This window comes from Staurois parvus, unplaced genomic scaffold (genome assembly GCF_062004578.1).
Source record: "Staurois parvus isolate SC_StPar_1 unplaced genomic scaffold, SC_StPar_1.0 ptg000047l, whole genome shotgun sequence".
Classification (NCBI taxonomy): domain Eukaryota; kingdom Metazoa; phylum Chordata; class Amphibia; order Anura; family Ranidae; genus Staurois; species Staurois parvus.
The window spans coordinates 3,102,583-3,246,761 of NW_028317843.1; the positions used below are offsets into that span (position 1 = coordinate 3,102,583).

Below are 144,179 nucleotides of genomic sequence, written 5' to 3' on the forward strand. Positions count from 1 at the left end.
GTGTGGTTCGTTTCATTCCGAATTGCATTTCGGATGATTTTTTTCATTATTTGGAGATTCGGATATATCCAAATATCGAATTACAAAAATAACGGATATAAAAGAATCTAAATAACGAAACAAAATTCTGCCAAAATTTGATTTGTAAACAAATTTGAATTCAAAAACAAAACCAAAAACAAATGCAAAAACAAAATCGAACAAACATTCGAAAACAAATTTAAAGCGGAGCTCCACCCAAAAGGGAATGTTCCGTTTTAAGGACTCCTCCGCCGTTCTCTGTTATGTTAAAAGAAAAATTCGAATTCGGTTGAAATCTTTTCGATTTCTAAGGACTTTTCAAATTTTGTTGAATCAATTTCGAATTCAGTTGAACCAATTTCGAATATGAACGACTTTTCAAATTTGGTCAAAATGTTTTCTAATTGAACTTGAATCCCGAAATCGAATTGAACTAATTTACCGAATCCAACTACACAAAATCTGTTAGATTATGACGCGAAACGAAACACATTTTTTTTCGTTTTGCACATGTCTAGTTAAAATAGAGAATAGGGATAACACAAGGATACTGATATTAACAAAAAAAAACCTTCTTCCTTATGGTTATTTTAAAATCTGCATTTCACTCATTCACCCATCCTCCATCCTTCATTCATAGATCATTTTTCATTCATAGAAGCTATAGTAAGTACAGCTTCTATAACTGGAGAAGGGGGGGGGGGCGGAAAGGGCAGACACGGAGGGTACTTGTACTCTTGAGTGCACAGGGCAGACAAGGTGGGTACTTTTGATCAGTGCAAAGGGCGGACATGGTGGGTACTCTTAATGAGTGCAAAGAGTGGACACTGTGGGTACTCTTGATAAGTGCAATAGGCGGACACGGTGGGTACTCTTGATGAGTGCAAAGGGCGGACATGGTGGTTACTCTAGAGTGCACAGGGCGGACATGGTGGGTACTCTTGATGAGTGCAAAGGGCGGACACGGTGGGTACTCTTGAGTGCACAGGGCAGACAATGTGGGTACTCTTGATGAGTGCAAAGGGCAGATACAGTGGGTACTCTTGATGAGTGCAAAGGGCGGACAAGGTGGGTACTCTTGATGAGTGCAAAGGGCAGATACAGTGGGTACTCTTGATGAGTGCAAAGGGCGAACATAGTGGGTACTCTTGAGTGCACAGGGCGGACAAGGTGGGTACTCTTGATGAGTGCACAGGGCAGGCAAGGTGGGTACTCTTGATGAGTGCAAAGGGCGGACACAGTGGGTACTCTTGATGAGTGCAAAGGGCTGACATGGTGGGTACTCTTGATGAGTGCAAAGCACAGACACAGTGGGTACTCTTGAGTGCACAGGGTGGATAAGGTGGGCTCTGAGGAAGAGGTAAGTCCTCGAAACGCGTCAGCCTATTCGATGTCTACACTCTCTATTGCGGACTGTTACTCAGCGCAGTGTTGACCCAGCTGTTCTTTTATGACATGCCTTGACTTTATTGTCGTTTGTGAGCACAACACCTACTTTATTTCTTATTAAACATTTTTTATGGTAATGCACTAGGCCTGTGCGCCCTCTGTTTGTTCTTTCCTCATTGGGTACTCTTGATGAGTGCAAAGGGTAGACACGGTGGGTACTCTTGATGAGTGCAAAGGGTGGACACAGTGGTACTCTTGATGAGTGCAAAGGGCGGACACGGTGGGTACTCTAATTATTATTATTATACAGTATTTATATAGCGCTAAAAGGTTTGCTCAGCGCGATGAGTGCAAAGGGAGGATAAGGTGGGTACTTTTGATGAGTGCAAAGGGTGGACACAGTGAGTACTCTTGATGAGTGCAAAGGGCGGACACGGTGGGTACTCTTGAGTGCAGAGGGAGGATAAGGTGGGTACTTTTGATGAGTGCAAAGGGTGGACACAGTGAGTACTCTTGATGAGTGCAAAGACCGGACACGGTGGCTACTCTTGATGAGTGCACAGGATGGACACGGTGGGTACTCTTGAGCACACAGGGCAGACAATGTGGGTGCTTTTGATAAGTGCAAAGGGTGGACACAGTGAGTACTCTTGATGAGTGCAAAGGCCGGACACAGTGAGTACTCTTGATGAGTGCAAAGGCCGGACAAGGTGGGTACTCTTGATGAGTGCAAAGGCCGGACACGGTGGGTACTCTTAATGAGTGCAAAGGGCAGACACGGTGGGTACTCTTGATGAGTGCAGAGGGCGGACATGGTGGGTACTCTTGATGAGTGCATATGATAGGTTCCTGGTTCACCCCTGTTGCTCCAGAAGAGTCCAGTGGCAGGAGTAAAAAGGCATTGGAGAAAGGAAGATTTCAATTAAAGAATCATCCATCAGTACAAGGGACACATTGCATTGATAGTAGGCAATGTCCCTTGTGCTGATTTTTTTTTTAGGCTTCAACCTGGATCAGTGGCTAAAGACACAAGGCAGATGGAAGACAGAAATTACTGACAGTATGATAATGTAGTACACAGTCCCCAACAATCCAATATGAAAGAATACATTCAGTACACCTCAGCAATACATACAAAGTTTCTCATGATTTATCCCTTTATAAACACTTTAAATACAAAATACCCATTGATCTGACAGAAATCCAGCGAGCTCTCAACATCCGGTTTGGGTTGGCCTACAGTCCCATACAGTGTGGTCAGCCCCGCTTTCTATCCCAGAATAAGCTGCCTTGACTTCCAAGACCATGCCTACACACTGTGGGATCTATAGGAAATCTACATAGCTATTCATCCAGCGTAACTGCATATACAGTATATTCATTCTGTTAACCAGCTGTTGTGAGAATGGGGCAAAACTGAATTTTCTGTTCTGATTGAATGTTGTTAAAGTAGAACTAAAGACAAAACTTCTTTTTCATTTTGGATAGAGCGAGGAAGGGTTATGATCCCTGTCATGCTTTTTTGTTATCTCTGCCCCATTGGGGAGACTTATCTTCACTTCCTGTCCCATGTACACAACAAGAAAGAAAATCCATCCGAAGTGAGAAAGACCCTGGTAGTCACCAGCACTAGTGCCCTCACTGGAAGATTTCCTCTCTATTCCTCTTCCAGGGACAACCCAAAATTTGGGATTTACTTTGAGGCCCATTTCAGACAGGGGTGACTCCGTCAATCAGATCTGCCCGCTCAGCAGGGGATCTCTCCGCTGATCCCCACTGAGAAGGCGGATGACAGGTTCATGAATGCTCCGCTCCGGGGTGGTTGGATGAAAACAGACCTCCTGTCCATTTCCACCCAACTATCATCCGATCTGCCAGATGGATTGGGATTGGATCCCCATCTGTCTGTTTTTAGCGTACAGTATTGGATCGGATGTCAGCTGGTGTCAGCTGACACCTGCCGCTCCATAGAGAGCTACAGATGGTCCAATCGGACCATCAGTGTGAAAGTGGCCTCACATTCATTTTTGGCGATAATTCTAAACAGGACAAACCGAGAGGGTGAATCTCCCCAACAGGACCACAGACAGCAATAAAACCTGACAAAGGTTCTAATCCATCGCCACTCCACTGAATTGGAGAGAGGGAATGTTGGGGACTGAGGAATCTGATGTGAATGGGGGGGGAGTGTTGTTGGAGCATTAGGGATTGACGAATCTGATGTGAATTGAGGGGGGGGGGGAGTGCTGGGGACTGAGGAATCTGATGTGAATTAGGGGGGGGGGGGGAGTGCTGGGGACTGAGGAATCTGATGTGAATTGAGGGGGGGGGGGGGGGGGGAGTGCTGGGGACTGAGGAATCTGATGTGAATTGAGGGGGGAGGGGGGAGTGCTGGGGACTGAGGAATCTGATGTGAATTGAGGGGGGGGTGCTGGGGACTGAGGAATCTGATGTGAATTGAGGGGGGGGGGGGGGAGTCCTGGGGACTGAGGAATCTGATGTGAATTGGGGGAGGGGGTTGGGGACTGAGCAGTCTGATGTGAATTGGGGGGGAGGGAATGTTGGGGACTGAGGAATCTGATGTGATATGAAAGGGAGACTGACTGAAAATAGAGGGGGGCGGGAGACTCTGGTGTGAGTGTGAAAGGGGTGGGGGAGGTGGGGAGTCTGATGTTAAAAAGGGGGGCTGAGGTTCTGATATAAAGGAGGGGGGAATGAGGACTCTAGTGGTAAAAGGGGGATGGATTGATGGATTAAGGAAGACTAAGGACTCTGATATGAAAGAGGGGGGCAGGAGACTCTGGTGTGAAAGGGGTGTGGATTGAGGATTCCGATGTAAAAGGAACTGAGGCCTGTGATGTGAAAGAGAGGGGATTGAGGACACTGCTGTGAAGGGGGGGGGGAGGAGTCTGGGGGTACTGATATGAAAAGGGGTGGGGGCTGAAGAATGATGTGAAAGGGGAGACTGAGGATTTTGATGTGAATTGGGGGGATTGGGGACTGAGGAATCTGATGTGAACTGGAATGGAGACTGACATGAAAAGATAGGGGAGCTGCAGATTCTGATGTGAATGTGTGTGTGTGTGTGTGTGGGGGGGGGGGGTGCTGAGGGACCCTGATAAGGAGGGGGGGGCTGAGGACTCTGATGAGAAGGAGGGGGGGCTGAGGACTCTGATGAGAAGGAGGGGGGGCTGAGGACTCTGATATGAAGAAGGAAGGGGGGCCGAGGACTCTGATAAGAAGGAGGGGGGGGGGCTGAGGACTCTGATAAGAAGGAGGGAGGGGGCTGAGGACTCTGATAAGGAGGGGGGGCTGAGGACTCTGATAAGAAGGAGGGGGGCTGAGGACTCTGATAAGGAGAGGGGGGGCTGAGGACTCTGACAAGGAGAGGGGGGGCTGAGGACTCTGACAAGGAGAGGGGGGGCTGAGGACTCTGACAAGGAGGGGGGGGGCCTGAGGACTCTGATAAGGAGGGGGGCTGAGGACTCTGACAAGGAGAGGGGGGGCTGAGGACTCTGATAAGAAGGAGGGGGGCTGCAGATTTTGTATTATTTCCTAGGCAATGATGAATGAAGGGAGGTGGTGAAGAGTGCTGAGGTCATTCAGCTCAGGACAGTCAGCTCCCTGCCGGGAAGGGTTCAGCCTCCATATCACCCCGGCCAGCACTATCGATGAATGGGAATGGCTGATCAGTCACATGGATCATTGTGCTCAGCCAGCAGCACCTGTCCCAGAGTGCTTTGTGCTGCACTTTCCCCAGTGACAGGCAGCAGCATGATGTGCATCATATGAGCAGCTGCAGTACCGTGCCCGTCCAGAGGCGGAGGGAGGAGGAGAGGAGCAGAGAAGAGGGGAGAGGAGGAGAGGAGAGCGGAGCATTGTGTCAGCTGCAGTGCAGAAGCTCCGCAGAACACAGAGCAGCAGCAGCAGAACAGGTAAGAGAGCCAGGACCACAGTCAGGTAACTGATCACCTGGGGAGCTCTTCTATGACATCATCACACAATACACAGCCATCTGTCAATGCCATCAATTATTATTGGGGACTGATCAGCTGATCAGATTAGTGATATTGATGGGGACACGTGTAGGGAGTAGGTGAGGAGGGCCAGGAGTGGGTGGTAGTGTCAGTGTGAAATAGGGGAACGCCCAGATCTCACAGGTATCAGGGGATGATGAATGATCACTAATGGAGGTGAAGGTTCTATTACCCTGATGATGACCTCATTGTGGTTTCTTCATTTTTTAGGGCATAAAGGAGCAGATTGAGAGCTCTGCTTCTCTGCTGTGTGCATCATGGGACCTCTGCAGGACAGCAAGGTGAGTCTTTTTTTTTTCCCCTTGTGTTTCAGGTAATTCACACCTTTGCAGATGCTGAGGAACTACAAGTCCCAGCCTTGAGGTTCCTTACCATCACACACTGGCTGAGCGTGGTTTGGATTGTGCTGTTTGTGTTGCTTTGCAGTTTATTGCATCATCCCTTTGCAATTACAGGCTGAGCTGATTTTACCTTTAACTGCTTGTAGGCTGTGTGTGTGTTGGAGGTGTCTGTTGTCGCCATTTTTCTACGATTCATATAAAATGATGATGGTTATTAAGAAATGGATTGACAATGTCTGCAATATATTGGCATCCATCGTCTTTGCAATCAGGAGATGGAGTGTTCTGCAAAATGTCCACCTGAGTGTGTTGGGTGTTGGCTTCAATTTCATTGTTGCAGGTCAGTTGAAAGCTTTAGAGCTCACATATTCTAGTATTGGACATCTAAAAAGCAATCCACATTATATTGCTTTTCAGAGGGAGGCTAATAGGCAGCTGGGGGGAATTATGTTGCCCCTCACCGCCTACTTTAACCCCTAAAAGAGTACCATCATGCAGCAACTGCATGCATTGCACTTGAATGGCAGACAGTACTGCCTACTGAATGTGACACAGGGTATTATTGTTGCCATATAAGGTGGGGAGGGGGTAGTAAAAATGCGTCTCAACCACTTTTTTTTTTTTTTTTTCTGACCCCCCCAACCAAAGGGCTCATTTCCACAGGGGCTGGACACAGGCTGTATATGCAGAAAAGCATGCTTGTTATACTCACTGTGGAACCTAAAGGGTTAATCCTCCATATTGTATAAAACAGCTGTTTGATCCTGTCTTCTCTAATCCTTCACAGTCCCCAGTCCAACTGCTTATAGTACAGAGCTGTAGGAGGCATTCTGCACATGCTCAGTTTGGTGTTTATTGCTTGCTAAAATAATTGCACTTCCATGTTGTGTGTACTGTGGGAGACCATATATAGTGAATGCAGGGTCCTGGGTTTAGTATCACTTTAACGGGCCAGTTCACACCAGTCTGCAGTGTGGGAAAGGCACATTCCATGCATGTCCCTCATACCATGCTGGAAATGCCCTGCCTTCATGATCTGCTGCAGGTGCTAATATATTGTTAACGACAAAGGCAGGTTACAAACGTAGTGTATTTGCAGGCACCAAAGTACCTCAGTACCATGGGATGAATGGTATTTGTTATAACTACGTCTGATTGTTTTATATCCTTGATACAAATGTAGACTGTACTGCGGATAACTCATTCCTTCCCCTGAGGAAGCCCAGATTGGGCAAAACATGTAGGGAAGTAACATCTTTTATGCTGCAGAAAACAGCCAAGTTTGTCATGATTGTCGAGCCACTGCACTTGCCTGTATTTTTACAATTGGTTTGTAATAAAATGGAGAAAAATGTCTTTTACTAACATAATTGTCCGTCATGCACCTCTAATATCCCATAACCCTACATTCCGTAGTCTAACTCCTTTGGGGATGTGGTGCACTGTATTGATGGTCAATCACTCGTCATTTTCTCATTTTGTGTAATTGGAAGTTAGTGATTCTGTTTCCATAATATAATCTAAAAATCTGATCAATCAAAATACAATCATATTTATGAGAAAAAGTAACTCGATTTGATGCAAAATGATCAATAATTTTCCACCCTGACAGATTGACTCCTTTTTGTTTGATTCTGATCTAAATCGTTTGGATGGGAAGTTATGGCTATTTGATTGTTTGCATATTTGATCAAGGCACATCGCTTCGATAATAAAATCAATGAATGTATGGACACCATAAGGATGATCAAATCTGTCTTGCCATTTTAAGACTCTCCATGATACAATAGGATGAATCAGATTTGATGGCTGCAAATGCAGAGCTGAGGTCAGTACTATAGTGATCTCATTAATACGGTAATCTCAGTCATCCACACATATGAGAAGCTTGTGCTGATTGTGCAAAATGACCGATTCGATTAAAACCTCCAGCGTTGTATCATCACAGTATCCCTAATGGACCTACCCCTCTAAAGGGAACCTGTCATGAAAAACACAAAGGCTAACATTGTTGACCTTACCTTTTGGAAATGCTAGCTTCCTTGGTGTCATATGACCATGTGACTTAATTATCTTGAGTGTCTGACGTAGAACGAGTATTCACGTAAAGAGCTCTAAATCTTCTTTGGCTATCCTGATATGCCAGCTTGTTCCAGATCTGGAGTCTAAATTATCAAAGCCAGTGGTTGAGCATACCAACCAGGCGAATGGCGTTTTGAGCTGGAGGTCAGCAGTGGCAGCTCCATGTATTTTTTGGTTTGCTTTTAGTTTAACTAGCAGAGAACTTTGTTACATGCACATTGAAATATTGAGATCTGTATTGTCTCTGAATGGAAAGAAACTGCTTTTTTTTTTTTTTTTTTGTTTAAACTAAACCTGTAATAACAGAAATATGGAGGACACTAACTGACCTGTAATTCTGAAAATGCTTGTTTTTGGCTGCTTCATTGACTTCAATACTTACTGAGTCAGAACTAGTTTAAGCAAGTTTTCTGACTTTGCTTTGACATCTGTTGACACATACTTGTTGCAGGTATGACAGGAGTCACTCATATGATGTATTCAGTTGTTTGTGTAAATATCAACTTGAGCTATTGAGCCCTGTAAACAAAGTTGTTTTTGGTGTTTTTTTTGTCAGCAATTAGCTAAGGGTAGCCTGGTAAACAGAACCTTAGTGCTCCAACTGTTGGCAGGAAATCCAGTTATGAAATATTTAGTGACCGTGTTTTTTTATATGACTAAATAACATTGGGGGGGCTTTTTACAAATTTAATTAATTCATAAATTTTGATTAAACCCTTTAAGAAGGCAGATACAGAAAAATTATTTCTTTAGCAAGAAAACCTTGCTCAGTGTTGTCGGGGTCTGACATGACATCCTGCCTTAGGGTTAAGGCTGTGCTCGGTGTTTCCAATACTGAACCCAGTGTGTTCATTGAAGCACTCAATAATTCATGGAAGGATGATTGTACAGCATGGTGTCACTTGCTATGCAGCTGCAGTCCCACACAGAAGCGCACTTGGAATCTATCAGCATCTCTTACACACAGAGTGGGACCTCAGATGTTAGTCCTATAGCTTGGCCCTCATCCCTTATCTCCCAAGACTCCCTATTAGTCTTTGAAGCAGAACTGTAGGTCCGCTACTCTTATCCATAATACATAAAGCCTTGCTCATTATGGCAAAGTCGTCTCCCTCTGTCTTCTTTGAGCACTGATAGAGCTGTCCCTCACCACTTCATCCACATCTGCTCCACCATCCATCAGGGGGTTTGTACTTCCTGCTTGGCCATTAGGGAGTCAGGTAGGATCAAACTAAATTTTTGCCGATATACTGATTATTCTGATGTGTGTGGTTTTTTTTTCTAATGGATGTTGTATCTGCTTAAAATACACTGCTCAGACCGAGGTTATGAGACTAATCCAAACCATTTGTATATCCATCCCATGAGCTATTGCCCTACACTGGAAGTCCCTCACCGTACCATTGGCTTCTGTTCTGCATTGGATTGATGCTGTGATGCTCATGGAGAGAATTCATTACACTTTACTGGACAAGATGCACTTATTTGATAGAAAATGGGAAATTTGGAAGACTCCTAGGCATTTACTACATGATTAAGAAACACTGATGTTTGGATTTGAGTTACTCTGTCAGTAGCTGAATAATTCTGTATACCTTTCTATTTATATTGCTCATATACTTAAGTTATTTATTCTTTTTCTCTCTACCTTACATGATTGTACTTTCTGACATTCACATTGCAGTTGTGCCTTGTTTCTGTTTTTATATACTGTTTGAAGCTGTAAGGGCTCGTTCACACTAGGCTGTTTTGCCAACGCTTGCCAAACGCCCCTATAGCGTTTGGCAAGCGTTGGTCCGGTGTTTGCGGAGCGTTTTTAACGCTCGGCAAACGCTCTGCAAACGCCGCATGCGCGGTTTAGCGGCGGTTGCTAGGCGTTTGCCGAGCGTTAACGCCCCACAAACGCCTATAATGCATTTGAGTGGTGTTACTGCTCCGCAACCGCGTCGCAACCGCACCGCAAACGCCGGCCGGGCGTTTGCGGAGCGGCACCATAGACGAGAATAGGAGGCTTCAAAGCCTCCTGACTCGACCAGAGGCGTCCGTTTTGCCGCGACGCGACGCAAACGCTCCTGTTAGAACAGCACCATGTGCTGTAATGTGCAGAGTTGGCAGAGGCGTTTGGGAAGCGGTAAAAACGCTTCCCAAACGCCTCTCTGCCGCCTGCACACAAGGCTAGTGTGAACGTAGCCTAATGCTACTTTTACAGTCTATTTCTTGAAAAATAAAATCGTTTGTAAACAAAAAAAAATACATTGCTCAAAAAAAATAAAGGAACTCTTTGAAAACACATCAGATCTCAATGGGGACAAATATCATGCTACATATCTATACTGATATGGACTGGGTAATGTGTTAGGAATGTAAGGATGCCCCATCTTTTGATGGAAATGAAAATTATCAACCTACAGAGGACTGAATTCAAGGTCACCCCGAAAATCAAAGTGAAAACATGATGCAGCAGGCTAGTCCATTTTGTTGAAATGTCATTGCAGCAACTCAAAATGGTACTCATTAGTTTATATGGCCTCCACGTGCTTGTATGTATGCCTGACCATGTCGGACCATGCTCCTAAGGAGTCGATGGATGGTGTCCTGGGGTATTTCCCCCCCAGATCTGGACCAGGGGATCACTGAGTTCGTGCACAGTCTGAGGTGCAGCCTGGCAACATCAGATGGACCAAAACATGATATCCCAGAGGTGTTCTATTGGATTTAGGTCAGACAAGCATAGGGGATTTTCAGTGGTATAAATTCCTTCATCCTCCAGGAACTGCCTGAATACTCTTGCTACATGAGGCTGGGCATTGTCATGCACCAGGAGGAACCAAGGACCCAGTGCACCAGTGTAGGGTCTGACAATGGGTCCAAGGATTTCATCCCAATACCTAATAGCAGTCAGGGTGTCATTGTCTAGCCTGTAGAGATCTGTGCGTCCCTCCATGGATATGCCTTCCCAGGCCATCACTGACCCACCACCGAACGGTCATGCAGAATGATGCTACAGGCAGCTTAACATTCCCCATGGCTTCTCCAGACCCTTTCATGTCTTTCACATGTGCTTAGGGTGAACCTGCTCTCATCTGTGAAAAGCACAGGGTGCCAGTGGCGGACCTGCCAATTCTGGTGTTCAGTGGAAAATGCCAATTGAGCTCTATGGTGCAGGGCCGTGAGCACAGGGCCCACTATAGGATGTTGGGCCCTCAGGCCACCCTAATGAAGTCTGTTTTGTTTCTGATTGCTTGGTCAGAGACATTCACACCAGTGGCCTGCTGGAGGTCATTTTGTAGGGCTCTGGCAGGACTTATCCTGTTCCTCCTTGCACAAAGGAGCAGATACTGCTCCTGATGGGTTAAGGACCTTCCACGGCCCTGTCCAGCTCTCCTAAAGCAACTACCTGTCTCCTGCAATCTCCTCCATGCTCTGGAGACTGTGCTGGGATACACAGCAAATCTTCTGGCAATTGCATGTATTGATGTGCCATCCTGGAGGAGTTGGACTGCCTGTGCAACCTCTGTAGGGTCCAGGTATCGCCTCATGCTACCAGTAGTGACACTGACCCTAGCCAAATGCAAAACTAGTGAAAAACAGTCAGAAAAGATGAGTAGGGAAAAAAATGTCCGTGGCCTCCACCTGTAAAGCCATTTCTGTTTTGGGGGTCATCTCATTGTTGCCCATCTAGTGCACCTGTTGTTAATTTCTTTAACACCAAAGCAGCTGAAACTGATTAACAACCCCCTCTGCTACTTAACTGACTGGATCAATATCCCAGGAGTTTAATTGACTTGATGCTATAATCTGATTAAAAAGTGTTCCTTTAATTTTTTTTTCTATAGCAGTGTAGTTTTACAAACCTTGGGAAAGCAGACAGTTTATATTTGCCTGTCCTGCCACCCATTCCTGGAAATGTTATAACCGACAAACTTAAGGTGTATGGGATGCCTGCAGCATGTGCTGTGTTTCCATCTACTGGCCCCTGCATTGATACAGGACATAGTAGTGACATAGGGGCTGGAAGCACACGACACACGGGAAGTATGTCAGTTGTGAAGGTTACCATTTCTGTACAGCAAAACTCAGGGAAGGTGAGGGCAGAAGGAGCCGATAAGTTGGGATGCAATGTGCATGCTGATAGGAGAGAGCAGAAAGATGAGCTAATCAGTCTGCTGCTTCTCCTTTTACAATTTTAGTCATAGGGTGGGGAGGGGATTTGTAAGTGTTGTTCAACTGACAAGGCTGTGCTGTGTGGTAGAGCTTTTGTAAATCTCTGATCTGGATGGCAAAAATACAAATCCTTTTAACAAGTAAAATGGCTCCTATATATATGTACTGTTTCATCAATATATTTAACTGTTCATTTTTAAAGTGGTTGTAAACCTATACATATACCCAATGGAATCACTTGCCTCAGATGATACACAGATTAATCAAATCCTCATACATAAGTAGTACCTGGTTACAGGGTGGATTTGATTTAAATCACTAGTCAGTAAGGCTTGATTTAAATCCTAGTTTTCTACATAAAGACTGATTCTTGCTGGTATAACTTTAATATGCAAGTAGATGAAGATTTTTAGAATAACAACTTTTCATATTAGTTTTTTTATCCCCAGTTTAATAGGTTAATCATTCATATTTGGACAACTTTTCTGTTGTACTTAGGAAGGAGAAAAATAATCATTACCTTAATAATAATAATTTAAATAGATTTATTCAACTGAAACAATAACATTCCAGCATATGTGATTTGCTTAAACAAACATCCATGTTTAACTAATTTGGCTAAACAAAATATATATATTTTAAGAAACTTAGACTGTCAGCCCCTTCCTCCTCACACTTAGTTTCACTTTCTTCTTGTGCAGATCTATTCCACTCCAAACAATCAGAAAAATATTGTTTCTATTCACTGAACTTCTTGAAACTTAGCACTGAAGGGGTTGATTCTGTATTCATAGGTTTGTAGAAGTTAGGATTAAGGTCTTTTTTTCTTAACTCTGTTCATGTTATAACATTTTTGCTGTGAAGAAGAGGCATGTGATCTCCGCTGAGTCAAATTCAGTTTTGAGAACTGCAAAAGTAAACCAAGCATCTGTGATAATATCTTGTAGGCAGAGAAACTGCCCAATAATTTTACAAAAAATCTGGAAGAGCATGACATTGTGAATGGATTCATGGAATTTATTTCCCCCAAAAAATTAAACATATACAGCCTTATTCTACATAATTAAAAAACTAATCTTTATTTCATGATGGAATAACCTTTGGATGGTAATATATTTTCCTCAAAAAGCATTTTATTTAAAAAAATCCGATTTAAATAAAAAAAAATCCGATTTAAATAAAAATCTGATTTTTTTTTTTTTTATCATTGATTTTTATCCACCCTGCCTGGTTATCTGCAGTCTGCTCCTTTCTACATGGTTACAAATTTAAACAGCACCATGAGTTTTAGGAGGCAGGGCACAGGGATCTTGTGTCACACACGTCAGAGCAGGGAGCATAATCTGAGTGGAGGGAATGGCTACCCCACCCCTTACAGTCTCATAGAGAAACAAGCACAGCTTAGCTGTCAATCACATGCTGTGTGCTGGAGATGGGGCAGAGTCATCTCCCAGGATTTTCTGGTATTGCCATGAACTGTTGGAAGTAAGAACTGAGAGAGCAGAAAGAACTTGCATTAGTTGCTTTGGATAGGGGCAAGTACACACTATAGAAGGATATGCTGTTCATTTTTTTTTCATTTTTAGAGGTCTGCAGCAATTTTAAAGGAGATTTTAAAAATAATAAACATATTCGCCTAAGAAACTGGATCACCAGAGTGTAGAAATAGGCGTACTCCTTCCTGAGACCCAGAAGAGAATTACAGCCAAAAGTGCTTTGGCCATACTTCTTTTAAGTAAAGCATGTTTTTCTTTTTTCTGTGTAGTGGCCACTTCTAGCAGATACTTGTAACATTTCTCATATGAGTTTCATAAGAGGTTTCTGGTGGCAGTGTGTATTTTGTCAAGTGTTGTACTTGGTTTCCTTGGATCGCATTCCTTCTTCATGTTTCCAGTGCTTCCTCGCTCTCTCTAAGAACAGTAGGTAACGGCAAACTGAGCCAAGGCTGAAAAAAAGTCTCCCTGATAGGAAAGCTTTAAACTTTATAACAAATGACTTTAACCTTTTATGATGTATTCCTGGAATTGTCTACTACACCTTAGACATTGCTGAGCTCTTCAATGAGGTCCTGAACAGGAGAAGAAGCCACCATCATCTGCCATAGTTACTAATCCTGAACTTGTCATCACCCAGGATTTACACACTTTTCCAATTGAATCCAGTTAGGGAAATGTGTGTATCTCATGTAAAAACATTTATAAATGGACCTCAAAGTATGTCTATAGACAACTTTTTTTTTTTCTTCTTTATAGCCTTGAATAGCAAAGAAGAAAGTTAAAACCCCTTTCTGGTTTTCTTTCAATCTATTGTGTACCATTGAGAAGATTTCACTTCCTGTTCCAAAGACACAACAGGAAATAAAAGTGAATCTTGCCAAATGCAGAGGTAATCCCCTCTTAGCAAGTTGTCACCAGAGCAGGTGTTCCGATTGGAAAATGTACCCCCCCCCGCCCTTGTTCCATTGACCGCTGTAAAATTTTGGATTACCCATCATTTTCCATTCCAGTAACACTGGCCACCAATATGCATAGAGGGGATGAAATCTCCCCAACAGGTACACAGATGGTAATAAAAACATGGCAGATAGTCTAACCCTCCTACACTCTGTCCACAATTAAAGCGGTAGTAAACTGCAAGGTTAAAAAAACAAAAATGGGCCAGTGCAGGTTCAGGTCATAATGTACTAGTATGACTGGCCTGGGCTGCAATGAGTCTTCGGCTACAGCATAGAGCTTTGAAGGTCTGGCCTGGGCTGCAATGAGTCTTTGGCTACAGCATAGAGCTTTGAAGGTCTGGCCTGGGCTGCAATGAGTCTTTGGCTACGGCATAGAGCTTTGAAGGTCTGACACAATATGCCATCCCTTCAGAGTGCATGTGCTGGTGACCTTACCAGCTGCAAGTTATGTGAATTTCTCCTAAACAGTGGAAGTTTGGGAGATATTCACTGTACCTGCAGGTAAGCCTTATTATAGACTTTCCTGTAGGTACAAGTTCTAAAGTGGACTTCCACTTAAAGTAGGAAACTTTTTATTCACTTTGGATAGAGAAGGGGAGAGTTATAATCCCTGTCTGGTTTATCTGTTTCCCATTGCGGAGATTTCCTTCCCTTCGTGCCCTATAGCCAAAAAAGGAAGTCAGAGGAAATCACTCCATTGTTAGGAAGTCCATGGCTGTCAACAGAACTAGTGTGCCATTGGAAGGTTTACCCTATATTCCTATTCTAGTGCAAACTCAAAATTTTGTGTGGGGTGTGGTTGTTTTTTTTTTTTTTTTTTTTTTTCTATTTTTACTCTCAGTGATTATTATTATTATACAGTATTTATAAAGCGCCAATAGTTCGCTCACCGCTGTACATTACAAAGTGGGACAGAACATGTGACAGAACAATACCAATACAATGCAAAACATGTGGGGATTGAGGGCCCTGCTCTTTGGAGCTTACAATCTAGGAGGGAGGGGATAGTGGTACAAGAGGAGATAGCTGTGGGGGATGGCGTGGTGGGAGGAGTGGAGGAGGTCGGCAAGACTGCAGGGGGTGGGGTAGGCTTCCCTGAAGAGATGGGTTTTCAGGGTGCGCCTAAAGGAGAGGAGAGAAGGTGATAATCTGATGGGTTGGGGCAGTGAGTTCCAGAGGATGGGTGACACCCTGGAGAAGTCCTGGAGGTGGGCATGGGAGGAGGAGACGAGGGATCTAGAGAGAAGGAGGTCTTGTGAAGAGCGGAGTGTGCGTGCTGGGCGGTACTTGGATATTAGGTCAGTGATGTAGTTCGGGGCAGTATGGTGGACGGCTTTGTACGTCAATGTTAGGATTGATGATGATAAACAGGACAATTATAGAGGGAGAATCTTCCTAACTGTATAACACATACAGCAGTAAACCTGATGGTGGTTCTAATCCCTTTCTACTCTATCAAAACAAAAAAAAATTTTTATTTTGCCATTTATGCTTAAAAAAAAAAAAAAAAAAAAAATAGAGGAAAGGCGAAGTAATCAACATTTTAAATGTTTTTACCTTTTTTCTCCCCATGGCCCTGCATACATTCTATAACATTTCACAATGTAATGAATATTTTAACAGGTTTTTTTTTTTTTCTTTTATGTGGTCACAAAGTGCCATGCTTCCTCCTCCTGAAGGGAGGGAACTTTCCTGTTCTCCACCAACAACTAGACCAGTGGACATCACTACTCTATGGAACTGATCATGGGCGGACTGACCATTTGGAAACTTGGGCACTGCCCGAGGGCCTGGGGTCAGTAGGGGGCCCCATGAGATTCCCCTGGTACCTTTTCTTTCATAGGCTTTTTTGAGTTTGGGCAAGGACACGGGCCCCATGATCCCCTATTTCCCGGGGGCCCCATGAGTTGTCAGTCCGCCCCTGGAACTGATCCCTGTTGTCGGCCCTCCCCATAACACAGAGCAGCTGAAACTTTTTGTGGTTTATGCGATTGCATATATTAAAAAAAAAAATATATATAATATATATATATATATATTTTATTAAACTGTATGCAGGGCCATGGAAAGAAAAGAGGCAGAATGTTAAAATGTAGGTTTATTACTTTGCTTTTCCTTCTACTTTTAAGCAAGCACCGCTTTGTTTTTCCATCTTCTCCTCCTGATCCTAAATCCCCAGGAGACTATGAATATATGTGTTCTGAACAAGCAAAGACTCTTTTCACTTCCAAGTGAGCATGTTGATTACACCCCCACCCCCACAACACATCCCATAATGTGTACTTTACAAACCTCCAGTATATAGAAGCATGCTTATTCCAAGGGTTAGACATAGCAGAGCTTCTGCTTGGAGCAAAGGTAACTATTAACCACTTGCCTACCAGGCACTTATACCCCCTTATTTACCAGGCCAATTTTCAGCTTTCAGCGCTGCCGCACTTTGACAATTGCGCGGTCATGCAACATTGTACCCATATGAAATTTTGATAATTTTTTCTCACAAATAGAGCTTTCTTTTGGTGGTATTTAATCGCCACTGGGTGCTTTACTTTTTGCGCTATAAATAAAAAAATTGCCAAAAATTTGAAAAAAAAAAAAAAAAGTTTCTTTGTTTCTATTATAAAATTTTTCAAACAGGTAATTTTTTCTCCTTCACTGATGTGCGTTGATGAGGCAGCACTGATGGACACTGATAGGCGGCACTGATGGGCAGCACTAAAGGGCACTGATAGGCAGTACTAATGAGGTGGCACGGATAGGCGGCACTAATATGCAGCACTGATAGGCGGCACTGATAGGTGACACTGATGATGGGTACTGATAGACGGCACTGACTGGCATCACTGCTGGGCACTGACTGGCGGCACTGACTGGCACAACCGCTGGGCACTGGTGGGTGGCACTGGTGGGTGGCACTGGTGGGTGGCACTTCTGGGCACTGGTGGGTGGCACTTCTGGGCACTGGTGGGTGGCACTTCTGGGCACTGGTGGGTGGCACTTCTGGGCACTGGTGGGTGGCACTTCTGGGCACAGGTGTGTGACATTGCAGAGTGGCACAGGTGGGTGCACTGCTGGGCACAGGTGGGTGATCTGCTGGGCACAGGTGGGCGGAGCTAGTGGGCGCACTGCTGGGCACAGGTGGGAGGAACTTGCGGGTGGCACTGCTGGGCACCGATCATCAGGGCACTGATCATCCGTGCCCTGATGATCGGTGCCGATCCCCGCTCTGACAACTGCCGGTTCTCGGCAGTACTTTCCTCACGATCTGACAGCGTGAGGAAAGTGCAGCCGAGAACCGGCACTTGCATTTCCCTCTGATCAGCGTGTCATTGGGCACCGCTGATCAGGTGGTAAAAGGCCGCTGTGATTGGCCTTTTACCACATCACGTGATCAGATGTGTCCGTAGGACACAGCGATCATGGAGATCGCCGGGTGCGCGCCCCCTGGGGCGTGCAGGAGAGCTCGTTCTGGGGGGACGTCATATGACGTCCACTCAGAACTGGCCGGCCGCAGTGCAGCCGTCATTCGGCTATCTGCGGTCGGCAACAAGTTAACCTATCAAGTGTGTTGGCATTTAGGGCACTTAGTAAGATGTTGGAGATGGGAGAGTATGAGGTATACTGAAGCAGATGTACACTCACCGGCTACTTTATTAGGTACTTTTCTAGTGCATAGAAATTATCCCCCACACCATTACACCACCACCAGCCTGAACCATTGATACAAGGCAGGATGGATCCATGCTTTCATGTTGTTTACGCCAAATTCTGATCCTAGCATCTGAATGTTGCAGCAACCAGTCTGTCCATTCTCCGCTGACATCAGCAAGGCATTTTCCTCCACACAGCTGCAGCTCACCGGATATTTTCTCTTTTTCGGACGATTCTCTTTAAACCCTAGAGATGGTTGTGCGTGAAAATCCCAGTAGATCAGCAGTTTTTGAAATACTCAGAGCAGCCCATCTGGCACCAACAACCATGCCACGTTCTTAAATCCCCTTTCTTCCCCATTCTGATGCTCGGTTTGAACTTCAAGTCGTCTTCACCACGTCCTAAATGTCTAAATGCATTGAGTTGCTGTCATGTGATTGGCTGATTTAGTGATTTGTGTTCCCAAGAAATTGAACAGGTGCACCTAATAAAGTGGCCAGTGAGTGTAAATCCTAACTGATAACAATTATATTGCCATAGCACTGTGTATATCCTAAGCACCTGTGTTATTTAGTTAGAATAAAAAATTACCTTTTTATTTCATTTTTTGCTGCTGATCACCTGCGGCCACTTGCTGTCTTCATGCACTCACTCCAGCAGTGGCTGACTATGGCAGACTACACCTGCAGAATGAGCAGTGGCATGACCACTTCTAATCTATGCTGGAAGCACACGACCGGGTGATGACATACTATAGAAATGCACCTCTGCATCGTGCTGACCCAAGGGAGCCAAACGTGAAACTTTCGTGTTGACAAATTTTGAAATCTTGTTGTCAAACATATTTTTGGTGAGCTGCACATATTATTATAATACCACAGTCTTTCTGTAAAGTATGCAATTTTATTTATTTTTTGTCTACTTAAATCTGTCTTCCAATGGAGGTGTTGTGTATTTTCTAGATATGTATGGCACATTCTTGTCCTGAAGAAGCAGAGTAACGCGTAGACACAATATACTGTTGGGACATTTTGCCTTTAAATTGTCAGTTTCATACAACTCATGCAATTTCAATTTTTTTATGAATAGTGTATCCTTCACGCTATTTTAAAGTATTGTACAACATAATATGATTTTTGAATTTTTGTGGGTATTTACACTTTTCTGGAAAGCATATTTAAAGTCCTCATGTTATGTTGCAATATTGGAATTAACTGTATGTATTCGGATGATGCCCCCAGGAACTACTATATATGTTTTAAATTGTGATTCCACTGCCTTTTGACTGTGCTATAACCCTAATTTGGGGTCCAATGCCACTTGATCTGCTTTAGTTATATGTAAAGGTGGCATTCTGATCAACACTGTAAGGGGTTATTCTTGCCACTGGCCTCCAATGAAGGGGCTTTTTTTTTTTTTTTTTTTTAATGTAGAAATTTTTTAAAACAAAACAGTATATTTTCACTTTTTGTTATAAAACCTGTCCAATCTAAATATGCTTTTTTCCTTGTAAACAAAAAAAAAAATATCCCAATAAGTGTATATTGATTAGTTTGCGTGAAAGTTACAATGTCTACAAACTATGTAATACTGGAATTTTTTTATTCTTTCCTTTTTTTTTTTTTTTTAATACTAGTAATGGTGGTGATTAGGGTCTTCTAGTGGGAACGTGCGGCAAACAATCTGACACTAACTGGTGCTAGGTGGGAGCTGACTAAATGACACTGACTATTATACTACTGACAATGTCTGGGAAGAGGCTATCATCTAGGGGCAATGAAAGGCTTAACTGTGTGCCAACAATGTGTAGTATGTGCAGCTTTTTACTAAGATGTTTTTTTTTTTTTTTTTTTTTTTTCCTGTTCCTTTTTACTCCCTGCTTTTGCAGAGATAAAAAAGAAGGCAACTCACTGCTGTCTGAACAGAGCTCTGTGTTTGTCAACACAGTGCTTTGTTCTGTCATTTGCTAAGCTGATGAGCAGGTCCCAACCATAAACCTTTGCCTGGGACCTGCTGATCAGCTTGTGCTGTAGCAAATGACCACACAAATGGAGTAGCATGTGCCCCCTACTTGTAAATTCCAGATTATGTACGTGATCTGGCACACAAGAGGTGCTGGCCCGCAGTATATCTGCATGGACTGCTCGCCAACTGGACCTGGAGCATGCATGCAAATGTCAGGTTGCCTTATCTCTATGTTTTTTGTTTTGTTTTGTTCCAGGGGTGTAACTCAGGGCATCAGAACAGAGCTAGCAGCTGAAGCCTACAGGTTTCCTTTAAAGTAAAGTAAGCATGTGCTTGGTCCATGGGAATACCCAAACCTCAAGATACTAAAAGTGAACCTGTGCTTTACCCACGCAGGGCAAAACAATGGTCTACTTTAATGTCCCCTCTGTCAATCCGCACATACTCACCTTTACTTTACCACCACTTCATACAGCTTATGGGGGCAAAAAAATTCCTGGTACTTCCAAGTATATATGATCATGTGACTAACTCTGTGATGGCACTGAGCCAATCCTTAAGCACCAGTGCTGAAACATGGAAAGGGTCTTACCAAGATTTGTGCAGAATATCCTGCTGCCAGCTACTAAACCAAGGAAGGGCATAGGCAGTGTAAAGGTAAATGTACTGCTGGGGGGGATAGGTATAGTAAACCTATTTCTTTACTCTTCATGGCATAACTACTAACCTCAGAAGGAGAGGTCAGCAGTGGCTCCCAGCACAGATTTCATTAACATTTATTGTGTCTCTTTAAATTGCATGTTATTCATATGTAAATTTATTGACAGCACTAAACATAAATCCGGAAAGGCTCTAGGCATGACTAATCAATGACTTGTTTTCTGTGGGCGCCAAAATTAATTAGAGGCAAGTGAAACCGGTTTTTGTTTGTAGTCTACTTAATTAAATTTCCATGGATTTAGGTCATCTGTCAAGTCCTAATTGGAATAAATTGTAACATACTTTTTATATGGCTATCACAGTAATTGTGGACTTGTAGCACTGGGGTCCTGTGGTTAACACTGCTGATACCTAGCACTTGTTTGAAACTTTCCACAAACTATAAAACGTTTGCATGCTTTCCTATGGTTTATTACTGGTTATGCTGGGTATTCCTAATAACATTCTGAGATGGGGAAACAAATTAATTTGATCCTTCCTTCCCTTTTTTTTTTATTTCAAAAAGTCTCCGATTTAAATGCAGTTATAGGCAAGGGCAGACTGACAACTCATGGGGCGCCTGGGCAATAGGGGATCATGGGGCCCCTGTGTCCTTGCCCAAACTCAAAAAAGCCTATGAAAAAGGTAACAGGGACATCTCATGGGGCCCCCTACTGACCCCGGGCCCTCGGGCAGTGCCCGAGTCTCCAAATGGTCAGTCCGCCCCTGGTTATAGGACATTTCTAAAGGCATATAAATGCATTTATTGATTCTTATTGGTAAAATTCACACGTTGCATTTAGATGGATTTTAAGTGCCTTCGGTTTATCTGTGTTTAGAAGATGAGAGAGAATTCTGTGCATTCAGGGACAGAATCTTTTTTTTTTTTTTAAAAAAAAGTGTGTATATATATATATATATATATATATATATATATATATATTTACACACACGTACTTTAGACATTTTCACATGGGTGTAACGGTCAGATCCGCCTGTTGGTTTTTTCAGGAAGATCTGTACTGAAGCTCCATTTACCCATCCATGGACCTCTTAGGTTCATCTGGATTAAAAAAAAAAAAAAAATAGCTGCTTTTCCATTTTTTTTTTTTTTTTTCTGACTTGATATGATTAATTGGAGTTAAAAGAATATAAACAGACGCATGTGTGTTTCCATCCACCTGCCCTTAGATCTAATATGGGTCAGTTGGGCTCCAGCAAAAAAATACTGGACAGACCTACAATGGCCCAAAAGTGTCATCCTTACCATTTGGCTCCGATTTAGCAGGAAAACTTCACATATCCGCTGTTGATCAGAATGGATGCTGCCCTTGTAAAAGGTTGACTCATCTGCTAGCTTTTTAGGGCTTATAAAATCCAGTGATGAGATTTAGCCACTGTACTTTGTCTTTGCTCATGTTGCTGATGCCCCCTTGAGCCTTGCTGCCCAAAGCATTGACCCAAGAGTGTCATTAAGGTAAATACAAGCCTGTTGAGCATCTATCTGACTAAAATTGCATAAGCAAAACTAGTGTAGTACCCTCCTGGTTAGGTGCTAGGATGTTAGAGAAATTTTAGTTTTTGGCTCTCCTGTAGTTACAGGAGCAGTGGGTGATTTATTTATTTTCCCTTTAGCTGTTCTGGATTTCACAGGCTGCAGGTTTGATTGCTCTCCCCTGCCTTCTAGAAAGTGTTAGAACATAGGAGAGAAGCAAGGCAAATGGGCAGCATGAATATTTATGGTGCTGCAGCCAATTCCTGGGGTGCCGTGCCCAGAAGGTAGCTGAGGAGTGCATAAATAGTTTGAACTGTAGAACAGCTGGGTCTGTCTGTTGAGGGGATTCCACATGTTCAGGTGGGGGTGGCTACCTCCTATCCCCAAGCTGTTCTACTCATCCAAATTACTAGTCTGACTGAAAAAATACAAAGGCCCATCCAGTTCAACCATAAAAAAAAAAAAAAGTTATAATCCTATACCCACAGTTGATCCAGAGGAAGGCAAAAAAACCCAGCAAAGCATGATCCAATTTGCTCCTGCAGGGGAAAAAATTCCTTCCTGATCCCCCAAGAGGCAATTGGATATTCCCCAGATCAATTTTACCTATAAATGTTAATAATCCGTTGTATTCTGTGTATCTAAGAAAGAATCAAGGCCTTTTTTAAAGCAATCCACTGAGCTGGCCAGAACCAACTCTTGAGGGAATCTATTCCACATTTTCACAGCTCTTACTGTGAAGAAACCTTTTCATATTTGGAGATTAAATCTCTTTTCCTCCAGACGTAAAGAGTGTCCCCTTGTCCTCTGTGATGACCTCAGGGTGAATAGCTCTACACAGAGTTCACTATATGAACCACTGATGTATTTATACATGTTGATCATATCCCCCCTTTTAATCTCCTCTTATCACGAGAGAATAAATTCAGTTCCTCTAATCTTTCCTCATAGCTGAGCTCCTCCATGCCTCGTATCAGTTTGGTTGTCTGTACTTTCTCCAGTTCCCCAATGTTCTTTTTGTGGAAGTTTGCCCTCCCATTTCTATTAGTGGTTCTGGAGTGTCCCATACTACCCTACAACCCATCCAATAAAACCACAAAAAAATCAACCTAGACTACGTTTTTGTATCAGTGTGCTTTGTGTGTGCTGGCAGCCTCTACACCTGGGAGGGAGAACCCTAGTCATCATTTATAATCTGTATGTTGACTTGCTTTGGAAATACATCAACCATCTGCTCTAGGGGATAGCACTACACTAACATGCACCATTCATTTGAAAGTAGTATTTATAAGTGTCAGTAAGCAAAACAAAAGGAGTAGATGGTCAGCTCTCATCTCCCTGTTCCTCGCTGTATATTTTTTGGTGTTGAGCATTATGCTAAAATGTCCTCCTCCTTCCTTCTTTTCTTCCTTTTTTTTTTTTTTTTTTTTTTTTTTTTTCTTTTACAAAACATTTTTTGTTTGCCCTGCTTTCTCTAATATGTGTTTTTGCTGTTTAACACTGGTCTGAACATAGAATAGTACTCTTGCTAATCCTGCAAACCCCGAAGAACAATGCCTGCGTCAATTTTCACCTTTTGTGTGTGTTTTTTATAGAGATTTTTATATTCAAACTGGCAGATCCATCCACTCAACAGTTTCTTTGGATGTTTGTGCAATGTCCTGTTCTATATCCCGAGAAATGGGTACAAATCTGCAGAGGAGTTTGCTAAACTCCTTCCAGTATATATAAATTGGCCTAGAGCAGCCTTTTTCAACACAAAGGTGCCCTCAAAATAATTTTCCAGTCTCAGGGAACCCCTGATTTGAAAAAAAATAAAAAATACTATGGGTTGATTTACTAAAGGCAAACAGACTGAGCACTTTGAAAAGTAAGTTGCCCCAGAGCTTAGAAAATGAGCACAAGCTGTGCTGACTTCTGTCATCTAATCATATGCAAGCAAAAATGCTGTGGGGTTTTTTTTTTTTTTTTAATGTGATTGACTATTCTTTGCAGTGTGAAGCTTTACCTCATTTATGAAGTCCTGGAACAACTGCACTTGCAGAGTGCACAGTCTATTTGGCTTTAGTAAATCAGCCCCTGTATCTACAATACTCCTTAAACTTGTGGTAATAGGGAAGAATTACCCCCTTTTATAGATAGCTAAGAAGATCAGTTGTCAGTGGGAACGTACTTGAAAGGCAGAAATTGCTCAAGGAACCTCTAGCAACCTCTAGAGCAGCGTTTTTCAACCACTGTGCCGCGGCACACTAGTGTGCCATGAGATATTGTCTGGTGTGCCGTGGGAAAAATTGCCTCGGCTCACAAATAGACGGGCAAACTACGGCCCGCGGGCCGTATACGGCCCGGCGGACCTTTTAATCCGGCCCACGGAGCGTGATACTGTCAGGATGATCTGTCCCCCTCGACGTATCTGCGCATGTGCCGGAGATTGCCGATCGGCTGCTAATGCCTGAAACTGGCACATGCGCAGATACGTCGAGGGGGACAGATCCTCATAGGAGACCTACACCGGAACGGCGAGAGGAACGCGCGGCGCAAAGGTAAGTGAATTGACACAGGGGGGGCTTGGGGACTTAATATGGGGGATGAATTAATATGGGGAATGAATTACTATAGGGGGGATGAATTACTATATGGGGGATGCATTACTATGGGGGATGAATTACTATATGGGGGATGAATTACTATATGGGGGATGAATTACTATATGGGGGGTGAATTACTATATGGGGGGTGAATTACTATATGGGGGATGAATTACTATATGGGGGATGAATTACTATATGGGGGGATGAATTACTATGGGGGATGAATTACTATGGGGGATGAATTACTATATGGGGGATGAATTACTATATGGGGGGTGAATTACTATGGGGGATGAATTACTATATGGGGGATGAATTACTATGGGGGATGAATTACTATATGGGGGATGAATTACTATATGGGGGATGAATTACTATATGGGGGATGAATTACTATGGGGGATGAATTACTATGGGGGATGAATTACTATGGGGGATGAATTACTATGGGGGATGAATTACTATGGGGGATGAATTACTATGGGGGATGAATTACTATGGGGGATGAATTACTATGGGGGATGAATTACTATGGGGGATGAATTACTATATGGGGGCTGAATTACTATATGGGGGATGAATTACTATGGTGGATGAATTACTATATGGGGGATTAATTACTATGCTTACTATGGGGGAATATTACTATACTTACTATGGATGACACATACACATCATTCATCTACTCTTGGTCCGGCCCCCGGGTCCAATTATAAAATACTTTATTATTTCATAATAAAGTAATTATAAAATAATTTCTTTGTGTTTGATTCCTATTCAAGAGAATTACTTTATATATAGTCAATATAGGCACAGAGGTAAATTGTTTTAACATTTTCTAATGGTGGTGTGCCTCGTGATTTTTTTCATGAAAAAAGTGTGCCTTTGCACAAAAAAGGTTGAAAAACACTGCTCTAGAGGAACCCTGGGAGAGAGGGAGAGAGGGAGGGATTTGTTTTTTTCCTCCCCATTTTGGTGGATATTACATTTTTTTGATTTTTTTTTTTTGTTTGTTTATTTTTTTTGTGCTGTCACCATACGTGGACCTGCCACTCCTGGTAGTAAACTGGTGGATATTGACGGTTCATTGGTTTGTTTGGTTTCCATCAATTTTTTCCACTGCTCTTTGCCATAAATACCCAGATATGTTTACCTGTTAAATCTTCTAGGTATATAACCGTAATGCTTTTTTAACTAATCGTTGCAATTACTAAGCTGATGAACTAAGCCTTTGTGCGAACGACGCCTATCTTCATGTTACTGGAACCCTACTACAGCCTCATGTTGTCATAGTCTATAAATGTGCTTCCATACCTCAGTGTCACATTGCCATAGAAACAAGCACAGAACGTAGACACAAGCAGAGAATATGAAAATGTCCTCCATTATTCAGTTTTCTCTACGGTTCTATTCTGCCTGACTTCCTGCAACATGCGGCTCTAACCTGTTGTTTTTTTTTTTTCTTTATTCTTTTATCTGTAAACAGAAAATGCAAGAAAAGGAGATTGCCCGGAGTCGTATCCCACGCCTGGTTCTGCGTCCATACTTGCCAAAGCAGAAAGTGTCTCCATCTTCTGAATCCCCATTTTCAGAGGAGGACAGCAAAGACTTTAACCTTACCTCCAGTCGCTCTGCCAGGACTATAAGTAGTAACAGCTTCTGCTCAGGTATGTCTTTTGTGCTCTTCATTTTTTCCTTTTTTATAGGTTTGGATCCATGGACTGTGAATTGTTAATACTAACCAGGTAACTTTGAGCTAAAGCTAGTATACTTTAGTTATATATAAACTATTGCAGCCAGATTTTTCGTTCTTTTCATGAATCTGGTGGGTACTTCAGCCTCTTGGCCTATGATTCCATACTATGCTACATCTCTCTTGGTTTGGATGAGAATACATAAGTTTGTGGACAAAGAGGCTACTAGGGTTAATGGAAAGGATGAAGATCTCGCTTAGCTGAGCATCTAGTTACTGAAGCTTACCAGCATGTCAAGGGAGTTGTCCTATCCCTCATAAATGTAAGGTGATCCCGTCATGTTCAAAATGTATTTGACATGCTCATCCTCTTGCAATCTTCTCACAAAACAACTTTAGTAGGATGCTGTAATCAGGATTGTGAGAGCTGGCAGTGACCTCTTCGGGAACTGACAGCAGACGAATTACTCAACTTTCCTAGCTAAGTGATGGCTTAATGAACATATTTTGGCATGTGCCTAGCAGTAGCTAAATAGGAGTCGGCACAGTAAGGAACCCTATATTACGGCTCTGTATGGTTAGGCATGCTCTCCATAAACTGAAAATGTAAACACAGAATTGACAGTTCTCTTTAAGGCCCTTTTTTATTGTACATGATACTATGGCATCCCTAGAATGTCAGGATGAGGGAGACTTGGGGTCAGAGCTGTAACTGTGAACTGCTGTACCATGGGCTGAGCCAGTACATAGGTTCTTTGATAATACTGTACATCTCTATTCATTTTGACGTCATTGAGTTTTTTTTGTGGATACAGTATATTTTTCTTAATTTTTAAATAAGATTGTAATAAACCATAAACTACTACTAAAGTTCTTTCCAGCTATAGCTCTGAGAAATATGGAAGAAAATTATAATTGTTATATCTTCAGGATATAAAGTGCAGTATTTGACAAAATAGATGAGAAAATAAAATCTTATTTTATTCTCTATAGAATGTGTACCTTGGCTGCCTAGCTGGTAGTGTAAGGGTAAGAGCAGTTTTCTGGGAACACCACAGCCTCCTGTATGGCCCCAGAGGAGTTGTATCCTGTGCAAGCCCGCTCTCAAGTCCAAGGTTAATGGCACTTTGCCATAAAAGAAAAACAAAAGCTGCGGGTGCTTACTTTTGTGTTTTTTGAAAGCCCTTGGGAGTCCATCAGTTTTTCATTGACCCAGAGGGGGTATGGATACAGGAAATACCCCAATTTTTCTCTGGCAACATTCTTGGTTTAATCAAAGACTTGACCAGTAGTGACGTAAAAATGGGAATAGGAGTCTGAGAACCTATACATTCTAAAATGGCAACCCCTGTATTTTTGTTCTGTTGGGATCCCTTTAGGACCTGTAGTGTACCCCTAAAAGAGCCACTGGTTAATTTGGTCTTATTTCCTCCCTTACAGCACACACAGCCAGGCACACAGCATTTTCAGCACTCTTCCTCTGGCTCAAAGATCAGTCTAGGGATTTCTTTTTTTATTGGGGAACCATGAACTTGGATAGGAAAAGGAAGCATGGCATACTCTGGAACTGCAAAACTGAATAACTTGAGGACTTAACTTCTGGTTGCAATGCACAAACTCCTGGCTGTACTTGTAATATAAATGTCCCACTGGATTTCCAGGCTGACTGTGACCTGTACTCCTTTCAGAGTTTAAAAGAACCACACTGTCACACTCTGCAGCACTGGGGTCTTGTATTCACTTAGCCACTAGATCATTGGTTGCCTCCTGCTGATATCCACCAGGCTCTTCCTAGTGAGGAAGAATTAGACTTTCACCCCCTCTGGACAACTTGAGCCCTCTCCCAGTTTCCTCCCAGCTCTTTCCCATGAGCTTTCTCCTGACCCAGGACTTGTAAATAGGCCTGCCAGCTAAACCTATCTGGGACCTCGGTGTCTTCAGGCTGGATTTCTCACTGACCTCTGCTCCAAGGGGCAGAACCCCTGTACGACTGAACCAAGGAACTCTGCACCTGCTACTCAGGCCTCAGACTACTTATAAGCTCTCCCTCCACCTTCTGGGTACACCTTGCCATTGACTGGAGTTCCATAAATTAATCAGAAGTAGTGTATGAAACACTGAGCAGCCCTAAGCAATCAACCCCTGCTCCTAAGTTTACAGAGGCGCTAAACTACATTTACCTAGCAGCCTACTCTAAATTAAGAGGGTGCTATAGTCCCAGTCACACCTGCCTTGAGTTAAAATAGAACTGTGGCCTCTTTGGACTCCATCGTTCCTGGGATGCCCTGGTGTCAGTGGTTCCTGGGAAGGAAAAAATGTCCAGCATCTATGGCCAATGGATGGGGGAAAAAACTACTTGGAGCTGGGAGTCAGTGGAAACAAGAAAATGCCTAGTATTGGGGTCAGCGAGGGGAAAAAAATGCAAATGTGTGCACTTATCGCATTGTAGTAAGAGACATTGGTGCTCAGTGGGGGTCAAGGGTGCAACATGTAATGCCTAGGGGGTAGGGGGACATCTGTGCTTAGCAATAGGTAAGTGGGAATCATTTGTGCTAAGCAGGTAATGGGGTGGGGGGAGTCATTCCCAGTGGGAGGTAGGGTAGAGGGACAGTAGTGGCCAGCAGGAGGGGGGGAGGGAAGGAGCAAGGAAAAAGTGCTTGGGGAGTGTAAGGCTTACTCTACTTTTGGAATAGTGCAGCATTGTTGCTGCACCATTAGGCCTCATTCACATGGATCTTTTGTTTAGGTTGCTGGCGCTACATGTGGGTAGCCTGTGTTACTCTATGGAGACCCAGTAGGTGTATGGACAGAGCTGCTCTCTAATTTGACAGGCATGCAGGAGCAGGTGCTTGTCCTCAAACGCAGACCGCATGAGTTCAGGGCTGTGTACTCATCCCTGCTTGCCTTTTCAAAGCCTTCAGATTTGTCCTGGCTAACTGTCTACGTTTTCACTATCAGAATGGTGATGCCAGAAGAAGAGCGAGGCAAATGGACATTTATGCTTCTTTGAAACCAATGTACCCTCATGCATATTGTACAGCTTGCGGCTTCACAGCCGGGTGCCCACTGCACTGTGCTTTCTGAATGGCCCCGTCTTCTGGGACCTGTCACGTGTCCCTCAAGACTACGGGGAAGGAGGGTAGGAGGACAGCTTCCGATCGCCTAGGCGATAGCAGTGGAAGTGGGAGCGAGTACCTGTCAATTTCTGGTACCCGCTTCCCAAAGGTACCAATCCTTAAAGCGGAACTTCCCCTTTTGGGTGGAACTCCGCTTTAACATACGCATCCGCAGTGGTTCGCATGAACGGGGTGCTATTCTGATGCGGTGCTGAATTTCGCACAGAAAACACTGCAAATTCCACACCACATCAGTGTGAACCCAAGTTAAGAGTCCATTCCAATATGCATTATTTTAGAGTGGAACTTTAGTCAGAAAATGAAGTCTTGTAGGATCACTTTCAGCTGGTCCCTTTTGCAGGTATAGCTATATAAAACATAAATTTGAGCCTATACTATTTAAAATCCAATTTTATCCTGTTTTGCACATATTCAGTTGCTCTCCATTTTTTGGCACTGTGCCAAAAATGTAGAGGCCGGTCTGCTGATGGTCTAAAGATTTACTGCTGCTCAGGGGCTCTGGACTTAAGCAAAATGGCAACTTCTGGCAAGAATAAACAGGAACAATCCAGGAGGCACTTTACAGCACAGGTGCCATTCAGCGCCCAGTAAAATGGACTTTTTTTTTTTTTTTTTTTTTTCATGCGTTGCTGTAACACATGTGAATTGGGCCTACAAGTTATGGCTTGGGTGTGGCCTGTACTGGTGCTTAGGTAAGCATTAAAAAAAAAAAACGTTGTAGGGGTGAAATAAGACCTTGTACAGCGGAGGTCAGCAACCTGTAGATTGCAGCCAGATGACTGTTCGATGCTCCAGGATGGCATGTCTCCAAGCCCAGACCACGATCTACCAGAGTGCAATGCAGAGGGACTACTTGTAAAGTTGGAGCTGTAGTAGAGAGCAAGAGCCGCATAAGCCGATGCCTCCTCTGTAGTGCTGGCTCCTGTCCCATGCAGAATGGTACAAACTGCGCTCCACCTCTTATCCTGGTTAGCGGTCTAAAGAGTGGTGACAGGAAAGGAAAGATCTTCAGGTCAGTGTGACGCAATACACTGGGCATAATGGCATAGGGCTGCTTTCACACTAATGTGCTGAGGTTTACCCACACATGGGTGCAGTGCAGTACACCTGCAGCTCACCCCCTGATTTAAACCCATGATTTCCATGCAGTGCACATGATTGTGACACGGTAGTGCAGCAATGAAAGGTTTAAATCAGTTGTGAGGAGGCAACACTGTGCCCGGTGATCTTTGGCTTCTCCCATGTTCATGTAGATCTCCACCTCTTTAAGGTTGCCTACCCTTTGTTGTACAGTGTAAACCGGGAACTGTCTTAATCGGAAACTGGCTCCAAACTGTGATGCAAGGACCGGATACTGCCCTTTTTCCTCCAACTGATACAAAACCACATTCCTCTTCCAACAATGGGGTATAGTTCCTGCCACTGATATCGATGATGGAGCACTATTTCTCCCACTGACACCATGCACTGTTTACTCCCACTGAAGCCAGGACAATTTGTACTCCTACTGGCCATAGTTCGGCCTATATAAAGTAAACTGGCCCTTTGTTTAGAAAGTTTGAAGAACCCTGATCTAGACCATGGTATTTCACAGTAGCCCTGCCAAAAGATCAAATCCTAGTTCTGACTTTCTGAAAAGTCAGTATTCACATATGGCCAGATATGTCCTTTGCCTCGTGTGACAGTAAAAGCCTTGTGACTGAAGTAATACAGTCTCATAAGTGCAAGACTTTGCACTTTTTTTTTTTTTTTTTTTTTTTTTTTTTAAATCACCATTGTACCATTGTTTGAATAATACAACATCTCGGGAGGTCTCATGAACATAAGTTATGTATGCTTGTCACTGTTGAGATGTTTTTTTTCTTTTCTATGTGTTTTTTGTTTTTATACAAATGACTACTCTTTTTGTTTATATATTGAAATGTACACCATTCTTCATAAAACTCAAAATCAGATTAAATGTAAGTACGAGTCTATTCAAGTATTCAACCCTAATGTTGTCCTTGGCTCTTAGTTACACAGGCCCTAAGTTCTGCATCGTGGGTTTGGGGAAGACATGATGCGCATTTAGCCCTATACTGAAAAGTTAGAGCTATAAATGGGTAGTGGTGGATTTGGCTGGTGGGCTTCAATGTTCAGTATGACGCCCTGAGGTGACTGGTCTGAATCTTCACTGTCTTTGCTTTTAAGGACCACCACAAGTCTTTAAAAAAAAAAGTATGATTCATGCTAACGCTTGGAACTAATCAGCACAAACCGACAGGGCGAACTAGTCAAATGAATAAATTACATTGGAATAGCTGATTCTTCATCTCCTTTTCTGTGCCAAGGGAAATGTTATGCAAGCTTGAAATGAGTCAACCCTTTTACCAGCTTCTTGGAACAAGACAAATATTAGGACAGTGCTAAAACCCACTTCTAATGTAAATAATTACTCTTTGTAGCATTTCAACAAACTCCAGTCTGTAAGCACTGTCAGCATGTATCTTGTACAGCCACCTCCTGCTAGTAGCCGGGGAGGGAGTGCGTGTTTACCCTCTGACACTGGATCCTCCTCTTTGCCTTCATCCATGTGTCTGGAGAGCGGCCACCAGGCTCAGATGTCAGCGGTGGAAACATTTCTGCCAACGCATCTGGCTGTACACTCAGCAGCTACAGGGACTGGATCACAGGAAACTCCCAAGATACATTATGTTCAAAACTATTAGTCTGGGCGGAAAAAAAAGGAAATGGGCTGAAGTTTGCTACATTCCTTTTAAATGTGTTTTCTGCATTTTTAGCGTATTTTTATTTGAACAGAACTGTATAGGAACAAATAACCCAGGCTGAAGGAAATCTCTACTACAGTTTACAATAATAGAATTGGCTAGTCACACAAAAAATATAATCTGTTAAATTCTGACTACTCTAATGTGCAGTTTATCTGATCTAACCAAACACTCAATAATATGTTCAGTCCAAATTTGATTTATTTATTTTATAAATACAAGAGTTGGGGCCATTAGGTGTGTTTAATAGCATCCAGCTGTCCCTGAATTGGAGGGACTGTTCCTCTTTTGAAAATGAACCCCAGCTGTTCCCCTTTTACTCCTTTTTTTTTTTTTTTTTATTTGTCCCTCCTTTTTGGTCCAGTGTATGGACCCCTATAATATTTAGTTTCTAGAAGCATTTTACTGCATTAGACCATATATCATTTAGAATTAATGGGTGCACTTGAACTTCTGATGATTTTGAGTGATTTGACCTTCTTCAAGTGGTTTTTGCATTTAGTTTGAGAAGCCAGTATAAAGGAAACTTAGTTTGGGTTGTGGGTTTTTTTTTTTTGTTTGCATACTTAATTTTTATTCTCCCAATAAACTAACAGCTAATAGATGCGTAAACCTCCATTCAAACCTTGTATAATACATAGGATCAGATTAAAAACATGCTTTCCATTTTTGCCATCACCTTGTGTTCTAAGTCTTAGAGAGGTCTTCACCATTCTTTTTTTTTTTCCTCTATGCTGGTGATGGATGGGCGTATCCAAATACCAATCCCAATTGTGTTTTGCATAAAATTCTTCATGGCTTTTGTTCCTGGGGGGGTGTAGCATTTGCATACACACTGTACTAAAAAGTTCTTATCTCAGAGAGCTATGGCATATTGAAACATTGTCCTCTTATGCCATATTTATACCAACAATATATGAGGCAGTGAGAGCAAAGTTTGGGTGTGGTGTGTGTGTGTGTTTTTTTTTTTTTTTTTTTTTTTTTTTTTTTTTATGCATCTTGGATTTTCTTCTTTCAGATGACACAGGTTGCCCCAGCAGTCAGTCGGTGTCCCCAGTGAAGACTCCATCCGATGCTGGTATGAGCCCCATGGGATTCTGTACAGGAAGTGAAGATGACTACAGTCACAAGCGAGTCAGCACTGGCATGTATACTGATGGCAGCATTCAGCCTACGAGGTACAAGAAGGAGTCAAAGAGCAGCCTAATGAAGACTGGTAAGATTTTGTATTTGTACTCCATCTGTCACCTCCATTAGTTTGTCAATACGCCATCAGTGGTTCATATTTCTTCATAGTATTATGTTCATTGCTACAGTGTAGGTTAATTTTACATTTTATTTGCCTTTTTACAAAGTGGACCTGAACCCAAAAAGTAAAGGTCTATGTTATTGAGAACATTCTGTTCTCCTTGCTGAAGTTTCCGACACGAGAAAGAAAAGCCGTGCCTCTACAAAGATGGCTGCCTCCACACATATGCATAGTGCAGAACAAGGCATGGTTGGTCAGTAACTGTGGGAAAAAATCAGCTGCAGGGAGACCACAGTCAATAATGGTGACTAGTTCTTTGTCCTCTGCTTGCCATTTTTTTTTTTTTTTTTTTTTTTTTTTTTTTTTGAGGTATAGCTTCCAGCGTTCAGTTTCTCTTTAGGCTCTCTAGCCTTTGACCATGACCTTTTAGGCAGATGCTGTAGACTGGTAAATGGAAAGAAATACATTTCTCTTACTACTGTACTGCAATGCTCTAAAGGTACTGGGTGCTTGTGTTGGCATCCTCCGATGTGGCCCTGATTTGTATCATAAACACTTCAGAGTGCTCTGTCATAGTGTTAACTGTTCAGCCTGTATACTATTTTTTTTTGTTTAAAGCTTTCAAACGTTCATTCCATGTGCATATTCTTCCTTTTTTTTTGGTCCTCCTGTGTCTCTGACCTTCCTGATTCTACTTTGAACAGGTCATTAGTGGTTTAAATTGGACATCATATAGATCCACCCATAGATTAGTGTGGGTAGTCAAAAACCACAGCTAGCTTGTGCTCCTCTGAACCCGACTGCTTCCAGCCGCTGGAAAATCCTCTGGACAGCTAAGCCTGGAAAATTCAAATCCGGCGCCTTCAAGAAACGTTGGAAACATCTGATGTAATCATTATGCTTAACTGAGAGAGGGGATAAGATGGCCAATGATCAAATTTTTAATTCAGTTTAAAACCGTCATTCATCTAACCACAAAAATAATTTAAAAGGCTTTGAAAAGTGCCTGCAAAACCCCTACCATTTTTTTTTTTTTTTTTTTTTTAATAATTCAATACAATGTTAATTATTAAATTATGTGGACCCCTAACTAGTAATAAGAGCTAATCCTTTCCAGGGAATATCCTGTGCTAAATTAGAAAATCCAATCATTTTAAAAAAATGTTTTTCATTTATGAAGTCATATTTAGCAGGATTAGTTTTCAGCAGCAAATTCAGCCTCTCTTCACATAATTGTGCATCATGCAACTTCCCTCTCATGCTCTTTGTATTTTAAAGTAATGTTTCAGAGGAACTTGACAAGAGAATCCCCCCGGCATAAATATTCTGGGTTATTCAGAAGTGGATAATGGCAACTATAGGGATGATTTTAAAGTAAAGTAGGTCAATTCAAGCTGAGCATGGTGAAAAAAACACATTAAAATAGGTTATATTCAGTGAAAGAAACATTTCAAAATACGGTAATCAGTAGCCCCACACATTTAGACAGCTGTATGCAACTCTCAACGTTTCCTGTAAAAGTCAGGCTTCGTCATGCTCCTCTTACCTCCCCGTGAACAGACCAAAATACAGGCTTTGAGGACTAGGGAGCATGATCAAGACCTGCCGTGAATTTCAGTTATCTTTGCCTCGATTTATTTTGAAAGTGAGATTTTTCACAAAGGTCACCTCCACTTATGTTTTATTTTTACTGTTTGATTAATTTAAATTGCCCAAGTTTATGGCAGATTAGCTTCTAACTCCAGAGTAATGTACTTCAAGATGAGTGAACCATTTTGTAGACTGCAGTGGTAAAAATTTTGTGATGACAACAGGTCTGCTTTATGGAATATTTTTAATCTAAGGCTTGTGACAAACATGATGCCCGTCCCCTGCCCTTCTCATCAACACGTGACAAAGGACCAACCAATCTCACACCGTGCTGTCACTTGCATAACAATGCTACCCTCAACTGCACCCTTGACTGAGATTTTCCAGCTTGTGGGACCACAATCTAGGCGCTAGCAGCCTGAGAGCGATTGTCACTAGGTTAGGTTATTTATGCAATTAACGTTTTAGACTGCCAAGACCGCCTTGTTACCGAGAAGGAGGAAACTCACAATCTTAACAATAACTCTGACTTTAGCATAAACGTCTGCAACACACACTGTCACCACAGACAGGGATATTCAGAGGATTATTATCCGTAGCACTCTTCAAGAGACAGGTATTCTTTAGTTTGCTTTAAAAGCCTTAGAGATAATTTTAACACTTTTTTTCAAAATAGGATTTATTAATGAAAAGGTCAAATGGTGCAATTAAAATATTTACAGAAAGGATGTTACAAGGACCTCTAAAGAGAACAATAACGCAACAGAAAAATAAGAGGTGAAAATGGAGAATACTTGCAAAAGTCCTGGTTTTAGCAGAGTCCAGGTGTCCAAGCAAAAACATAGCTGTGGCTCTCTTGGGTGTTCCTTGGTTGATGTTAAAATGAGAGCTTTCTTACCAGGTCCTGACATCCCCTTTTCTGTGATATCAAAGAGGTGTCACCAGAGACCATCTGACCAATAATCCGGTTTAAGGGATGGGTGCTGGGAGGCCACCATGTTTACGACCAATTCCTAAATACAGTTTTACACTAAACTTCCAATACCTGCCGATGGTATTCTAGAAATTGGCAGAACATTATTCAGAATTATATTTTGTATCCAAGGATACCAAGCACAGCGTACGTTTGTCACCCAAGAGGGAGGAGACCGCTTTCTCCCCTTTTTGTATGTGCTAGGGTTGTCATGTATGACCTTGAATTATTCCACATGATACTCCCCATTCAAATATATACCTGATATTAATGTGTCCTGTTCCTGTTGGATTATAAGAATTGTGTGTGGAATTGTTAAATTGTAAAATAGACGTTTTCTAATTTTGCATTCCTAGTGCTTTAATGGCCTTGCAGGCTATGTGTGACAGGCTTGACTGAGTTATTCTGGTTTTATGATAGGGCAGAGGGAAGAGTGTTTGGTTTTTTTGGTTTTTGTCATGGTTGTGGGAACACACATCCTGCCAAGACTAATTAGCTGTTTACAGCTGGCATCCAGGCATGGACTCTGGTGTTTTTTGTTTTAGTTAAGATAAAGATGAGGGGCTCTTTTTGAAGTTCATTAAAACTTATACTTACAAATTCCATAGTTTTCAGGAGGAGGGAGGGAGATCACTGCTCGTGAAAAACAAGATGGCTGTTGCCTACAGCTTTCATGTCCCCATTGCGCACAATCATTACAAGCTCACATATGAGATAGACTTTTACATGAGGACTAATCCTCCCTGCAAGTTGGTAGTACTTGCTTGTCGCCTCTTTGCTCTGTGTCCACAGGCTCCGAGTTCTGTCTCCAAGCTGGTTGGAAACTCATGCCACCATTTAAAAAAAAAATAAATAATCAGCAGCTGCATATGTGCCATCACACATTTCTTTTGCCCAATAAATGCCCCCCACACTTCCCAAGCTCTTGTGTAATGTCATATGGCACATACACATGATGAGGCACAAATATAATGTGCCTGATCTTGGACCTTCACCATACAATATTACACTTATCTGTTTGGGTGGGGGAACCATTTTTCCCCTGAGATCTTGTAAGTTGTAAGGTCTCACAGTTTAGAAATTATATTCAATGCAAGTATGTAAACAATTTTTTTTCTTTTCTATGACTTATAAATGGTTTATAGATTGGCATGCATTTGGGGAAGGGAGGGGAAGGGATCCACTTTAAGTAATGTGCAGTGGTTGGATGTAGTTTGGGTTCTCCTGCAAAAGAAGCTGGTTTGGGTGTGCCCACCACTATGACAGTATTGTATCTGTATTTCTTTTTAGCTTTTGTAAGAATTTTAAAATGTATGCCAATGTTCCATACTGGAAATGTTGAATCTAATGAGTCAAGCCTTCATGACCAGTCCAGCATTAATCCACCACATAAATGGTTATTTGATTCTATGTGCAGATTTGCTGTAATAACCATTTTGTATGTACAAATAATGCTGTTCTTTTCAGCTGAGTTCCTGTCAGTTTCTATAGCAACTGCAGCTCTGCTTTGCTCAACAGAATGGTAAGCGGATTGAATTTGAATAAGGAACGTTGTTACACCTGTGCAAATTCCAACACTTCAGTCGGCAATGATAAGCCAGCATGTCATGTCTGAGATAAATCGTTTCATTTCTTAAAACGATCGGGTCAGAAAAATAAGATTGCGTATTGGTAACTGCGATTTAGTTACTTCACAGTTAAACTGCTTTTTCACGTGAAACATGGTGGTGGACAAAATTTCAAATAAATATCACTTCAAGTGCACCTGTCATGGAAGAAATATGGGGTATGCTAATACTTGCCTCCTGAAAATAGTGGATGTCTGGTTGGGTCCCCCTTTAATATTTCAGTGTCACAAACACAAAACAAGAATGTGTACATAGTTGGTAAGGTTGAATAGATACACCAGTCATGCCACTACCATTTTCAATATCTCTGCATGTGTACAACATGAATGTCAGTATTCTTGTTCCTCATGAATGACTGACTCAAGTTATCAAAGCCAAAATGCCAACCTCATAGCCAAACAATTAACCGTTTTCAGAAAGAGGTCCATAAATGATGACCTACATACTTCTCTCATAACAGATTTTCTTTAAAGCCAAGTTCCAAGTGGGGATAAAAAGTGGGTAGTTGTTGCATAAGATTAGTATAAATACCCATATCTATCTTGATGTTGACCTCCTGTGATGAATGAGAGGAGGCTGGGATGCCATCAGGTGAAGGGTCACTCCCAATATATACACTAGTGCCATGTCCTAATTTTTATTGGTCAAAAGAAACAAGGATAATACAAATGGATTTTATAGGCACAAAGACTAAATGCACGTATTAATAAAATCTGTATTGCTTTATTTGATATTACGTCACATATAGACCGTAGTATTATAAAACTTGTTTAGTAATGTCCCTGCAATGAATGTCCCAGAGCCCACCATGTAAAGGCGCACAACCAGTGATGAGGCATGGAAAAAAACACCGGGATGATCCTATAGGGGGGTGAGGGACATTCTGGTGCTGGAGTTTGCTCCTTCCCCTATGTGTGCGCGTGGTACCCACCTTCAGCACCTTGCGGTGCATACGTGGGTGTGTCACACCCATGCATCACTGCCGGGCGCGGTGACGTCACACTCCGGCGTGGGCGCGCTGTGCCGAGGTGCTTTTTAGGCCGCAGACTGGCACTCCATTTCTGCCATTCTTGTTAGGGCGTCTGCCCTGGAGGATGTTTTTTGCCATTAGCTCTCTGTGACTTAGCACTGCTGTAACTAATTCCCAGTAAGACACCTGCCAACGATGGACATATGTGTAGCTTTGTGACAAATCAGTGATGAGAGAGATATTCTATAATCTCATATGGCCTGTCTTCTTTTCCTCTCCTCTTTTTAGGCCCACCGGTCAATTTTATCCTTGTTTCTTTTGGCCTCCTATGATGATTTACTCATAAGAGGTGAGGCTACATACACCAATCCAATTTTTACTGCTTTTCTGCCTCAAGTCTGTTAGAGCAGTCATTTTCTTTCCTAAAAGGGTGACCATTCTCTATCCACATATAAATGCTTTAAGACCAGTCACCCTTGCACTCACTTGCAGGGGAAGTGCAGCTGCACAAACCCCATGTGTCCTTGTGCTTCCATCTCAGTTCATCTCTGCTCCCCTTAACCAATAGTTAATAGTAGATAGACATTCAACTAGACTTGTTCTCTAATGTTAAAGAGATTTTAGTAGGTTCTCCAAGGCACTTTTCCAGTTACAATGGATCTCAGGAACATACTCCAGGATTCATATCCATATGGTAGCAGGGACACTGAATTCACTCATCATGGAATATGTAGATGCTGATTGTCCAAGAACAGGATGGGAGAAAATGGTGATTCCACAACTATCACACTTCCCATCCTGTTCTTGGACAATCAACATCTACATATTCCATTTGGATTGGATTAAGGTGCCTGTGCTACCTGTGTGGATATAATTGCCAGGGTATCTTTCGAACATTCAGTGGATAGGAAGAAGTGGTGTGAAGAAGCTACTAAAAATCTTCAGCATTACATAAGCGTTCTAGTTGCACTGGACAAACTACTACTATGTGACTATTGCTACCATGACCTGGATAGATGAGAAAATGGGTAGTGAGTGGATGCTATAGCGATCACTGGCTGGAGACCAGAAGGACTTCCAGATATTTTCAATGCTGTTACAGTATATGGATTTGCAGCACGTGTTGAAGCCTTCTGGGAAAGTAGTTTTTGGCTGCAAGCCTTGTCGCCAAGCTGAGATCTAGTGCCACCACTATTGCACTCCCCCAGACTGGAGTAATTTCAATATGGGATGTGCTTTAAAGGAGCATTGGGAGCCAAAAATCAAATCCTCTTAAATTGGTGCTTGCAAAAACATTTTCTCAAGGATATAACCGGGAGAGTGGTGTCTTTCGGCTGTTAACAACTGTGGTTACCAGTTTCTCTGACTGGTGAGAAAAGGAAACCTCTAACTGGCTAGTTGCTCTGGGCAACACCAGTGTTTATCCTTTTGCTTCTCTATAATATACAGCTCAATACATTTTTTATAAAAGACTGAGCCTGAGTTGTGTTGTGCTGTGTAACTAATGAAAACACTGGCTTGTATGGAAAATCCGTCTCTGCAGCACTTTTAGTTATTTGTCATAGTGTTGGAAATATTTTGTTTTAGAAACGTCTCTTGTTCAAACAAGTCACCCAGAGATGGATGTTACCATTCTGTAACAATGTTCTCCATTCACCCTCTTCTAACACAACATTGTGATGGCCTCGGCACATTCCTGACCCTTTCAATATCGGCTTTTCCAGTCCTGCACAGAAGATGCCAGATTAGTATTGGGGAAGCCGTGTCGGGCACACTTGTGACTCTTTCAGAATGGCTCAGTATGTACATGCACATTGCAGTAACCAAAAGAAACAAAACTTTATTTTACTGGAAGCAAATTTTATAGCACAGCCAGACAGTTGACCTGACCCTCCCCCTTTTTGTTTTTTTGTTTTTTTTTCTCCTGCGGTTCAGCAACATAGCCTGATCACCTCCCTGTCCCCATTCTGTGACTGGACAGTAAGGGAGCAGCAGACCGATCAGCTTTCCTTGTAGGAACACCAGCCTGCAGCACACCAGCCTGAGCTCTGTTGTATTGGAGATTACAAAGGGTTGACCAAGTCAAACTTCGGTAGTTATGTTAGTTTGAGCTAAAAATACATTTAGGACTCTTATCACACCAGTCTGCTCACTATAACGTATCCATGCCATGGGGCATTATGATGAGCTGTTCCAAGCACTGCTTGCGTTTTTTGTTTTTCAACTTCATGGAATTATAAATTATACTTTTACATGTTTTGCTCGGTAGAAGTTGCTGCATTTTTTACACCACAACACACCTCAATGCAACATTATAGTATGGACATTGTATGAAAAGTAGTATAAGCGCCTTAGTATTATTCAACAAGCTGCTATGCACAGAAAAAAGGTACCAATGACCTATGGAAAAGACAATGTATATGGAGAGTGCAGCGCTTATAGACAACATACTACACTATGGGAGTGTTCTTGTCGCCCCCTGGGGGAGTGTTCTAGCCCACAGATCCACTCTAAGGACGGGATACCACCCACTACCCAGGCCATCCGGAGGGACAGCACCCACCAGGATTACACAGGGGGACCCCTTTGAGGAAGAGGACCACTTACCTCGGACCCTATAGAGGGAGGACCACCCATTACCTAGCATCAGGATAATTACGTATAAGGCGCATTTAATATGCGCGTCCGGTGAGTGCACATTTCATTACCATTACCACACGGATACCCAAGTCACCTCTATTTTTCATCTATATATTTGGTGGACTATTCCTTAATTCTTATAATTAATATTAAGGACTTATTGTTCCCTTTGTTCACCTATTGTCTATAAGCGCTGCACTCTCCATATACATTATAGTATGGACAGTTTACACAAAACAATTGTTTGTATGTGCCTTTCCATTGAACCTGCATTAACCTTACTTTTCTTTTTGTTAATTTTGGGAGGGTGGGCACTAACACCTGGCCAGCACCCCCCCAGAACTGACTGAACTGATTTCAACAGCTCATGGTCAACTAGTGACAATCGGGAGCCAGTTGGACAGCCTCTTGATGTCAGCATTGTGCAGTTAATTACAGTACCGCATAATCCAGAGCCCCTCCTAATTAAACCAAGTCCAGCTTTAGCTAAGGCTTTTTTTGTTTTTTTGATAGTGGAACAAGTTAGACTCAATTTTTTTTTCTTGTTCAACATTTTTATTCGAAAAGTAGAGGACATGGCTCTTCGGATACAGTAAAATGATAATACAAAATCCCAGAGTATTGGGCCAACACACAATTAAACAATGAAATTGACAACAGCTTGAAAACAATGAACAGTAGAGCAGTCACGTGGGGTCATGGTTGAGCAAAAGGGCAGCAAAAGAGGCGCTAAAAGGGAAAAGGAGGTGACCGCATCATAGACTAACTGTAGAAGGCTAAATATATATATATATATATATATATATATATATATATATATATATATATATATATATATATATATAATAATTTTTTTTTTTTTTTTTTTTTTTTTACACGCCTCTGCTTGTCGTATCCAATGACCAGTCTAGGGGATGATTTTGGAGTTTTATTATACAACTGGGCATAGGGATGGGGAATTGTAGTTAGGATACTCCAAAAGTAGAACTATTCACTACTCACTGTCCAGCTGATCTTAGTTGAGCACTTTTGAAGTCTTAGCTGACACAGCATACTTCCCTTTACTTTGTAGCAACAAGTATTTTATAAGTGAGCAAAGTCCCTTTTTTGCAGTAGTAGTAGTAGTTACAGGGCTGAGATCCTCAGGTATAAGCCAGTTACAACCGACTGTGACAGCCCAAAGGTAACGTAGCAAGCATAGTCCTTTGCAGTAGCAACACTCGGACAAGCTCTTCAGAACACCAGCCAGTGTTCCCTTTTTTCCAGACCCATGCTGGTTATCAAACACCTGGGGGGTTAGCAAGAACACAATGTCCCCAAATTTCTCAACGTCAGTACTCACAAGGCCCAAGGATAGAATGGTTGGTTGTTTTCTTCCAAGCGAAACCCTCTTGTGATACCAGACAGAGCTTTGGCATACCACTCCCCTCAGCTTACTGAAGACCCAGGGTCACTCTCTCTAACTTCAGGCCCTCAGGTTGACCCACTTGAGGCTACATGGCAGCAAGTGCCAGGCGTGGCAGCCTACCTCAAGCCTGGCTTGATGCAATCTACTCTCAGGAAAGACACTGAACCCATGTTCTCTCAGAATATAAATACCACTCTCAGCATTCAATGGGGCAATCCTCCTTCAGTTAGCCAGGGCTGTATCCATTATCATGCTGTGCACTTCCCTAGCCCCTTCTCATGTTCTGGAAGGCTCTCATAGCTTCCTGAAGGTGGGCAGAACTCGGACAAACTCAATAGCACCAGAGCAGCATGAGCAGACCTAACTCCTCAATCACAGCACTCTGTTAAGCAGAATACCACACTGAATGTACCTGATGACCCCTCTGGTAAGCAGATAAAAACAGCTATGCTTAACCTAACTATACACATCCTAGCACCTAACTAGGGGGGTGCTACAAAAGGAAGCACACTGATGGGAACAATCCATGTAAAGGGGCACTCTGATGGGGATACCTGATGTAAGAGGGGATAACTGAAGATATGTAAGGGGGGGAACTCTGATAGAGGCACCTGATGATGTAAGAGGGCTCTCTGATGGGGGTAACTGAAGATATGCAAGGGGGAACTCTGAAGGGGACACTTAATGTAAGGCAGGCACCACTCTGTTGGGGATCCTGATGTAAGGCACCACTCTGTTGGGGATCCTGATGTAAAGGGGACTTTTAATAGGGAAATCGTGTGGGCGCAAGGTCTGCTTAAGCACCCTACTCTGACAGCCTAATACATACTAGTGTTTACCCAAGTCGTGACACTGTGACAGACTGTCAGTAACACACAGTTTTGACATTGTGTTCCCTGACTTACTGCACCCCCAGATGGCCTAGATTATGTCCTGATTCACAAGCCTGTATCTTGTCAATCAGCACCTGGCCACACCTTGTCCTGCCCACTGTTTTCTGGATTGACAGCTCTGCCACTGTTTCTGAAACCCTCCCACTGTGAGCTGCAATGTGTGCGAAGGGAAGTGTGTGAGACACAAATGAAGGATTTGGCTTCAATGAGGCTTGTGCATTACATGGTAACTGAAGTTTTGGTACTCCTTCAGATTGTCACATAAGAGTCTTTAGTTGTAATTCATATCTTCATCTGATTGTCAAATGATTTTAAAAATAATGAAGCAATCAGAGAATCATGTGATCCGTAGGAGCCTGGCATTGCTGGCTTCCTTCTAAAAAAAACCTTTTACTTTTCCCTTATCCGTGACTCCTAGTACTGAAGTTTCTGGATCAGCACAACAGACAGGTAACTGTTATTTTTAGAAAAAAGCAAACAATGGCAGGTTCTTGAATTGCTCATCACAAGTTTCCTTTCCTTTTTTAAGATGATTTTGTGTCTGTTTCTAAATTAAAGAGGAAAAGGAGGCTGCTGTCGTCTGATGTACAGTACGTGAAGAACAAAAGCAAAGGAAGGGTGTGTCCACCAAAATAGATTTCACTTTTCTTGTACAACAATTGAAGGCCTTTTACTGGAAAGCTGCTTGTTTTGAGTTTTAAAAAAGTTAGAGCGGATATAAAACAGTTGACTTGGTTGATTTAAGGCTTTCTATAATTAGGAATTTAAAGGTCAACTCTACCGAAAATGAATATTTCTTAATTTTCTGTGGGTACTGGAAGGTTCAATCACATGATAGCTTCTTCCACCGATGGGCGTATTTGCTGCGAGGCAAACAAGGCACTTGCCTAGGGCAGCACTTTTCAGGGGGGGGCGGCGCTGCACCTCGGCAAGTGATGTCACTACAGCAGAGGAATCCAGTGAGGAGTGGGAGTATCAGGCCTCCCCTGGACACTGCCGTCCTCTGGGATCATCTCTCAGTCCTGGCTTCTCACCGCCATCCACTGCGGAGAGCTCCGACCCTCAGAGCAGCCTACAGCCTGGCCAGGCGCACTGCATACTGGGAGTTGTAATCTTTCCCCCGCCTCCGACCTGCTACCTCCACAGGAGCAAACTACAATCCTGGCAGGGTGTGTGGGGAAAGGACTACAGCTCCCAGCATGCAGTGTGCCCGGCTAGGTTGTAGGCTGCTCTGAGGGTCGGAGCTCTCCACAGTGGTTGGCAGTGAGGAGGCAGGGCTGAGTGAGGATCCCGGAGGACGGCAGTGTCCAGCGGAGGCAGGGATCTCTGTCACAGAGAGGGAAGGGAAATGTGGATGTGAGGAGGATACATACCGGCAGTACATGGCTCCGCCCCTCCACCAGGCCTGGTGAGAGATCTCCATCCTACTGCTGTGTGTACCATGTATATTTGTGTGGGGGCGCGGAGAGCTGACAGACTGACCAGAGAGAGACTGCCAGGTGAGTGACTGACAACCTTCACGCCGCTCATACCACTAATGACACCGTCTCGCCGCTCATACCACTAATGACACCGTCTCGCCGCTCATACCACTAATGACACCGTCTCGCCGCTCATACCACTAATGACACCGTCTCGCCGCTCATACCACTAATGACACCGTCTCGCCGCTCATACCACTAATGACACCGTCTCGCCGCTCATACCACTAATGACACCGTCTCGCCGCTCATACCACTAATGACACCGTCTCGCCGCTCCTACCACTAATGACACCGTCTCGCCGCTCCTACCACCACCGACACCTTCACAGAAAGATGTGGCCGACCACTAAGTTCCACCCAGCAAACGTTGGTGCACTAGAGACAGTGGGGGTGCACTGGGGGGGCGGCTATTTTTGTGTTGCCTAGGGTGTACATAAGTACACCACTGCTTCCACCACTCACGGACTCCAGAAGAATCTCTCCCTTCTTTCCCCATGGCACAAGTAGTAATATCGGGCTCAATGAAAGAATGAATGGAAGAAGCCTGAGCATGAAATGTATGTGGGGATGCATCCTTGCTGGAATCTCTGAAAAATCTAAGAAAAGGCATGGGAGAGCAGTAGAACTCCCCAAGCCCACCCAGTTCTGAAATATCAGTTTTGGATGGTGTTCTACTTCAGTGACCATTTCTCAAATGACCCCATTATAGGCCATTCCTGAAAATGCTTCTAAAGGATGTATCCGACTGGTTATACCATGATGCCCATGCTTGTTTTACACCGTGTTAGGATCCTGACACCAAAAATAAATTTCTCGACCTGAAATATATGGATTATCAACAAAATTAAATGGTAAGAGCAAACAAGGGTCCACTTGTATTTCCTAAGCCAAGCTCCATACATTAGTATGAGCACGTTTTAAAGCAATTTAAGTGGCTTAATGGAACAATCAAACTGGTTATGGTGCTGGAGGAAACATGCCATGATAATCCGTTAGAAGTTTGGTGGTTTAAACTTTTTTGCCAAGATAACTTTATACAACTGCATAAAAATTACACATCCTACATTTGAGTGGTAATAAATTATAAATGATTCCAGTCATATCTATAAAGACTTAAGCTGAGTTCCCACTATAAGAAAATTGAGCAAACAATCATCCAGTTTTCCTCAATGTTTCACAGCAAGTTGAACCCAAGGATGGTACGAATTGTGCGAAAATTCTTGAACAACAAAGGCTTTTTTTAACATGGAAATGTTGTAGCATAGATTGTTGTTTTTTTGATCATACACATCGTGTCCAATTTTTCTTGTATAGTATACATTATAAAAAATTGAGTTCTGTTTACGTACTAGAAATTTTGGCGTTTTCCTGTCTGGAAATGTTAATTTGGAAAATCCACGCTATAGGAAAATCGAACGATCGTTCCTTATACGTAATTTCACACATGTCCAGTTATTGGCTCACACTTGGCATAATATCTGGTAAAATTATGGGAAGCTAATAAAGCATTATAAAAAAGATACATTCTTATGGTGCATGTATTTTAAATATTACTGATAAAATGGATTATTTGTGAAAGAATACATAATGACCAAAAGGGTACCTGTCACTGTTTGCAGATTTATTGATTTAACCGTCCTGCTACCTATCTTTTCCATTGTTATGGAACTGGTGGTTGTGTTTTTTTTGTGGATATACCTTGGCGTCTGTGCCATGGTATCTGTACCAATCCCATCTCTGCATTGTGGAACACTTCATAGTCATGGCCATAGTCCTTGTGTTGCCATTACACATCACCCTTATGTCCCACTAACCTCCTCTTCTGTTCTTTGTACTGTCTTTGTTTCTTCTAGGCCCACAATCCTTCAAGATGCGAGGTGAGTTCCCATTTCGGTCAAAGACAGGCCAGCTTGTACAGATCTTGTTTATATTCCCATTTTAAGCCTTTCTTGAGTATCTTCCCTTTTATAAGTCACACTGGCCTTTTAAAGACAAGAGATATCTACTTAAATATTAAACGTCTGTCACTGGAGATGCTGTCAGCTGGGGGCTGTTTCTGTTTGTGCTTGTAACGGGATGCTGACTTTACCTGGACTGGCCATTTCTGTCTGATGCTTCATGTACACGGCCACAGGATGCATGGCGTATAAATAGCCAGAATCAGGGTGCCACAGGTGCAACCTTTTGCTGCAATGAATGGCTGCACTCTACGCTGCTATACAATGGTTTACACCTGCACTTGCATACATTTTGCGTATGCTTATAACCCCTGCTCATGTGCAAATTTCCGTGTAAACCCTCATGTAGCAACGCACAACCATTTTTATAGCATTTGGAAGCTGTACGCCACTCTTTTGGCTTCCTTAACCATCTATTTATGCTCCAGGCATGCCACATGCCCTAATGTTGCCATGTGCATGAAGCCTTTGTCTTGATTATGTAGAAGTTCTTCATGACCTGATCTGTTCCAGTATGGGCAGCTATAAAAGGAAGCAGAGCCTAGATGTGCAATACGCAAATATGGCTGCCTTCATATACAATTACAAATTAGACAAAATGTTGATTAGCTGTTTAGTCATGTTCATCATTTAGAATAGTATATGTGGTGTTTCCTGACACTGTCCCTCGAGACTAAACACATAGGGAGAAGTCTATGATGCTGACGTCATCACGTCCTAATGACTTAATGAAGGCATTTTTTGTGCATGTTATACAAATTATTTTACTAGTTTTGTATGATTTTAATAAATGTCTTGGATCTGCATCGTTTGGAACCTTCTCACATTTTATGTATGTACTGTATATCAAAGGGGAACTGGAATATTGAATATTATGAATGGGATTGTGGCATGCAGCTTTAATTATCTTGTATAGAAATCATTCTATACAGTGTGGTTCGACCTCTTAAATCCTGAGCTGAGGTTTGACCCCTTCAATCCTGAGCTGATAAGTGGTTTTTAGTGCTTTTGGTGATGGAGAGTCAGAGGAGTTTACCTGCTTGGAATTGGAGGACATTGGAATTTATTTGTTGGACATAATACACAGGATGCATGGTGGAACAAACTATTTTAATTTTGAAGATCTTTTACATCAGGTTTGTGTGTACAGATTCCATATTTTATTTTTATATTGTAATACTAAGCACAGATTTTTCACTTATTCACTATATGCATACTGATCCCCCCCCCCCCCCCCCCCTTCTTTTTTTTTTTTTTTTTTTTTCTTCCATTCTGAGTCACCTGTACACAGCAAGTGTAGTGATTTTGTAAACTTAAAGTAGTTATAAACCCTTATAAGTACCCAGTAAAGTGATTGGCCTCAGGCAGTATGCAGAGATTAAGCAAATTCTCCTATGTATGTTGTAGCTGTGTACCTGCATCACACTGCCCAACAGATGGCTTAGTGTAATCTGAGACCTGAGTGAAGGAAATGGACACACGCTTCCTCTACAGTCTCATAAGGAAACATGCACATCTGAGGCCGTCTATGTGCCAGTAAAACGGGGCCCATCTCCTGGAATTGCCTTATTTCTGCATAGAAGTGATGCATGCAGTTAGCAGAGGAATGAGAGGAGACATAAATCACACTAGGTGCTCTGGATAGAGGCAAGTACACATTATAGAAGGATATCCTTTGTTCATTTCAAAGGTTTACAACCACTTTAAGTATAGACCGTGGCTCATAATATTGAAACCAGAGGATCCATGTTACAGCCAGGTAGGTGACATTTTCAGAAAGATCATCAATTAATGACCATGGGTTTTTTTTTTGTTTTTTTTTCCCTCAACTTGTCTACAGATTCCTTGTAATGGTGGAGTGGGGTGGTGGTGGTTTTCACCAGATCCAGATTTAATTGTGTTTTCAGGGACTGCAGCTTGAAAGGATCAGCCAAGAAGATTCCTTCATTGTTTGTTTCTTTACGAAATGGCTTCTTTTCATTACTGCAGCCATTATCTTTTAACCTCTGCTCAGCAGACAGCCCATAATATAAATTGTTACCTTTCAGCTGAACAGCTGCGGCACACTGCCTGTCCTCTGATAGGCTCAGGCTTCCCTTTTTGCTCTCTGTTGTCATGGAGCTGACTTCATTTGCTTACTTGACCTGCGAGCGAAAAGGATGCATTAACGTCTGTCTCCATGACAACACCAGCCTAGGATCTGCGCTCTGCCGACAGGGAAAGAATTGATATGCGGCACATCTCTGCAAACAGGCGGATTCTGCCTCCGATGTACTTCCATATCACAAGCCCTGAAGGGGACAACAATTAAACGAGGGGGGAGAATCAGATGCAAGTGTTCTGTTAAAGCAGAAAGGCTGCTGTTGGTGATGACCGAAAAAAGCCAGTTACATGAACGTCAGGCTGGTCCTTTGATGTTCGTACTTTGTGTCTCAATGACGTCAAGTTCTGTTGCACATCTGATGTACATGGGCTTGTTTTCCAAGTACTGCTTTTGATAAAAATAGAGAAGGACTTTGTAAGGACTTTAACAAATTGTGTTAAAGTGGGTGGAATAGTGCCCCTTGGTGTCAGTCACAGGAATAGTGTCCCATCATTGGTGTCAGTCAGAGGACCAGTGGCCCCATCATTGATGTCAGAGGACCTGTTCCCCCATCGTTGGGGGGCCAGTGGGAGGACCCAGTGCCCCATCGTTGGGGGGCCAGTGGGAGGACCCAGGGCCCCATCATTGGGGGGCCAGTGGGAGGACCCAGGGCCCCATCGTTGGGGGGGCCAGTGGGAGGACCCAGGGCCCCATCGTTGGGGGGCCAGTGGGAGGACCCAGTGGCCCCATCGTTGGGGGGCCAGTGGGAAGACCCAGTGGCCCCATCGTTGGGGGGGGGGGGGGGGAGGGCTGGAGAAGGGCAAGAAAAGGGTCAGAGTTGCCCAGTGCCCCCATCGTCGGGGGGCCAGTGGGAGGACCCAGTGCCCCAAGGGCTGGAGAAGGGCAAGAAAAGGGTCAGAGTTGCTTTAGAATGTACATTAAGCCATGTATACCCAGTTTCAGGGTACATTCTCGGCATGGCACCTTGGTGCTGGGATAAGTGAACTCCTGCACATGCATGGCCATCCTGCGCTGGCAAGAGCAAGTACCCACTGTGACTTTTGATATCTGGTATTTTGCAGAAATGAGGGGCAGGGTGTATGGCTGAAGTCCTTTGACCTTTTTGAGGGACTCCACCTCATGGCCAAAGTTCCCAAATGATTAGGGTATGTTTTTGTGAATGAATAAAGTAAAATTTTGTTCACGTTGAATACACAATCATTTGCCAGCAAACATCCTGTTTTTTTGTTTTTAATTTCTCTTGCATATTATTGGGTATTCCTCTTGAACACAGCTTCACCGCACTTCGGTAACTTTCAAAGTGAACATTCAGTTGGCTAGGTGCTCTATTAATCAAACCCTCTGGTACCTACTGCTGTCATTTCTTTGTTGTTTGATTCAATCTGGCCATATTGGAAGGCAAATACCTGAAAGGTGTAACTTTAGAACTCAGATGGGTTCATTGAACTGGGGCTTTCATTCTATTAGCACATCTATTGTAATGCCTTGTCTTTGATCACACAGATGTGTTCACCTTTCCACAAGCAGGTTGAGGACCTTGTTCAAAGCTGATGATATATCATTACTAAGTTTATGCATTTTAGCAGAACCTTTTATTTTAGAATTGACTAACACTGTATGAAGAGCCACAACTGTTCAGTTTATGGTTGTTTGAAAATTTGGTCCACAACCATAAAATCAGTCTGTATATGCAGTAAAGCATGCTCATCATACTCACTGTGGAACCTAAGGGGTTAATCTGCCACATTGCGTGAAAAGACTGTTTGATTCTGTCCTCCTTGATCCTTCCTTCCTTTCTTTTACTGTCCCCAAGCCATCTGCTATAACTACAGAGCTCTAGGAGTCACACTGCACATGATCAGTTTAGTGTGTATTGCTAGAGGTTTTTTTTTCTCTTTGGGATAGTGCATGTAATCAGCACAAGGCTAATCAACGCTGTTCAGACAGAGGGTCAGGAGTTATGTAGCCTCATAGGACAATCAGAGGAGAATGAAAACTCCTCCTACAAGCTTTAACCAGTGCTCAGCCAGATACTGATAGAAGTCACGAGACTGCTATATACTGCTGACGAGAAAGTATTTAGCAGTTTATAATTAACATAATATATAATAATTGCATTTCCATGTTGTGTGTACTGTGGGAAACCAGATCTAGTGAATACAGGGCACTGAGTTTAGTAACACTTTTTAAATTAGGGGTGTGAGTCTGGCCACTGACATCACTAAAGGGCTGCACATAATCATTGAATGCAATGCTACAGAAAGCTTTCAGGGATTGCAGGCAACAAAGCTGAACTCCAGATATGATCTCAATTGCATACTTGCTTTGGTCCAGCTTGGCACAATGTAAGTATGCATGTTTCATTCTTGAGGGACTGCTGTGGAAGCTGACCTTGTAGAAGGCACAATACAATGATCATAGTAATCTTCTGGGTCCTGTCCCGAGCGGCTGCCCCACTGTATACTGACCACAGGGGGGTCGCTCAGTTGGCACCTCCACCATTCACAAAACCACTTTTTTTTTTTTTTTTTTTTTTTTTTTTTTTGATAATGAATACAATACATTGATTGAATGAGATGGAGAAGGAAGGTGATGTGATTTTTCACGAACCACACACTTTCTGCAATGTATTATTGTTCAAAGAGTGTAGTAAGATGCAAACAAGTATACCCTTTGTTACCCTTTGTTAGAAGTCACTACTATTTAGCAAATCGTTGGTTATTCCTTTCTGTGGTTATAGTGTGCATTACATAAAAATGTATTAAAAGTCCATCATTGTTGAATGTTTGATATTCACGATAAATAGCTGGTTGCAGATGCAGCCCGTATGTCACTGTGTCCAGCACAAAAATCAATGTGTAAACCCCCCCTCCGACCTCAATGAGAGAGAGGATTCATGGTGACAGTAGGAACTAGGGTGGTGACAATGAAGAGGGGGTGTACAGTGTATTATGGTGTGTGATGGGTGTATACAGGGTAGGATGGAGGGCCATAGCTGTAGGAAGGGTGTGATGGGTGTAAGCAGGAGTAGTGGAGTGTGATTGGTGGTGAGAGGTGCAGAAGGGTTTATGTGATTGGTGTATGCAGAATATAGTAGGGTGAGAGGTGCTGGCAGGGTATGTTGGGGTGTAATGGTGAGTGTTGGCTGGTGTCAGGTCTGCAGGGAGTGGATGTATGTATGCAGGGTATGAGGAGTGTATACAGGGTATAGTGGGATGTAATGGAGTGTATGTTGGTCTCCAGGGTTGCAGGTCTGTACACAATAGAGGTTGTGATGGTGACAAATTACAAGCTGGGTGTTCACAGGGTATGACTGGGGTTGGGCGACACTCACTAGCTCCTCTGGGGTGTGGCTCTCCCCCTCCCCACAGCAGCAGCACTTGTCTCCCCCACAAGCCACCATCTTCCCGCACCCCCAGACAGCCGCCTGTCACACGAGTGTAGCAGACTTCTCTCAGCAATCCCTGTGTACCATCTGGAAAGTCTAGCTCCCCGCTGGTCATAGGACTGCCACGTTTGGGCAGGTAGTGGTGGCAAGGGTGGTGAGACTCAGTACAGCAGGTCCCATGGCTGGCTCTCTATGGTTCCAACGGATGGCACACGGCTGTCAGTGGCAGAGCAAAGCTCATGCAGTTCCTCACTGGGTTCCCATCATTATGTGTGTTCCTTCTTCCAGGACCCCCCTGAAAAAGTTTGTTAGCCTCACGGTAAATATGCCCCTGGCTGTGTCTACCATTGTGTGTGTGATCCAGTGCCCTGGTTGGATAAAGTCAATATCTCTTTTAAACAAATTTGTAGGTTTGACTTACGCACTGAAGTTGTTTGTATGCTGTATAGTTTATAATTGGCAGCAGTTTCTGGGAACACTGACAGGTGTGTTGATTCAGCGATTTGGTTAGGTCTTTCTCTCTGTAAAATGTCTTTCTTGTATGCGGAGCACAGTGGCAAGGCCTGCAAGATGGCAGAATACACATGTGGTTACTTGGAGACTGAATATTAAATAAAAGACACTATTTAAGTTTTAAATTGTTAATTCAAATTTACTTTTCCAATCATTTTCCCAGCAAATTAATTTTTAACAACTATTTTTTTATTTTGTATTCTAAATGTGACATTATTTGTAAAATGTATTCATACCAGGTTTCTTTCTGGATGAAATTAATCATTTTATGCTTTTTTGCACAGGTTTTTGGCAGTAAAAATGTTTTTATCTCTGTATTTTTGGATGTAGGAAGTGAAGCAGATTTCAGCTCGTCAAGTAGCACTGGCAGTATATCTGCACCAGAGGTCCATATGAGCACTACGTCTGGAGGAAAGAAAAATTCGTTTTCACGCAAGTAAGAAATCATTCTTATGTCTGCACTTTTACAGAACGTAATATAAAAAAGTGATCTGCAGTTCAACAGCAGCCAAAACACTTACAATTTTCAATTTAGAACTGTCAGAACAATTAAAATGAATTCTGATTGGCTGCTATGGTTTACTAAACCTTACACATTTTTTTTTTTTTTTTGTCTTAATAAATTTAAAGTGGTTCCAAAGGCAGAAGGTTTTTTTCCCCTATTGCATTCTGTGCATTTAAGGTAAAAAACCTTCAGGGTGCAGCTCCCCTCCCCAGCCCCCAAATTCTTACCTGAGCCCAATCTCTATCCAGCGATGTCCCATGAGAGCCAGAGCTCTCTCTTAATTGGCTCACACATCAGCGGGAGTCACTGACTACTTCTGCTGTCAATCACAGCCAGTGAGCCAATGAGGAGAGAGTAAAGCGGGGGGGGGGGGTGTTTGCCGAGCCTCATCCAGTGTGTAAATCGGCAATGGACAAGAAGCTTGCTATTGGGGGCACTCGGCAGGGAGGAGGAGCCAGGACCACCAATGGGAGACCCAAAAAAGAGGAGGAACAGGTAAGTATAACATGTTTTAATTTTTTTTTTTTTTTTAAAGATTTCAACCTTTTAGAATCCCTTTTTTTTTCATTTTGACTTAAAAAGTCAATCTACACTCCTTTTTTAAAGATAAAGTGGAATTCCAAACAGTTCAATACAGATATTAAAAACATCAAAGAACTCATTCGGATGGACAATAAAGCCTGTCCTCTGTGCAGAGCTGCTGGTAGAGGCATGTGCATCCACCTTGGAGCTGCATGCAGGCAGCCCATAGAAGTGGATGCACAAGCCATACTGGCACGGACACAGTAGCATGTCAAAGCTTGACATGTGGGTAGGAGAGGGTGTACAGATCTGAACGCAGAGCCTCTTAGTTCCCCTTTTTAGAAGCCCAGTACATATATGTTGATTTTACATCATTTTGATTTTTTTTTTTCCACTTTTATTAATGGAAGTCCTCTTCGATACCTGGGCTTGAACTTCCAAAGGGTTAAATTCCACCCAGTTGAAAAAAAGGCTAAGAAAATTGACAGGCCTGCAATAAATGCAAGCGGTCATAGTTCTCAGATTTGACTGTATGCAAACCTTAGGCACAATACATGGAGCATAATGCATACTTTCATTGCTCTTAACCACCATTTAAATTTTATATCAGTCAATAAACAACTGATGCTATCCAGCAAACCTTAAAATGGTGAGTTCTACATCGTATTTTACAGCCAAGTTCAGTAGAGTTTTCACAAAACGTCTGGATGAGCCTTCAGCCTCTTGCCCCTCCCTCTTTGATGTTCCTAAATTTGAGAGAAGGGGGGCATGATGTATGGAGGCTGGTCAATGCTCTTGATCTCGGAACACTTAATTTTCATTTTCAGAGGCTTGTGTTTAGGGTCTTTCATAAAGTAAGAACATGGGCTAATAGATTCAGCAATCGAGGAAGCCAAATACAGAAGATGACCAGCAGAGCAGAAATTAGAGCCACTCAGAAGGTGTTTTGTAATGCCAAGTCAGTTCTACAAAGTATTTTACAGTAAGGTTCAGTAGCGTTTCAAAAAAACGTCTGAATGGGCCTTCAGCATCGTGTCCCGCCCTTTGATGTCCCTAAATTTGAGGGAAGGGGGACATGATGCATGGAGGCTGGTCAATGCTCTGAATCTGGGAACACTTGACTTTCACTTTCAGAGGTTCTTGTTTAGGTCTTTCATTAAAGTAAGAATATAAGCAAATTGCTTTAGCACTTGAGGCAGCCAACTGCATATAATGACCTCCAGAGCAGAAATTAGAACCACTCAGTAGGTATTTTGTATTATCAAATCAGTTTAGAAACTAGGGGTACAATTGTATACTTTCTGCCTGGACCAAGGCATATTGGCAGTGTTTTGGCAGGTTGATTTCCTTGTACAGCACTAAAGGAGGCTCATCGTTGCATATGGGTTGGGGACCACTGTTATGACATTTCCAAAGCTGCAGAGTGAATTACTTTGTATGTATAAAATGTTCTCTGAAATGGCCTTTTCCTCTCTCCTGTTTTGGAAGACCGCCCTACCGCACAGAAACTCAGAAACGGGGCTCGAGGAACACAGCTGAGAGGTGACTGCATGTGTACCTCCACCATATCCTTGTACATCATTTGTGTGTAGACCTTGTGCTGTTCTGGTACACCTTCACACATATGTGGTCCTCTTCACTAAACTTTTTTTTAATTTTTCTTTATTTATTTTGGCAGCTTGATATGTGCTCTGAGTGCATGTTCTGGGCATAGCTACATTTCTTGGAGCCCCATAGCAAATTTTAATCGGGGGGGGGGGGGGGGCTAGTTGGGACAATAGTGTAATTAATACTTCCTTAAAGTATGACTAAATCCAGGACAGACCACAGCAGAACTGTTCGCATAATTGGCACACTACTAGGTACCAGAGCTGTGGATAAGAGCAGTAGTGCAGGGAACTAACTTTTGAAACTTTTTTTTTTTTAACCTTCTTTCTCCAGCTAGCACATACAATAACTCATTTCAACACCAACTGAACTGCTCTGTCAGAATATAAAATCTTAGAGCCACCCCAGCCAGCAATTGTTGAAAATAGATCTGTGATTAACAAAAGCTTCATTCTGTGTATCTAAAGTCAGCTCCTCTGGAATGGAGACATCAGGCAACCTCCCTAGCTGGGTCACCTTCCGACTGTCAACCCTATAGCAGTCGTGTGGTATATGCTATGACTATAGTTGGGCCACTGGTGCAGGTATATTACTCAAAAGGGAAAAAAATTAAAACGTTTAAAAGGAACTTTCCCAATTATGTGATCGCTGAAACAATCACAATGATCACATGATACAGAAGCTTGCATTAAAGGTTGCCAGGAGGTGATGTTAAGGAGTTTAAGAACATCTTGTAAAAGAACATGCTCTGTACTTATGTTTTTCAAGTAATGGGTCGTGGACTTGGGGCAGACTGGGCCATGGAGCAAGTACCCCCCCAAGCCTTTCTAATGCCCCAATAAAACATCCATTGCCCTGACAACATGGCTCAATAAAAACCGCTGTCTGCACTGATAGAACTGTGAAGACGGCTGGGACTGCAACTATGACTGGCCTTTTATTTGCATTATTGCAGTCAGCCAATCCCATTAAGGCGGTGCCCACGGTGCACTTACATGGCGGTCCTACAGCCCTCGTCCTCATTCCTCCTTCCACAGCAGCATCTCTGGGTGGAAGTGAAATATAACTACACTTCCTTCTAGCCAGCTGCACAGGAAGGAAGAAAAGCACCACTGGACACCAGGGAATGACTCCACTAATTACTTTTCCTGGGTTGTGGCTGGGTGATGTAAGGGAGTGAAAAAAAAACAGGAAAGTGATGGTGATGGGGGGTGATTACTGCACTATCCATTTTGGAAGGAAGCCGTTTGTTTACGGTTTAAAAAGTGCACATACATTGTAGAATACTGCACACGTTTTGTGGAATAAATTCTAATGTTTTGGAAATTTTAAATTATTTTTTGGGCTCCACTTAATGACCAAGAACAAATGTGGGTCCTGAGGATTGAGAACCACTGCTCTATGCTGACCTTTTCAGCAGCCAGTGTGTTGAAATGTCGCTGCTTTATTTCTCCTTTAGTCACAACAGTTTTTCTGCTCCTTTGGGTGGCTGAATACCTGTTACCCTCCAAACACACTGGTTCCTCCTGTCATCCTGTAGTGATTTGAGCCAGTGGAAGGAACCATGATGTGTTTTGGGGGAGCAGGTATTCTACACACTCGGATTGTGGAATACCGGCTATGGCCAGGGGAAAACCAGAGGTGGCTTTTCTACACAAAGAAACGCTAAGTATAGAGCCCGTCCTTTTACAGTGTGTTCTTTGAGTACAAGTGACCCTGTGGTTAAAGGATCACTTTAAATCACAAGTTTAATGGTGCATTCTACAAAATATAAAGCTAGAAAAACTATATAAAGTCACTCACTATCTCATAATTGCTTTATCTTTTATTTGTGATGACTTTTCCACCTGGGTTATAGTACCTGAGTCTTGTGAATTACTACACTTCAATTGGCAAATACTTATTCATGTTCATTTATTTTATCTTGGCCAGAAAGCATTGATACATCATTTAAAAAATTATTTGAGTGTGATCATTTTTAATTTTGGTATGCATCTTCTCCAATAAAATGTAGTTATTTTATTTTCCTCCTTTTGTGGTCGTTGTTCCATAACTCCACTCTAGATGTTTCATATATGCATACTTCCCAGTGTATCATGAAGAAGATTTTGGCAAAGCCCTAAAGCTATAACTTCTCAAAAATTAAGTTCTAGCCTTCCCAGGCATAAAAGGTCCTAAAAAGTCCTGAACACTGAGAAGTATTTAAATATATGTTTGTGGTTAAATATTACCTCAAGAATCATAAAGGACCGGTAAATGTATATTTGTCTATATAATACTCTTCTAATACAATTCCAGTATGTATATGTTCCTTGTATTTGAAGTTTAGGGTATGTCCTATTATACTGTACATTGCATAATAATAAATAGTAATACAAAATTTGGAGCTGAACTCCAGGCAAACAGCTCAATATCCACCTTAAATATAATTATAATATATTCATTAATCTATGTAATGTGCCAAAAGATTTCTAATTCTTACTGACCCTTGAGATTTAGGCATCCCTGCCAGCCAGCACAGCCAGGTCCCAGACCCCCCCTCCCCTGGAAACTGCACAGTTAATCGGTCAGCCTGATTTAGGACTTGTCCTGGCCTGTAATTGGACAATGAATGAGCAGCAGGTCATCACTGTGCCTTTTTGCAACTGTTAACACATTCACAGAAACCGACTGACAAGCGCTGCAAAAAAAATTACATCCCCTGACCCAATCAAATCAAAATTGTGCCCCTACTTCTACCAGTGTTGCTCCGTAGAGATTTACAGAAAGCTGATGTTGGTGCAGTTTCTGTTACATATGCAGGTTCTCTGTAAAAGCACATTTGATGAGTTTTTTTGGATATGTATATATAGAAGAAATGGTGTTTTAATATATCTTCTTGGGGTTTGGCCATTTTAAGGATTTTCTTTGACTCTACAGTTGGGTTAGGCCATTGTCATCTCATGGTTCTGGGTAGAGTTAGGCAAACTTGGCTGATCTCTCTGTGTGTTGGATTTTTGAAGTTGACCACCACTGTGGCCATGAGTGTCTGGCTATTCCCTTCTCCTGAGTCCATGCTTCACTAGTGGCCCAAAACTAAAATGGGTAGCTTCACTGAAGCACAGCAGGGAAGTGATTTGTCCAAGTTCAGAGTCATGAAGCTGGTTGTGATCTTTGCCAATGGCCTGCAACTGCGACCCATGGGCCAGATGTGTCCTTTTGCTAGCTTTTATCTAGCTGTCGGGGCACTTTTCCTTCCATTGACACCAATAGACACCTGATACCTACTGACGCCTACAATGAAGAACTATCCCTCCAACTGATACCAATGATGGGGCACTATTCCTCCTATTGACCACAGGTACTTGGGTTTGGTCATCAATGGGAGTAAAAAAAAAAATTGCTAAAATATTGTTTACTTCTACAGATGCTGGGACATTTTCTTCTCCCACTGGCCACAATCTGATGCCCAAAGGTCTGAAGGACAATACTGGCTCTTTTTTTTGTTTAGAAAGTTTGGAAGGTCCTGATCTACCTGATTATAGCTTTTTTTTATTTCATGTCATGGAAATTGTACATTCAGATAATTAGTATGTGTGGTCAACTTTACAGTACACAGGAGTTAAAAAAAAAAAAAGCATTTCCTTTTTTTTTACTTTTTTTTTAGGTTCACTCCCCTAGCTACTCATTACAGTATTCTGAAAGTAATAGTGAGAAGTACTTGTACTTAAAAGAACTCCCTTATTAAAGACAAGGCCATACTCTCCTTTACAATGCCTCATGTATTAATACACTGATGCTTTGCTTCTCCTTGGCCACAAAAGACATTCAACCCACCCAAAGGTTTAAAGTGAGTTCAGGTTCTTTTTAATGAAAACTGCCATCAATGGAGTTACTGTATGTAGAATATTTCCTCTTCCCTTTTAATCAGAACCGAAGCTCGTGATAAACGCTTAAAAATATTTACACACATAGCTAAATATTAACTGTTCCTGCTTGTCCTTCCTAATATGCCTGCATTTCTTGGACCATGCACAATACATTTTTAAATGAAGTTTCACAGAGCAATTTTTATCTAGCCTTTTACAGCACTATCTGTACTTTGTAAATGCCTAATAAAAATAGGAGGTGAAGACCCATGTTCTTATGAAATGATCTTTGTGTTTGCATCTGAGGGGCTAATTATTATGCAGGCGTCTCTTGATCCAAATTTTTCACACCACACGCTCTTGAATTCCTTTTTTAGAGTAACCAGGCATAAACCTGGGTGCAAGTTGGTGCTAAAATAATGACCTATCTGGAATTGAAAAGTCAACTTAACTAAAAATATATAATCACATGCTCATTTAAGCATTGCCACACTAAGCCCAATAATGGAAGGATTATCCAAAATGTAAAACGGTAGAAGAATCCCAGAGATGAATGAGTCACAGCTTCACTATGGCTTTGTGGGATGGAGAGGCAGAAAGTACCACGTATTCAAGTTCTGCTTTTAACTATTTTGTCTATCACCATAAAGGGGGTGACTTAACTTAATACTGGGTATGTGCAGAAGGAGGGAAAGGCTAAGCTCTCAACCATTAAAAACAACTCTTTTATATCATGTCTATGGGTGTCCAGAATCCTATAGTAAGTGGATTTTGGATAGTCTCGAAAATATGCAGTTTTTACATTTCTCAGTGTATATGCCATCAGTTTTGCCCTTACTTGAATAAAATGGATATTATGCTTTACTCTCCTAGATGTCTCAAAAGTCAGTTTTAAATTGTTTCAGTGTAATCTGGAATCAGAGGCCTGGTGTTCTCATTAATGTTCAAATATTTGTGTTTTTCAGCAGAGTGTCCCATGGACGAGGTCACAACAGTTCATCGGGAAAGCCTACACAGAGTCCGCCTGTCACTCGAGAGAAGGATCTGTTTGCAGTACTCTGTAGGAATCAGTTGAGTCCAATTAATGTTCATGATGCATATGGGATCTCCTCTCCTAGTAGCAGTAATTCTGGGTCCTACAAGGGCAGCGACACCAGCCCTACACTCAGGTGTTGTACCCCGTTCTGTACCTTTACCAGCTCATTTTTATATCTCCATAAGGCCATGTAGCTCATTTCTTTATCCATTCATTTTTTTCTAAAGGAAGGGATTGGGGCAACAGGCTGAGTATTTGTTCTAAGCAACGTGGATGGACAATTCTGCCGCAGCTGACTATTGTATTCTAACAGCTGGCACACATTATTGTCAAAATATCTGGACAGTGACCGCAGCTGATTGTGTGTTTTTTTTTGTTTTTGTTTTTTCCGCCCCACCCGGATTCTTTGATTTTATTGGGTGGTGTTGGCATGGAACCCATGGCTCAAGTTTTTTGGCAGATTCACAGGAATGGGCTGAAATTCACACAGTGTGTAGACAACTTCATTTTAGGGGTCCCGCAAAGGGAGTTCTGGCCATTTGATTGTTAAACTTTCAGTGTTTTTTTAGGACTTCCAGGTTGGCAGCACAGAAGCATATCAACCAACTTGGTTGAACCAAGTCCCCAACTTTCATCTTCTAGCTCAGCTTCATATGAGCCCTCCACTGTAGTTTGCTCTCTCTCTCTGAGGGAGTGTTTGCTTTCAGTGGGACACCAGTGTGTTACAGAGACTAACATGATTGCAGAGAAAATAAATAATTGTGGTACCGCAAATGTCCTGTGGGTAGGGTTGTGACTTCAGTCAAAGCCCAACTGAAATCCCAGAAATAGATATGCAGTCATAGAAGCCTTCTACTGACAACTTTCATTTTCCTAGGCTTTGCTCCCCTTTGCACTTACAGCAGTTGTGTCTAAACATGACTCCATGCAGTCCAATAAGCACCAGAGGTAGACCAGGTGTTCTCTGCTATCTGAACTCCGTAACAGACCTGGTCTGAAGAATCGCCACGTCTTCTGCAAGAAGTCTATGTGAAATTACCTGTGCTAAGGGGTGTGGCTGCTACTCTGCTCTACAGAGTACTGAAGTGAAATTGCAGGAAACATAATTTCACAAAAAGATATTGTAAGGTATTTCCAATCAAAAATTTGGCAAATTGTTACAAGTGGGAGTTCAGAACTAAAACAAGGTGAAAAAGTGTTTGCTCAATTAGGCTTTAACCTTAATTTGTGACAGCCGGTTTTCTCATGGTCTAATCGCTGTGACTAGACATGCCTGATACGTTTCATTTTGATTCGTTTTGGACCCAAACAAATGGCAACGAATCCAAGAAAAGTTATAATGAATGAACAAATAAATTTGCTTCATTTGGATGATGTAGTAGTTCACGCAAAAAGGGAAATTTTTTAAATTTTTTTTTTTTTATAATTCGTTTGATAACTGGGATTCAGATAACGAATTGGACTCCCATGCCGCCAGTCGATATTGTCCAATCAGCTCATGCCATTTCTCTTGGTGCTTTGGACTAGTGTCCAAAAATATTGAATCCGTCTAATCCCTTAATATATCTAATACAGAACAGTCTACCAGAAAAACTGCAAAATTTTTCAAATCCACCCGGACCAATAAATATACAAAACAAATGCCGAAGATACAAAATTAATTCTGAAAATGAATCGGTTCAACATTAAGAATATCACAAAACTAAATTCTTCAATGGACAATAGCAATCTGAAAAACTGACACCATGGCCCTTGTCTACTCTTCTAATTAAGGTGGCCTATGGAGTATGGTTCCTTTTACAGTTAGACTGTCACAGTTTGCCCCTACTGTGGCTTGTTAGAGGAGGCAGCTAAAATTGGCCTATGAAATGTTTTGCCCAAACCATTTCTTCTCATATTTATCAACCATGTTCACATTACAAGATAAATCCATCATTTTCCTCCTTTACATTCATTTCTGTTCTGTTATTTAGTGTTCAAGAAGCTAGTAGGCTTATTAAGCATTTCCAAAAGCATTTCCAAAATATTCTAATTTGTTGAAACCTGATAGCTCAAAGAAGGTAAGAGGTAATAGTGTAACCTATAAGGGGATCTGCGGCATTTCGTTACAACCCCTGGGTTACCCAACAATATTGTTTGTTACGACCAGCAAACAGACACAACAGAAGTATGTTCCCCATGCTAGTCTTCTTTATAAATAGATGAGCTTTCTGAGCTAATCTCCTTTTTATAGGAGCTATTTTTCTAGTGTATAGATAACAAGATTTGGAGGGGAAAGCCAATCATGTGAATAATGATAGAGAGGAGAGTGAATCAAAGACCTTGTTTTGCTTGTCTATAGGCGCACCATGAGATATGCATCTTGTGGAGATAATCATGGCATCAAGCCACCTTCTCCTGAGCAGTATTTGACTCCACTGCAGCAGAAAGAAGTCTCAATCCGTCACCTGAAGGCAAAATTGAAGGAATCCCAGAACACACTTCAAGAAAGGTACATCATCTTTCCTGTATTTGTATTTTGTTAGTGGATATTGAATGTAGCATTAACTTTTCTGTTCCCTAAGCATGTTAACATGGAACCCTAGCGGACAGGCTCACTGTAGAAAAAAACAAGATCTAGGGTTTAGTGGTTGCCACTACACACATATCCAAGAGAAAATGGGCCCAAGGGCTCCGGATAGCATGAGATGCATATGATTCAAAAGTTGTCAGCAGTCCTGGGACTTGAAAGGTGAACACTTAATGATAAGGTTTTTCAATTAGTCAGTCAAGACGAGCTTGTGCCTTGTCGAAATAAAAGTTATCATTGAGTGTTCAACTTTCAATCCAAGAAAGATCCACATTCTATTTAGGAGAGAGAGAGAGAGAGAGAGACATCTATCTTATCTGTCTATCCTCACCATCCTGCATAAGACCTCCTCACCACTGTTCATGCCTTCCCCCATGTGTTCTGTGCCACATCTGTACACCAACCGTCACTCAACACTGACACCCATTCGCTACTTCCCTCTTGCTTTCACGACCTCTCCTATAACCTAACCTATATTTATTAAACATACACTGCCCTCAACCTCATTCACACCCTGAAGCTGGCAATACACATGCCATTTTGTCAGTCCATTTTAACCACATTCCATCCACTGGGTACCAAGTAATTCTAAAAAACTAAGCCATGCAAAAGTTGGATCAGTGATCAGAATCAGGGCTGAGGCAGGGCGCCATGATGTTATCAGGAATCTATGTACAGCATCCTGCTGGCTTCTCTTACAAGGTATGTTATGCCTGCACTGCATAGAGACGCACCGAGTGTCAGTGATGACATCACTGGGAAATGCGTAAGGTATGTCCTGAAAATGGAAAGGATTTTAATTTTTAAAATAACTTGCATGTTATAAGAAGAGGGTCAGGAATCAGGGAAGGTAAAATATAAGTAGACTGATCTTCAGGTTTTTATCCCATCAAACTAGGTCTCCCACTGTCATTGCTGCCGGAGCTTCCATCTTCCACCTTCACGTCACTCCCACACATGCGCATGGGAATCATGGCATTGTCCTTTCAAAGCGCAGTGTACATGCGCTGGTGACATCACCGGCTACTACTAAAGTAAATATTTCCTAAACTGTGCACATTTAGGAGATATTTACTCTACCTACAGGTAAGCCTTTATTATAGGCTTACCTGTAGGTATAAATCAAAAAGCGGACTTTTTACTTCCGCTTACACTAAATCTGTTATATAGTGGAATTAGGATCTCCAGCTGGTGTATTCCAGACTTCTGTTTGCTTCTCCCACTACCTGAACACACCCTTGTGCTCTTTTTGCAATAATCTGAAATGAGAATTCCTCCTCCTCTTCCTCTTTTTTCTTTTTCTCTTCTGTAGGTTTATATTGCCCCATACCCCCAATATTGTAAAGTATGCATTATTTTGCAGATGAAAACTTTGGTGCAGTTTCTATTGCTTTGGCCAATCTTCCAGCAATGTGAAAAAAAACTTGTTTTAAACTCACAGGAATATGAACACTATTAAACACCTTTTTGCTTCAGCAAAAAAGCAGACCTTAAACTTTTCAATACCTATAATGAGCCCTGTAGTATACCACTAATCATTGGTATCTGTTCTGTATGTTACCTGTTTACAGGTACACTCTGGTATCTATCCTACAATCCAGGGGTCTCAAAACTTTCTGAACAAAGGGCCAGTTTTCTGGTCTTCTGACTTTAGGGGGGGTGGACTGTAACCAGTGTGAGTGGAAAATGCAGCAGAAATTGTGCCCAATGATTGGTGTCAGTAGAAGGAATAGCGCCCTATTTTTGGTATCAGTGAGAGGAATAGTGCCCTAACATTGGTGTCAGTGGAAGGAATGGTTCCCCAACAGTGGTATCAATGAAAGAGAAAATGTGCCCCAACATTGGTGTCAGGGAAGGACCGGTGCTCCAGAATTGGTGTCAGTGGCAGGAGTAGTGCACCATCAATGGGAGCAGTGGGAGGAAAAGTGCCCCATCTTTAGTGTTGTGGAAGTAATAATGTTCTGTTGTTTATATCAGTGGGAGGAATTATGTTGCAATGTTGGTGTTAGTGGAAGGAATGGTGCCTCATATCAGAGGGAGGAATAAGGGCCAGATAAAGGAAATCAAAGGGCCACAGTTTGGAGACCACTGCTATAACCACTTGCATATCCACTGAACTACTAGAGGTGAAAGCAGAACGCCAAGGATGATATTATTGCATATGTACAGCTTTGAACATTGTAAGTATGCATATGTGATAACCTGAGTGGCTTTTGTAGAAGTTGTAAATCACTGTAGTAGTCTGAGCTCCCTGCCACTACCTGTGGGTGCCGTGCCTAGCAGCTGTCCTTCTGCCTAGCAGTTAAAGGAAGTTGTATACTCAGCAAGGCTGCCATTCAGAAAATGCTTTGCCATTTTCTCTAACAATGCAACGCCTTTTTTTTTTTTTTCCTATTGAATGCGTTAGAGATTGTGACATCGCCACCAGTCCTCTTCACCCCAATTTAATCAAAGTGTTTTGCAATCATTGAAAGAAATGTAAAGCGTTCTATGGTGACCAAATGAGCAACACTGTTTGGAAACTATGCAAGAAGGAGGGCAGCTGCTCAGCATTGCACCCAAAAGACTGCAGAATGGGCTACTACAGTGATTTACAGCTTCTACAGACCTAGATCATATATCGCACATGCATACTTTAAATTGTGCCAAGCTGCCCCAATGTAACTATGCAAACTGTCATCCCACGGAGTTCAGCTTTAGGCCCTAGCTTGTACAGTTTATTTAGTGGATATGTGGATTGTAATGAGCTGCATTACTTAAATCAAGAGCGGCTATGTCCGCAGCATCACCCTTATCCTAAAACTGTTTTTTTTTTTTCTGGTTGAATTCTTTGACATTTGTCAGAAACTACTACACACAAAGTAGAGAATACTTTCAACATCCCATCAAATGAACAGTGTACTTATTTCATGATGATCATTCAAGCTGGAAGCCCTCTAAATGACTTATCGAACCAGGACCTAAAGCAAACCTGAACATTGCCCATTTAACCAATCCTTTATCTGAATATTCTACCTTGCTCAGTCTCAGTGTGGATTTCAGAGCACTAAGAAACTGCTGAAAGATCTGCAGTATGTTAAACTGCGGGTTTTTTTGTTTGTTTTTTTTTTGCACTATTCCGATGTAGGGCCTCAACGGAGGGGGTTGCATGTCTCTAATGGGCTATCGGGTTGGCAACATCCATCTATATCCACTGACTAACCATATACAATGCATTCATAAAGTATTCAGACCTCCATTTTTTTCAATTTTGTTATGCTGCAGCCTGATGCTACCATTTTTTTTTTTTTTTTTTTTTTAATAAATTCATTTTTTTCTCAATCTACACTCCATACACCATAATGACAAAGTGAAAACAGAATTTTAGAAATGTATGAAAGGAAAAACTGAAATATCACATTAGCATAAGTATTCAGACCCTTTGCAACAACACTTGAAATTTAGCTCAGGTGCCTCACATTTCTCTTGATCGTTGCTGAGATGTTTCTACACCTTGATTGAAGTCCACCTGTAGTAAATTTATAGAGAGCCAAATCCATGTCCAATCAATTTAAAGACTTCACAGCTGACAATGCACACGGTATCAGAACAAAAGCCGTACGGTCAAAGTTACTGCCTGAAGAGCTCAGACAGGATTATTGTAAAGTACAGATCTGGGGAAGGCTACAAAAATTTCTGCTGCACTGAAAGTTCCCAAGAGCACAGTGGCCTCCATTTCCAATTCTCAAATAGAGAAGGGCCTTAGCAAGAGAGGTGACCAAGAACCCAGTGGCCACTCTGTCTCATCTCCACATAGGATCTTTGTAGCTCAAAGTTCCAGAAGGACAACCATCACTGCAACCCTCCACCGATCCTTTTATGACAGAGTGGCTAGACCGACGTCATGTGCAAAACACATGAAAGCCTGCTTGGAGTTTGCAAAAAAGCACCTGAAAGACTTTCATACTGTGAGAAACCGAATTCTCTGGTCTGGTGAAACCAAGACTGAACTGTTTGGCCTCAATTCTAAATGTTATGGCTGGAGCAAACCAGGCACCACTCATCACCTGCCCAATACTATCTTAACATTGAAGCATGGTGGTTGCAGCATCATGCTATGGGTTTTTTTTCAGCAGCAGGGATTGGGAGACTGGTCAGGGTTGCGGGAAAACTGCATGGAGCAAAGTACAGATATCCTCAATGAAAACCTGTTCCAGAGGGCTCAGGACCTCAGACTGGGCCAAAAGTTCACCTTCCAACATGAGGGCAATCATAAGCACACAGCTAAGACAACACAGGGGTGGATTAGAGACAACTCTGTGAATGTCAAAGAGTGGTCCAGCCAGAGCCCTGACTTGCACATCTCTAAAGAGACCTGAAAATGGCTTTCCACCTATGGTCCCCATTCAACCTGACAGAGCTTGCCATTTTAAAGATGGCAGAAAATCCCACAATCCATGTGTGCAAAGCTTGATGTGTCATATCCAAAAAAGACTTGAGACTGATTTTGCTGTCAAAGGTGCTTGAACAAAGTACTGAGCAATGGGTCGGAATACTTAAGTACATGTGATATTATTTTTTTTTTTCTTTTTAATAAATTCAGACATTTCTAAAATTCTGTTTTCACTTTGTCATTATGTTGTACTGAGTGTAGATTAATGAGGAAAAAAAAATTAAATTGTAGTATCAGACTGCAACATAACAGAGGAGAAAAGTGAAGGAAGTCTGAATACGTTCTGAATGCACTGTACATATCTGTGAATTTAGCATATCTGTAATTTTAGTATAGATTTTTATGTATACTGTCTTTTATATTTATTGTGCACAAAGTGGCCCTCCATCCTGCAGCTGTTACGTTTTATTGGAAACTGGAAGTGCAATTTGAGGTTCCATCTGCTGGTGTAGTCTGGTATTTCCGCTGCACCAGCCTCATGAGAATCTCTTCATGTATTAAATCAGGAGGAGTAGACAAAGTTTATTAAGCTACAAATAACACAGATCCTTTATTTTGCCATTACAGGGAAGTAGAAATAGAAGATCTGAAATCTCAGCTAGCCCGTATGAGGGAAGACTGGATTGAGGAGGAATGCCATCGTGTTGAGGCCCAGCTTGCCCTGAAAGAAGCTCGAAAGGAGATCAAGCAGCTAAAGCAGTTTATTGAAACTATGAAAAACAGTTTGGCTGAGAAAGACAAAGGAATTCAGAAATACTTCATAGACATAAACATTCAAAACAGGAAGTTGGAGACCCTTCTACGTAGTATGGAATTGGCTCAAGATGGTGAATTTAGAGATGAACCATGTTTGGATTATTTTTGTAACTCTCCAGGAGCATCTCTGACTGAAAGCGCAATTTATGATAAGATGTCAGAAGGACTTCTAATGGAGGACCAAGCAACTGAGGAGATGGCAGACTGTGATCTCCTTCTGAATGATGATCTGGCAAACAGAGATGACCTTTATGATGAGGTTTTGATGGAAACAAGAAGTGATCTTGGCAGCTTGGCAAACCTGAATTCTACCAAATTGCATTCCACAGCTGGTTTTGATAAAGAAATTGAGAAAATACATTCCAAGTGGGCACAGGGTTCACAATGGATGGAGCAGGCAATCCAAACTGATGTTGTCCCTTATAGCCTTGACCTTGAAAATCTCATCTTCAAGATGTTTAAGACCCATAATGACTATCCTTTTAGATCATCTTCCATTATGCGTGGTCTGCGTGCCAAATGTTCTTCTGGTTCCACAGATTTAATTGACTTGACCCCCGATGACCCAAATGTTGCTATCCTTTTATCCCCTGACTCTCTGGGGAATAATACCCTTCCAGTGTCAAACCGTGCCATGAAAGAACTTGACTTTGAAGGACCTTTGCCAGAGTTGCCAAGCAGAGATACACAACACATGTGCGTGGCTAAAAGACACTGGAGTGACCGGTTTTTGACCGACCTGTTGGCAGTGGCTGTGCCCATTGTTCCTACAGTTCTGTGGGCATTAAGTACACAAAGAGGATATCCAGAACCTGTGTATAACATTGGCACTATGATGCGTGGCTGTTGTTTAATGGCTTTACATACCCTTAGGAAAACATCCTACAGCCCTTATATTTAAATCCTAACTTTTTTTTTTCTAGAATTTCAATCATCTAGAATGTTAATAGGGCACTGTCTTTTCCTATATGCTTAAAGGGGAATCTGTATATAACCTAATTAGTTTTAATCTTCTCTTGTAATCTTAGACCCACACAATTCCTAGGATATTGATACAATCCCAGCCTTTTGTCTTGAGTGTTGATCTTGGTCGCTTTGCGTTGATTGAATGATGCCCACCAAACCACAAAGTCCGTAATGAAACAGAGCCAATACAACTCAAATTGACTTCATGCTGGAATTAATGGATATCCTTTGGTAGTGATTATTGGTATGGTAGTAAGGATGAGCAATTCAATGATTTACAACCACTATCGATAATTGTTTCAAGTGATTGTTCTGAATGGATTCCCCGGTCATGGATTGATGCTGTTCCCTTTTTCTCCATGGCTTTTATTGTAACTTGGTGGATTGCTGCTAGATTATGATGTTTATGGAAATGTATTTCCCCTTTTAATGCCTTTTGCATACATAGAGCACTTATCAAATTGATAAATTTCAATTTGTCATATTTGCACCTAATTTTTTTTTTATTATTTAATTTGCACTTTATCACCTCTCCCTTTTCAGCTTCTTTTACAGAAGCAAAATGAATTGAAAATAATAAATTTGATAGCTTTCCTTATCCCCTAACAAATATTGCACTAATTGTACTAAAGAACAAAAGCTTTTGAATGTTATTATAAATGCACTTCCAAATTCTACAATTCTTTATATTGCAGCCTTGCTGCTCATATTGAGTTTATTAGCTATGCTTAATGTGTGGTTTTTTTCCCTATTGTCCTGCACTGGGAACATTCACTGACCTCTAAGTACTCTTGTTAAAGGGTTTGTCCACCCAGCTGTTAGATTTAGGTGGTCATTATACTGATGACTTGCATTTCAGTTATGGAGGTATGGCAGCAGGTTGAATTCCCCCCCCCCCACTGGTTTCTTGTGTCTTTGGGGCTCCAGTGCCAAGATCTCTGCAACCAAATACCTGTTTTGCCAACCTGCCACTGCCATGAGGGCCTTTTGGCTCTTGCTACTGAATCTGTCAATTTTTTTTTTTTTTTTTTTTTTTGTATTTACCATCTAGAATTCAGCTGGAAAACTGAAATGCCTTTTTATGATGTCACAATGGCTGTAGCAGGGGCAAAGCTGAGAACTCTGCCAAGGACTGTTTTCCTCATTTTAGCTCTTGGAGACTTGAGGAGCAATGGGTCATTTTACCGATCAGTGTCTACTCCGTGACTGAAAAGTGTGAATGTGTGGAATTTTTCTTTTTTTTTTCTTTTGTCCCCCTGATCTCTCCATCTTCTGGAGACAGGTGCTGGTTGTCCCTTAACCGATTTTCCTTACTGTTTTGTGACTGGTTGTATCAGCCAATAGGCTGATAAAAAAAAAAAAAAAAAAACAGTCACGAAACTTTAAGCAGTGTTGGAGTGCTGGCGAAATAATAGTTGTTGAGGGACAACTTGAAACTGTTTTCAAGAGACACCTTAGATCTGTAGCTGGGTGGAGACTCTCTTGAATGTAATCTACTTGTTGTTGTATTTGTATACAATGTTGAAGTGTCCATAACATTCTGAATATTCCTAGCACAGTTGCCTCATTTCATAGAGCCCCACATTCTGCTGTAGGTATGCTTGGCTATCTGTGAAGTAAATATTGTTACCTATGGTAATGTAATGTTCTATTAGTACCTGCATTGTGTCAGAGCATGGTCGTACCCAGAGATGTGCCTGTATATCCATGAGGTTATTGCAAAGTGTTTAAAGCGTAACGTAGCATGGTGAGATGTATTTATAAACCTTAATGTGTACAGTAAATATTAAAAAAATCAGTTTCCTTATTTATTATGTACTTTTTTGTGTTGCTGTATGCAAACACATTTGCTTGTCCAATGTCTGTATGTACAGATTCAATAAACTGACCTTCTCTACTTACTATGATGTCTTATATGCCTTTTTCACACTTGCGCGCACTCCTTGAATCTGCTGTATGGCAATATTTGCAGTTGTCAAAATTTTGTGACTGGCATTATGCTACATTTATTATTATTATACAGGATTTATATAGCTCCAACAGTTTGCTCAGCACTTCACAATACAAAGCGAGACAGTACAGCAATGAAGCAATTCAATACAAGAGGGTTAGGAGGACCCTGAACCTGGGAGCTTACAATCTAATAGGGACGGGATGGTGGAACAAAAGGTAACAACTGTGAGGGTGAGCTCATGGGAGAAATAGAAGATTCTGTTATTAGCTGAGGGCAAGATAGGCTTCCCTGAAGAGAGGTTTTCAGGGATCACCTAAAAGTGGACAAGGTAGAAGATAGTCAGAAAGATTGGGGTAAAGAGTTCCAAAACAAGTAGCTGCTGTAACCAAACAACCTGGTAAAAAAAAAAAAAAAAGTGTGCATTATATCTTTATTTTATTGATGGCAAAACTAGGAGCAAACAATATTTGATAGGACCAGAAACGGTGGAGCCTGGTGAGTTTTTTTTTTTTTTTTTTTTTTTTTTTTTTTTTTTTGCCTGTTTTGTCCCAATAACAACCTTAGAATATAGATACAGATGGGTTGGACCTATGTCCCTTAATGAACTCCAAGAAGTGTTTTTTACCAGTCTGTTCAAATATCCCATTCCTTTTCTCCTTCACTGAAGGACACATAAATTCAGAGACTGTTGCGACATCCCAGAGTAGTCCAATTGAGGGTGTGTAACAGCAACAAAACCCTAAATGGCCCAAAATAAAACCTCAGGAAAAAATCAGAACTGGGGACAGCCTGAAAGCAGATAATTTCTTAAAGTTGGCATCAGATGAGGCCTGAACATCCACCTGTTTAACCACTTTCCCACCAGAAGATTTACCCCCTTTCCTGACCAGGCCATTTTTCACGATACGGCTCTGTGTTACTTTGACTGACAATTGCACGGTCATGCAACACTGCACCCAAATTAAATGTATGTCTTTTTTTTTTTTTCCCCCCCACAAATTGAGCGTTCTTTCAGTGGTATTTTGATTACCTGTGCGGTTTTTTTTGGCGCTATAAGCAAAGCAATGCTTTTGACTTTTTGCTATTAAACATGTCCAGTAAAAAAATTAAAAAAAACAAATTGTCAAATTTAGGCCAGAATATTTTTATATGTAAATTAATTTGTTTACATGAAAGTTGTAGCGTCTACAAATGGCGATTTTATATATACTAGAATTTTTTCTAATACTATTAATGGCAGCGATCAGCAACTTATTGTAGGACTGCGGCGGACATTCTGACACTGGGAGGAAACTGTCACTGACCTCCCCAGTGACACTCATACAGTGATCAGTTCTAATAAAAAAAGCACTGACACTGTACTAATGGCACTGGGCAGGAAGGGGTTAACAGGGTTAACATCTGGGGCAATCAAAGGGTTAACTGTGTGTGTGTGTGTGTGTGTGTGTGTGTGTGTGTGTGTGTATAATACAAAGCAATGTGCTGACAGTCACAATGTGGAGGAGCTGACAGGGGAGAGATCTGTACTGTTTACATACAGGTATCTTCACCCATCAGTGATACTTGGCGATCGTCGGGTGCCAGCGGGGAATCACCGGCCGGGACCCAGTGATCGACAATGGTGGCGCAGGTAGGGGGGGGGCGTGCGTCCCCCCTACCCGCAAATGTAAAATCACGTGTGTGTATATATACACTTGATTTTGCGCAGCCCTGCTGCCCTGTAGTAGTCCTTCTGCTATAGGGTGGCGGGAAAGCGGTTAACTTTTGAGAACATGTGAACAGAATACCAGGTGGCAGCCTTGCAAGTCTGGGAAACTGTTGCCTGATGACAAAAAGAAAGCACTTACAGACCTAATGGAGTGCCCATGATGGGAAACCTGATTCTTTAAAGTGGTTGTAAAGGCTCAGGTTTTTTCACCTTCATGCATAGAATGCATGAAGGTAAAAACAACCTTGAGCTGCCCCTTCCCTGGCCTCCCTAATACTTACCTGAGCCTCATCGCGATCCAGCAATGTGCACATTGCTGAGACAGCCATAGGCTCCCACTGCTGTTAATCACAGCCAGTGAGCCAATGAGGCGAGAGAGGAGGCAGAAGCCAAGCTGTGGTTGTGCGTGAATGGACACGCAGAGCAGTGACTCAGAGACTGCTTGGGTGTCCCCTTAGCAAACTGCTTGCTCCTAGGGACTCTAAGCAGGAGGGAGGGGCCAGGAGCACTGGCAGGGGGACCCAAGAAGAGGAGGATTGGGGCTGCTCTGTGCAAAGCCACTGCACAGAGCAGGTAAGTATGACATGCTTGTTAATTTTTATTAAAATTTGCCTTTAACCACTTGCCTACTGTGCACTTCTACCCCCTTCCTGCCCAGGCCAATTTTCAGCACTGTCACAATTTGACAATTGCGCTGTCATGCAACATTGTACCCATATGAAATTTGTATAATATTTTTCACACAAATAGAGCTTTCTTTTGGTGGAATTTAATTGCCACTGGGGTTTTTATTTTTTGTACTATAAATGAATAAAGAGCAAAAAATGTGGGAAAAGTTTTTTGTTTCTATTAAATTTTGCAAACTGCAATTTTTTTTCTTCACTGATGTGCGTTTGAGGAGGTACAGACGGGTGACACTGATAATCAGGGCACTGAATACTTGTGCAGATCTCCTGTCACATCTGGTTACCGGCAGTACTTTCTTCATGCTGTGACAGCGTGAAGAAAGTGCAGCTGATAATTGGCAACTGTATTTACATTGAGATATGCTGTGCCATTGGACACAACTGATCATGTTTTTAAAAGGCTGCTGTGATTGGCCTTTTACCTTATCACATGATCAGCTGTGGCTATAGGACACGACATTCTCCGGCGGTGCTGCGGATGTGTTCAGGTAGGGCGTCAAAGGATGCCCTCCCAGAACTAGACAACCGTGCTGTAGCCATCTTTCAGCTATAGCGCATTTGGGAAGAAGTTAATATCACTTTCACACCATATGAATGATGATCTGGCTGAACCTTGAGTGACAGAATGTCAGTCTTTCTAATAGAAGCAGTAGCTACAAGCCAAACAAGCACAGCATGAACTACTCCCAGTTCTGAAGAGTTCTTTCAGAACCCAGACAGAGGGACAAAGAACAATGTATTTGGCAGTTTTTTTTTCCTCGGGGAACACATGCAAGAATTCTTCCTCCTCCCTCATGCAGGGGAGAATAGCATTGTAATATGTTGGGTGTGGCCAAATTGCACTATCAGTGGAGGGGCCTTAAAATGGCATTGTTTAATAAAACTGGGAATGTGTAATTCACAGACTGGCCGGGTTTGGGCCTGTGCAACACAAAGGAAAAAATAGCAGCTCCCATCATTCCCTTCTGCAACCCTTGGTCACCGCTTACCCCTGTACCGCCTGTCCTCAGCCTACCTCCAGCCAAAGCTCACATCTGCACCCCTGGCCACAGCTATCCATAGCTCAAGGTCCCCCACTTTCAATCCAGAGCTTGCATACACATGCTTTCTTCTATCCACAACTTACATCTGAACCCTCTGACTACACTTTACAAGTGGTACTATTGAGCTCAAGGCTAGTGCCAGAGATGGTAGAACTCTTTTTGCCATGTTCTGGCTGAAAGAAGAAGAAAAAAAAAAAAAGGACCTGGTCATGGGTGAGCTGAAAGGCTAAAACCACCTTAGGAAGGAGGTTCTAGGCCTCAACACTGCCTTTCCCTGTATGAGACCAGGAAGGTGTTTTGTTTTTTTTTTTTTACACAGGACAGAGCTGCCAGCTCAGACATGTCTTGCAAAGGTAATGGCAACAAGAAACACCACCTTTGAAAATGAGAGCGGAAAGAGGAATATCCCTTGGTAGGCTAAGAAGTGCCAACCATATTCCGATTTCACTTAGTCACAGATGAGCACACAGGGAAAGCCACGTGCGACACCCTGTACAAAAGAGTCTTGCAGAATGGGAAGCTAGTGAGTCTCTGGAACAGGACCACAAGCTCCAAGATCTGACCCTTGATGGTACTCGGACAAAACTTGATCCAAACCCATTTCCCAGGCTTTTGTGATGGTAGACATCCTAGCTTTAAGGCTTGGATCAGGCTGTACTGATTCCATGGAGCCAGCAGGGCATTTATTGTATCTGCCAGAGGATCCCTGCACCTGGAGAGAATTCTGTCCAGTTTGTTGTTGACGACCTGGAAGTCATGAGGTTCACATCCAGCATCCCTCACCTGTGACACAGGTCCTGGAACACCACCTGAGTGTAGGGACCACCCCCCAGGTCCAGGCACTGCTACCTGAGGAAATCAACCTGCCAGTTGTCTATGCCTGGGAGATCAGGATGATCCATGAGGTGTCTTCCAGAAGTTTGAATAGGTGGGTATACCATGAGATTCTTAAGAATTTCATTCATCCTTCCCTGCTAAGTAAACATGGAAGGTGTTTAAGGGGAAGTATACCATAGATCAATTTGTACAGATCCTAAGGGGTAACCATAGAAACTCTACATCTGGCAACAAACCCATCTAGTTATGTGTCATTTGAAGGCCAGAAGGATCAGAGGCAGCATTTCTTTTACCTGTGACGTTCTGGAACACTTCTGGGTGCAGGCACTATTACCTTGGATCCAGTTGCTGCTGGAAGTGGCAGTCTGTCTGCCAAACGATTTACAGACAAGACCAGAATGTGGAGTTCTGCCCAGACTGGAATCCTTTCTGCAGCTTAACTTCTTTCTTGATGGTTGATATACAAATCTTGGGAGCAAAATTAAGAAGATATTTTGAAGGAGAAAGATAGATGATATTCAAGAGCTTCAGATCCAAGATGGCACAAATAACCCCTTTTCAGTTTTGGAACATTGAAAAGGTTGGTGCAAAAACCCTGAAACCTTTCTGCTGTTGACACAATGGCAATAACCCTTTAGTTCAAAAGGTCTGCAAGAGCAGTATGGAGGTCTGCTAGCATGAGCAGAGGCACAAGCAGCTTGGATAACCAGATCCAGGGGTGGAGGTTGACTGCAAAACTGTAGCTTGTAGCCCCTGCAAACTTTTACCCAGGAATCTGGGATGCATTCTGACCAGGTGTCTTCAAGAGGTCAATAGGCATCCTCCTACTTCAGAAAGTGGGGAAATCTCATTATGCTTAACCTCTTTCCCCCCCCCCCCCCCCCCAGCCATATATGCAACCTCTCAGCAGGTGGGCTTTAAAGCCCAAAGGCTGCATTCCAAATGTAAACATTTGTGTGCGGACACTGGAAAGCTCCTGATCTATGATTGTGATGGTAAATGGGGTCTGTTTAAATTGATGAGATGCTTCACTAATTTTTACTCCGCACATCAAAAAGGCACCTCATTGCAAGCATGAGTAAAATTGCTTGGTATATGGTTGCAACGTTGTATTTCAAGGTAAAATCAGCCTCTGAAAAAGGAGCTGTAGGGCCTGCTGCTTGTGTGAATGAGCACTAATTTTATTATTCAACTTTTTAAAGGGGAAAGCTGTCGAGCAAAAAATATCAGAGGGTTAAGATAACCATTTAACACTGACAAGGGTGCTTACAATGTTCAGAAATATAAAAGCTTTATAAAAAAAATAAAAACTTTTTGTAACTGCTTGACAAACTATTCAAGGGCAGCTCCATTTGCTCTTCCATAGAGTGAAGCCAGCCCAAAACAGGAAGTTTGTAATTGGCCACATCACATTTAGGGATTGGTAAGCTGCAATAGATTCCATTTTTCTTTTTGAGTTTAGATACGCATTTTAAGTCCTGGTTCACACTGATGCAGAATGCATGGAATCACATGACAAGTGAAATAACATGAGTGTCTATGGAGGCCATTCACATATATGCAGTGCCATTCCGATGCAATTTTAAAAAGGGACCTGTGCGAGTTTAAGGCACTGTTGTGCGATTTGTAGCTATCTAGACTTGAATTTAAATCGCTCATCGGTTCTAAGAGAACATGATGCCAGCAAGCCTTTGCTTTGTTCCATATCTCCTATCCCTGGTCCATGAGAGAGAGAACAAGAGACTAAAAGAAAATGCTGCTAAATCACATCACCTGAATCAAAAACAATCCTTGAAATCACACTGAAACTATCAGGAAAATCACACCACATCTATGTGAACCTAGCCTTATGGAATAACAGGATTTCCAACTGGCAGATCCACTTTTTTAATGCACAGAGATCATGTGACCAAATGCCATGGCACGGTCTATGTCAGACCTCTGTACTGATTCCCTGGCTTTACCACCTACCACAGTTGCTACAGTGGGGCCTCATATTTTTAGAGGAATTCTGTGGTGGAAGTAACAGATCCAAGACAATGGAAAGCCCTCAAGTATCATATGCCAGTGGATGATTCTTAACAAAATTCCCTCTTGCAACTTACCATATTTTTCGCTCCATAAGACGCACCTAGGTTTTAAAGGCAGAAAACAGGAAAAAAAATATTGTAAACCAATGGGCTGCAGACATAGTACAGGAGATGACCAGAGACTGCGGACACAGTACAGGAGATGACCAGAGACTGCGGACACAGTATAGGAGATGACCAGAGACTGCGGGCACAGTACAGGAGATGACCAGAGACTGCGGACACAGTACAGGAGATGACCAGAGACTGCGGACAGTACAGGAGATGACCAGAGACTGCAGACACAGTACAGGAGATGACCAGAGACTGCGGACACAGTACAGGAGATGACCAGAGACTGCGGGCACAGTACAGGAGATGACCAGAGACTGCGGACACAGTACAGGAGATGACCAGAGACTGCGGACAGTACAGGAGATGACTGCTGACCTTTGGGGAGGGGGGGGAGCGGGTACCTGAATTTGTCAGGTACCCGCTCTTACTTCCGCGGAGTTGTTCTTTGGTTAGTGTCCGCTCTGTAGTGGGACCTTACCTGTTCCTCTATCCAGCGCCACGCTGTCTTCCTGGCTTCTGTAGTGTGGGCGCTCAGCTTGACAGCCAGGTGCCCAGTGCGCATGAGCGAGAAGCACTGCGCTTTGTGATTGGTCCAGCGGCTTCTGGGACCTGTCAAGCCGAGAAGACAGTGCGGCGCTGGATAGAGGAACAGGTAAGGTCCCGCTGCAGAGCTGAGCGACCGGCCCTGTATTCTGACACGGCAGAGGTGGAAATACCGGACCGGCCGCTCAATATTCGCTCCATAAGACGCACTGACATTTTCTCCCCCTTTTTGGGGGGAAAAAGTGCGTCTTATGGAGCGAAAAATACGGTAAATATCTGCTTTGGGTAGACCATTCCTGACCAGAGGAAACCATTTAAACAAATAAAGCAAAATGAATGATGTATTTAAAATTCTTTATTTAGTAATTACATATTTGCACATAGCATTAGGGAGCAGTAGATTTCCCACCAAGGAATTATTTACACCATTGTGTTCTTTTCATTGTAAAAGTCTCATGCAGAGTCTGAGGAGGCATTTGTGATCTGCTGCAGAGTCAAAAAAAAGTCTTAAAAAGGTAGAAGGGGTTCCCGTCCCCACATGTCCCAGCCACCGGATCATCAGAATGTTTTCATCATCCAGGCTCAAGGTGAAGCATGAAAACATTGAAAACCGCGTAGAAATGTCTGTATCGGCATCACGCCCTACCATTCAATCTCTGGTTGGGTGTTACGATAATTTCACACCGATTTTGCTCTGATCTTTCTTCATCTGCCGTTGAGCCTCCTTCTCCATTTTTTTCCGTTGCTGCTCTGCGCTCCTTTTTTCCCTCTCCGCCAGTTTCTGCTGCCTATATAAAACATTAACAAAACTTCAGATCACTTTTCTGGGTATATACAGATGAAATGTGTGTGCCACACACCTTATGCACCAAAAGATTTGTAATTCTGCCCAGGGGTGTAACTACAGGTGCCACAATTGCGACCCAGCCCCGTGCAGCTGCCCTGTACACCTGGATAGAAGGGGGGGCATATAGAAGAACCGATCTTCTCCATTTTCCTCCTGCAGCTGTTGAAAGCCTGCTTCTCCTCCTCTCCCTCCCGCAGGCATTTAGGGGCTGCAGAAGAAAAATGGGGAAGATTGGTTCCCCTATATATCACCCCCACCGTCCCTTCTTTTCAGATCCTGCTGCTTTTGTGTACTCTCCTGGCCATCCCTCGTCCCCTGCCTTTGCTTGTATCCTCCCTCTCGCAGGCTGCTGCAGAGATTATTTCAGGATGGAGAGAGAGGGAAGGGGCCAGTAAATATGTCATTTACAGGCCCCTTCCTTTTCTGAATGGATAGAATCAGTGATTGGTACCGATCACTAACTTTGTTAATTCATAACTGAGGCATAGTAAACTGTGTTTACTATGCTTCAGTTTGTGAGTAAACAGGAAGCTCTGTACAGCTCTGTGCAGCTGAAGGCTGCAGGGATGGAGATTGAGGGCTGTGTTCTCAATCTCCTTTCTCTATCCCAAAGGTGAATCATCAAAGGTCTGTTTAGACCCTTAATACCTCACCAAAGACCCCCAACGGGGCTCCTAACAAGATGGTAAAAAATAAAATTGGGAAAAAAATTTACAGGTGTAAAAGGGTCCTGGGTTCAGTGGGAAGGGCCCCAGCCAGGGAGTGAAGAGGGCCCTTCATGGTTTCTTGCACCGGGGCCCTGAAGTTACGCCTCTGATTCTGTCTATCCACCCTTGCGATGTTTTACACCTCCCTGCATCTAGGTAGGTGACACCGCTTTTTCTGTTAGAGTTAAGACATATCGTGGTGTCACTTCCCTGACCACAGGCTGTTGACTGGATATATAAGGATCAACAACACACAAGAAGGCATCTTTGCTTTTTTGCCACCACATGTATTTGCAGCAGAACCCATTTGACTCCTAGTACCTCCCCTCCCTTTTACAATCCACGTGCTGCTGTCGAGAGGATCATAAGAGGGTAATATAAAGACATGCAAATACTTTTTTAAAATAATGATAGTGTAGCAGCGCCACTTATATTTTACTGTCCCCTGCTCCCTTTGCCAGTCTTATACTCACATTTCCGTGACTGAGCCACATCACATACCACCTAAGAAATTGTTGAGCTGCTTTTCAAAATCCAATGAATCAGATCCATACATGCTCTATACACCCTACATTTATTTCTGTTTACCAAGTGAAAATGAAGCTTTTGAAAGGAGATTTAGACAAACATGAATGTTGTGGAGCACTACATTGTATATCCCAACCACGTATCCAGGTGAGCAAGTTATAGCTGTATCCTCATTCATGTGAAAATGAAATCAAATATCGCTTAGAAGCTCCCCACACTCATTTCTCATTGCTAGGACTCACGAATGGTGAGGTTGTTGGAAGTGGATGCCCGGCAGGATTCATCAGTGAACTGAAAGTTTTTGGTCACTGTGATAGAGATCAGTATAATAAAACACCTGGGTATCAAGCTGAATCAACAGTTTCCATACTTTCTGGGTCACTGACCATGAACAAAAAGCCAAAAGAGAAGACTCTACATCACTTTCCTGACATGCATCATTAATGTTCCAGGTCAGTGGAAACTTCAGATCAGCATATCAGTCAGGGCAACTAGCATTTCTGGAAGACAGCACCAGTAGTCGGTATTTCTCGCAATACAGACTTCCAATAAATTTGTATAGTACTTGCATGAGCCTGTGTGTAACCTATAGGCAATTTTTGTATACTTGCAATTATCCCTGTACACCATTTCCAGCCAAGCTCATTCATTGCGAACAATGACAATTTCAATTCTCTTAGGCCTTTAACCTTTTCCTGCCCAGAGATCAGCAAAGCAAAATACCCAAAGCAAATTTATCACCATCAGTCAACGAGACACTATCATTGGATCACTAATTTGCCAGTTTGACAGCAAGGTCTGAGAACTAGGAACATTCACAGCTATGCATTCCTAGTTCTTTGCTGCAATGTTATCAAGGCATGGGGAACCCCGCACACTGTGTTCAAGAAGTGGTAACAAACTAATCATTACCTTAAAACCTCTTCAGCCTGCCAAGCAGCATCTTCTTCCTCCCAAGCATTGGTGTTTTCTTGCCACGTCTCCAAGTCTCCCAATTCCGCCTGGAAATGCACAAAAACTATATTGATTCACATGACACAGCAAACAAGACTACGATTGTCATGTTTCACATGACTGTCATATGCCTTTAAGTGTTCTTTGTATTTTGTCTCTGCTCCTCCCTTTCCTTTGGTTTAGTTCATCTAATGGAAGTAGATCACATTATGATCTTTTGACCTATCCGATGTTCATTGCTGCAAGATTCTTTTGGTTTATGGAATAAACTTCAACAAGGTGTCGTCCGGATCGAGTCACTGCCTGTGTTATTCAACTAAGATTGGAGTTATCCCTATCTCATCACAACTGTAAGAGATCACACTTTCAATGCTTAGATTGGAGAGACAGAACAACGATCAATGTATAAACATGGGATAGTATACTCAGTGTCTGGATCAGAATAAAACCTGTCTTGGAATTTTCAGTTTGACTGATAAGTGATGCAGAGCGAGAAAGCAGAACTGGACACCTGAAGTAGAAATTGAAAAAAAAATTTAAAAAAAGATGGTGGCAGATGATTGAGTGTATTGGAGCCCACCAAAACTAAAATTGTCTGGTAACTACAAAGTTTAGGAGCAGCCAACTACAAAACTTTTACTTTCTTAAGTGTAACTGTATTTGTAAAGAAAATCTCATCTCACCAAACTGCTCACATGATGAAAACTGAGCATTACAAACCTCAGCTGCAAAGTCTGTTGATCTGGCCCTTTTTCCAATACTGAGCATGGTTTCCATTTTATGGCGCTACATCTTTCATATTCCTGCCAGAGTATGCACACTGGGTCTGTCCACAGAGACTAATGAGCAGCTCATACAAGTCAGAAGCAGGAAAACACTTATGCTGGCCATACATGGACTGAAATTTGGCCGGTTCAGCTGTGGGAGTCACTGTCCCATCCACCAAAATGTGTGGATGGAGGAATCCACTCATTAATTTCCATTCAACCCGTTGGTTGGAAAAAAAAGAAAAAAAGGAATCATGTATGGCCAGTCTTCCCTTCTGCACAACAAAACCGGTCTGCATTCTGAGAGCATAATAAGCCAGTTAAGCTATTTGGGCGTGCCCCGTATGTCCAAGTATCTAAAAAATAAAAAAAAAACCCTCACAACTGCAGCACCAGCCCCAGGAAACAAGAGGGCCTTGGGGTTTGAGATGGATTGGAAAGAACAGGTTGGGGTCAAATTCCTGAACTGTTCTAATACACAAACTGGAGCCAAATCCTCTAGTTCCAGAAGGCCTGCAAGAGTAGCATGTAGGACTATTTGTGCAAAGACACAGGTAGGTCTGAAGGCCAACCAAGAAGGGGGTTGACCATAGGATTCCAGCGGGTAGCCCCAGAGAACTGCCATTCCCAAGAAATCCCCTAATTTGGTAGCTTCACAAAAATTTCAAGGCCAACAGATGCTCCACACTTAGGAGATAAGAGCATCCCCCCATTCAGGAAAGGACCCTGCTGAAGTTGAGGAACTTGAAAACAAAGGCATGTGGGCCGATCTAACCATCCATGCTATATTAGTGAAACCCACATGCTCAGGACTAAAGAGCAGTCAGCATAGTTACTGTGTCACTTTTGAGGGCCTGCCAGGCAGGTATCACAGCCAAAATATGTTGCACGACAGGACCTGCCCAGCAGAACAAGGTCTAAAGGGGGGGCTCCAATTGCAATTGACCCTGCTGGATCCACACCTAAAGGGAACACATGCTGCATGTTGCTAGGAAGGAAAAAATTACCACCAGAGACCGAGTTGTCCAATTTCCAAAAAAGGAAGACAAAAAATCTGTGAGAGTACAGGCAGGTAAAAGTGGTGTCAGGGACCTTATTAGAGGACAACACTACTGAAAACCGTAGGTTATTCTGCCAGCTCTAGAATGGAACAACCTACACTATAAGAGACAAAAAGTGGTTTTATAGTCATGCTACTTAGCACAAAGACTGTATGAGGGAAGTGGTCATGACCCATAGGAGGCAAGCGGTCTACAACCCACAGCTGAGCAGTGTCTCCCCAGGTCACTTTCCCCCTGGATGTGGCACAGAGCACAAGAGGACGTGGCAGCAGAGAAGGGCAGAGCCCTGAGTATACATGCCAACCACAGTTGGCTCCAGTATGTGGCAAATTCCTGGAAAGCCTGACTGCATGGTGTGCTTGGGGATACCCAAATAGCCCCCACCAAGACATACTGCCCAGGAGAAGGGGGGGACTCCATGTGTCAGCAAAGACATCTAGAGAATAAGTGGACCTCCTCTGGTTGAAACCAGGGGGATGCCTGCTTGCCTAGGAACTAGAAATCTCATGCTTAGGCTCTTATTCCTGGACACTAGCCAAAAAACTGAGCTGCCTCTAGTGGTTTTGGGCTGTGCTGCCTCTAGTGGTTTTGGGCTGTGCTGCCTCTAGTGGTTTTGGGCTGTGCTGCCTCTAGTGGTTTTGGGCTGTGCTGCCTCTAGTGGTTTTGGGCTGTGCTGCCTCTAGTGGTTTTGGGCTGTGCTGCCTCTAGGCTGCATTTTGGTTTTTGTCCCTAGTGTCCTACTCCTGAAGGTGGTGTCATTACCCAGTGCTCAGAGATCAAGATTTCCGCTTTGTCCTTTAAGACCTCTTGCACATGGTACTGGTGTCTGAACATCTGCTTTTTTACATGTAATTGCAGGCGTTTGTTTTGCGCATACTTACACACATATTTGCGTGAATTTGCATACATAATATATTCTTAGGGAAAATGCATTAATATTTATGTCCATATGGGCACGCATGCAGCGTAAATTACTGACCAAATAAATGCAGATTTTCCTATTTTTTTTTCTTACTGAGGAATACGCGGCACTTATTACATGTCTGTGCGCAAAGGCACATTGTAAATAATGGGCTATATTTTACCTCAGTAAAAAACAAAAAAAAAATGCTGTACCGAGATTTTTCAAGATGCAAGAGGCCTAATAAAGCGAAAAACACGTTTAACAAAGAGGCAATTCCATATAATTTCTAACTATTTCCGGTTTCTGGGTTACAAAATGTAGCCAGGTATCGGGGCTGGATTACATAAACACAAATATAACCAAACTGCAACAAATTGAAGGGAAAATATAATCCTGATAAATAGCAGAAGAAAAAAAAAAAACTTCACCGAGATAGAATCAAAACAATAAAAGCAACAAGTTAATTTCTCTGCATCTTGAATGTAAATGCCATTTATAAATGCCAATAAACATGAAGAACAATAAGTAATAAACTGATAACAAGACTTGGCTAAAAGGCAGCAGATGGATAAAAATTCTTCTGAAGTCAGATCACCATCTAGTGGCTGAAACCATCAATGCACCTTGAATAAATAGCGCTTTATCGATGTATATACACATACACTCACCAGCCACTTTATTACGTACACCTTGCTAGTACCGGGTTGGACTCCCTTTTGCCTTCAAAACTGCCCTAATTCTTTATAGTATATATTTAACAAGGTGTTGGAAATATTCCTCATTGATGGATGTTCCATATTGACATAAGTTAATGCTTTCCTATCATTTGCAACCAGTCTGCCCATTCTCCTCTGACATCACCAAGACATTTTCATCCACACAACAGCAGCTCACTGGATATTTTCTCTTTTTTGGATCATTCTCTGTAAACCCTAGAGATGGTTGTGCGTGAAAATCCCAGATCAGCAGTTTTTGAGATACTAAGACCAGCCCATCTGGCACCAACAACCATGCCATGTTCAGAGTCACTGAAAGTCCCCTTTCTTCCCCCATTCTTATGCTCGGTTTGAACTTCAGCAAGTCGTCTTCACCGCGTCTAGATGCTTAAATGCATGGAGTTGCTGCCATGTAATTGGCTGATTAGCAATTTGTATTACCAAGCAATTGAACAGGTGTATCTAATAAAGTGTTCAATGACTGTAGATACAAAATATGACCAAAGTTTGTGGATACCAGAACATTACACTTACTATACTGAAAGTATATGGACACACTCCCCACCCCACCCCCTCCACCCCATATGAATAGTGTTTCCAGTGATGGGTCCTGTTAATGCAGCAGAACACTGTGCTTTTCCAGCATTGTTGCAGCAGTTTGGGGGAAGACCTTTTTCTCTTCCAGCATGACTGTGTCCCTGTGCACAAAGCCAGGGACAAAGTTCTTTGAGAACTACAAGCAGACAGCTGCAAAGACTATCAGTACTTTTACTTCTCCCATTCACAGAACTCTGAAAGAATAATGTGGCTGTTGCACCTTTTTAAAATTGTAACAGCAGGCGCAGGGAGAAGATCCCCTTCCTACTGTCACAGCGGGAACAGCTGTAGCAATAACATGTTACACCCTAAATATGTTATAAAAGGCAAACTTATCCTTTAACCCTTTTGCTATTAGGTCCGTTCGTCATACAGATCTGACAGTGGGGGGTTTTATGCTGAATCCGGTGGCCATCGGGATTGTGTATAAAACTGACAGGCACTCCCCGCCATGTATCCAGGATCCGCTTGTCCATCTGCAGACCCAGGAAGTGCCATGGTGGGTGCCGGCAGGTGGAGGGGAGAGAGGAGCGTGGACAAACATCCGCTCTCCTCCCCTTCTTTCTGTGACCCGGAAGGCAATGTGTGTGATGTCACTTCCAGGTCACCGCTGTCACTTTCTCGGCTAGCACAGCCGAGAAACAATGTATTGCAATGTGCTCTGCACTGCAATACATCCACTGGAGGCCAGAGGAGACATACAGAGTCTTTTAGACCCAGCATGTCTCAATAAAGAGAACCTGTCACCTAAAAATCATCAAATAGAGGCCTTTGTGTCCTCTATGTGATGGGAAAAAAGTAAAAAAAAAAAAAAAAAGTAAAAAATGTTTTTTTATTTGTTAAAAAAATAGAAAGTTACACCCAAGCACATAACATCTCTCCCCCCAAACAAAAAAAATGTTGAGGCACCTCCACATATATGTACATACAAATGTAAACACACAAATCAAGGTGTCTACATGGGAAAACGTCAATTGCGATACACGTTACATACCGCCGCGCACATCAGAGTGAGAACAATAATTCTATCACAAGACCTCCTCTGTAATGCTGAATGGATGACCTATAGGGGCTTTTGAAGCGTCGCCTATAGAAAATATAGGGAACTGAAGTTTGTCGCCATTTCATAGGTGCGCACAAAATTAAGGTTTGGCATGTTGGCTATTTACTCAGCACAATCTTGTCTTTGATATGTTACCAAAACGTGAAAAAGCAAAAACAGCTCTGGCAACGAAAGGGTTAAAGTGATCCCATGCTTTATCCAGGCAAGTCAAAGCACCAAGTTCACATTAATGCCAGCCTCATCAACAGCTTACACAAATCAGCACTATGACCACTAGCAAGTAAAGTGAATAACATGGATTATCCTGTTACAATGGCACATGAATGTGGGTAGGATATATCAGGCAGCAAGTGAACATATTGTCCCTGAAGTTGATGTGTTGAAAGGTGTAAGAAAGTGTAAGGACTGAGCAACTTTGCCAAAAGGCCAAATTGTAATGACTAGATGATTGGGTCAGCGCATCTCCAAAATTGCAGATCTTCTGGGATGTTCCTAGTCTGCAGTGGTCAGGACCAACCAAAAAGGGTACAAGGAAGGAAAACTGGCAAACTGGCAACAGGGTCGTGGGTGGTCAAAGCTCATTGATGTACGTGGGATGTATGTGAAGACTGACCCATGTAGTCTTGTCCAATAGAACAGCTACTGTAGCCTAAACTGCCGAAAAAGTTTATGCTGGTTCAGATAGAAAGGTGTCAGAACACACAGTGCATCACAGTTTGCTGTGTACAGGGGTGCGTATCTGCAGACCAGTCCGGGTGCCCATGTTGACCCGTGTCCACATCAAGAAGCGCCTGCAGAGGGCAAATGAACATTAAAACTGGACCACGGAGCAATGGAAGAAGGTGGCCTGGTCTGATGAATTCAAGAATGGTTTGAAAAACACAACAATCTGTTCAAGGTGTTGACTTGGCCACCAAATTCTCCAGATCTCACTCCAACTGAGAATCTTGAATGTGCCGGAAGAACAATCCGATCCATGGACGTCTCACTTTGCAACTTACAGAACCAAAAGGATCTGCTACTGATGGTTTGGTGCCAGAAACCACAACATACCTTCAGGGGTCTAGTGGAGTCCACAACGTGACAGGTTATGGTGGGTGGTCATATTGTTATGGCTGATCAGTGTATACTCACCCAGTCTCTCCTCCGCAGCTACAGTCACTGCTAGGAAATACCTGGTATTCCTAAGTTAGGGGGCATGTGACAGCATAGCCGATTGGCTGCCCATAAATCAGCACCATCAAATGGAGATATGAGCAGCAGTAAGAGCTACTTCAGGGGCCAGTTTTGAGGTGAACCAGTTTTGCTTTTCAAAGGCAGAACACAGGTTCACTTTACAATTAGATCTGTGCAGCTTTTTCATTTTTACATACCCAGTTTTTATACAGCTGAAAAACATGAATTTATGTTTAATGATCCAAGTTGTCATTCTATTGCATGGATTCCCCATTTGTTTTCCATAAATCGCATCTAGTGATCCCGTTCACTAACAGCACCTGACAGTGCCATAACACCAATATAGCAGAAAGAACATTCACTTGCTCCTACAGCGCCTCTCCTTCGATTGTCGATCCAGTGGGGGTGTTGCTCTGTCACTGCTCCCTTGTTGGGAGCGACACCCTGAAGCTTTGACCACTGTGAGATCAATGTCCTAGGAGCAAGTCAGTGTTCTCTGTAGCGATGCATTTGCTGGTAAGTTACTGTTAGAGACAGGATTGCTAGTGTGAAATCTTCTGAGCTGTACCAGGAGGGTACCTGAAATGATCACAAGGAATGGTGCAGTGCAGGATCAAGATAATCAAGTAAATCACTAGAATTACAATAAATTTGTTTTGACAATTTATTGTAAATACTTAAAGTGTTACTAAACCCAAAAAAGTAAAATGAGCATGCTTGTTATACTCACTGTGGAACCTAATGTGACAATCCTCTGCATTGTGTAAAAAAAAGGCTGTTTGATCCTGTCTTCCCTGATCCTCCCCTTCTTTTAATTATTATTATTATACAGTATTTATAAAGCGTCAATAGTTCGCTCAGCGCTGTACATTACAAAGGGGGACAATACATGAGGCAGTACAATAACAATACAGTGCTATACACGAGGGGTTCGAGGGCCCTTATGTCCCCAATCCATCTGCCATAGTACACAGAGCACTGTGGCAAGTCTGCAAGTATGCCGTTTGGTGTGTATTGCTAGAGAGATTTTCTTTTTTGGAAGTTAGCATGTGATCGGCACAGGGCCAATCAGCATTGTCCGGACAGAGAGTTAGGTATCATGCAGCCTCATAGGACAGTTAGAGTAGAATTAAAACTCCTCCTACAAGATTAACCAGTGCTCGGCTGGACACTGATAAAAGTCACAAGTCTGCTATATACTGCTGATGAGAAAAGGTATTTAGCAGTTTATATTTACTAAAATAACTACATTTCCATGTTCTGTGTACTGTGGGAGACCAGATATAGTGAATGCAGGGTCCTGGGTTTAGTGACACTTTATAGTCACAGGTGATTTATTGATAGAGCTATGTGACATTAAGTGCTCCCAATAAATTGTTGAATTGAATTTGTTAGAATGTTGGTAACGTTAAACGCAAACTGTTAGACAGGACAATTCGGTTGGTTGCAGGTCGGTAAGTTGAAATGGGATTTTTTTCTTTTTTATCATTTGACATGCGTCGCCCTTCCATGTGCTCCTTGCTACAAAGGCCAGTTATAGATTGGGGCAGTTGCCATTTGTTTGTACTGTTAATATGCTGGTGAGGGGCGCACTGGACACCATAGCTGACATTGTGCTATAAGCTGGGTTTCCAGTGAGCCCCTGTCTGATCGCCTAGGCAACCGGAAATGGAAGGTGTCCTCCTTCCCTGTAGTCTTTTGGGACATGTGACAGGTCTCAGAAGACTACAGGACCATTCATGAAGCGCAGCGCTACTCGCACATGTGCAGTGGGTACCCGGCTGTGAAGTCTCAAGCTATCACAGCTGGGTGCCCACACTGATGATGCCGGCCTCCTGGAATACAGGACGACTGGTGAAACGGGCTTCGGGGGACACACCGCGGGACCGAGGGACAGGTAAGTGTCTGTTTTTTTAAAAGTCAGCAGCTACAGTTTTTGTAGCTGCTGACTTTTATTTTTTGACCGGGCGAGTGGAACTCCGCTTTAAGGAGGGGTGGGCTCTCTCCGGGCTAATCTGCCTTCAGTCTATTCATTATGATACATGTGCTTCTACTATGGAGGCTCTCAAAATTAAGAGTTAGGACTGCAGAAAACAACAGGGTGTGGTGAAGAGGCTCTGCAGCTTACGCATGTATTTGCAAACTAAACCCGTTTTTAATGCAAACTGTTGGACAGGACAATTCGGTTGGTTGCAGGGTGATCAGTAAGTTGAGCTGGGGATTTTTCTTTTTTGCTGTTTGACATGAGTCACCTTTCTATGTGCTCCTTGCTGCAAAGGCCAGTTATAGATTGGGGCAGTTCCCATTTGTTTGAACTGTTGGCAGCTATTAGAGCAGTGGTATAAAACTGTGGCTGCTTCTATCTGGCCCTTGGGGCATTTCCCCCCCCCCACTGTCAGCAACAGTGCGGCATAGTTCTTGCCATTGTCACCAACAATGGGCCACTATTCCTCTCACTGACGCAAACAATGGGGCTCTATTCGCCCCACTGATACCAACGACGGGGCACTATTCGCCCCACTGATACCAACGATGGGGCACTATTCGCCCCACTGATACCAACGATGGGGCACTATTCGCCCCACTGATACCAACGATGGGGCACTATTCGCCCCACTGATACCAACGATGGGGCACTATTCGCCCCACTGATACCAACGATGGGGCACTATTCCTCTCACTGATACCAACGACGGGGCACTATTCCTCTCACTGACACCAACGACGGGGCACTATTCCTCCCACTGACACCAACGACGGGGCACTATTCCTCCCACTGACACCAATGACGGGGCACTATTCCTCCCACTGATACCAACGACGGGGCACTATTCCTCCAACGATGGGGCACTATTCGTCCCACTGATACCAATGATTTGGGCACTATTCCTCCCACTGACAATGAAGGGGCACCAATACTCCCTTTATTACCCATGATATGGCATAGTTTACTCCCACTGGTCACAGTCCGGCTCCCCTAAAGTTTGAAGGACAGTGAACTGCCTTCGGTTTAGAAAGTTTTGAGACCCCTGTATTAGAGGATTGCTTGTGTGACATTGCCCCCTATAGAGAATTTGTTAGGACAAGTATGACATCAACAGTTACTTTTCAGATGGTCACAGGTGTGGGGGTGGAATGCTGAACTTTGGAGAGATGGCATCACTCAAATACCAGGGAAATGTATAAACTCATAACTGGAACAGCAGTTTTAAATGGTTGGTCTTTATCTAAAATGTCACTAAAAACTGTTCAATAAAAAAACACTTCAGTGATTATAAAAGATCAGCTAACATCAATGTATGTAATGAAGAACAAAGAAAGACATTTACTTACAGACTGATGAATAAAGGAAATATCCTGGGTGGCTGCCAGTCTGCTGGAGAAGCCCATGCTACCATCTGGGATGCTGTAATTGGCTGGTTCTCTCTTCTTTATCACAATCTGCATAAAGAAATCAGGGAAGTCAGTGCAATGCTGATCCATGTGTACATGCGGAGTTTAAAGTGACTCTGCCCCAATAAGTGCCTGAGCTGCAACTGATGGCTTCTTTTCTCTGTTAAAAATACTAGTTGCCTGTCCCTGGCTATGCAGATGCGGAGCAAACCTATTGTAACCGAGAATTCCTTACCACTATGATTGTAAGACACTCAGAAATCATCGGAGCCAAATTATCAGCAAGACAGTCGGGGGACCAACATCCTCAAAGGAGAGGTCAGCAATGGCAGGCCCATACCATTCTCACAACAGAGTCAATTTAAACAAAAACTCCACTTATATTTAAAAAATCTACACAATGGAGACACTACAAATTGTTAAAGATTCTAAAGTCAAATCCTTTTACACTTCATGCATTCAAAGTAAAAAAAGTCCCACTACTTGCTCCCTTTCGCCCCCAAATACTTACTTGTCCTTTCTCGATCCAGAGCTGTGTCCGTCTGCAGCAGCGCTGGTCTCTCTTCTTGATCTCACAGGACAGACACAGCAGCAGGATCCATGCTGCTCTAGCTGTTGTCAGTCAAGTTGTGCGAGGACAGAGCGGTGGCGTGGCCAAGCTGACCTGTGTGCGTCTATAGACACACATAGCCCAGCTCAGGAGCTTGTCCGCATGGGTGCCCCCACAGCACACGGCTTGCGATAGGGACACTTGCAGGAAGAAGTTAGGGATCGTTAGAAAAGTGGTAAGGAACTACCCAGTGCAATATTGGTAAGTGTACACCTCTCCTTTATTTTCAGAAAAAGAAAAGTGTCCGTAGAACCACTTTAATTCACAGTAAGTAGTTAATCCAATTATGATCTCTATTGACCATTTTAAAAGCAGAACTATAGGCAAAACTTTTTTCCCCCCATTTTGGATACAGTAAGGGAGGGTTATAACCCAGGTTATTTCTTGCCATATGTGTCCCATTGGTGAGATTTTCTTTCACTTCCTGGCCCATAGCTAAAACGGGAAGTGAGAGAAAATTCCTGCAAATGAAGGAAATCTCTTGCAGCCCCCCGCCCCCAAGTCACCAGGAATACCGTCCCCATTGGAATATTTGCCCCCTATTACTTTTCTGTGGACTCCGTCCTGCCTGCATGCCTGAGCTAAGGGCAGCTGAATCCTCTGCCTCTACTCAAGATGGCCACAGCTAGAAATGCTAGGGGGTGGTGTCTCAGCAAAATAAATCAGGGAGACATGGATGGATCTGTGAGTTTGCTTTGAATATTAAAAGATGAATTCAATCACATTTTCAGTTTGTGGTGCTCAGATGTAGTGTAGTTCCAATTTAAGCCCCATCTATTCCTGGTGTGAGCTCAGCACTCCATCACAGAATTCCAAGATTCTACAGATTCAGTGCAAGTTAAAGGCTCTGGCATTTGAAAGTTGAATGGCAGGGGGTGGGCTGTGCCGAGAGGTTTCAGGAATTCATTTTAACTCAAGGTTTCAGTGAAGTTCTTAGAGTTCAGATTAAAGCTGAAGTTTAGGTATGTACTATTTTGCATAGTTACATTGGTCAAGCTCAATGAATGCAAAGCACACTCTGATTGGACAAGGGGAAAATTATTGTGTCATTGCACTGCCTCTTCACCTCATCCAATCAGAGGACACTTTGCATTCAGAAGGGCCCAGAAACCGGCTGGAGGCAAATCAAGGCTGGAGGGGGATCATAGATTGGAGCAGGGAGGAGAGATACCGCCTGGGGAAGGTGCAGAGAAGAGGAACACAGGAGAACCAGGCATCGGGGAGAAGATCAGACCAGAGCCAATCGCCCCATGTGCGCCCCCCCTCCCCTCGTTTGGAGGATTCATATCTACCGAGCGATAGGACCACTCAGAAGAGCCACAGAGGGCTCTCCCAGGAGCCGGTATCTCCTCAGCTGAGGTGGGATGCTGGAGGTGTCCTCTTGACCGCTGTCCGGACTCTGAGACTGGTGAGATTAGCTCAGCTGTCACCTCTGCCCTCCCTCACAGAGCACATGAGACATGGAACACTGACTGTTAATAATGGGGCTCTGACTTCAGCCATAGGGGAATCTGATTCTGATAATCGGGGGCTCGGACTCTGGGAATGGGAGGCAATGACACAGACAAGGGGGCTCTGTGCTGGGTTGAAGGGGACTAGGACAGAAGGTGAACTCTCACTACCTTCAGAAGCATAATGACTGGTTACTATCGAGGAGTACAGGGGGTCTAGTGTTACCTAGGAGTACAGGGGGTATAGGGGGTCTAGTGTTATCTAGGAGTACAGGGGGTATAGGGGGTCTAGTGTTACCTAGGAGTACAGGGGGTCTAGTGTTACCTAGGAGTACAGGGGGTATAGGGGGCCTAGTGTTACCTAGGAGTACAGGGGGTCTAGTGTTACCTAGGAGTACAGGGGGTCTAGTGTTACCTAGGAGTACAGGGGGTCTAGTGTTACCTAGGAGTACAGGGGGTCTAGTGTTACCTAGGAGTACAAGGGGTCTAGTGTTACCTAGGTGTACAGGGGGTCTATTGTTACCTAGGAGTACAGCTGTAGGCTAAAGAGGAAGGGGCGGAGTTTACAGATAAAGGTGTGAACCCTAAACAGGAAAAGGTGGGACAAATTAAGATGGGTGGCACATGATTTTAGTCTTGCCTAGGGCAGCACAAAACCAAAATACACCACTGGTCAGGGGTTCTGCATCCTCCTAGAGCACAAAGAAAACACTTCCTACAATATTAACCAGTGCTTGGCTGGACACTGATAGACGTCACAAGACTGCTATAACTGCTGATGAGAAAAGGTATTTACCAGTTTATATTTACTAAAATGATTGCATTTCCATGTCCTGTGTACTGTGGGAGACCAGATATAGTAAATGCAGGGTCCTGGGTTTAGTAGCACATTAAGGTTTGACAATAAAACTTGGAAGCTGTTGCACCAGTTTTAGTAAATAAACCCCATTGTGTTCTCATAGGCTTGAAAGTCCAGATTTATTATGCAGCCACATAAACACAGTCCAGCTTTCTGACAATGTTTCATGTGACATCCATATTTAGAATATGGGTTCTTCTCCCATATTCTACACACCTATTTTGAATTTAGGGCAGCTGTGCAATCTCTCCCTGCACAGCCACATCATCCATCCACTACAAGTCCCATCTGGCCCTGCGCTGTAAATTTCCACATAACTGAAAGTCCGTATCTCTGTACAAAGCTGGGGCTTGGAAAACAGTCTGCAGGAGCCTGTGTATTGCACCCATGATGCACGGATTGCAGCTGCTATAGTTTACCGGCTCCAATGCACATTTTTTTTTAATGTTAAGCTGGGTACATTTATTACATTTTTACAAGCAGCAGATCTTGAACAGATTGATCTAGCTGAACAGTTCTCATTTTTTAACCATCAGCTGCTTACACAGGACGTCTCTCTCGTCACCCCTATGGGACACTGCTAGGTGTCCAAGTGGCCAATTATGAAGTGAAGAATTGTCATGTAGGAAGAAAAGGAGTGAGTCTACCCCACATACTCAAAACTTATGAATACTTCACTTGGCTCCAAATGGAGAATAGCAACATAATACAAAGAACATGGAACAGAGAGGAAATTAGCATTACTTTCTGGGTTTTCCGGATGGTTGGTGTCATATCCTTGAAGTAGTCAGGCTCCTCTGGCTCCACTGAATTCTGTGAAGCTAAAGTTCCATTTCCTCCTTCAATCTTCACACTTGTGGGGGCTTCATCATCCCAAGAGCTCCATTCCTCCACCTTTATGAGATCAACAAAAAATGAATTGTACAGAGCTATGCCTTGCTTTTACAGGTGGTAATATGGAGGTCATCACAGCTGATCTTCTCCTGAAAATGCTAGTTGCCTGACTGCCCACTACCTGCAATACTTTCCCCCGGCCACTGAACAAGCATGGAGATTAATAGTTCTGACGTAACATGGACTATGCCAAACAGCTAACATTTTCTGGTGGTCAGTAAAGGCAGCCTGTACACGTTCGCTATATGTGCCCTCATTATCCCTCGTTCACATGTGTTTGCCTGTGTGGGATGCACAGGTGTTCCATGCATCTACATGCAGGCAGTCCAATACGTGTCTACTGAGACGCAGCGGCTGCACAGACACAGCCTCTTCCCCCAATTTGACATTCATGCTGGTCCGTGTCCCTGAATGCAGAAAGTGAAAGTTCTTGGACATGCTCTGATGTCAACCTGGAAGCAGCATCTGTCTCTGCGCAGCCGCTGTGTCCCAACTGACATCAACAGGACTGCCTGAACTTGTGTGCACAGAACACTGTCCTTCGCATGGGTGTAGGCTTACGTGCACCAGCGTGAATGAGGCCTTAAGGAAATGCTCATTCCTTATTAAAGTGGTTGTAAATCCTCATATACCCAGTGAAGTGACTGGCCTCAGGTGATGCACAGAAATGAAACAAATCTCCCTACGTAAGTTGTACCTGTTTATCAAAAGTAGTCTGTCCTCTACATCCATTTAAAGTGCAGAAATTGCACAGGATCTATCAGCTCTGAAAAGCAGGAGGTGGGGAGCTGAAGTCAGACTCAGGAGAGGAGAGCTCAGAGAGTTGATTGGAGGGAAGGGACACTCCCCCTTAACACAGGAACAAAAGCTGAGGCTGTCAATCGCAGGCTGCACCCTCCCGTCACCATTTTTTTTTCTTGGTGTCAGGAAAAAAACTCTTCAGAAGTGACTTATGCAGATAACAAAGGAGTGAGGCAGCAGACAAAAAAAATCTGTACTGAGACAAGTACACACTATAGAGGGATATGTTTTGTTCAAATTTCACATCTGAGCTTTACAACCACTTTAAAGAAATCCTGGCCATGTTCAGTGCACTCAGAAAAGTCCCCTCCTGTCTCACCTTCTGTGTCTATTTACACATACATTTTCTGCAGACCAAATTTACAATTTATAAATGAGTTTGCATGGAGACTCATCATGGTTCCCTACTCATTGCTGTATGTGTGGCCAGTTATTTTACATTTACAAAATTGAAATAGTTTCTTTCTGTGATGGATTCATGTACACTAATTCTAGAACTTGGTCGGATTTTAGATTAGACATTTACGAATGTAATGTAACCTTAATACCTAAAAAATCAAATTAAATTCTTAACACCCTCCCCAACACATGCAGAAAAGAGCAGCAGGGGCAGGAATAACTAGGAGGGTGTTAGGAAGTCGCCTTTACTTATTTATTTTTAGGCATAAAAGGTGGAATTACCCTTTAATGGTCGTAATTAATATGACTACTATAATGAATGTCCCACATTATAATCAGCATTCCATTTATGTTTTGTGTTTTTCTTGAAGGCTACTCATTAACAGTTTGCCACTCCTCCACCTTAAGCAAAACTACCCCCCCGGTCCTTCTCAGAGCTCCATATTTACAGGGTTGCGCCTGTTGAGGCCTGGATCTCAGTCTCCCCCCCCATAAATGTCTATGTGATTTCAATGCACACAGACATCAAGAAGCAGGGGAGTGGAGGTAAACATTACTGTGGGTTTCAGTGGTGTGATCTAGGCAAGTATGGAACTCTGAGGGGGCAAGGGCAAAAGGGTAAGGAAAGTTTGCTCCAATGTGTCCTTACCTTTTTTTATCAGACAAAAGGGGTGTAAATATGAGAAGTTTACTGTTAGCATTTAAATACACCTTAACTACAAGGAACCAAAATACTTCCTACAGAATAAATGAGCCTGTTAATTGGGACAGCAAGGAATGCCATATATATTTGAATGATCAGATCTCACATAATTAAGACTGTGATTGGCATTATTCATCATTGCAAAAATAATGCTCAAAGTTTAGTAAGCTGAAATCACACAATCAGAAGTTTTCTTTTTAATGATCTGCCTACAGTAAACTGGTATCACATAGGTAGAAATAGTTATAACACTTTCTACTGCTAGGCTGCTGTAGTTACAACACTTTGTGCAGCTTCACTGAATAAAGGAGAACATAAATATTACATGACAGTGTCATGGAACAGGTTGTAAACTAATGTACATTGGGATGAGGGGAGAGGGGGGCTCAGAAAGACCAGGATAAGGATCTTAAGCAGATTGCCAAAGGACGGTTTGGCTGATTCTCCCAAGAAATGGGGGAACACCTGTACATGGTGAAACTATTTCTCCTTTATTAGTATAAATAGGAACGCTGATGAAGCTCTAGCATTCCTGCTTAGAGCCAAATGTGGTACAGAAGACAGAGGGAGAACAGGGGTGGACTGACAACTCATGGGGCCCCCGGACAATAGGAGATCAAGGGGCCCCTGTGTCCTTGCCCAAACTCAAAAAAGCCTATGAAAAAAAGGTACCAGGGGCATCTCATGGGGCCTCCTACTGACCCCGGGCCCTCGGGCAGTGCCCGAGTTTCCAAATAGTCAGTCCGCCCCGAAACAGCCACATCATGTTTGACTTGTCTTCCATGTCTATGGCCAGCTAGTAGCTATAGAATGTGCAACTTTATCAAAGTGGTTCTTCAGTTCCTTCCCAAATTAAAATTAGCCAGAAGCTCCAATACTGCAGCTGCTGACTTAATAAAATATAATATGACTTTTAATAAATATTTAAAGTGTTACTAAACCCACAACAATAAAATCAGTCTGTATTTGCAGTAAAGCATGCTTCTTATACTCACTGTGGAACCTAAGGGGTTAATCCTCTGCATTGTGTAAAGAACATTTGATCCTGTTTTCTCTGCTCCTCCTCTTGTTCAAATGTCCACTTGATAAGACAGACTGAACCCATAGCCACATGCACATGCTCAGTTTAGTGTGTATTGCTAGAGAGGTTTTTTGTTTTTTTTCTTGGGAGAGTGCATGTGATCAGCACAGGGCCAATCAGCACTGTCCAGACAGAGGGTCAGGGGTTTTGCATCCTCCTAGAGCAGAAAGAAAACTCCTCCTACAAGCTGTAACCAGTCCTGTGCTGAAGTCACAAGACTGCTCTAACTGCTGATGAGAAAAGGTATTTAGCAGTTGATAATTACTAAAATAATTGCATTTCAATGTTCTGTGGGAGACCAAATATAGTGAATGCAGGGCCCTGGGTTTAGTAACATTTTAATAATAATACTACTACAAGGACACTTACCTGTCCAAGGATCCATCTCTGTGCTCACCCAGGCCGGTACTTTGGTTCTTGGCAGCTCTTTGGGTCCTTGGTGCTGTCTTGCTAACTGTGAGAAGCCGCCTTCACAGCCAGCTCTCCACTGCACAAAGTGCGCTGCATGAATGGTCCCGCAGCCTTCTGGCACCTGTGACATGTCCCAAGAGGCTGTGAGCAGAAAGAGAAGGGGGCCCGAACTTCTGCTCAGATCGCTTAGGCGATCTGGGCAGAAGTGGGCGCAGGTACTCAGGTTATGACAGGTATTCTAATTCTACCACCCCTAAAAAAAAGATGTCCAAAAGTTGAAGAGGAGGATACAGAAAAGTTAAACTTTTCTGTACGGGTGAAATTCTGCTTTAAGTACAGTTATTTGTAATGGAAAACACCATCTTCACCTAGGAAGTTGATTCTTCAGGCCACCCCCTTCTGCTTCTCATTGGATAATGCAAAGTGCATTGGTTGTGTAGAATGCAGTAACCCGTGGCATCCAACCCAATTTCAATTACTGCAGTCACCTAAGCAATTCAGTCTAATAGGTGGCCATGGTTTTTCTCCATTGCACAGTCACAACAAAGCACAGAGCTATTAAACAAGTATACATTATTTCTGTATACAAAATTTTAATGGTTTACATGGGAAAACAGACAAACCTGTTTGGGAACAGATGAGTAGTCTACTGCAGTTGGCAATGTTATCTGATCTCCGCTAAGTTTTCTACCGCGTCCTGACCTGGAAAAAAAAAAAAAGTGTAAGAAGTATGACTAAAAGCAACAAAAAGCAATATCTATAAAAAAACTCCTACAAAATCAGAAAAGAACACTCAAAATACAGCAGCAAAATAATTTTGTAAATACTTTGAACATAATACTCTAGATGTTGAAGTAAACCTTTGAGGAAAGAACACACAGGCTGCAATTAAACAATTTAATTTAGAAGACGCAGGGTTCTCCTCCTGGCGCTGGCTTTTTTAACTAGTCACAAAACTAGAAGCAGCATGTAGCCAGTGTTCTGCATGCTTGTTTCAGGTAATTAAAGTGGTTGTAAACCCATACATATATCCAGAGAAATGACTGGCCCCAGGTGATTAAACAAATCCTCCTATACAAGTTCAACCTATTTATCTTCAGTATTCTTTTCTCTACATCCATTCAAAGGGCTGAATTTATAAAGCTTGCCTAAGAGCTCAGAAAACAAGGTGGACAGCTGAAATTACACACCGAAGAGCTCAGTGAGGAGAGCTTTGAAAGCTGATTGGAGGAAAGAGACACATCCCCCAGCACACAGGAATAGAGCTCAGGCTGTCAACTGGCTGGAGCTCCCTCCCGTCAGCATTTTTCTCTTGGTGTCAGGAAAAAATACAAGACGACCTCAATAAAATAAAGGGTGAGCGACCACATGGCAAGTGAGTTTAGTGTTGAAAAACCTAAAGTAATGTACTTGGGGACTAAAAACACGCAAGTTACTCTCTAGGGGGAGAACCTTTGGGGGAATTGAGGATGAAAAAAAGATCTGCGGGTCCTAGTAGGTCTCAGGCTCAGCCATTGCATGCAATACCAAGCTGCAGTAAGCACAGCCAGCAGATTATTAGCATGCATTAAAAAGGGTATCTACTCATGAGAGAAGACTAGAAGGCCTCGTTCACACCATACATGCAGAAAAGCTGCAAATTAAATCTGTGCGTCAGTTTCCGTCAGAGACTAGGGATGCACAGGTACCGATACCGAGTACTTTCATGAATACTCGTGAAAATAATCCGATACCTCAACTGATCATTTGTGGTGTGATCTGCGTTAATGGATGCAAATTGCACCGCAAAGATTAGCATGCAATTTGGATAGGAATGTGGTTTCCCCACTGCTACTGTGTGAACCCAGGCTTGTCCTAGCCTGAGTTCACACAGGAGCAGTGCAGAAAACCTTCGTGCAGGCATCCCATGCTGAGTCTCAGTGTTAGAAGAAAGAGAAAGTGGCAGGGATTTGATTTTAGCATAGGGAAAAATATTCTTTTTCAGGGGACCTAAGAAGTCATCCGGCCACTCAGTTAAATTTGGAGGAGAAACAGTTTAACTGTAAACTGCATAGGGGGTTCTTTACTGTCAGAGTGGTAAGGATATGGAATTACCCTACATAAAACGGGGTTGGCAGCGGGAAGTGTCAACAGTTTCAAAAAGCTCTTAGATGGGTATATTGAAAATGACACACACACACACACACACACACACACACACACACACACACACACACACACACACACACACACACACTGAAGGAATTGGAGTCTTTATTAAATCTTACCAACTATGTAACTACCGTATTTTCTGGCGTATAAGATGACCCCCTACTTTTCCTGTTGAAATATAGGGTTTGGGCTATACTCGCCGTATAAGACTACCCCTCTTCCAACGCACACCAAATAAAAATTAAAAAACATCAGATTTGATTTCAATATGGTATGGTATTTCAGTATGGTATTCCAATGATGGGGTGCTATTTCTCCCACTGACACTAATGATGGGGCACGATTCCTCGCTCTGACACCAATGATGGGGCACGATTCCTCGCTCTGACACCAATGATGGGGCACGATTCCTCGCTCTGACACCAATGATGGGGCACGATTCCTCGCTCTGACACCAATGATGGGGCACGATTCCTCGCTCTGACACCAATGATGGGGCACTATTCTGAATAGTGCCCCATCGTTGGTGTCAGTGGGGGAAGGAATAGTGCCCCTTCGTTGGTGTCAGTGGGGGAAGGAATAGTGCCCCTTCGTTGGTGTCAGTGGGGGAAGGAATAGTGCCCCTTCGTTGGTGTCAGTGGGGGAAGGAATAGTGCCCCTTCGTTGGTGTCAGTGGGGGAAGGAATAGTGCCCCTTCGTTGGTGTCAGTGGGGGAAGGAATAGTGCCCCTTCGTTGGTGTCAGTGGGGGAAGGAATAGTGCCCCTTCGTTGGTGTCAGTGGGGGAAGGAATAGTGCCCCTTCGTTGGTGTCAGTGGGGGAAGGAATAGTGCCCCTTCGTTGGTGTCAGTGGGGGAAGGAATAGTGCCCCTTCGTTGGTGTCAGTGGGGGAAGGAATAGTGCCCCTTCGTTGGTGTCAGTGGGGGAAGGAATAGTGCCCCTTCGTTGGTGTCAGTGGGGGAAGGAATAGTGCCCCTTCGTTGGTGTCAGTGGGGGAAGGAATAGTGCCCCTTCGTTGGTGTCAGTGGGGGAAGGAATAGTGCCCCTTCGTTGGTGTCAGTGGGGGAAGGAATAGCGCCCCTTCGTTGGTGTCAGTGGGGGAAGGAATAGTGCCCCTTCGTTGGTGTCAGTGGGGGAAGGAATAGTGCCCCTTCGTTGGTGTCAGTGGGGGGAGGAATAATGCCCCATTGTTGGTGTCAGTGGGGGGAGGAATAGTGCCCCATCGTTGGGATCAGTGGGGAGGGGAGGAATAGTGCCCCATCGTTGATGTCAGTGGGAGGAATAATGCCCCATCATTAGTATCAGTGACACCAATGATGGGGCACTATTCCTCCCACTGACACCAATGACACTTGCTGACCCGTTTCAGCATGGTGCTGCTGCAGCCAGCATACGTGGTTGCAGCAGCACCATCTGCACGGCACACTTACCGGCCACTCCCTCACTCGATGTTCGTGAGGCTGCTCGGCTCCGCCTCCTCGCAGGTGATTGGCCGACTGTGTGCCTTTCCAGAGCTACAGTTCTGGCGCCCAATCACCGGTGAGGAGGCGGAGCCGAGCGGCTGCATGAACATCGAGTGAGGGAGCGGCTGAACTGAATGAAGGAGCAACCGCGCTTCCTGGACTGGATCGTCGTGGGACTAGGACCTGAGCCAGGTAAGACACAGCAGCCCCCTGCCCGGCCCTGTACTTAGTGTCCCTTCTGTTGGAAGAGGGGGGGGGGGCGGCAGCACATAAAACGTGTGGCACATTATTTTAAATACACATGTGCATCCCACACATACGTTTGCAGTCTTATGTGAGTGTTTGGGGTAATGGTGGTGGAGTTTGTTTATTTGATTTAAATTTTTTATTTTTTAAACACTTTTTTGCACTCATCTCTACAGCCGCCCTGATCACTTTTACATAAATGCCAGGAGCCAGCTACATAAAACAGAAACAAGTTCATGGCTGCCTCTAAAGACTTTGGACATATCAGACCAAATGCTGAAGGGGTTGAAATGCCAAGACAACATTCCTGATATGGCATTCTGTAGTTAATTTGGGCAATGGCTATGCCTCTATAGTAGACCCACTAGCTAATCCCATCTGTGGTGAATGAGCAGTTAAGCCAGGCTGAAAAGGACAAAAAAAAAAAAAGACTGCCCTCTCAAATCTTTGGGCGGCTTTTTTTTTTTTTCAAACCTCATTCTGTCTTCTACAGTTTGAATGGTCAATTTCACAGCATGAAATCTAATAGCATAACTGCCAAAATTACAACCTGTTATATTTCAACCCCTTTACGACCACCAAAAACATATGTGCAGCAGCAAAAGGGTGGGCTTTAATGTGCACACACACCGCACATGTGCGACACTGGGCAGCCATTGTTTATGTGCTAATAGCGCACTCACTGCATGCTCTCAGCACAAAGTCCAAGCTGTCGCAAACAGATCTTTTTCCGAACTACATGTTGGTAGCTGGTAGGACCAGCTTCCGATCATGTGGCCACTGTGATAGTGGTCACATGATTGCCAATCCTTCCCAGCCCCCATATGTTTTGAACTGTTTCAATGGGACACCTAGGCGGGCAGGAAGGGGTTAAACAAAACTCTTCCTCCTATTTGTTGAAATGAATACAAATGCATTTGTTATAAGTATTCCTTTTTTATAGCCACATTTTATTTTTGCATTCGATTTTTTTTATGATGTAGCAGAATATACTGTGTTCCAATGCAAAAGCTGCAATAAATATTTAAAATCAGAACATTTTTATTTTTTTGTATATATTTATATTTTTGTCTTGCACAAAGGAATGGAAAAAAAGATAAGGTTAGTGATCAGGTAAGATTAATGTTTCTATATAATAGTGTATGGGAGGGGCTTTGTCATTCTTGAGAAGTCACTGTGCCTAGCACAAAACATGTCAGAATAGAACTTGTTCTTGCTGGCTTTTTTAGTAAAGGAAGATTATTTTGCATCCTGGTGTGCAGCATTTCTGTTGCTGGTACAATCGATTGTTTCTGTGTAGTCAAGCCAAACCAGCACCTGAAATATGACTGTGGAGCCAGATGCGGCATGTGAAGGAATACATTTCCAGCTTCTGTTCTGCAAATGTACTGTAAATATGCCCTGATTAACGTTACCTGCATATCAACCTCTTGAAGAAGGAAAGAATGGATGCCAGGCAAGTGCAAATCTTAAATAGCCGAAACTGCGTGACAGCCATCCTGAGCAGTTTTTACCTAGAATGACATACAGAAATGTTATTAGCTATTTCGTGTCCTCTTTTTACCCCCCCCCCCCCCCAGGATATTCAAAATCTCATAACAGAAAGACAAAACAGTCTTCGTCCTCATGCACACTGGACGTTTTTACAGCTACTGTTTTTGAAGTTTTTTTTTTTACAGCCAGTAAACTCAGCAGCATTTTATCCTATGTGTCCATGCACACAGACTGTAATCAACGTTTTTTGGCTTGGAAAAAAAAAAACACAACACACAGGACTAGGGGGTTTCTAAGCTGTTAAAATGCTCTAATGCTGAAAAACGCAGCAAAATGCCGCAAACAGGCATTTTGTGGACTTTTTTTGACCAAAAAAAACCCCGCAAACGTGGAAAAACGCCACTAAACGCTAATGCAAACATGCTAAAAAAGCAAGCTGAAAAACCTCACGTTTTTAATGTGACTTTACACAGCTAACATTACCAGTGTTATTAAAGCGCCCTGTGTGCATGGAGCCTTAGGCCTCGTTCACACCATTTGTGCAGAAAAACTGATGGAAACTGATGTGCAGATTTGACTTGTAGAGACATCAGTTTACATCACTTTTCATGAGCACCTCAATTAGTTTTATACACGTTGCAGATTCCTGTGCAGAAAAAATCCACATGTGATACCAGTGTTGTGGTGTGAACAGGGTATATAAAGAACAAAAGAAGGGAAAAACTTCCTGCACACAGAGGACTGGATGTAGCATATGTGGATGAATCTTCAGAAATCTTTGCAAACTGTTCGGTAGTGCAGTGCTGTGTAGCCCCCTACGAGCTGGGGTAGCCCAAGAAAGCACTATAAAACAAAATAAAAGGGGCACATCAACCTAGCATATTATCTCAATAAAAACTTAATTATTATTACAGGTACTTTTATAGCGCCGTCAATTTACGCAGCACTTTACACACACACACACACACATATATATATATATATATATATATATATATATATATATATATAATAATACATTCACATCAGTCCCTAACCCTCAAGGGGCGTACAGTCTAAGGTCCCTAACTCACATTCATACACATACTAGGGACAATTTAGACAGGAGCCAATTAACCTACCAGCATGTCTTTGGAGTGTGGGAGGAAACCGGAGTACCCGGAGGAAACCCACGCAGAAACAGGGAGGACATGCAAACTCCAGGCAGGTGGTGCCGTGGTTGGGATTCGAACCAGCGACCCTAGTACTGCCAGGTGGAAATGCTAACCATTTAGCCACTGTGCTGCCCATTAATGAAAACTGGCAGATATATACTCACAAATGCCAAATGAACACAGGAATATCATGTCCGACATGAGTTCATGGTATACAGTATTGCGCGGGTCCCACATGCAAGAGGATGTTCCAAAAAAAAAAAAGGCTGACGTGTTTCGAGGGGAGAACCCCCTCTTCCTCAGAGTCTGTTCCTGGTGTGCCACGTTTCGAGGGGAGAACCCCCCCATCCTCATAGCCTGTTCCTGGTGTGCCGCGTTTCGAGGGGAGAACCCCCTCTTCCTCAGAGCCTGTTCCTGGTGTGCCGCGTTTCGAGGGGAGAACCACCTCTTCCTCAGAGCCTGTTCCTGGTGTGCCACGTTTCGAGGGGAGAACCCCCTCTTCCTCAGAGCCTGTTCCTGGTGTGCCACGTTTCGAGGGGAGAACCCCCTCTTCCTCAGAGCCTGTTCCTGGTGTGACGTGTTTCGAGGGGAGAACCCCCTCTTCTTCAGAGCCTGTTCCTGGTGTGCTGTGTTTCGAGGGAAGAACCACTCTTCCTCAATCTGTTCCTGGTGTGACGTATTTCGGGGGAGTTCCCCTCTTCCTCAGAGTCTGTTCCTGGTGTGCCGTGTTTCAAGGGGAGAACCCCCCTCTTCAAGAGTCTGTTCCTGGTGTGACGTGTTTCGAGGGGAGATCCCCTCTTCCTCAAGAGTCTGTTCCTGGTGTGACGTGTTTCGAGGGGAGAACCCACTCTTCCTCAGACCCTGTTCCTGGTGTGACGTGTTTCGAGGGGAGATCCCCTCTTCCTCAGAGCCTGTTCCTGGTGTGACGTGTTTCGAGGGGAGATCTCCTCTTCCTCAGAGCCTGTTCCTGGTGTGATGTGTTTCGAGGGGAGATCTCCTCTTCCTCAGAGCCTGTTCCTGGTGTGATGTGTTTCGAGGGGAGATCCCCTCTTCTTCAGAGCCTGTTTCTGGTGTGATGTGTTTCGAGGGGAGGACCCACTCTTCCTCAGAGTCTGTTCCTGATGTTGCATGATCACCCCTTTTATATAGACTGAGGCCCCAATATATGCACATGGGTACCTCCCTTGTGGAGGGCGGATCTATTCTCTAAAGGCTGTATAACACAACACCAAAACCAATTGGAATAAAATAACCAAGACAGGTCATAACAACATGAAGGTAAAAGCACATGCAAAACCACTGTAACATATTCCCATTGCTTATAGCTGGTGTTCTATATCACAGTAGGTGAACACAGAACGGTGCAGAGACCTACCGCATTTGTAAGTTAGCGTGATTCCTCGTCTACCAGGGACAGGGGACTCGCTCACACCAATCAGATGTGAATACCAACAAAACCATAGATGGAAGGATCCCCTTGTCGGTATCCTCTCTGGATCTGACGCAGAATGGCTGCTATTCCGCTGTGGAACGCACGCAATGCAAGTCCGTCCAGAAGTGCTGTGTCCCAATGTATTCCAGTCGCTTCTTCCGGTGATGGAACCACGTCACTTCCAGCCGGCCCTCCGGCAGCCATATTTGATGTGGTTCTAGGTAGGCTGTACTGCCAGACATTTCCGAAGCGCTATGGACAGACAGGGGCTTCGTTGTGACTATCTCCCTAGGAATAGGGCACACAGCGCCCCCAACAGTACACTCACAGACCCAAATGAATGGGCTGACAGTTCCATGCCACCTGGCAATGCAGATAGACGCCTTAAAACGTAATGTTACAAATAGTAAAAAGGTGACAGATAATAAGACGATTGAAATGACAAATGTTACCTAAATATAGGTGCAGATCATTCCATACTGAAGGAACATAATTACCGTACTTCTGGATGGACTCGCATCCTACAGGGGAATAGCAGCCATTCTGTGTCACATCCAGAGAGGATACCGACAAGGGGATCCTTCCAGCTATGGGTTTGTTGGTATTCACATCTGATTGGTGTGGGCGAGTCCCCTATCCCTGGTAATTGGTGTGAGCGAGTCCCCTGTCCCTGGTAATTGGTGTGAGCGAGTCCCCTGTCCCTGGTAGACGAGGAATCACACTAAGGCTACGTTCACACTTGCCTTGTGTGCAGGCGGCAGAGAGGCGTTTGGGAAGCGTTTTTACCGTTTCCCAAACGCCTCTGCCAATTCTGCACATTACAGCACATGGTGCTGTTCTAACGGGAGCGTTTGCGTCGCGGCAAAACGGACGCCTCTGGTCGAGTCAGGAGGCTTTGAAGCCTCCTATTCTCGTCTATGGTGCCGCTCCGCAAACGCCCGGTCGGCGACGTGGTGCGGTTGTGACGCGTTTGCAGGGTGTTTGCGGAGCGGTAACACCACTCAAACTGCATTATAGGTGTTTGTGGGGCGTTATTAACGCTCAGCAAACGCCTAGCAACTTCCGCTAAACCGCGCATGCGGCGTTTGCCGAGCGTTGAAAAACGCTCTGCAAACGCCGGACCAACGCTTGTCAAACGCTATAGGGGCGTTTGGCAAGCGTTGGTAAAACAGCCAAGTGTGAACAAGCCCTTACTTACAAATGCGGTAGGTCTCTGCACCGTTCTGTGTTCACCTACTGTGATATAGAACACCAGCTATAACCAATGGGAAGATGTTACAATGATTTTGCATGTGCTTTTACCTTCATGCTGGTATGACCTTGCTTGGTTATTATTATTCTTTTATTTATTACAGGTACTTATATAGCGCCGTCAATTTACGGAGCACTTTACACACACATATATATATATATATATAGTACCAGGGGCGGACTGACCATTTGGAAACTCGGGCACTGCCCGAGGGCCTGGGGTCTGTATGGGGGCCCCATGTGATGCCCCTGGTACCTTTTTCATAGGCTTTTTTGAGTTTGGGCAAGGACACAGGGGCCCCATGATCCCCTATTGCCCGGGGGCCCCATGAGTTGTCAGTCCGCCCCTGTATTGTACATTCACATCAGTCCCTAACCTTCAAATGGCGTACAATCTAAGGTCCCTAACTCACATACATACACATACTAGGGCCAATTTAGACAGGATCCAATTAACCTACCAGCATGTCTATGGAGTGTGGGAGGAAACCGGAGTACCCGGAGGAAACCCACGCAGGCACAGGGAAAACATGCAAACTCCAGGCAGGTGGTGCCGTGGTTGGGATTTGAACCAGCGACCCTAGTACTGCCAGGAGGAAGTGCTAATCATTTAGCTACTGTACTGCCCAGTGGCTAAATGGTTATAATTATTATTATTATTATACAGGATTTGCTCAGCAACAGTTTGCTCAGCACTTTACAATATAATGAGAGACAATACAGCAACAATACAGTTCAATACAAGAGGGAAAGTAGGGCCCTGCTCCTTGGAGCTTACAATCTAGGAGGGAGGGGCTAGTGGTACAGAAGGTAGTAACTGTGGGGGGATGGACTGGTAGGAAGAGTAGAAGATTTCATTATTAGCTCACAGCAGGATAGGCTTCCCTGAAGAGATAGGTTTTCAGAGAACGCCTAAAAGTGAGAAGAGTAAGCAATAGTCTGATAAATTGGGGTAGAGAGTTCCAGAGGATGGGGGAAGCTCTGGAAAAGTCCTGGAGACGAGCTTGGGAGGAGGAGACAAGGGAGCTAGAGAGCAGCAGGTCGTGCGAGGAGCGGAGAGTACAGTTTGGGTGATATTTGGAGACATGATTGGTGATGTAATTTGGGGCAGAATTATAAATGGCTTTATATGTTATTGTTAATGTTTTGAATTTTATCCGTTGGGCAATGGGAAGTCAGTGGAGGGACTGGCAGAGGGGGGTGGCAGATATGGGACGGTTAGTAAGGTGGATGAGTCTGGCAGCAGCATTCATGATAGACTGCAGAGGGGATAGCCTGCGTTGAGGTAGGCCAACAAGGAGGGAGTTACAATAGTCAAGGCGAGAGATAACAAGGCAGTGATTTAGTTGTTTCAGAGGTTAAGAACGGGCATATCTTGGAGATGTTGCAGAGGTGAAGCCTACAAGATTTAGACAGCGATTGGATTTGGGGCTGAAAGGACAGATGCTTTATTATATGGGATGTATATAGCGCCAACAGTGTGCGCAGCGCTTTACAAAATGAAGGCAGACATTACAGTTACAATACAATTTGGTACAAGAGGAAACAGAGGGCCTCTTATTCTAATTGGTTTTGGTGTTGTGGCATACAGCCCTTAGAGAAAAGATCCGCCCTGCACAAGGGAGGTACCCGTGTGCATATATTGAGGCCTCAGTCTATATAACAGGGGTGATCATGCAACACCAGGGACAGGCTCTGAGGAAGAAGGGATCTCCCCTCGAAACAAGACCAGCATTTTTTTGAACATCCTCTTGCATGTGAGACTCACGCAGTACTATAAACCATGAACTCATGTCGGACATGATATACCTGTGTTCATTTGGCATTTGAGAGTATATATCTGCCATTTTTTATTAACCACTTCAAGTCCGGACACTTTCACCCCCTTCCTGCCCAAGCCCATTTTCAGCTTTCAGCGCTATCACACTTTGAATGACAATTGCGCGGTCATGCAACACTGTACCCATATGAATTTTTTAGCATTTTTTGAGACAGATAAAGCTTTATTTTGATTGTATTTATTCACCACTGGGATTTTTATTTTTTTTTGCTATATAAATGAAAAAGTCCAAAAAGTTTTAAAAAAAAAAGTGTTTTTCTTATAACATTTTGCAAATAAATAATATTTCATCATAAATCTTGGCCGCAATTTATTCAGTTATATTTTTAGTAAAAAAAAAATAACCCAAATTAGTTTATAACCAAAAATTATACTTTTTAAACATTTTTTTTATTTTTATTTTATTTTTTTATATTATTATTTATGTTTTTTTTTGTTTTTTTTACATACTGTCACCCTAGCAGTACAGTGTCACCATGGTGACACTGTACTACTTGTGGGGGGTGATAAAGGTTTTTTTTTTTTTACACTGATTGCTTTTACACCCATAAAGGATGTAAAAGCAATAATTTCTCCTTCTCTCTGGCTGCATTCTTGCAGCCATTGAGAAATGCTGTGTAAGCTGTGATTGGTCACAATTTGTCACATGGTACAAGGCTGTTGTGAATAGCCTTGTACCATGTGACCTCTGTGATCATTCAGAGATTTCACACATAGTAAGCAATTATGTCAGAAGTGACATCTTGCTTAATACTCTGCATGTGATCACTGATTGGCTAGTCAGTGATCACATGATCGGGACCTCGCACAGAGGTCCCGTACGACGATCGGTGTTCCACTGTGTCCAGAGGAGGACACAGCAGGCACTGGATCACGGGAGCGCGCACAGCTTGAAAATGTGGGTGCCACATGCAGCAACCCGCCCCTGGACTGCCACCGTCCTGCTGTTTATAAACAGCAGCTGGACGGGAAGTGGTTAATAAAGTTTTTATTGAGGCTATGTGCTAGGTTGATGTGTCTCTTTGATTTATAGTACGTAAAGAACAATGTCTCTGCACCACGGTGTGAACAAGCCCTTAAAGATAATGTCCATCACTGGCTTCTCTGGATGATGGGAGCATTTCACTCTGCTGGGAGCCTGACGGCTGTGCAGTTGTGTTCCCGGTCCTACTCCCAACCATACTCTAAAATTGCCAGCTCATCTCCACGAAGTGCACAGGAGGAAGAGTACTCGATGGCAGAGAACCAGAGCAAGTGTAGTACTACACAGCCCACTTGCTCTCAAAAGAGTGGAATGCCAACAGGTAATGATCATCTGATTGCGAGTCTTTGTTCGGGTTAAAAGTGGGAGCAGATGGTATTTGGCGCGAATATCTTGTTGCACAGTTACTCTTTAAAACAGTATGTGATATTTCTGAGTGGATACCTGTTTCACATTCACTACATTCCTGTTTGTGAAGGTTAAAGGGTCAGTCTACCCTGGAGTGATGATTTAGTTAAAGGAGTGCCAAATCATCCTTCAAGTTTTCTGTCTTGGACATTCCAACAGCAAGAGCTCCCTGCCATAATTCCAAACTCTGTTCTTATCAACCTGGGAGTTTCTGCTATTCCTGCCCTTCTTTATGTGTCCCAGCACCTTCTGCTGCATTCTCTAGAATGGTGGCCTCCAAACTGTGGCCCTCTGCTTACTTTTAACCGGCCCTTGGGGTACTATTCCTCTCACCGATACCCACAGCAAGGCATTATTTTCAGCTAGGTGACACCAACAAGGATGCGCCCCTTCTCCCGCTAGCACCAACAGGGTAGTATCCCTACCACGGGCACCAACAATGGGGTGTTGCTCCTCCCACAGGCACCAACAATGGGGTGCTGCTCCTCCCACACGCATCAACAATGGGGCGCTGCTGCTCCCACACGCACCAACAATGGGGCACTGTTGCTCCCACACGCACCAACAATGGGGCGCTGTTGCTCCCACACGCACCAACAATGGGGCGCTGTTGCTCCCACACGCACCAACAATGGGGCGCTGTTCCTCCCACACGCACCAACAATGAGGCGCTGTTCCTCCCACACGCACCAACAATGAGGCGCTGTTTCTCCTACACGCACCAACAATGGGGTGCTGTTGCTCCCACACGCACCAACAATAGGGTGCTGTTGCTCCCACACGCACCAACAATGGGGTGCTGTTGCTCCCACATGCACCAACAAGGGGTGTTGTTCCTCCCACACACCAACAAGGGGTGCTGTTCCTACCACAGACAACAAGGGGTGCTGTTCCTCTCACTAATACCAATGATGGGAACCAATTCCTCCTCCTACTTTTTATTTTTTTGCTCACTGATGCCAGGACATCTACTCCCACTGGCTACAGTCCAGGCCACTCTCTGAAATCTGGAGAACTATAAACCTGCTCTCTGTTTACAAAGTTTAGAGACCCCTTGTCTAGAATACAAAATAAATAAAACATAGACTGTGTGAACCCCTCATAACAGCCACAGAAGTAGAGTAGGGAAGGAATTCCAAGCTGGGATCTAGTTTATCCCCAAGGCATCCACCAACAGCTGACATTTGCGGAGGGATGACCCTTTACCAATTGCTTCCTGATTCGTGAGAGCTTGTGTTCTGGGTTCAGTGGCTCTTTACAATGGCAATATTCATTAGCATCAGAACCTCCAAATACAAGGAGCAAACCATTGTTCAAAAAGGAATTAAAAGAAGTTGCCCTTAGGTCTAAAGTGATGTGAGATGGCAAAATGTAATAATTGCACTTGTGTGTTATGGCGGTGTATTCTCTCAACCATGCACTCTGATCAGCAGATAAGTACCTCTGCTATGCAGCTCCTGTTTGCTTCATTCAAAGCTCCCTGCTGATCATAGATAGCAATTTGTGGTTTTCACTGGAAGCAAAAGAACACAAATTAGATGAAAGAAGAATGAAGTGAAAAGACTGGTAAACCTATATTTTGGTGTAGTCGTTTCAGGATAACTTGGTACAAAGCAATAGGCAGGTCATGCACAAAGCAGTGTCCGCAGGCACCATTCACACTTGAGCTAAGCATCCTTGGTTGTTTTTGTCAGCATTTGTACGGGAGATTTTACATGTGTTTCAGTCTTGGGGATTTTTTTTTTTTAATTTGTAGCCAAAGGAAAGCCAGTTATTATGTAGGAAAACATATCATGCATTATTTCATATTTTCCCATTGAAATCTACTGGGGCCAAAATGCATGACTCTGCTCCAGAAAAACCTCAAATACGTTTTCAACCAACAAGCTTCAAGAGTCACTGCACTCAGGTGTGAATGAGCACCACTGAATACAATGGAACCATAGTGTCAAATATTTAAACACAAGAATGATGAAAGGAGCAAACTTTGAATATTTCCTTACCATGAGAAAAAAAAGTACCTTTGCATTTAAAAAAAAATAAAAAAAAATTCTTTAATAGCATAACACAAATTACTGTGCCATTTGATCGCCACTGGGTTTTCTATTTTTTTCTATATAAAGGGGGAAAAGACAAAGTTTGGAAAAAAAAAAACTGCTTTTCTTATTTTGTTAAAAATATATCAAATAAATAATCTTTCTTCATAAAGTTAGGCCACAATGTATTCTACTACATGTTGTTTGTGCAGAAAAAAAATAAAATAACTGTATATTGATTAGTCTTTGTGAAAGTTATATAAAGTGCTGTGAAAAATGTTCCCCCTTTCTGTGTGTTTTTTTTTGCATATTTGTCAGATTTAAATAATTCAGATCAAACAAATTTGAACATTGCACAAAGATAACCCGAAATACAAAATGTAGTTATTAAATGATTTAATTTATTAAGGAAAAACCTGCCTGGCCATATGTAAAAAAGTAATGCTCCCCCCCATTCTAAATAATGAATGAACTGTGATTAACCACATTTTTTATAAAAGCAGAGTTAAATTTCACTTCTCACACCCAGGCCTGATTAAAGACCCTTTGAAGAAATCACTTAAATAGAAACTGTCTGACAAAATTATGCACGCTAAAATATCTCAAAAAACAACACATCATGCTGCAATCTAAAGAAGTTCAAGAACAGATGAGAAAAAAAGTATTTGACATTTATCAGTTTGGAAAGGGTTACAAAGCCATTTCTAAGGCTTTGGGACTCCAGCGAACCACGTTGAGAGCCATTATCCACAAATGGAGAAAGCTTGGAATAGTGAACCTTCCCAGGACTGGACGGCCTACCAAAATTACTCCCAAGCAGGGGCGGACTGACAACTCATGGGGCCCCCGGGCAATAGGGATAATGGGGCCCCTGTGTCCTTGCCCAAACTCAAAAAAGCCTATGAAAAAGGTACCAGGGGCATCTCATGGGGCCCCCTACTGACCCTGGGCCCTCGGGCAGTGCCCGAGTTTCCAAATGGTCAGTCCGCCCCTGCTCCCAAGATCATGACGACTCATCCAGGAGGCCATAAAAGAACCCAGAACAACTTCTAAAGAACCACAGGCCTCACTTGCCTGAGTTAAGGTTAGTGTTCACGATTCAACAATAAGAAAGAGACTGGGCAAAAATGGCATCCATGGGAGAGTTCCAAGGCCAAAGTCGCTGCTGGCCACAAAGAACATAAAGGCTCGTAGTACTCCCAGCACAAAGAACGGGGTGTCACTGAGAACCCCAGGTCCCATACTAATAATTGGGACCCAGAACTTCTGAAAAAGACATATTAAAAAAGAAAAGAAAAAATACCTAGAAAGGTTTGATCTAGGTCAGTGCCAGGGTTAGTGTTTGGGTCAAGGTCAGGTTTTTTGTCTTTTTTAAATTAGTATAAGTGTCAGTGTTTTAGGTAGGACTGAAAAAAAAAAAAAAAAGAAAGCCAAATGTGTACTATTGTTTCTGGGCTGTACTATGGGTACAAACAAGTAACACACATATGTAGTATTGCTGCGATCATCAAGAGCAGGAGAATTTATTTTGGGTTGTTCTTTGTTGGTAGGTTATGGCAGTAACAAGTAACACAGCTAAATTAAAAAAAAAAAGATTGTTTTTACTATTTTGGGATAGTTCTCCTGTAAGGGACCGCCCAGCGGTACTACTAGCACTCCACTGAATAGGCGTCCCCAGCGCACGGAGTCTAAGTCCCAGGGTGCTTGTTCACCAGGGCCCCTGATGGTGGGGATGGACTTGGAGCTCCCTGAGACCAGGTCGTGACTACTGGGTGCGTCCGTCAGTGGTAGCAGTATGCGCAAGGGGCTCCCACGGGGAAGAGTCTGATGTGAGGAGGTCAGAAGACCCCACTGCACGGGATGGATGGATGAGCAAGGTCAGACGGGCCGGGTCGGTAATAGAGAGGGCGGCAAGGTACAAGGCAGCGGGCATAGAATGGTCGGGTCACACGCCAGGTCAGCAACAGCAGGTCAAATCCAATAGGGGGCATTCAGGAGAGAGGTCAGGCAAAGCAAGGGTCAGAATAGGAGAAAACAGCAAGGTCAGGTACAATCCGGGTCAATAACTTACAGGGTACAGGTTCACAGGTTCACAGGATGCAGGAAAGACCAGAAGGCACTGAATGACAGCTCAGGGCCATTTAAATATCCCGCCCTGCGCTGCCATTGGTGCCCAGCGGGCGGCCGCGGCTTCTACTGCGCATGCGCGAACTCGAACGCCGCGGCCGGCCCGGACCTAGTGCCCGTGTCCCTGCACAGGGCGGTGCACTGCGCCTGCGCCGGGACCATCGCGGCAGGGATCGGGGAGATCCCTGACATTGCCCCCCCCCCTACGGGCAGCCTCCGGATGCCCACCCGATCTCTCCACCACGGGTGATCGCGAAAGAACCTCCGGACAAGTCTGGGTGCATGGACATTATGGGCTGGTTCCCAAGAATTGTCCTCAGGACCATAGCCCTTCCATTTGATAAGGAATTGGGTCTGGCCTCCCCTCCTTCGACACTTCAGGATTGTTTCAACCTCAAACTCTTCTTCTCCTTCGACCGTTACCGCTTCCGGGGGTCTAGATTCCCGGTCAGGGAAGGCATCTGGGACCACTGGCTTCAGCAGGGACACATGAAAGACCGGGTGGATCTTGAGCGTGTCAGGGAGGGCGAGTTCGTAGGCTACTTCGTTAACCATCCGTTTAATGCAGAAGGGGCCTATAAATTTGGGTCCCAATTTCTTTGACGGGCAAAGCATCTTTAGATTGGACGTCGCCAGCCAAACCTTCTCCCCAGGCCGCAATACCAGATCTCCTCTCCGTTTCCTGTTGAATGCTTTCCTGTAGTCTTCCTGGGCCCGACTGATGGCCACTTGAAGCTTCTTATTGTTCGCAGCGAAGAACGTTACCACATCTCGTGTTGCTGGTACTGGGCATTCCGACACCAAATCCGGGAGGAAGACTGGGTGAAAGCCATAGTTGGCAAAGAACGGGGACTGCCCTGTTGCTGAGTGGCGGGCGTTGTTATACGCAAATTCCGCTAAAGGAAGAAGTGGCAGCCAGTCATCTTGAGTAAACGAGGTATAGCATCTTAAGTATTGCTCCAAGGTCTGATTGGTCCTTTCGGTTTGACCGTTCGTTTGAGGGTGGAACGCAGAGGAGAGAGATAATTTGATGTCCAGGGCTTTGCACAGTGCCCTCCAGAATCTGGACGTGAACTGGACCCCTCGGTCCGAGACAATGTCTTCGGGGACCCCATGCAACCTGACTACCTCACGAAAGAAGACTCGCGCGGTCTCGGCCGCCGAGGGGGTTTTCTTCAACGGGATGAAGTGGGCCATCTTGGACAAGCGGTCCACGACTACCAGGATTGCCGTGTGGTCTCGGGATGGCGGAAGCTCGACTATAAAGTCTAGTGAGATCTTTTGCCAAGGCCGTTCAGGAATAGGTAAGGGTCGCAGCAGACCCCAAACCTTGTTTCTTGATGGCTTGTTCTTCTGGCAGGTGACACAGGACCTGACATAGCCCTTACAATCCTTAGCCATGTCTGGCCACCAGAATGAGCGTCGGAGAAGTTCCAGGGTCTTTTCTGGGCCAAAGTGCCCCGCCATTGGGTGGTCGTGGCAATGCCCCAAGACCAAGGTTCGGGCTTCTTCCGGCACCACAATTCGGTCTTCCCTCCATAGGAGTCCCCCCTTGTTCCGGAGCGGCCCTCCGCCTGGGGTAGAGAAGTTTGTGGATGCCTCCATTAGCCTGGAACGAAGGTCCGACTGAAGGACCAAGAAGTTACCCGAGGACAGGTTGGTGTCAGGTACTGGGGTCTCCTTGGCGTCTTCGTACATCCATGATAACGCATCCGGCTTAGTGTTCTTTGATCCCGGCCGGTACGTAATGTGGAAGTTGAATCTCGAAAAGAATAGTGCCCATCTCGCCTGTCGCGGGCGTAGACGCTTGGCGGTTCTCAGATACTCTAGGTTCTTGTGGTCAGTAAATATTAAGATGGGGTGCACCGCACCTTCCAGCAGGTACCTCCATTCCTCTAACGCCGTTTTGATCGCTAGTAGCTCTCGATCACCGATATCATAGTTCCTCTCCGCTGGGGTCAGCTTCCGTGAGAAGAACGCTACAGGGTGGAGCAATTCCTTGGTGCCTTTTCGTTGGGAGAGGATGGAGCCTACCGCATTCTCCGATGCATCTACCTCCAAGATATAGGGCAGAGCGGCGTCTGGGTGACCCAAAATGGGTGCCGAAGTGAACAGCTTCTTTAAGACTTCGAAAGCTCCCTGCGCTTCTGGTGTCCATCTGAATCGGGTTCCCAGCTTGGTTAGCTGAGTAATGGGGGAGACCAGACCCGAGAAGTTCTTGATGAACTTCCGGTAAAAATTTGCAAAGCCGATGAATCGTTGGACGCCTTTCCTGTCTGTGGGTTCAGGCCAATCCAGTATTGCAGCGACCTTCTGGGGATCCATCGCGACCCCCGCGGTGGAGATAATCAGGCCCAAGAAGGCAATGCTGGATTGTTCAAAACAACATTTTTCTGCATTGGCGTACAACCCATGCTGCCGCAACCGCCCCAATACTTTTGCTACATGTATTCTGTGTTCCCCCAAAGACGGGGAGAAAATCAGAATGTCGTCTAAATAAACGATCACAAAGACATCCAGAAAGTCCCTAAAAATATCATTTACAAAGTGTTGAAAAGTGGCCGGAGCATTGCACAACCCGAACGGCATGACCAGATATTCAAAATGACCGAAGCGGGTGCGGAAGGCCGTCTTCCATTCGTCCCCCTCCCTTATGCGAATCAAGTTGTACGCCCCCCTCAGATCCAGCTTGGTAAAAACCACTGCTGACTTTAAACTTTGGAACAGCTCAGGTACTAACGGTAGTGGGTAACGGTTTTTTATCGTGACCCTGTTCAATTCCCTGTAATCGATACATGGCCTTAAGGTTTTGTCCTTCTTTTCAACAAAGAAGATTCCCGCCCCCGCCGGTGAGGTGGAGTGGCGGATGAACCCCTTCTGGAGGCTGTCCTCGATATATTCCTTTAGGGCCCCCAATTCGGGCTCTGAAAGGGGGAAGATTCGCCCAAAAGGAATTTCTGAGCCGGGTAACAGGTCAATGGGGCAGTCATAACGGCGGTGGGGGGGTAGAGTATCAGCTCCCCGTTTGCTGAACACATCTAGAAACCCATGGTAGACCGCAGGGATTACTTGTTTTAATTCAGCTTCCCCCTCAGAGCACAGGAGGATTTGGGGGGCCCCCGGGCCCGAAGTGCGGCAGTATATCCGACAGTAAGGGGAAGGGAACGTGATTACTCCGGTCTCCCAGTCAATCTGGGGGTTATGGGCCCGTAACCATGGGAGCCCCAGAATGACTGGGAAGAGGGGTGAAGCTATAGCATCCAGGCGGAGGAATTCCTGGTGCTGGCCGGCAATGACAGTGGTGATGGAGGGGGTTTCCTGGTTCACTACCCCCGATTTTATTCGGGAACCGTCGGCCAAATAAATATTGAACCCCTTCTGTTTCAATTGAAGGGGAATACCCTGCTGGTGAGCAAAATTAATATCCACGAAGCAGCTGCATGCCCCAGAGTCAATTATGGCCGATACTTCCACGGTCCTTTCTGGAAGCTGAAAGGAAAGGGGTACCACTAAGTATTGGGATGGACCAACATTGCCAATGGATAAGGAAGAAGAGGTGCACTTACTCAGTTTCTGCGGGCAGGAACGCGCCATATGACCAGCTTCGCCACAATAGAGGCACAGGTTCTGGGATCGTCTGCGCAGATGTTCCTCTGGGGATAGTTTAGGCCGTGCCAGGCCGAGCTGCATGGGTTCGGGGTTGTCTCCAGGTGGCCGGTTTTGGATGATTGGCCTAGGTGTTTGACTGGGACCCTGAAATGATCCCCAGGGATTTCCATGCCCCTGGCCGGACCTCTCAAACCTGCGTTCCCGCAGTCTACGGTCAATTTTAATGGTCAGTGCTATTAAGTCCTCTAAAGTCTCAGGTACCTCTACCCGGGCGAGCTCGTCTTTCAGGCCATCTGATAGGCCAATACGGAACTGATGCAGGAGTGCGAACTCGTTCCAGCGAGTATCCCCCATCCACCACCTAAATTCAGCTGCGTACTCCTCCGCCGCTCGGCGGCCTTGCCGGAGCGTGTACAGAGTAGCTTCAGCAGAAGCTGCCCGCTGCGGGTCATCATAAAGGATGGCCATAGCATCAAAAAAAACTGTCAACCGAACTGAGGTGAGGGTCGTTTTTTCCCCGTAATCGATGGGCCCAGTCTTGGGGTTCACCCTGCAGGAGGGAGATGACGAACCCCACCTTCACGGATTCAGTCACGAAGGTTCGGGGTTGTAGCTCAAAATAGAGGAGGCAGGACTCGCGGAATGATCTGAAACGTGTGCGGTCCCCGTGGAAACGTTCCGGTAAGGGTACTTGGGGGTCGGCCGCCGGGAGTGGTGCGGATGCCCCAGACACCAGCACAGGGGCTGCTACAGCTGGAGATGTGGGAACCGCGGCCTGTGGGGCGGCGGCGGATATAGTGCAGGTCTGGAATTGAGTTTCAATCCGCTGACATCTATCCTGCAGGGCCGATACGGTCTGTGTCAAATTGGACAGGTGCCTGCAGATCTCCTCCAGCGGCGAGGGACCTCCTCTAGACTCAGTCATGGCCTTCTGGTACTGTAAGGGACCGCCCGGCGGTACTACTAGCACTCCACTGAATAGGCGTCCCCAGCGCACAGAGTCTAAGTCCCAGGGTGCTTGTTCACCAGGGCCCCTGATGGTGGGGATGGACTTGGAGCTCCCTGAGACCAGGTCGTGACTACTGGGTGCGTCCGTCAGTGGTAGCAGTATGCGCAAGGGGCTCCCACGGGGAAGAGTCTGATGTGAGGAGGTCAGAAGACCCCACTGCACGGGATGGATGGATGGATGAGCAAGGTCAGACGGGCCGGGTCGGTAATAGAGAGGGCGGCAAGGTACAAGGCAGCGGGCATAGAATGGTCGGGTCACACGCCAGGTCAGCAACAGCAGGTCAAATCCAATAGGGGGCATTCAGGAGAGAGGTCAGGCAAAGCAAGGGTCAGAATAGGAGAAAACAGCAAGGTCAGGTACAATCCGGGTCAATAACTTACAGGGTACAGGTTCACAGGTTCACAGGATGCAGGAAAGACCAGAAGGCACTGAATGACAGCTCAGGGTCATTTAAATATCCCGCCCTGCGCTGCCATTGGTGCCCAGCGTGCGGCCGCGGCTTCTACTGCGCATGCGCGAACTCGAACGCCGCGGCCGGCCCGGACCTAGTGCCCGTGTCCCTGCACAGGGCGGTGCACTGCGCCTGCGCCGGGACCATCGCGGCAGGGATCGGGGAGATCCCTGACATCTCCTTTGATTTAGGAAAAAAAAATCAGGAGATATCCCTTACCATTTACCACCAAATGAAAGCCCAATTTGTCCTAAAAAAACCCAAGATATAATTCACCTGGATGTACAAAGTAGTTGTGATGATATGTACGGTTTTACTAACACAAGTCAAAGTTGCAAAATTTTACTTAGGCATTAAGATTTTAGCCTTAGGCGTGAAGGGGTTAACTCCTTTGGCGCCGGCGCCTCCCGGCCCTTTAAGGGTTTCAGAAGCCGGGGGCGGGGTTTTATGGTCACATGACCGCCGTGATTCGCAGTCACATAATCGGGAAAGATCCCGATCGAAAGAGGAGATCGAGACCTTTCCGTGAGTACCGGACAAGTGTGCTGGGAGCGCGCTCTCAGCACATATGTTTTTCTTAATTGCATGCAAATGTGCGGCCGCTCGGCTTCCAGGCCCAGATGTCGGGAGGCCGCACATTTGCGTGTGGCCAGCACGAAGAGGTTAAGTTACTGAACTGCTGCTGACTAGCGATCAGGACACTGTTATTGGCTGACAGAACAATGAACTAGTGCCAACTGTCAATCAGGACACTGCTGCTGCTGGCACTGATACTAGAGCAGCATGGAAAGCGTTGCCTTTCATCTCACAGCCAATCAGTGTGGGGAGAGCTGGCTGCAAACAGTCGTCTTTTACAGCTGTGATGCTCTGTGAATGTTCAACGCACGGTATAGAACCAGTTTAATTGGCTCTGTAACGTTTGCTGTGTGCTGGGAATTTTTCTCTTTTGCTGTTTGACATATATCACCCTTCCATGTGCTCCTTGCTGTGAAGGCCAGTTATAGACTGGGTTGGTGGACATTTTTTGTACTGCTGAATTATTGGTGAGGGGGTGCACTGGATACCTTAGCTGCCATTGTGCTACATGCTGGGTGTTCAGTGCACTCCTGTACCTTTAAGGAGGGGTGGGCTCTCTCAGGTTCACCTGCCCTTGGTCTATCCATTAAATACATGTGCCTCTACTATGGGGGCTCTCAAAATTTGTAGAGTTAGGAACTATAGAATATTGGGGTGCCTTGACGAGGCTCTGTAGCTTATGCATGTATTTGAAATGTGTGCTAACTAAACCCATTTTTAACGCATACTGTTAGACAGGTTAATTAGGTTTGTTTGCAAGCTGGTTGGAAAGCTGAGCTGGGAATTATTTCTCTTTTGCTGTTTGACGTGTGTCACCCTTCCGTGTGCTCCTTGCTGTGAAGGCCAGTTATAGACTGGGGTGGGGGCCATTTTTTGTACTGTGTGCGCACAGGCAGATACAGGAGCGCAGTTTCAGGGGATGTACCAGTACATCATACATTCACCATTTCGCAAATGGTTAAAATTATTTATTTATTTCAGGTACTTATATAGCGCCGTCAATTTACGCAGCTCTGTACATATATATACTATACATTCACATCAGTCCCTAACCCTCAAGGGGTGTACAATCTAAGGTCCCTAACTCACATTCATACATACACATACTAGGGCCAATTTAGACAGGATCCAATTCACCCACCAGCATGTCTTTGGAGTGTGGGAGGAAACAGGAGGAAACCCACAAAGGCACAGGGAGAACATGCAAACTCCAGGCAGGTGGTGCTATGGTTGGGATTTGAACCAACAACCCTAGTACTGACAGGCGGAAGTGCTAACCAATTAGCCACTGTGCTGAAACTGCAATGTTTAAAATATAAATATAAAATAGCTTCTTCTACGTTTTGCCCAACTACCAGGCAGCATTTACTTTAAGCAGCAACTTGTCTTTCAATTTACAGTACTAAAAGATTAGGCATTTTCTCACATGCACTCTGTAGTAAAGGGAGGAATTGACTTCAGATCGGTAAATCTTACCCTTTGGAAAAAACTGCCTAGGGTAAACATCATGAAATACATCATAGGGCAAACCTGAAGTACAAATAGCAGTTGGACTGCTGCTTGCACCGCATGGAATATAAATAAGGGACCACCTATTTTGGGGGTGAAATAGTGGCCCCACCTTTTAACCACTGGACCACAACTGTGATTGGGTAGCCTCATTGGCCAATTCCAGGGTGGATAAAAATCAATTTAAAAAAAAAAAAAAATCACTTTTTCTTTTTTTGATTTTAATCTGATTTTTTTGATTGTTATCAAATTTATTTAAAAAAAATGCTTATGGAGTAAAAATCTATCTAAATATAGTTTTCTATTTAAGATACATTAATAATTTAGTTTATTCAGCATAAAATGGAACTTAGTATATACAGCTTAGGCTGTATATTCTGCAATATTTACATTTTTGGTGAAACTCATTCAGTGACTCTAAGCTCTGCAAGCTGAGATAACGTGCACTGCATTGATGCATTCACACAATTTTACAGTGGCCATGAGAAAAAACATGCAATAAAAGAATTTGAGTTCTCCATCTATGTGTGATTAACCTATTAACCTAAAAGACCCGAGAAGAGGATGCTTGGGGCTGCTCTGTGCAAAACCACTGCACAGAGCAGGTAAGTACAACATGTTTGTTATTTTTAAAAATAATCACGCTTCTTTGTCTGGCAATCCAATGGACGTGTCTGAGTTTGGCGGTTGTCAGGAGAATGGTACTTGCCTGATTGCATTGTACCAAGTGTAAAATTTGGTGGAGGGGGGGATTATGGTGTGGGGTTGTTTTTCAGGGTTTGGGCTTGACCCTGGCCCCTTAGTTCCAGTAAAGGGAACTTGACTGTCCTGCACAGAGTCCTGACCTCAACCCGATTGAACAACTTTGGGATGAATTAGAGTGGAGACTGTGAGACAGTTCTTCTCGTCCGACATCAGTGCCTGACCTCACAAATGCCCTTCTAGAAGAATGGTCAAACATTCCCATAGACACCCTCCTAAACCTTGTGGACAGCCTCCCCAGAAGAGTTGAAGCTGTTATAGCTGTAAAGGGTGGGCCAACTCAATATTGAACCCCATGGACTAAGACTGGGATGCTATTAAAGTTCATGTGTGTGTAACAGTAGATTGTTGTTTGTGGCATCAAGAATGGCAGGCTTTAATGCGCATCTGATGCACATATACATCCACAGCGGCCTGGAGATGTATATGGAGAATGTACAGTCACTATCAGCTCTCTGCCATGGCTTCAGATTGAGTGCCAGCGGAACAGACTCTCAATCACAGCAATCACGATGATACAGAAGCTGTGCTGCCCTGGCATTAAAGCAACACTGTAAGGCAGTGTTAATGATGATAATAATCATAATGACGATGAATGCTGTGTACAGGACTGATATTGATGATAACAACAACAAGCATGCATTGCTCAGTACTGATATTATTTAACCCAGGCAGCACAGTGGCTAAGGAATTTTCACTTCTTCCTGGCAGCATCAGGGTTGTTGGTTCGAATCCCAACCATGGCACTACCTGCCTTGAATGTGCATGTTCTCCCTGTGCCTGCGTGGATTTCCACCAGGTGCTCCAGTTTCCTCCCACACTACAAAGACATGCTGGTAGATTGGCTCCTGTGTAAATTAGCCCTAGTATGTGTATGTATGATTGTGAGTTAAGGACAGATGCGAACAGGGGCGGACTGACCATTTGGAAACTCAGGCACTGCCCGAGGGTCAGTAGGGGGCCCCATGAGATGCCCCTGGTACCTTTTTCATAGGCTTTTTTGAGTTTGGGCAAGGACACAGGGGCCCCATGATCCCCTATTGCCCGGGGGCCCCATGAGCTGTCAGTTTCTCACATGCACTCTGTAGTAAAGGGAGGAATTGACTTCCGATCGGTAAATCTTACCCTTTGGAAAAAACTGCCTAGGGTAAACATCATGAAATACATCATAGGGCAAACCTGAAGTACAAATAGCAGTTGGACTGCTTCTTGCACCGCATGGAATATAAATAAGGGACCACCTTTTTTGGGTGTGAAATAGTGGCCCCACCTTTTAAGTCTTACCACTGGACCACAACTGTGATTGGGTAGCCTCATTGGCCAATCCCAGGGTGGATAAAAATCGATAAAAAAAAAATCACTTTTTTTTTTTTATTTTTATCTGATTTTTTTGATTGTTATCAAATTTATTTTAATAAAATGCTTATGAAGTAAAAATCTATCTAAATATAGTTTTCTATTTAAGATACATTAATAATTGAATGTGAGTTAAGGACAGATGCGAATGTACAATATATGTTGATATGTTATATGTCAGGAGCTGCATGAATAGTACGCATCATATAAATAACCATAACAAACAAAATATCCCAGAAGATAGCAATGAAAATAATAACAAGCAAGCATTCAGTGAACAGCAATGCTGATAAGGATGACAATACACCAGCACGCACTGTGTTAAGTACAGGTATTAATAATAATACAATTATAATACAACAAGCAATGCAGAGAAGCGAGAATGACCCAGCATGCAGTGTCCTCAATATGGATATTTATAACAACCCAGCATGCAATGCAGAGTAAAAGTAATAATAATAATAATTCCCTAGCATGCACTGTGTACAGTGCTGCCAATTATAATGACCCAGCATATAGAGCACTGTACTAATGATAATAACACAGCCAGCAATATAGAGTAATACCAATCAATAGTGATGTCCCAGCATGTACTGTGCTAAATACTGATTATAATAATAATAATAATGATCCATCATGCAGTGTGCTCAGTATTGAAATTCATAATAATAATAATAACAACAAAAAGTACCAACAACAACAAGCCAGCATGCAATGCAGAGTAATAACAACAACAACAACAATAGCCCAGAATGCACTGTTTACAGTACTGGCAATAATGACCCAGCATACAGTGCACTGTACTGATAACCCAGCATGCCCTACAGAGTCCCAATCCAATTCCAATCAATAGTAATGTCCCAACATGCACTGTGCTTAATACTGGTAGTAATAATAATAATATTAACAACATCATCCCAGCATGCAATGCAGAGTAGTAATAACAACAACAACACCCTAACATGCACTGTGTTCAGTACTGACAATAATACTGACCCAGCATACAGGGCATTGTACCGATGATAACTCAGCAAGCAGTACAGAGTAATACCAAGCAATAGTAATAATAATGTCCCAGCATGCACTGTGCTCCGTACTGGGATGTATAATAATAGGAATAACCCAGGAGGCAATGCAGGAGTGATAATAATAATAATAATACCCTAGCATGCAGTGTGTCCAATGCTGACAACAATAATGACCCACAATAATGACCCAGCATACAGTGCGCTGTACTGATGATGATATCCCAGCATGCACTGCTACATACTGCTATTTAGAATAATAACAACAACCCAGCAAGCAATGCAGAGCAGGGCCATTGCACACTGATCGGTTTTTCATGTGCTTTTAGGGTATAAAAGTGGAAGACAATCCTATGGGACTCTTCCCACCAGTGTGCTGTGCGTGTGGTGCATTCTTAAAAGTGTTGCATGCAGCATTTTTGGGGCATTTTTAAAAAGCGCACCAAAAACACCCCATGTTTCACAGGTACATGACTGGGTCAGACAACCAGAAAACGCATGTGTATTTATCACTTTTGTTTGTTGTTTAACAGAGGAGTGTGGAAGGGTCCATAGTGATAATCAATACTAAACGTAAGCGATGATAATAATACCCCGCTGTACAGGGCGCAGTACTGACAGCGATGATAATAATACCCCGCTGTACAGGGCGCAGTACTGACAGCGATGATAATAACACCCCGCTGTACAGGGCGCAGTACTGACAGCGATGATAATAACACCCCGCTGTACAGGGCGCGGTACTGACAGCGATGATAATAATACCCCGCTGTACAGGGCGCGGTACTGACAGCGATGATATTAACACCATGCAATGCAGAGCAGTAAAAATGATTTCAGTAATGTCCCAGCATGCAGTGCACCCTGGACTGATATCTGTATTAGCGTTGATCAGAATAGTAATGTCCCAGCATGCAGTGCGCTCAGTACTGATAATAATCAGCCATCAATAAGGAGACAATAACAATGCAATGTATGAGGTCATCACCGTTGGCTGAGCAGGCTGTCCCCGGAGTGGAGGAGGAAGCTGTTGGAGCTCCCATGAGGGGCGGCAGGACACGAAGTTCCCCGTCCAGGAAGAAGCTCACAATGCCCAATGCCCCTCCGAACACCAGCACAGCAGCCAACGTTGCCGGGACACGCCACTGACCAAGGCACGTCGCCAACGTCGTGACATCACCAGCCTGTCAGAGTGTAACCGGGACACTGTGGAAGGGGAGGGACTAGGATGGATCTCTTCTGGTCAGCTAGGAAAAAAAAAGTAGGCGTGGCCAATCCCTATCAACCCACCATTAGCCACGCCCCCTCAGGTAGCGTTGCCTAGCAACTAGCTGAGTCAGTCTTCTCACAAGTCAGCCAGAGCTCGAAGAGGAAGGATGTGTGGGGAGTGTGTGCCATATCATGTCATCTAGAAGGGGAAGAATTTCCTCCAAATGTTCCCGCAATGATTCCTGGACATTTCTAAGAAGTGTGTAGGAGGGCTGGGCTGCAATAAATAATACTTTCAGCCCTAGAAGACTACATCTCCCGGCACCCACCATGCAAAGCACCACGCATGCTCATACACACTGCAACCGGTCAACTAGCAACCAAAAATAAGCACAAGCAGGCATACCCCGTTCCAAAAGAGGCGAGCTTAGCCCCGCCCCCTCGGGTAGCCTTCCTAGCTGAGTCAGTTGGAGCTGTACTCAGAAGTCAGCCAGAGCTGGAAGAGGACGGACGTGATTTACGGAGTGTGCGCCATGTTATCTCATCTAGAAGACGAAGGATTTCCACCACATGTGCCCGTGATGATTCCTGCACATTTCTAGGAAGTGTCCGCTCTGAAGAGACATTCACACAGGAGCCCAGGAGCTGTGACAACGAATCGCTGGAGGGCTCCGTGTCCAGGTTAGTCTGTCATAATGTGCTGGTATGGGGTGCATACTAGTACATTATGACTTCAACTTCCACTTTATATTGTTTATTCATGGATCTGCGTCTTAGGCTGCATTCACACATGCGTGTTTCAAATCGCGGGCAGAATCTCCGAAATGTCACAACTGTCTGCTAAAATGACGGAACCGCGTGTTCGGTTGCCATTCATTTTAATGGTTTGCGGTTCTGCTGATTGAAGCTGGTCGCCCAAAAGAAGCCCCACAACTTCTTTTGGGTGACATGCATTGAGCGAAGCAGTTTGCCACAAATGCCGCATGATTTTTTTACAGCAGCACCGCACTGCATTTTCAGGTGCCATTAAAACTAGTAGCACCTGAACCCGCGGTTCCACAATTTTTCCTTTTAGCAAAGTGTTTTGAAATGCCCACGTGTGAATGCAGCCTTACATAATTCATTTTCATATATTTTATTTGTATTTAATAATGATGTTATTATCATGTATATGGGTTCAATGATATTATATGGTTTTTTTATTATGTGACCCAGTAGCTGTTTATTTATGATATGTTCATTTAGTATGGATAAGGTTATCGATTATTTAGTAAGGATAGGAGTTTATGGATTGTTCCTGGGGGTGGGGGTGTCCCTTTATATATTTATATATAATTTATATACCTACCTAATATGTATGTGGCTATAGGTTTCGTATTTGATGTGGAAATGGGCATAATTATTATCATTGTGTTCCCATTTGAGAGATATATATATATAATATCAGGTAGTGTAGATGCTCCCTGCTGTCTATTAGAACATGGCCGCGGGAGACGTGGGTAGATTCTTCATTGAGTGAGGGACCGGCCCTTGGGGGAGGTTTCTATCATAATGTTCTGCATAAAAGGGAAGTTCGTGGCTATGAACGCCAGCCCTGAGGAAGTCACATGACATTGTGACGCAACGCGTCGGCCTGACGTAGTGACGCACGTCCGGCGTAGACGCCATCTTAGTACACCCTGCTGTATACCCATGCATACAGACTAAACCCAAAAGCATGAGGTTTCTGAGCTGGGATTACTGCAGACACATGTGAGTGCGCATTTGTTTGGTTTGTACTTTATTCATGGGAAAATAAACATATTACACTATGGAAGCATGTGCTTTATATTCTGAATGAGATTCTGGCGCTGTACCTGACCCTATCTGGAGAGGAGCCATTATCACACCACCTTTTTGTTCACTTTATGCACATTGATTATGTTTGTGTTTCACGGATTTGGTTTTTTTTATATATTTTTAAATATTTAATATGTATATATAAGATATATTTACTTATTTTATTTTGCATTTAGTTTTTTGATGAAGAAAGTACTTTAATATGCATTAGTAGTTACACATATTTATGTATTGGTATTATCACTATTTGTTGGGTATTTTTATCACATCTATTTATTGTATTGCATTTTGGTTGTGTTTGCATAATTTCACTTAATGATGTTAGCACTGACTAATATTTCACATTTTTTAGATAGTGTTTCACTTTTATATTTGTGGGTGTTAATACGTTTTTTCAGTAGCGCTGCATTGTTTATACATTCATTTATTGAGTGATCATTGGTATACGATTTAATGTCAGCAGCTTCTCACTGCTAGATAGATTTCGGTCAATTGGAGCGCAGGAGGTTTACACCATCATTATCCTTCACCGCATATACAGCGATCAGTGGGGAGTCCCAGCACACATGTCCGGTACTCACAGAAAGATCCCGATCTCATCTTTCGATCAGGGCCTTTCCCGATCATGTTAAAGCCGTGACGTCGTGTCACGGCGGTCACATGACCCTAAACCCCGCCCCGCCTCTTAGCGTCAGAAACCCCTTAAAGGTCCGGAAGGAGCCGGCGTGAAGGGGTTAATAAATGTACACCTCAGCGTTTTCACTTCACGCGGGAGTGATATCATCTCCGTCCGACTAATGATGAGGTCTAAAGACTGGCACTCAAAAGATGATGCTGCCGCAATATTGCAGGACACCTAAGTATGGAGAATTTAGTGTAAAACCCCCCCCAAAAAAACAGTGCTTTACGCATGTCATGGTAAGTCAGTGTTGAGGCCTTTACCCCTTCCATTGGTGGTACGTAGATCAGGCCCCCACCCCTTCCATTGGTGGTACGCGGATCAGGCCCCCACCCCTTCCGTAGGTAGTCAGTGGATAGGCTCCCACCCCTGCTTTTGTGGGTACGTGGATCGGCTCCCACCCTGCTGCGGTGGACAAGTGGATCAGGCCCCACCTCTGCCGTGGTGGACAAGTGGACAAGGCCCTACCTCTGCCGTGGTTGGCTAGTGAAGAAGCCCCCATTTTCTGCCATGATAACTAGGATGCTGTTTTACATTTCCACATCACGGCCCTTCACCGCATATACATCGCTCAGTAGGGAGTCCCAGCACACATGTCCAGTACTCATGGAAAGGTCCTGATCTCCTTTTTCGATCGGGACCTTTCTCGATCATGTGACAGCCGTAACGTCGTGTCACGGTGGTCACATGACCCTAAATCCCGCCCTGCTTCCTGGCATCAGAAACCTCTTAAAGGGCCGGGAGGAGCCGGCTTGAAAGGATTAATAATTGTACACCTCAGCGTTTTCACCTCACGTGGGAGTGACATCATCTCCCACCGACTAATGATGAGGTCTGAAGACTGGCACTCAGAAGATCATGCTGCTGCAATATTGCCGGACACCCAAGTATGGAGAATTTAGTTCCACTCCAACGGACAAACACGCATTGACTTGCATATAATGACTGCCATTCACTGACCTGCAGCAGCACAGACGGACGTCCAGACGTACACTAACCGACTGATGTAAACACCAGTGAGATGCAGACCAACAAACACTCTAGTATAGAGCAGATCACATACAAGATATAAAATGAGGCCTCCTACAAACACACATCCAACAATAGAGAAGCGATGACTAGCATCGAGTAGGTGAGGTTAGCATTGTTTAGTGTAGGTCCTGCCCTATTAGAGTCTACCTTGTCGTGGTGGGCAGGCTTGTTATCTTCTAGCCAAAAATGACAGATTGAATACTTCCCTGATGAAGACTTTCCTTTCTGGCCAGATGATATAACTAAAAGACTCTTTGTGTAACCAAAGTGCCATGTGATAGGAACAGAAGAAGTAAATGCATTCACATACATAAATACAATAATTACAGAAGAAAGATGCTATAAACACGGCACACACGGAATGCCTGAGAGGCCAGGAAAGCGGTCATCACCACATCCGTTACAGTCCTATAGTGTAAACCCCCCCAAAAAAACAGTGCTTTACGCATGTCATGGTAAGTCAGTGATGCGGCCTTTACCCCTTCCATTGGTGGTACGTAGATCAGGCCCCCACCCCTTCCATTGGTGGTACGCGGATCAGGCCCCCACCCCTTCCGTAGGTAGTCAGTGGATAGGCTCCCACCCCTGCTTTTGTGGGTACGTGGATCGGCTCCCACCCTGCTGCGGTGGACAAGTGGATCAGGCCCCACCTCTGCCGTGGTGGACAAGTGGACAAGGCCCTACCTCTGCCGTGGTTGGCTAGTGAAGAAGCCCCCATTTTCTGCCATGATAACTAGGATGCTGTTTTACATTTCCACATCACGGCCCTTCACCGCACATACATCGCTCAGTAGGGAGTCCCAGCACACATGTCCAGTATCATGGAAAGGTCCTGATCTCCTTTTTCGATCGGGACCTTTCTCGATCATGTGACAGCCGTAACGTCGTGTCACGGTGGTCACATGACCCTAAATCCCGCCCTGCTTCCTGGCATCAGAAACCTCTTAAAGGGCCGGGAGGAGCCGGCTTGAAAGGGTTAATAATTGTACACCTCAGCGTTTTCACCTCACGTGGGAGTGACATCATCTCCCACCGACTAATGATGAGGTCTGAAGACTGGCACTCAGAAGATCATGCTGCTGCAATATTGCCAGACACCCAAGTATGGAGAATTTAGTTCCACTCCAACGGACAAACACGCATTGACTTGCATACAATGACTGCCATTCACTGACCTGCAGCAGCACAGACGGACGTCCAGACGTACACTAACCGACTGATGTAAACACCAGTGAGATGCAGACCAACAAACACTCTAGTATAGAGCAGATCACATACAAGATATAAAATGAGGCCTCCTACAAACACACATCCAACAATAGAAAAGCGATGACTAGCATCGAGTAGGTGAGGTTAGCATAGTTTAGTGTAGGTCCTGCCCTAGAAGAGTCTACCTTGTCGTGGTGGGCAGGCTTGTTATCTTCTAGCCAAAAATGACAGATTGAATACTTCCCTGATGAAGACTTTCCTTTCTGGCCAGATGATATAACTAAAAGACTCTTTGTGTAACCAAAGTGCCATGTGATAGGAACAGAAGAAGTATATGCATTCACATACATAAAGACAATAATTACAGAAGAAAGATGCTATAAACACGGCACACACGGAATGCCTGAGAGGCCAGGAAAGCGGTCATCACCACATCCGTCACAGTCCTATAGTGTAACCCCCCCTCAAAAAAACAGTGCTTTACGCATGTCATGGTAAGTCAGTGATGCGGCCTTTACCCCTTCCATTGGTGGTACGTAGATCAGGCCCCCACCCCTTCCATTGGTGGTACGCGGATCAGGCCCCCACCCCTTCCGTAGGTAGTCAGTGGATAGGCTCCCACCCCTGCTTTTGTGGGTACGTGGATCGGCTCCCACCCTGCTGCGGTGGACAAGTGGATCAGGCCCCACCTCTGCCGTGGTGGACAAGTGGACAAGGCCCTACCTCTGCCGTGGTTGGCTAGTGAAGAAGCCCCCATTTTCTGCCATGATAACTAGGATGCTGTTTTACATTTCCACATCACGGCCCTTCACCGCACATACATCGCTCAGTAGGGAGTCCCAGCACACATGTCCAGTACTCATGGAAAGGTCCTGATCTCCTTTTTCGATCGGGACCTTTCTCGATCATGTGACAGCCGTAACGTCGTGTCACGGTGGTCACATGACCCTAAATCCCGCCCTGCTTCCTGGCATCAGAAACCTCTTAAAGGGCCGGGAGGAGCCGGCTTGAAAGGGTTAATATTTGTACACCTCAGCGTTTTCACCTCACGTGGGAGTGAAATCATCTCCCACCGACTAATGATGAGGTCTGAAGACTGGCACTCAGAAGATCATGCTGCTGCAATATTGCCGGACACCCAAGTATGGAGAATTTAGTTCCACTCCAACGGACAAACACGCATTGACTTGCATACAATGACTGCCATTCACTGACCTGCAGCAGCACAGACGGACGTCCAGACGTACACTAACCGACTGATGTAAACACCAGTGAGATGCAGACCAACAAACACTCTAGTATAGAGCAGATCACATACAAGATATAAAATGAGGCCTCCTACAAACACACATCCAACAATAGAAAAGCGATGACTAGCATCGAGTAGGTGAGGTTAGCATTATTTAGTGTAGGTCCTGCCCTATTAGAGTCTACCTTGTCGTGGTGGACAGGCTTGTTATCTTCTAGCCAAAAATGACAGATTGAATACTTCCCTGATGAAGACTTTCCTTTCTGGCCAGATGATATAACTAAAAGACTCTTTGTGTAACCAAAGTGCCATGTGATAGGAACAGAAGAAGTATATGCATTCACATACATAAAGACAATAATTACAGAAGAAAGATGCTATAAACACGGCACACACGGAATGCCTGAGAGGCCAGGAAAGCGGTCATCACCACATCCGTCACAGTCCTATAGTGTAACCCCCCCTGAAAAAAACAGTGCTTTACGCATGTCATGGTAAGTCAGTGATGCGGCCTTTACCCCTTCCATTGGTGGTACGTAGATCAGGCCCCCACCCCTTCCATTGGTGGTACGCGGATCAGGCCCCCACCCCTTCCGTAGGTAGTCAGTGGATAGGCTCCCACCCCTGCTTTTGTGGGTACGTGGATCGGCTCCCACCCTGCTGCGGTGGACAAGTGGATCAGGCCCCACCTCTGCCGTGGTGGACAAGTGGACAAGGCCCTACCTCTGCCGTGGTTGGCTAGTGAAGAAGCCCCCATTTTCTGCCATGATAACTAGGATGCTGTTTTACATTTCCACATCACGGCCCTTCACCGCACATACATCGCTCAGTAGGGAGTCCCAGCACACATGTCCAGTATCATGGAAAGGTCCTGATCTCCTTTTTTGATCGGGACCTTTCTCGATCATGTGACAGCCGTAACGTCGTGTCACGGTGGTCACATGACCCTAAATCCCGCCCTGCTTCCTGGCATCAGAAACCTCTTAAAGGGCCGGGAGGAGCCGGCTTGAAAGGGTTAATAATTGTACACCTCAGCGTTTTCACCTCACGTGGGAGTGACATCATCTCCCACCGACTAATGATGAGGTCTGAAGACTGGCACTCAGAAGATCATGCTGCTGCAATATTGCCGGACACCCAAGTATGGAGAATTTAGTTCCACTCCAACGGACAAACACGCATTGACTTGCATACAATGACTGCCATTCACTGACCTGCAGCACAGGCGGACGTCCAGACGTACACTAACCGACTGATGTAAACACCAGTGAGATGCAGACCAACACTCTAGTATAGAGCAGATCACATACAAGATATAAAATGAGGCCTCCTACAAACACACATCCAACAATAGAAAAGCGATGACTAGCATCGAGTAGGTGAGGTTAGCATAGTTTAGTGTAGGTCCTGCCCTATTAGAGTCTACCTTGTCGTGGTGGGCAGGCTTGTTATCTTCTAGCCAAAAATGACAGATTGAATACTTCCCTGATGAAGACTTTCCTTTCTGGCCAGATGATATAACTAAAAGACTCTTTGTGTAACCAAAGTGCCATGTGATAGGAACAGAAGAAGTATATGCATTCACATACATAAAGACAATAATTACAGAAGAAAGATGCTATAAACACGGCACACACGGAATGCCTGAGAGGCCAGGAAAGCGGTCATCACCACATCCGTCACAGTCCTATAGTGTAACCCCCCCCCCAAAAAACAGTGCTTTACGCATGTCATGGTAAGTCAGTGATGCGGCCTTTACCCCTTCCATTGGTGGTACGTTGATCAGGCCCCCACCCCTTCCATTGGTGGTACGCGGATTAGGCCCCCACCCCTTCCGTAGGTAGTCAGTGGATAGGCTCCCACCCCTGCTTTTGTGGGTACGTGGATCGGCTCCCACCCTGCTGCGGTGGACAAGTGGATCAGGCCCCACCTCTGCCGTGGTGGACAAGTGGACAAGGCCCTACCTCTGCCGTGGTTGGCTAGTGAAGAAGCCCCCATTTTCTGCCATGATAACTAGGATGCTGTTTTACATTTCCACATCACGGCCCTTCACCGCATATACATCGCTCAGTAGGGAGTCCCAGCACACATGTCCAGTACTCATGGAAAGGTCCTGATCTCCTTTTTCGATCGGGACCTTTCTCGATCATGTGACAGCCGTAACGTCGTGTCACGGTGGTCACATGACCCTAAATCCCGCCCTGCTTCCTGGCATCAGAAACCTCTTAAAGGGCCGGGAGGAGCCGGCTTGAAAGGGTTAATAATTGTACACCTCAGCGTTTTCACCTCACGTGGGAGTGACATCATCTCCCACCGACTAATGATGAGGTCTGAAGACTGGCACTCAGAAGATCATGCTGCTGCAATATTGCAGGACACCCAAGTATGGAGAATTTAGTTCCACTCCAACGGACAAACACGCATTGACTTGCATACAATGACTGCCATTCACTGACCTGCAGCGGCACAGACGGACGTCCAGACGTACACTAACCGACTGATGTAAACACCAGTGAGATGCAGACCAACAAACACTCTAGTATAGAGCAGATCACATACAAGATATAAAATGAGGCCTCCTACAAACACACATCCAACAATAGAAAAGCGATGACTAGCATCGAGTAGGTGAGGTTAGCATAGTTTAGTGTAGGTCCTGCCCTATTAGAGTCTACCTTGTCGTGGTGGGCAGGCTTGTTATCTTCTAGCCAAAAATGACAGATTGAATACTTCCCTGATGAAGACTTTCCTTTCTGGCCAGATGATATAACTAAAAGACTCTTTGTGTAACCAAAGTGCCATGTGATAGGAACAGAAGAAGTATATGCATTCACATACATAAAGACAATAATTACAGAAGAAAGATGCTATAAACACGGCACACACGGAATGCCTGAGAGGCCAGGAAAGCGGTCATCACCACATCCGTCACAGTCCTATAGTGTAACCCCCCCCCCAAAAAACAGTGCTTTACGCATGTCATGGTAAGTCAGTGATGCGGCCTTTACCCCTTCCATTGGTGGTACGTTGATCAGGCCCCCACCCCTTCCATTGGTGGTACGCGGATCAGGCCCCCACCCCTTCCGTAGGTAGTCAGTGGATAGGCTCCCACCCCTGCTTTTGTGGGTACGTGGATCGGCTCCCACCCTGCTGCGGTGGACAAGTGGATCAGGCCCCACCTCTGCCGTGGTGGACAAGTGGACAAGGCCCTACCTCTGCCGTGGTTGGCTAGTGAAGAAGCCCCCATTTTCTGCCATGATAACTAGGATGCTGTTTTACATTTCCACATCACGGCCCTTCACCGCACATACATCGCTCAGTAGGGAGTCCCAGCACACATGTCCAGTACTCATGGAAAGGTCCTGATCTCCTTTTTCGATCGGGACCTTTCTCGATCATGTGACAGCCGTAACGTCGTGTCACGGTGGTCACATGACCCTAAATCCCGCCCTGCTTCCTGGCATCAGAAACCTCTTAAAGGGCCGGGAGGAGCCGGCTTGAAAGGGTTAATATTTGTACACCTCAGCGTTTTCACCTCACGTGGGAGTGAAATCATCTCCCACCGACTAATGATGAGGTCTGAAGACTGGCACTCAGAAGATCATGCTGCTGCAATATTGCCGGACACCCAAGTATGGAGAATTTAGTTCCACTCCAACGGACAAACACGCATTGACTTGCATACAATGACTGCCATTCACTGACCTGCAGCAGCACAGACGGACGTCCAGACGTACACTAACCGACTGATGTAAACACCAGTGAGATGCAGACCAACAAACACTCTAGTATAGAGCAGATCACATACAAGATATAAAATGAGGCCTCCTACAAACACACATCCAACAATAGAAAAGCGATGACTAGCATCGAGTAGGTGAGGTTAGCATTATTTAGTGTAGGTCCTGCCCTATTAGAGTCTACCTTGTCGTGGTGGGCAGGCTTGTTATCTTCTAGCCAAAAATGACAGATTGAATACTTCCCTGATGAAGACTTTCCTTTCTGGCCAGATGATATAACTAAAAGACTCTTTGTGTAACCAAAGTGCCATGTGATAGGAACAGAAGAAGTATATGCATTCACATACATAAAGACAATAATTACAGAAGAAAGATGCTATAAACACGGCACACACGGAATGCCTGAGAGGCCAGGAAAGCGGTCATCACCACATCCGTCACAGTCCTATAGTGTAACCCCCCCTCAAAAAAACAGTGCTTTACGCATGTCATGGTAAGTCAGTGATGCGGCCTTTACCCCTTCCATTGGTGGTACGTAGATCAGGCCCCCACCCCTTCCATTGGTGGTACGCGGATCAGGCCCCCACCCCTTCCGTAGGTAGTCAGTGGATAGGCTCCCACCCCTGCTTTTGTGGGTATGTGGATCGGCTCCCACCCTGCTGCGGTGGACAAGTGGATCAGGCCCCACCTCTGCCGTGGTGGACAAGTGGACAAGGCCCTACCTCTGCCGTGGTTGGCTAGTGAAGAAGCCCCCATTTTCTGCCATGATAACTAGGATGCTGTTTTACATTTCCACATCACGGCCTTTCACCGCACATACATCGCTCAGTAGGGAGTCCCAGCACACATGTCCAGTATCATGGAAAGGTCCTGATCTCCTTTTTTGATCGGGACCTTTCTCGATCATGTGACAGCCGTAACGTCGTGTCACGGTGGTCACATGACCCTAAATCCCGCCCTGCTTCCTGGCATCAGAAACCTCTTAAAGGGCCGGGAGGAGCCGGCTTGAAAGGGTTAATAATTGTACACCTCAGCGTTTTCACCTCACGTGGGAGTGACATCATCTCCCACCGACTAATGATGAGGTCTGAAGACTGGCACTCAGAAGATCATGCTGCTGCAATATTGCCGGACACCCAAGTATGGAGAATTTAGTTCCACTCCAACGGACAAACACGCATTGACTTGCATACAATGACTGCCATTCACTGACCTGCAGCGGCACAGACGGACGTCCAGACGTACACTAACCGACTGATGTAAACACCAGTGAGATGCAGACCAACAAACACTCTAGTATAGAGCAGATCACATACAAGATATAAAATGAGGCCTCCTACAAACACACATCCAACAATAGAAAAGCGATGACTAGCATCGAGTAGGTGAGGTTAGCATAGTTTAGTGTAGGTCCTGCCCTATTAGAGTCTACCTTGTCGTGGTGGGCAGGCTTGTTATCTTCTAGCCAAAAATGACAGATTGAATACTTCCCTGATGAAGACTTTCCTTTCTGGCCAGATGATATAACTAAAAGACTCTTTGTGTAACCAAAGTGCCATGTGATAGGAACAGAAGAAGTATATGCATTCACATACATAAAGACAATAATTACAGAAGAAAGATGCTATAAACACGGCACACACGGAATGCCTGAGAGGCCAGGAAAGCGGTCATCACCACATCCGTCACAGTCCTATAGTGTAACCCCCCCCAAAAAAACAGTGCTTTACGCATGTCATGGTAAGTCAGTGATGCGGCCTTTACCCCTTCCATTGGTGGTACGTAGATCAGGCCCCCACCCCTTCCATTGGTGGTACGCGGATCAGGCCCCCACCCCTTCCGTAGGTAGTCAGTGGATAGGCTCCCACCCCTGCTTTTGTGGGTACGTGGATCAGCTCCCACCCTGCTGCGGTGGACAAGTGGATCAGGCCCCACCTCTGCCGTGGTGGACAAGTGGACAAGGCCCTACCTCTGCCGTGGTTGGCTAGTGAAGAAGCCCCCATTTTCTGCCATGATAACTAGGATGCTGTTTTACATTTCCACATCACGGCCCTTCACCGCATATACATCGCTCAGTAGGGAGTCCCAGCACACATGTCCAGTACTCATGGAAAGGTCCTGATCTCCTTTTTCGATCGGGACCTTTCTCGATCATGTGACAGCCGTAACGTCGTGTCACGTTGGTCACATGACCCTAAATCCCGCCCTGCTTCCTGGCATCAGAAACCTCTTAAAGCGCCGGGAGGAGCCGGCTTGAAAGGGTTAATAATTGTACACCTCAGCGTTTTCACCTCACGTGGGAGTGACATCATCTCCCACCGACTAATGATGAGGTCTGAAGACTGGCACTCAGAAGATCATGCTGCTGCAATATTGCAGGACACCCAAGTATGGAGAATTTAGTTCCACTCCAACGGACAAACACGCATTGACTTGCATACAATGACTGCCATTCACTGACCTGCAGCAGCACAGACGGACGTCCAGACGTACACTAACCGACTGATGTAAACACCTGTATGGCGCAACCGCTGTTTACACACCAGCACAGGGTTAACGCTTGTGCACACAGGTGTGTGCGCATGGTAGGGGCGAGTTTTTTTTTTTAAGTTATTTTGATTTTTTTAAATTATTTTTACATTGTACCTTTCGTTTTTTGTTTTTTTTTTATTGCTTTTAATGCTATCACAGGGAATGCAAATATCCCCTATAACTTCAATGGGCATTGTCATATATTTTTTTTGAGAAATTTGGGGTCTATCAGACTCTGTATATCTCCTCTGCCCTTACATTATCTAATCAAACCAAAATCGGTGTGATCAGATGCTTTCTCAATTTACAAATGGTGCTGTTTATATCCTGCGAAACTGAAGTGATGAAATGCTCGTAGCTTTCGAATTCTTAGACTATAGAGATGATTGGCACCACTCTGGTGTCCAATCAGCTCTATGGTCAGCTGGCAGAAACACCGGCTGCATTCTCAGGTTTCCCTGATGGCACGGGACTGCCCGAGAAAGAATTGGAGGCAGCGGGGGAGGGGCGCATTATCTTCCGCTGCTTGTAAAAGCAATCCTGCAGCTAATTAGCCACTAGGATTATGTTTACATGAAAGCCGATCGCCGGCTGAAAAAAATGATACCAGGATGATGCCTGAAGCTGTAGGCATCATCCTGGTATAACCATTCAAAGTCCAGTGATGTACCAGTACATCGCTGGTCCTTGTTGGGTATATGTGCTATGTTCTTTTTTTGTTTGTATGCAGCCTGTGGGCTGAATGAAAAAAAGAGAAGAAATCTCTGCCAGAAAAAGTGTGTGGTATGCCCACCATTAGAATATACCGCCCTGCATCCACCCCCTTCTAATGGAGTGCACACATTAGGTCGCACTTTGCCACATGTGCCAGTTCCAAGATTGTACAAATGTCTAAATAGTGGCACGCTTGAATTAAAATTGTCCACGTATAAGTGGTACCCCGTATGGAAAAAGTTCCAAACTATCTTGTCACTGCTCCCCATGTAGTCTGGGCATCCGGGGGGCTCCACGTGACTATCTTTTACCTCATAAATCCGAAACTTATAAGTATAGCCTGTTGTCCTCTCACAGGTCTTTTACATATTGACCCCATACCTGGCACGCTTGCTGGGGAGAAATTGTTTGAATGCAAGGTGGCCAAAAAAATTAATGAGGGACTCATCAATGCAGATTTTTTGCTGGGGAGTATAGACATCTGCAAATTTTTGGTTAAGGTGATTTGCGAGGGGCTGAATTTTGTGGAGTCGGTCAAATTCAGGGTTATCCTGAGGATGGCAGAGGGTATTGTCGCTGAAATGCATAAAACACATTATACTCTCATATCTATGCCTGGTATTGGCAGCAGAGAACACGGCATATGATGAATCAGGTCTGTGGACCAATACAACCGCAATTCATTTTTTTTAGTAATGCCCATGTTGACGGTTAGGCCCAAAAAAAAAGTAAATTCGGAAACCGTAATGACTTTCCATGCGGCTGGTCTGGCAAGGTTTGAATTTGGGCTGGTGGTGATAAATTGTTGTGCATATAAATTGCTTTGATCCACAATCAACGCATACAGATATTCTGTGAAAAACAGCTCCAAAAATCAAGGGGAGTAATTAAATTTGCTATTTCCACCTGAATTCCGGGTTGGGCAGTGAATGGGGGAAGTACGGGTGCTGCAGAATTTGTGGGCGGTCAATCTGGATTTGCAAGCACATCCAGAAGGATACTAGGAGCTCTATGGGCCTGTGTGCGAATTTTTGGTGCTCGCCACAATACTTGTGCTCGCCACTACACCAGCTTGTACTGCACTTATGGGACTCGCCATGTCACCAAGTGATACTGCAGTGCTGGTATTATTATTATTATACAAGATTTATATAGCGCCAACAGTTTGCTCAGTGCTACAATATAACGAGAGACAATACAGCAAAAATACAGTTCAATACAAGAGGATTAGGAGGGCCCTGATCCTGGGAGCTTACAATCTAAGAGATATGTGAAAGACCAAGATGTACTAGACCGCTGGTGCTCGCCAGTTCACCAAAAGGTAGCGCGCCACTAGTACTGGCACTCTGCTGCATATTAAAGTCCTTAAAATTTACCAGCAAGTGCTAGCAGGGATCAGGCCTGATTCTGCCAACACTGCGGTTTTGTGTGCAATGCATCAAGTGACAGTGACCTACTGACACTGCACTTGCTGGGGAAGAAGGGGGGGGGGTAAGCGTATGATGATTTAATTTATTAAAGGAAAAACCTTCCTGGCCCTATGTAAAAAAGTAATGCCCCCCCTTCTAAATAATGAATGAACTTTGATTAACCACATTTTTTATAAAAGCAGAGTTAAATTTCACTTCTCACACCAAGGCCTGATTAAAGACCCTTTGAAGAAATCACTTAAATAGAAACTGTCTGACAAAGTTATGCACGCTAAAATATCTCATAAAGCAACACATCATGCTGCAATCTAAAGTAGTTCAAGAACAGATGAGAAAAAAAGTATTTGACATTTATCAGTTTGGAAAGGGTTACAAAGCCATTTCTAAGGCTTTGGGACTCCAGCGAACCATGTTGAGAGCCATTATCCACAAATGGAGAAAGCTTGGAACAGTGAACCTTCCCAGGACTGGCCGGTCTACCAAACTTACTCCCAAGATCACGACGACTCATCCAGGAGGCTATAAAAGAACCCAGAACAACCTCTAAAGAACCACAGGCCTCACTTGCCTGAGTTAAGGTTAGTGTTCACGATTCAACAATAAGAAAGAGACTGGGCAAAAATGGCATCCATGGGAGAGTTCCAAGGCAAAAGTCGCTGCTGGCCACAAAGAACATAAAGGCTCGTAGTACTCCCAGCACAAAGAACGGGGTGTCGCTGAGAACCCAGGTCCCATACTAATGATTGGGACCCAGAACTTCTGAAAAAGACATACTAAAAAAGAAAAGAAAAAATACATAGAAAGGTTTGATCTAGGTCAGTGCCAGGGTTAGTGTTTGGGTCAAGGTCAGGTTTTTTGTCTTTTTTAAATTAGTATAAGTGTCAGTGTTTTAGGTAGGAGTAAAAAAAAAAAAAAAGAAAACCAAATGTGTACTATTGTTTTTGGGCTGTACTATGGGTACAAACAAGTAACACACATATGTGGTATTGCTGCGATCATCAAGAGCAGGAGAATTTATTTTGGGTTGTTCTTTGTTGGTAGGTTATGGCAGTAACAAGTAACACAGCTAAATTAAAAACAAAAAAAGATTGTTTTTACTATTTTGGCATAGTTCTCCTTTGATTTAAGAAAAAAAAATCAGGAGATATCCCTTACCATTTACCACCAAATGAAAGCCCAATTTGTCCTAAAAAAACCCAAGATATAATTCACCTGGATGTACAAAGTAGTTGTGATGATATGTACGGTTTTACTAACACAAGTCAAAGTTGCAAAATTTTACTTAGGCATTAAGATTTTAGCCTTAGGCGTGAAGGGGTTAACTCCTTTGGCGCCGGCACCTCCCGGCCCTTTAAAGGTTTCAGAAGCCGGGGGGCGGGGTTTTAGGGTCACATGATCGCCGTGATTCTCAGTCACATGATCGGGAAAGATCCCAATCGAAAGAGGAGATCGAGACCTTTCCGCGAGTACCGGACAAGTGTGCTGGGAGCGCGCTCTCAGCACATATGTTTTTCTTAATTGTATGCAAATGTGCGGCCGCTCGGCTTCCAGGCCCAGATGTCGGGAGGCCGCACATTTGCGTGCGGCCAGCATGAAGAGGTTAAGTTACTGAACTGCTGCTGACTAGAGATCAGGACACTGTTATTGGCTGACAGAACAATGAACTAGTGCCAACTGTCAATCAGGACACTGCTGCTGCTGGCACTGATACTAGAGCAGCATGGAAAGCGTTGCCTTTCATCTCACAGCCAATCAGTGTGGGGAGAGCTGGCTGCAAACAGTCGTCTTTTACAGCTGTGATGCTCTGTGAGTGTTCAACGCACGGTATAGAACCAGTTTAATTGGCTCTGTAACGTTTGCCTGTGTGCTGGGAATTTTTCTCTTTTGCTGTTTGACATATATCACCCTTCCATGTGCTCCTTGCTGTGAAGGCCAGTTATAGACTGGGTTGGTGGACATTTTTTGTACTGTGTGCACACAGGCAGATACAGGAGCGCAGTTCCAGGGGATGTACCGGTCAGGGTGGATTTAAATCACTAGTCAGTAAGGCTTGATTTAAATCCTAGTTTTCTACATAAAGACTAATTCTTGCTGGTATAACTTTAATATGCAAGTAGATGAAGATTTTTAGAATAACAACTTTTCATATTAGTTTTTTTATCCCCAGTTTAATAGGTTAATCATTCATATTTGGACAACTTTTCTGTTGTACTTAGGAAGGAGAAAAATAATCATTACCTTAATAATAACAATTTAAATAGATTTATTCAACTGAAACAATAACATTCCAGCATATGTTATTTGCTTAAACATCCATGTTTGTTAACTAATTTGGCTAAACAAAATATATATATTTTAAGAAACTTAGACTGTCAGCCCCTTCCTCCTCACACTTAGTTTCACTTTCTTCTTGTGCAGATCTATTCCACTCCAAACAATCAGAAAAAGTTTGTTTCTATTCTATTCACTGAACTTCTTGAAACTTAGCACTGAAGGGGTTGATTCTGTATTCATAGGTTTGTAGAAGTTAGGATTAAGGTCTTTTTCTTAACTCTGTTCATGTTATAACATTTTTGCTGTGAAGAAGAGGCATGTGATCTCCGCTGAGTCAAATTCAGTTTTGAGAACTGCAAAGTAAACCAAGCATCTGTGATAATATCTTGTAGGCAGAGAAACTGCCCAATAATCTTACAGAAACCTCTGGAAGAGCATGACATTGTGAATGGATTCATGGAATTTATTTACCAAAAAAATTAAACATATACAGCCTTATTCTACATAATTAAAAAGCTAATCTTTATTTCATGATGGAATAACCTTTGGATGGTAATATATTTTCCTCAAAAAGGATTTTATTAAAAAAAAATCTGATTTAAAAAAAAAATACAATTTAAATAAACAAAATCTGATTTTTTAAATTTTTTTTTTAAAATCATTGATTTTTATCCACCCTGGTACCAGTACATCATACATTCATCAGTTTGCATTTACTTTAAGCAGCAACTTGTCTTTCAATTTACAGTACTAAAAGATTAGGCATTTTCTCACATGCACTCTGTAGTAAAGGGAGGAATTGACTTCAGATCGGTAAATCTTACCCTTTGGAAAAAACTGCCTAGGGTAAACATCATGAAATACATCATAGGGCAAACCTGAAGTACAAATAGCAGTTGGACTGCTGCTTGCACCGCATGGAATATAAATAAGGGACCACCTTTTTTGGGGGTGAAATAGTGGCCCCACCTTTTAAGTCTTACCACTGGACCACAACGGTGATTGGGTAGCCTCATTGGCCAATCCCA

At 43.8% G+C, this 144,179-nt stretch overlaps 2 protein-coding genes across 13 annotated transcripts; one reads left to right on the top strand and one right to left on the bottom strand.

The window, feature by feature from the left end:
- Nucleotides 1-5,192: 5,192 nt before the first annotated feature.
- SYBU (syntabulin) lies at nucleotides 5,193-71,430 on the top strand. 12 transcript variants are annotated; one of them, XM_089664353.1, is made up of 10 exons: nucleotides 5,194-5,345; nucleotides 5,658-5,728; nucleotides 26,377-26,557; nucleotides 33,507-33,704; nucleotides 47,177-47,200; nucleotides 53,617-53,722; nucleotides 55,802-55,855; nucleotides 60,735-60,938; nucleotides 63,147-63,296; nucleotides 68,374-71,430. In XM_089664353.1, the coding sequence occupies exons 2-10, from the start codon at nucleotides 5,705-5,707 to the stop codon at nucleotides 69,461-69,463; spliced, it is 2,031 nt and encodes a 676-aa protein (XP_089520479.1). In that variant the 5' UTR covers nucleotides 5,194-5,345; nucleotides 5,658-5,704; the 3' UTR covers nucleotides 69,464-71,430. The 12 variants fall into 12 exon arrangements, with proteins under 12 accessions (XP_089520525.1, XP_089520551.1, XP_089520561.1 ...); XM_089664383.1 differs by having other exon boundaries at nucleotides 60,735-60,839; XM_089664361.1 differs by having other exon boundaries at nucleotides 60,738-60,938.
- A 7,350-nt stretch (nucleotides 71,431-78,780) lies between these two features.
- On the bottom strand, nucleotides 78,781-106,454 carry EBAG9 (estrogen receptor binding site associated antigen 9). The gene is made up of 7 exons (XM_089664445.1): nucleotides 106,247-106,454; nucleotides 103,639-103,737; nucleotides 98,989-99,067; nucleotides 94,821-94,970; nucleotides 91,097-91,204; nucleotides 81,438-81,526; nucleotides 78,781-79,231 (listed from the first exon to the last, which is right to left on the bottom strand). The coding sequence occupies exons 2-7, from the start codon at nucleotides 103,719-103,721 to the stop codon at nucleotides 79,111-79,113; spliced, it is 630 nt and encodes a 209-aa protein (XP_089520571.1). The 5' UTR covers nucleotides 103,722-103,737; nucleotides 106,247-106,454; the 3' UTR covers nucleotides 78,781-79,110.
- Between the last annotated feature and the right edge of the window lie 37,725 nt (nucleotides 106,455-144,179).

Coding starts and splice junctions, on each gene's coding strand:
- SYBU (XM_089664353.1), top strand. CDS start 5,705: ATGGGACCTCTGCAGGACAGCAAG. Junction 33,705..47,176: donor GAGCAGCCTAATGAAGACTG/GTAAGATTTTGT, acceptor TGTTTCTTCTAG/GCCCACAATCCTTCAAGATG. Junction 60,939..63,146: donor GACACCAGCCCTACACTCAG/GTGTTGTACCCC, acceptor GCTTGTCTATAG/GCGCACCATGAGATATGCAT.
- EBAG9 (XM_089664445.1), bottom strand. CDS start 103,721: ATGGCTGTCACGCAGTTTCGGCTATTTAAGATTTGCACTTGCCTGGCA. Junction 94,971..98,988: donor ACTCATCTGTTCCCAAACAG/GTTTGTCTGTTT, acceptor GATCTCATAAAG/GTGGAGGAATGGAGCTCTTG. Junction 81,527..91,096: donor TTTCCTTTATTCATCAGTCT/GTAAGTAAATGT, acceptor GTGCATTTCCAG/GCGGAATTGGGAGACTTGGA.